The following is a 144,179-nucleotide window of genomic DNA, read 5'->3' on the forward strand; positions in this document are numbered from 1 at the left end:
ATCATATTATAGCGTTCCAGTTGCTTTTTTTTTTTAACATTACAGATTGTAGTAGAATAACCATGTTAGATTCTTCATCAACTACAGGTGCTATGAATGGTCACTGCTTACCTACTACGTTTATGAGTTTCCTGTAGAAATGTCGTACCTCATGGATTGTTAAAACTGCGACGTATTACAATTAGGAACAGCGATTGGCCATAAACTATACATGATTGCGGATAGGGTTTCCAGGTCCAAGTCAAGAAATACTTGGGGACTTTGGGGGTGGAGCCAGGAACAAGCACGATAGAACTCCAAAGGGAATTATGGTCATCACATTTAAAGGAACCTCACACCTTTTAAAAGAAGAGCCCCGTGGCACAGAATAGTAAAGCTGCAGTACTGCCGTCGGAGCCCTCTGCTCACGACCTAAGTTCGATCCCAGCAGAAGCTGGTTCAGGTAGCTGGCTCCAGGTTGACCTCAGCCTTCCATCCTTCCGAGGTCAGTAAAAAGAGTACCCAGCTTGCTTGGGGAGAAAGTGTAGATGACTGGGGAAGGCAATAGCAAACCACCCTGCAAAAAGTATGCCGTGAAAACGTCGTGAAAGCAATGTCACCCCAGAGTCGAAAACTACTGGTGCTTTACATTTACCACACCTTTTAAATGCCTTCCCTCCATTGGAAATGATGGATAGGGGCACCTTCTTTGGGGTTCATAGAACTGGACCCCCTGAGCCAATCTTTTTGAAACTTGGGAGTGTTTTGAGGAGAGGCACTGGATGCAGGCCCAGCGTGTGGGGTTCTAGTGCCCAAAGCAGAACCCCAACGCACCCCCTACCTAAAAGGTTTCACACACGTGCTTTACATGTGGGTGCGATGATGTCACAGTGACATCATCATGATGGTTGCCCAGTGCTTTCCTTCCCTGGCTTGCTCCACATAGAAAAGTATATTGCAACAATAGGTGAGTTTTAAGAGTATATGTTTCCTGCAATAGCCAAGTTGCATAATTTGGAGATTAAAGTTTTAATTTCATTCCTGGCTCCCAAAAATGCACCATATTAGTTCAATAACAACCTTTATCAGAGTTTTGTGATTTGTATTTTTAAGGTGACTACTTCATAGGGTTGCCAATCCCCAGGTGGGGGCAGGGGATCCCCCAGTTTGGAGGCCCTCCCCCCCCCGCTTCAGGGTCGTCAGAAAGCGGGGGGGGGGGAGGGAAATGGCTGCTGGGAACTGTTATTCCCTATGGAGATTTATTCCCATAGAAAATCATGGAGAATTCATCTGCGGGTATCTGGGGGGGCTGTTTTTTGGGGTAGAGGCACCAAATTTTCAGTATAGCATCTAGTGCTTCTCCCCAAAATACCCACCAAGTTTCAAAAAGATTGGACCAGGGGGTCCAATTCTATGAGCCCCCAAAGAAGGTGCCCCTATCCATTATTTCCTATGGAAGGAAGGAATTTAAAAGGTATGCTGTCCCTTTAAATGTGATGGCCAGAACTCCCTTTGGAGTTCAATTATGCTTGTCACAGCTTTGATCTTAGCTCCACCCCTAATGTCTCCTGGCTGCACCCCCAAAGTCCCCAGATATTTCTTGAATTGGACTTGGCAACCCTACTACTTCATGAAGCCTCAATGCTTGTATCCAGTATGAATGGAGAGTGTTTTGGCCAGCAATGGAAGGGAAGGCTTTGCACATGCTTTTAGTAAAAGAAACTGGCTTACTCCATTATGTACAGCTCAACAAGAGGAAGACATTAACAATAATGATGAAGTGGCAACATGAAACGTGGCTATTATTGCAACTAGTTACTTGTATGCTGTACTACTAAATTACTATGGGCTCTGTTGAAATTGGTTTAATTGCTTCTTATGGTTATATATCCAAGTAGGCAGCTGTGTTGGTCTGAAGTAGTAGAACAAAATAGGAGTCGATTGCACCTTTAAGACCAACTTAGTTTTATTCAGAACGTAAGCTTTCGAGTGCATGCACACTTCTTCAGACAAGGAATGAGGTACAGTAAGTTGTTGGGTTCGGGGGGGATTGTTTTGAGATGAAAGCACCAGATTTTCAGCATAGCACCTGGTGCCTGTCCTCAATCCCTCCCCCCACCAAGTTTCAAAAAGATTGGACCAGGGGGTCCTGTTCTGTGAGCCCCAAAAAATCTACAGGGGCATTACAATATCAGATGTTTTATTCTTAATCCTTTTCCTAATAATCCTTGACAGTTTGCCTTTTTCACCACTGCAGCACACTGACTCGACACTTTCATTGAGCTATCCACTGTGACCCCAAGATCTTTTCCCTTCTCAAGTCTCAACAAGTTCAAAACCTATTAGCCCATACTTGATGGTGGGATTTTTTTGTCCCATTCTGCATCACCATACATGTACCAACCAGTGTTCCCTCTAAACTGAGTTAGCGTGAGCTAGCTCACAGATTTTTAGCTTCCAGCTCACATGTTTGTCTTCGCTCAGGAAGGATGGCCCCAGAGCACACTGATTTATGCAGTAGCTCACAACTTTAATGCCAGTGGCTCATGAAGTAGAATTTTTGCTCACAAGACTGCAGGTTAGAGGGAACGTTGGTACCAACACAGAACTTCATTTGCTACACTCACCCAATTTATGGAGGTCCTCTTGGAGCTCTTCAGTCAGTCTTGGTTTTCATCATTATGATTTATTTTGTGTCAACTGCAAACTTGAGCACTACACTACTCACCCCTAGTTTCAGATCATTTATGAATAAATAGTACCAGCCCCAGTACCAATCCTTGTGGAACCCCACTGCTAACGTCCCCCCACTGATTTCTTCTCTTTGCTTCCTATCATTTATCCAGTTTTTAATCCATAAAAGAATCATTCCTCTTATACCATGACTGATAAGTTTACTCAGGAGTAAAGGAATAATGACTGTGAGTTGGATCCAATGATCCACACCCACAAGAACAAGAAAAAGAGATTGAATTTATACCCCACCCTTCACTCGGAATCTCAGAGTGGTTTACAATCTCCTTTCCCCTCCCCTCCCCACTCACACTGTGAGTGCTAAAGGGCTCTTGGCCTGTGGCTCTTAGCCTGGAGACCCTGAAAGAAGCCCAGGAAGGACCAGGTAGCAAGGGCCCTAGTCTCCTTGTGTTCCCAATAAAGTAAGTAGACTTTCCACAAGCAGAGCCACATAAACACAAAAGGTATTAAAGGGGAGAGCGTATATTTAAAAAGCAATTATGAAGGCAATAAAAACAACTCTGGTTTAAATTGGATGTGGTTTTTTAGTATTTTTTGTAATAGCTTGTGCACCATCTCCCGATATCTTTTAATAACATCACAAGACCACCACATATGATAAAAGGTTTCCATAAGAGATTTACATCTCCAGCATTTGTTGGATACGTTAATATGCATTTTAGACAATTTATCAGGTGTTACATACCATCTGTAAACATTTTATAAACATTCTCCTTGAACCTAACCACCTTAGTTAATATTCAGCTTCCATAAGGCCTCCCATTCATCTACCAATATTACGACCTATGTTCTTTGCCCACTTGATCATACAATCTTTTATAGTTTCATCATAGATTTTCATTCATAATAAGAATGAATATAGTTTCGCAATCAGTTTCTCCTGGGATCTTAAGATTATCTTGTCAAAATCATATTGTTGGGTGAAGAAACCAATCGCTCTATCTTTAAAGTATCTCGACTCTGTTTGTGATCTCAACCACCAATTCATAGTAATGTTCAAAGATTCCAACTCTTCTTTGGATTTCAGCTCATTATTTTGTTAGGGTTACAGATTGAGTCATAGTTAGGTTATGGTTCGAGGTATGGTTAGGTTTAGGGTGAGGTTAAAGGTAGCTTTCATATCATACTGAAAGGTATAGTGTTCATGGGGAAAAGTTTTGGATGTTTTTCCATTCCCTATTGTAGCCTTTGGAAATTATTACAGTGAATGGGCCCATAAGGTTTGGGATAGGGTTAGAGTTATAGAGTCAAAGACTGATTTCCCACTCACCCTACACCGCTCTGACGGTCCTCTTTTCAGCACGGTATCCTTCCAATTTCTCACTATCTGCCCCGTGCCGTCAATTTGCATCGGTGTTTTTACACAGCAACAAGAAACTGGTTTTAGTGGTTTCTGTTTACCATGCAAAAACGCTGACACAAGCTGCAGCCCCAGGGCAGATTGTGGGAAATGGGAAGGATGCCGCACTAAAAAGAGGAACGTCAGAGCGGCGTAGGGTGAGTGGGAAATCAGCCATAGTTAGGTTATGATTTGAGGTATGGTTAGGTTTAGGGTGAGGTTAAAGGTAGCTTGCATATTATACTGAAAAGTGTAGTATTGATGGGGGAAAGTTTTGGATGTTTTTGCATTCCCCATTATAGCCTATGGATATTATTACAGTGATTGGGCCCATAGGGTTTGGGATAAGGTTAGGGATAAGGTTACAGATAGAGTCACAGGTTACGGTTTGATGTACAGTGAGGTTAAAGTTAGCTTGCATACCATACTGAAAGGTTTTGTGTTGATGGGGGAAAGTTTTTGATGTTTTTCCATTCCCCATTATAGCCTATGGGTATTATTACAGTGAATGGGGCTATAGGGTTAAGGTTAGGGTTATGGATTGAGTCATAGCCAAGTAGGGCAGTAGGCTAGTGTGGAAAGTGGGTAAATAACTCCCTCCTCTCTCTTCTATGTGGTATTTGGGTTCAGAGGCAGCCGGCATGCCATAGAATGTTCTTTTCTTCATAAAAAAATGTTCACCATTTATTGTCTTGGTTGGCAACTGAAGAATTTTTTTTTAAAAGTGACCATTCATGATGGAAGGATAGTTCTAAGCAAAGCACTCTTGCTGAACAATGTGAAGAATATACTTTCTTCTCCATCAATGAAGGAACTCAGAATGACACATTTCCAGCAAACTTTTTTTTAAAATTCTGTGCATACTTTTTTAAAAAAATTGTGGTCCAGTCAGATTTTCCACTTAATTTCACCCAGTTGGCTTCCTTATTACAGCCACTGATCCTTGTGGATTTTGTCCTTGGAGGACTCATGAGCCCCAGCATAGTCTTTCTAGTAGAGAAGGGTTATCTTGCAATAGAATGTTTTCTGCCCTTGCTTTCTCCCCTTACGTCTGAATAACAAAGGAATATTAATGAAGACAAAAATAAAATCTTCAGTTCTGAAAATTAAGAGGAAACAGCTTTTATTTTTAATTTTTGTGTGTTCTCTGCATGGTAAAAGATAACACATTTTATTCTGGAGTTTCCTATCATTCTAGCACAAAGTATGTTTAAAGCTTCCTTTGTCAGATAAAGCATCAAAATTACCATAGCACACATGAAGCTAACACTACACACCAATACTCTTCAATGAAAGCTTTCACCCTCAGCCTTAACTAGATAGAATGTATATTTCTTGTAACTGGAGATGGTGTATGAGTGTGACAGGGGGGAAAATAAATGACTAAGATACTTCAGTATCATTTTTAGAGAGTGCAAGACTTTATAGCATTCTTTACACAAACATATGAAACCGGCATACAAAGATGGAATGTACAAAACAAAACAAAAATCATTCGCTCCAAGAACTGGAAAGGTACAACATACTAATTTGACTAATAGCTCAGGGACATTACAATACATGATGCACATTATGGAACATTCCCACGTCATAAAGCAAAGAAGCAAACCATCAGAGTTAAGGCCGTGTTGCTCACAAACATCCACTTAAGTGTTGTACATTCATAAGAAACTACCACCATTTGGGATTCATTCTATACTACAGTACAAACATTTCTCATGCATACTTCCAGGCTTTTTTTGTAGCAGGAACTCCTTTGCATATTGAGCCACACACCCCTGATGTAGCTAATCCTCGAGTTTACAGTAAGCTGTGTAAGCTCTTGGAGGATTTGTTACATCAGGGGTGTGTGGCCTAATATGCAAAGGAGTTCCTGTTACAAAAAAAGTCCTGAATACTTCAAGCACTGACCTTTAAAATCACTGCTCACAGTTCATCTTCATCAGCATTTTTGGTGAACATTATGACTTTCTACCTTGCTGCCATTCTTAAAACAAACATTTCCTCACACAACAAGCATAACTTAATGGGCACTTGTTTTCATTATGGCAACACTAGGTCCTTAATTATCAAAGAAAAAAAAACTGTAAAGTTGAAAGCTCTGCACTGTTTGCAAAGGTCAACAACATTAGACTACTTTTCTTGTTACTTTGCAGAAACTTCAGTCAGTGTAAAAACTTCACCAGTATTTAACAATTTTTTTTACAGTTATAAAAACCTTCAATATACAGTTTACAATTTATCCAAAAATGAACCAGTGAATGCCTGACAGTATTTTTGAGATTCTTTTCAGCAAGTGTTTCCTTTGAACAAACACAGGCTCATCTGCACTCATCTTGATATGCTACTGTTCATTATTCATCGCCACAAAGAATATTATTTCTACTGAAAACAAATTAAAATTACTTTTAGAATATTGAGCAACCTAAGACTGTAAATCCAATTTAAAATTGCAGTGCAGTTTTGTCCTAGGTTGCTTCTGTGGTTTTGGCCATGCAGCAAGTTTGGATGTAACCTGCATGTACATATCCCTATTCAGTAAGACAAACACTATAATTCTGGTAATTGCTGATCAGGACCAAAAGTAAAAACTGCCCCCCTCCTCTTAAAATAACTACTTTTATGCAATGGCTATAGTTTTTGGGAATCCAAACCCTATAGTTCCTCCTTGTTAGATTTCAAATGCTCCTTGTTAAAAAGCAAATCAAACTGATGAAAATCACACATCATTGTCAGTATATGAAATGAAAACTGTTGGTTTGATCAGCCTCAGTTTGCCTCAGAACCTTGCAGAGAAACAGGTTTAATTCTTCCACTCAAGTTTTGGTAACTCAAACCATCTCTTGTTAGCAGGGAATCTAGTTTGATTATAGAAAATGAGTGCAAATTCAGGCTTAAAACCCTGTTGCTTCTCTGCATAGTCCTGAGGCAAACTGCAGCTGTATGAGCCTGTTGCTTGCATTTTATTGATGGTCAGAGATGTGTGATTTGCATCTCTCAAAGGTGTCCTCCAAAGATTCATCAGGGTTCCAAACTAGCACCAGTTACAGTAGTGTACATCACTGTATCACTTTTACAAATTCTTAACAATTCAACATGGAAGAACCAGGATATAAAGGTATTGGAGGGAAGGCCACATCACTTACCATGTTATCATTGTTGTAAAGGAAAGAAGCAATAATTCAAATGTGAGTCAAGGTAGTAATAGTTAATACAGCATTACTGGTACTTATTCAAGTTAAGAAACTGTTACTTAAAAACATTTTAAGGAATGTATAGAACACGACTACTGCATGCATGAAATGGTCTCCAGATGTCTATTCATAACATTTTAATGTTTCCTTTACATAAATCAAAGGAAAATGCTCTTACACATGTTCCATTGAAATATGTTGGAGTTCATAAAAGCATTGATCTTCACTGGTGGGCAGTGCTCCTAATCCCTCCTTACATTGCCAGTGTAATCCTAAACAAACTTCTATCCTTTGATTGAACCCAGGAAGCTTACAAGGATGTAGCTTGGTTTAGGATTGCACTGTACATGAGTTAGTTCAGTACCTATTTTTAATTCCTGCAGATATTTCTTTGTCATAAGATTGTTTTTTTTATTTTTTACAAAAGCTTAATAGCATCACAAGCGTAAACTGGATTGGTTGGCAATGTGCACTGAATCTAGTCTGTAGTAATAATACAGTTAACAGTGTGTGAGTTCCTTTGCATTATACAATTACAGACAGCTTAATGTTTGTTGCTGTTGTTTACATCATTAATAAATACATCTAAAGTTACAAACAGGATATCCCTTTTCTCAGAACACTTAAATATCTTTAAAGGTGGTTCAGTGGCCAAGATTAATGGTGCCTAGTGCCTATTTTCTTGGCAGATACTTCTTTATTCAGCTAAGAACCATAACATTAGATTCATTTTAAGAAAACTTTACAGAATAGCTGTTCTGTTAGTCTATCAAAGAAACAATTAAAACATGAAAAAATTAACTCTGCTGCTTTAATTAAATACAATGCATCAATTTTCCACCTAATGTGTTATCAGCCAGCTAGGCAATTAACTTTAGTTTTTTCCAAAATCATCTTATTGGACTCATTAAAGAAGGTATGAAGCAAAATATTGGGCTCTACCCAAACTTGAAGAGGGGATGAATTGAAATGTTACAAAAACAGATAACCTTCCATTCTGCAAGTGGTAGATATTAAGATGCCAACCTGACTGAACAAAGCAAAAGCAAAGAAGAAACCGCAAGGCTATTTCAGAGACAGGAACTATGCTAATCAGTTGTCCTCTTGTATGAGTTTGGAGGCAGTACATGATCCCATATGGTTAGAATATGTATTTTTATCACTTTAGGTAATGTGTATAAAAATGTATATATGCTCCTTCCCAGAGTTTCGAGTTGCATGACTTGCATTTCAGCTATGTGTTTGGGGAACAGGGGAGAGAGAAAATATTTTTTTTATTTTATTTATTTGGGATTTGTATCCCGCCCTTCCCACAAGTGGCTCAGGGCGGCTATAGAATATTATCTTCTGGAAAAGGCTGATGCTCAAATAATCTACATGCACTTCTTATTCTTGATGGGGGGAAAACTATGTCCTAGCTCACACTCACTAAATGTTAAATATTTGTCCCACATTTTTTTTACTACTTAGCCAAGTTTAGAATTTAATTTTTTTAGAAACAACCACCACGCCACGCCGCTTTGGTAACTCTTGGTTAAGCCCCCCCCCCCAACCTTTGTTAATCTCCAAACACCCTTTGGTTGTTCAAGGTAGGTTCTCCAATAAGGAACCTGTATGGCTATGTGAAAATGGGACTGCTATTAAAAACCATGGGAAGAACATTATACATTCAGCAATAACATATCTTTATCAGAGTTTCTTTCCATATAAACTTCAGGATTCTGGAAAATCCTTACAATGCATTGAGCAGTAGGGAACTGATAAACATGTACATTAATCCCACATCGTGCAGGAAGTTTGCATTAATTCTTGTAGTGCTAAAAGTTCAATTGTGTTAGGCTGGACAACTAGAACAGGAAGGTTTCCAAATGACTTGACCATATATCTTTATTACTAAAAGAAACTACTTACTACAGTTGCTAAGACAGAAGAATGTTACAAATGTAATACCTAGTACAACAACACGGTCTAAAAGACTCCCAGACTTCCTGCTGGAATAAATAATGCTTAACAGTAACAATTTTCAAATTTGGAAGCTTTTAAACAAGAGCTCCCCATTTACATGTTAAATACACCCCTTTAAATCATTTCACTTTCCCTTCTCCCTTGCAGAAAAATTAGTTACATAAATGCCTGATCTACAAGCCATAGTTCACATGTCTATTATTCCACTGAATCCGGGAAAGAAGAGAGGGTCTTATTTATTAATCCTTAGGATGACTTCAGTGCAGAACATATGAGGTGCAAGTTCGATGTAAAGAAGGTAGATTTGGAAATAAAACATAAAAGTGAAAACTCCTCCCGTATTAAAATTTAAATATTTAAAGAAGTAGACATCATATGCAAAAAGATCTACATTGGCCCTCAGAGACTAGTAACTTCTTAAGCATGATCCAACTGCTACTGTAAGTATCGATACACTTTGAAGCAGTGATTGCCAGAGTCAGCAACGACAACATGGCCATCGGAAGTTAGGGCCAAGCCTTGGGGACCATAAAGCGGATCAGCAGATGTGTTTATATAGGATAAAAAGGATCCACTTCCATCAAAAACCTGTGAAAATGAAAAGAGAATTAATTCAGTTCAATGAAGGAAAGAAAAAAACCATAACATCTACAGTAGAGCCACAGCAAAGTGACTGGTAGGTGTGCATACCACCACTGATAAGGTATGTGCATATGATGACTCAGCGAATGTGCAGACTTAAGTAGCAGAAGGCAAGTTATCTTACATCTTGCCCAGTGATGGATGAACTTACCAGAGCTTGAGCTGGAAAGGGGCTAATGAGTGAGTGATATCAAAGAAAACTCAGGAAAAATTCTTATTTTGAAGAGCGCTAAACTTGCTCATAATTTGCCACGCTGACCCCATGAGTACTCAGTTTGTGGAGGCCAAAGCAGCAGGTATAGGCAGGTAACTAGACAAGAGGAAGGAAGACCTCCAATACATCTTGTCTGTTTCCTCCTCTTTTCTAGTCTGCAGAAGCTTGAAAATGGATGATTACATTTCCCTAACAGCATCTGAGGCACTGGTAGGGAGAAGAGATGATGAGAAATGGACAAGGACTCTTTCTTCTCCTGTCCACCTCCAGCTGCCATGGATAAGTAAGCCTGAGAGTGAGATGAGGAGCAAAGGAAGAAAAGAAGCAGAAAGAATGCTTCTGAATATAATCTAAGTTGGAGGAAAACTCCAGGTTGTAACATTTATAAACATTACATGCACTGGGGTTATATTCTGAGTGCAGGGTGTAGGAACATGTTGGCTTATCACTAATGAATACCAGAGAATATGAATCGGCAGAACCCATTTCATACACTGACCATTTAAATAGTTTCCACGTCAAATTTCTGCATTGCCTAGAGAGAATTAGTTCCCAATCAGAAAATGCATACATTGTTTCAGCAATGTACATCAGGGGTGTCAAACATCCAGCCTGCAGGCCAAACTGACCTGCCCAGGGCTTCAATCAGGCCCGCAGGGCTCTCTTCTCCCTTCTCCTGTCCTCTGAGGCTGCCTACATTCCCAGCTCCTTCTTCAGGTATGGCAATGTGCAGCGACTCACAAAGGCTCATACCCTACCACAAATTTTTTGGTACATGTTTTTGTTTATATGTCTCCTCCTACTTTGATGTCTCTAACTTGATCTGTTCTATACACTCCTGAACCTGTGCCTGTCAATGACAGGTAGTCATTTTGACAACAGTAGGTTCAGGAATGTACAGAATGGATCCTGTGCAAGCTAGAGACACCAAACTCACAGCAGACCTCCCCTGGATGGTCCTTTCACAGGACCCATTAAATACACTTCTGAACCTGTGCCTTTCAAAATGACCAGGCACAGGTTCAGGAGTTTATAGAACAGATCCTGCGCAAGCTAGACACACCAAACTCGCAGGAGATCTCCAGGTGACTTTCCTCTATTAGCCCTCCATGTTTGGTGAGGATTGGGTTTATGGGGTCTGAGTTATGTCCCCCAAAGAAGGTGCCCCCAGAAAGTGCTTTCTGGAGAAATGGCAGCCATTTTCCCAGAAAGCACTTTCCTGGGGGCACCTTCCTTCCAAACTTGGAGGACAGGTAGAGGAGAGTCAGTCTCTGTGTATTTAATGACACAGAGATCCTCTGTGTATTTAATGACTCTAGCACATCGGGGGCGGGGCTGTCATTCTAAGTCACAAATATCATGAACCAAACCAGTTCATTTGGTTACAAAGGTTTGTGACAATTTGTGGTTTGCAAATCAGGCATGCCACAAACCACAAACTGAATCACATTTTCCCAGTTCATGCCCATCCCTAGATGCCCATTCCTAGACATGTTGATCTGGTGATTTGTGAATACCTCTATCATTTTGTGCACATTCTCCATGAAGTACATTTGACTCTTTTTGGCAGACTTATCTATACTATGCAAACTTTCGTAAGTTTTATGTCAAGTCATTAGCCACATTCATATGAATTCTCTTTGTTTGCCTCTTATTAGCATAGTTCATGGATCACACAGTTTTGCTATCACTCCAGAGCACAAGGAGACCTTCTAGAGATAGTGTGAGAGTCAGCCATGAAAATGGGGTAAAAAATACGAGCCATACAACATTAAGTCAACTGACTGGAAAAAAATAAAGGTTTTGTCTACCTGTATTCGACTGTTTCCCCAATCAGCTACAATAATATTTCCATTCGAATCTACAGCTACTCCTGTTGGTGCATTAAATTGCCCATTTCCTTCCCCATTAGACCCAAACTTTAACATGAATTCACCTTCCTGGTTAAATACCTGTAGGAATTAAAAAAAAAAGTTACATGTTATACTAAATAGTGCTTGCTTGATGTTACAAACTTGCAAAAAAGAAGCACAAATATTATCCTCAGATATAGCAATGAACACGTACATACACATAAAACTGCTTAAACTAAGTCAGATCATTGGTCTATCAGTCTTGTCTACATTGACTGGCATTTTCAGGGTCTTTCATATCATCTACTACTTGATCCCTTTGACTGGAGACACCAGGGATTGAATTTAGGAACTGTATCATGCAATGGAGATTCTTTACCATTCAGCCATGACCTCTACTAAAACTTGGGGAAAAGACATTTGCTTTTTGGAGGGAAAGAAGGGAAAAGATGACAGAAAGAACAAATATTGAGGGTAAGAAATGTAAAATACAACAATGTTATCCTAAGAAGCAGGGGGGGGGGGGGTTGTAGCAGAAACTCCTATGCATATTAGGCCACACACCCCTGATATAGCCAATCCTCCAAGAATTTACAGAGCTCTTAGTACAGGGCTACGGTAAGCTCCAGGAGGATTGGCTGCATCAGGGGTGTGTGGCCTAACATGCAAAGGGAAAGTCCTGCTAAGAAAGCATCTATAGAAAGCCACAAAAAGAACCAGAATTTTAAAGAAAGCTATGGCCATGATCGAAGGCTATATTCTTACCTCTCCTACACTCACAGATTCCACTGCTAGCTACAACACATAGGATTGCTTTCCCTTTATAGCTATCAGCAGGAAGTCTCACTTTCATACATCTCTGCTTTGTTTATAGTGATGGCTTTCAAATTGTGTTGAATTTTAGGAGTTTTCCAGAAGCTTATTATGGGTTCCACAACGAAAATATCAACAACAGTGCTCAGACTTCTCTGAAAGACAACTCACCCTTCATAGAATCTTCTGCAATAGTCATGTGGTCTTGGGCAAACATTAACTTACCTTTCTGCTCATCTGTTTTTAAGCTCTGCTTGGTGGGGGGTGGTGTTGTGTTTTATTTTGTCCCCTTATAGTCTTAATTAATATTTAACTGCTATTATTATTGGGAGAGGGGAGGAGGAGGATGAAGGTAACTGGGGCCAGGTAACAGAAGCCAGAGGAAAAGCAGAGACTAAAAGGGGAATTTTATATGAGTTTCTCATGAGTCCCTGCTTGTGTAGATACAACTATAAGGCTGAAGAACTAACGTTTGGGATGTAGTAGAAGATTCAGAATGTAACATCACAGCTACATCACTTAACATCCATACACAACTAGCTTCCATGTTGCTCAAAAAGTCTATAACATGCCCCCCCCCCCATATAATTTCTGCAAATTTCAGAAAACCCTATGAGGTTTGCAGAAAAGTGGGAACTGTTTAAAGAGATGATGATGATGATTTTGAAGAAGTAACCTTCCCCCCAAACTCCCAATAGTAATAGAATTCTGAGCCCTGTTGTTTTATCTTCATTTTCATTCATTTCATTTTATTTAGTTTATATCCCGCCCTTCCCACCAAAGCGGCTCAGGGCGGCTCACAACACAAAAGTTCTAACATAGGATTAAGTTTTAAAATACATCAATTTACAACATTTAAACAATAAACCAGTAAAAACAGTAAAACAAAGCCATTTACCAAAGTACCATACTACAGCCTTCTATTCGAAATCTTGCCATGCCACTGAAATCTATATGCCTCCTCCACTAGCCTGAACTGAGGCCTTTGGTATGTGTATATGTCTGAACTGCCTGATTCTGAAATACGGACATCAGCTTACATGGACATGTTTCATGCCTAAAGAATACTACTGGTATAAATGTCCTGCTACAGAAGGCCACAATTCATTACAAAACTTCTAGAAACAAGAGGATTTCCCTCATGTAACATAAAGTGCAAGCCCATGGCTGTTAGACATGCCAGTTATATGTGCCATATAAGACATATAAGACATTTACAGTGTTGATCAAGTCAGTAAGAATTGACCTGGTCTTGCTGACTTGATTACGGTTACCACTACAACCATCAGAGGCAAGTTTCTCCAAGCATTAAATGCATTCCTTGATTACTAGAATCTTAAAATGAAAGTGTAAAATGGCCAAGAAATGTGTAATATAGAACAACACAGGACTTTTTGAACCAACACAATTCAAGGAGTATAGCTCTAATTAAACGGTAAAATCAAATTACTCATTCAATTAGTTCGCTACGTCTAAACTGAGCAATGGCCAATGTTGAAAATATAGTTAATTCTTTTATGAGAACATACGAACAACATATATCGCTTCAACAGGAATTTACTATGTCATACCTTGACAGAGTGATTGTGGAAATCTGTAATAATAATTTCATTATTGTGGTTGACAGCTGCAAAATGAGGACCTGCAACAAGCAAGAATTAATCAGTTACAAGCCATCCTAGGGAGAAAATGTATTAAATCATCACAATGATCTGTTCAGTTGTAATACAAGAATCACTGCTTCTGAATTTGGAATCATTTAAATTGACTCAGCTGAGTTAGAAAAAGGTGCTTGGAGCTGGGACAGAACTGCTGGCAAAGCGAGTGTTAATTTTGCTTTTCCAAAACTGCTGGGGAGCATTACCTAGGGGTTCTGTATGAGAGAACAGTGTGAGGGTTGCTGTGTGAGTGAACTTGGAGTGAGTTTAGAGCCTGCTGGAGAGGGGTTTCTGATTGCTTCGGTGTGTCTTTTGTGTGCTTGTTGCTGAGAGAGGGTGGCCTGTTTGCCTGGGGGTGGTTGCTGGCCCTGCCCTCTACTGTTGCTCTAGTTGTTGAGTCAGAGGTGGGTTGGGGAGTTGCAAGGCTCCTCCTTGCCATAGCCTGTGGGCCTGGGGGTTCTGTAGGAGGGTAAGTAGTTCCTCACAAGTAGTTTCAAGAGGCAGTTTGGCAGTGGAATTTACAGGGAAGTCAAGATAAAGAGAACTAATTTTGGAATGGACTGCAGCAGCATGACTGGTGAGGGAGCTGAGGCAGTGACATTTAAAGTCTGTGGGATGTTTGTATTTTTACCTGAGGGTAGCAGCAATTACACTTGCAGAAAGTATAAGTTGGTAGCCCTGCTAGAGGAGAACATATATGGATTTGAGGCATACTTGTCCACACTACAGTATATAAAGGAAGGTGAGGATTTTCTTGATAGAACCCATGAAGTACTCTTGAAAGGACAACAGGAGGAAGAGGAAAAGGTATCTCAGCAAATGGAAAATAACCCAACATAGGAGGAGAGTTTGTGGGAAAATGTAACCCACAGGAGCAGGAAAATGAGACATTCTGAACCTCTGTTGCTCAGCAATCGGTTCCAGGATCTCCTCACAGATAGTGATTCTGAACCATTAGAACAAAGACTACTTCCCCAGCCTCCAAAAAGCTTGAGGGAAGTTTCTCAGAACCCTGTGGGTAAGAAGCCTGGAGCTTCTGCTCCCCAATATAGGAAGAGGAGGGTACTGGTAGTTGGAGATTCCTTGCTTAGGAGGGGTAGAGCCCAAAGTGTACCAACCGAACTTGTCGTCTCAAGAGGTATGCTGTCTACCGGGTGCACACATCCAGGATGTGTCACAAAGGATAGGAAGACTTGTCAGACCCACAGATTATTATCCCTTCTTGCTGATCCATGTGGGAACAAATGATACTGCCCGGCACAGCCCTGAATGTATTAAAAGAGACTATGTGGCTCTGGATCAGAAGGTGAAGGAGTTGGGAGTGCATGTTGGGTTTTAGTCATTTCTTCCTGTTGAAGGCCATAATTTAGGATGACAAAGAACAATACTTCAAACAAACAACTGGCTACATTGAAGTTGTCATCAGGAAAGATTTGGATTTCTGGACCATGGCTTATGGTGTATGTGTGTGTGGGGTCTTTTGTTTAATTTACAAATTCATGTTTTTCTGGATACCTGAGAAATTATGTAGAGACAGCAGCCTTTTCTTTGGATGGCTGCTTTTTATCAGAGATGAGCCATTTTACTATTAGATTATAATGATACTGTGTAAGCTTAGAACTAGATATTGGGCAGCCAACACCAATCTGACTTCCTGCTTCTGTACTAGTTAACACCAGCTACTTCCTCTCTAGCCCACCTGCAGTCACTGTTAAGGTTCACGATACATTTATATTCTTGTCAAATAAAAGAGGAATGGAATATATATACGGCCTCCTCCCCAGACATTTCTGCTGCCCAGACATACCACCAAACCCACCAGAGGAGAAGCTGAAGAAGAATTTTTTGAGATGCACAAAGCCCATTGAATATCCAACTCCAGCCAAAGCCTCTGAAAATATAACTAAGTAAATGTGAATTCCATATCAAGGGTTTATATTCCATTTGGATAATTCTATTAACAATGAATCAGGAAGGGCATCAAGTTCACAAGCTGTCATGTATAAGCTTGCCAGCATACAAAGAGATATTAAACTTAGAATATAATCAGCAACAAACACAAAAGCAGCAAAATGAACTTAGATGACAGTACATATAATCTAGAGAGCAATACATTAAAAACTTGCTACTTGGTTAGATTTGAATTTATTAGACTGGCTCTCCTTGCTTAGATCTTCCTTTTTAGTGCTACTTCAGTGTAAAGCAATGAACTATTTAAAATTCATCTGATATGTAAATGAATACTGTGTTCTCTCCCCACCTCAAAAGATTTTGCAACTCTAACAACATAAGGATTTGTCCTCCTTATCCTATTGACTCATCAAGGGCTTAAGAAATTAAGACTGCAATCCTAAGAAAACTTTCCTTTGAGTAAGCCTGATTGAATAAAATGCTGCATATTTCTCAGTGCAGCTGCTTTGCATTGCTCCATAAGTGGCAAGGTACAGAGAAGGAGCATATCTCTTTAGCCACATTCATACATCACATTGAACCACAATGAAACTTCAGTTTGTCTTGTTCACTGTGCCCATTTGCTCCTCTTTCCCTCCCCAGCCCTGTAGCCAGAAAATTTTGGGTGGAGGGGTCCGGGAGCTAAAAATTTGATGGGAGGAGCATGGGGCTTGGCTGCTTCTTCCCTCCACCAGCCAGTCTGCCCGGCCCCAGCTCTCTCTTGCACTCTCTCTCTGGCTGTTGCTCTCTCCCTCTCCCGTTGCTGTCACTCTTCCGCTCAATCTCGCTGCTGCTCTCACTCTCCCCCCTCTCTCTCACTGCTGCTCTCTTGCTCTCTCTCTGCCGCTTTCTCATTCTCACACTGTCTTTTGCTTTTGCTGTTGCTCTCGTCTTGTGCTCTCTCTCTTTGCTCTCTCATATGTGCTGTCTCTCTCTCCCTCTCTTTTCTGTGGGTCTTGGAGGTCCTCCAACAGAGGGGCCCTACATAGGGAAAGAGTTTAATAGAGCAGCCTGGCCCCCCTGTAGCTACAGGCCTGGCCCTCTCCCTTCTTACACAAGACCCCAAAACAAACTTCAATTACCTATACCATAATGCTTGGTTGAAGGTCCCTTTGCCCCCTCATAGTTTAGAATTCTGAGTTAGAGCCAAACTAGATGTTATGTCTTAGTATCTGTGGGATACTCTTGGCCGAGGACAAGAGGGCGAGGATTGAGCTAATACAATCTTTGTCAAGAATCAGGACAGGATTTTCTGGTCTGTCAGGGAACTAATGCTTCCAAGTGCTTTGGGGCCTGAGGACAGCAGGCTTCTTCTCCTGAACTGCCATTTTCCTGAACTGAAACATCCATGAGGCATCCTGTTTACTGAAGCATATGGGGCCCCAGAGCAAGATAAATCAGATTCCCTTAGCTTGGCAAAATGGCTGGGATAGGGGAGGGCTGAAGCTTCTCCTAGGGATGCCAGCCTCCAGGTGGGACTTGGAGATTCTGTTGCTTTAGACCAAAATGGCTACCCACCTGAATCCAGTTTCATAATTAATGTGTGGAAACAGGAAGTTGAAGCTTTTCAAGGCATGGAGGCAAACAACATCAAGTCTTTGCTAGGTTCAATGTTGTTGGGAAGTATTTTTTATTCCTCTAACTTCCCTGCAGCATCACAGTGCAGTTGTGCACCCCTCAGGTATTCCCTCTGATCTTTCCCAGACCTGCTTGGATGAGAAGTTTTGGGAAAGATTGCAGCAAAGTCTGGATGGCTGCTCTGTAGGCAGGAAACTTTGGATTTTCAAAGTCCTGTCTACACAGCAATAATTTCCCCAACCCCACTTTCTGCAGTGGCTGTGCATGTATGTGCACACACATCCATAGGGGAGATTTATTGAGGGGGAAGGGTTTTTTTTAGTTAACTGACATACCAATATACTGATTAAATGACATGCCAATCACCAAGGAGGGATTCACTGAAAAATCCAGAGCTGGCATATGGGAGGAATAACTGTAGGGCCTGTAGCATAAAAAATGCAGGGAAACCCAGCAACTGGAAGCCCTCAGGGCATCAGCACTACCACCAGTAACAATGAAGCTTCTGAAGGAAAGTACTGCCATGTGGATCAGCTTATTAAAGAGATAGCTAGAGGGAAAAGTACAGCTCTACTGTGGTCATGCTTGTTGTGGCAAATTAACCTGTCCCTTAATGCAACATTTAAATGTGGTCAGTGGCTCTGCTGAAAAGTTTGAATAGAATACGGTCTATAGCTCTGAAAAGTAGCAGATAGGTTACTACAAAACTCAACAGTGACACATTTCAGCACTTAAGCAAACAGCATGCCAAAATAATACTGAAATGTTTATTCATGCAGTTATGTGGAGTGTTGTGATTTTTTTCTCCTTTGAATGTTTTTAATGTCCAAATCAGGCTGTGACTCAGGCTAGAGAAAGGAGGCTACAGAGGAGTTGTTTAGCTTTTGTTGTTTCATTCTCCCCAAAACTGTTTTTTTTTTTCAGCTACACTGGGAAAGATACAAGGACTTAAAACCTCTTGAGTAAAACCAGCTCAACCCCTGTTATTCTGAACTGAAAAATTACCAGAAGTAAAACAATTAAGTAACCCCTCTCAGCCAATGCAAGCTGAGTTTAGATTTTTTAAACACACATACACACAGAAAAGACATAAAAATACATGTAGCAAGAAGTGTGAGCATGCATAACACACAGTAATGTGAATTAAACTGAATTCTACTAACTTGCTATTTTCAGCTGAACTCACTTGTGCAACTGTATGCCTGACTCTGTACAGAAGTTCTATTGAACTGCAGACTTCATCTCATGGTGGAAATCTGCTTACTTGTCTAAAAACACCACTAAGCAAGCACTGATAAGTACCTCTATGAAATAAGCAGGTGACTTCATGGGAAATTATGAAAACTAGTTTCTTTTTGGCCACTGGTCTGAACCCTTTCCCAGGCACAGGCTTATGTCTCATCAAGACTGATACACTTTCTGGCACAGAACAAATGTTCTTATTAAGTGGACTGGTTCAAGAGTAATTGCAATCTTAGCAATGGCCCCAACATTTTAAAAAGGAGCAGAAAGTATTATTTTGGAAAGCTATCTTAGATAAATTATGAACTGTGACATTCATTATCTGTAGAACAATATACAAACATTAAAGGCAATGTTTATGTCTCAACCATTTGGGACTGAGAACCTGTGATTCTTTTTACTACCATATGGCCACTATGGAGGAGGCTCACAGCACAAAAATTGGAGCAGTCACAAGCCATACAAAAGCAAGACAAACAATGTTCTTCAATTAATTTTTAAAAATTATATCTCTACATATTTCATTCTACCTAGTAATTGGGAAGAAATGCAAGGGTGTCAAACATGTGGCCCGGGGGACAAATCAGGCCCCTGGAGGGCTCCTATCAGGCCCCTGAACCTCCGGCTCTTGACTGCTTCCTTCTTCCTCTCTCTTGCGTCCTTCTGCATCTCAGCTTCCTTTACATGGCTTGTTCAATCACACAGGAGCTACAGAGCAAAACCTCTATTTTCTCCATTGGTTGAGGCTCCTCTCCCTACTAGTCCCCTCAGGAGGGAAAGAGCCAGAGCTTCCTTTGCCCAGTTCTCTGAATCCCATGGGGAGAAATACAAAGAAAGCACCTTTAAAACCAACAAGTGATAATGTTTTAAGCAAGTTAAGTTTTTTTTAATACATTTTTTTTAGTTGTGTTTGTGTCCTTTAAAAAGTTTATATCTCTGCTTCCTAATCTTAAAACAGGTACACACATGGCCCGGCACAACATAGCCTGGCCTGGCCCAACAAGGTCTCATTTATGTCATATTCATCCCTCATAACAAATGAGTTTGACACCCCTGGAGTAAATTATACATAAGACATTAGCTCATATTTTCATAGCAGAGAACATAAATGCAGCTACTTGTACAGTGAAATTTGGGCATTACCAACATGCTGAAATATTACACCCCTTCCTACCCCACAAAAAACACGATGATCTGAATGTGTTTTATTTCTTTGTAAAGATTTATAAACTGGGACCTATCAAGGGTACCTGCAAATTGTTTGTCTCCATTGCCTCGGCTTCCAAACCTGGTTACTATTTTCCCATTTGGCTGGAAGATGAACACACAACAGGCTTTATTGTCCACTACAATGATGTGTCCATTGCGATCAACAGAAACACCTTTTGGTCCCATAAGTTTTCCAGATCCAATTTTTGTCTACAGAAAAAAAAGCATTTAATTTTTTTTGAACCCACAAACAGTGCAAATTCAGAAATCACATGTAATAAATTCATATTTGAAACACCCTCTCAGGATATAGAACTTGGCATGTGCATCAAAAAGATGTCAACATATTATGGACAGATGAAAATTAAACATGTGATTGGAGATATTTTACATTTGTACAAATGATGTACATTTATAACAAATGTTTGATTTTACTTATATATTATGAAATGTTAATTTTAAAGTGTAATTTTATATTTTTATGTTAGTTTTATATATGTTGTAAGCCGCCCTGAGCCACTCGGTGGGAAGGGCGGGATATAAATCCCAGATAAATAAAAAAATAAAAAATATATATACATTGTGAAGTCAGATCTGTATCAGTTATCAACAGCAAAAAATTTAAGTGGAACTGATTGTTATATAGAAATGAATAACCTTAGAATAACCTGGCTAGCTGGAGCCTGAAAGCCCTATTAATAATTAACAGAGGATTCTGTTATTTTAATAAATACTTATTTTAAAAATTTATTCTAACTTCTGAAAGAGGTGGTCTAGTCATGAAATATTGACTATGCATGCAAATACTGTGAAAGAAGCAGAAAAAAACTAGGCCAAGGGGAAAACCAGCTGAGTGAACAAGCAGAACCTCAGAATTAAACCTCGTGGCTGCAATGTACAGTATGATTTCTTCCCATTTATTTCACAAACACAATGGCTCCTTTGTCATCTCAAGTAAGTTAAACACACAAAATTAGGACTTCAAAGCTTACCTTAAATTTTCCATCAGAAGAGAAGATGCTAACCCATTTATTATCATAATCAGCAATAATAATGTCACCACAAGGATGCACAGCCACTCCTGTGGGCCGCTGCAACTGGCCAGGAGATCTCCCCCGGATACCGAAACGACTCTTGAACTGACCATCAGTAGAAAAGAGCTAGAATTTAACATAAAATGCAGTAATAAAAATTAACATAAAATGTGGTAATTCGTTCTAATGATTTAGACTGGATCCATGACAAATGTTCATGAGGATTCAATGCACACATGCCCCTCTATATGCACAAGGACTCTTCCTTTTCTATGATTAAGGAAATATTCCACACCTAACATGGGAGCACCAAGAATGCAGACCTTCACAAATGCAAAAGCTTCTATATTTGCACCACAATGACTTATGATGGTGAGTAAGGACTAGTTTACATGTTATGCAGCTTGGTAAGCACATTTGCCATGACACATCTCTGTGGTGAACAATCATGGTCAATCGCTGCCATACCATAAGTAGCAGTGGTATTCAATTCAGAGACAATGACCCTCAGATGGATCATAGAGCCCCAGGGTTGCCAGATCTGGGTTGAGAAATACGTGGAGTATGATGGATGAAGCCTAGAGTGGGTGTGGTTTGGGGAGGGGAGGGACCTCAGAAAGGTATAATGTCATAGAATTCACCCTCGAAAGCAGCCATTTTCTCCAGGAGAATTTATTTTGGTGATCTGGGAATCAATTGAAATAGCAGGAGATCTCCAAAAGCCACTTAGAGGTTGGCAACTCCTATTCAGTTAGCCTTTTTGCTGCTTTTGAAAGAACCAGCTACTACTGCGCATGCACAGAGGGCAATTGTTGTCATACCTCCTGCCTCTCTTTGCATGGATAGCAAGGCATGGTGCCTGATTGATATAGTCGGTTTCTTTTAGGACAGGAAGTTTCAGGGGTCCCTTTCCTTAGAAAAAAAAATTGTCTCTTGTTTCACTCAGTCTGGTAATCTCCATCTTCACCAGTCTGTCCAGTGTTCCACACTTGAATACCTGAGTATCCCTTCACAAATGAGATAATAACTTTGTTCCTCTTTCTGTAGTATGAGTTTGATACCATAAGACTTCCTGTCACATCACATGCATGTAGTTCACTGAGTCCCATGCTGCCTCCTAAAGGCTTAAAAGTGTATCCCAGGTCTAGAAATGTTGAAGACCACATATCCAGCTTTGCCACCTGAATACATTATGTTTTTTTGATAGGGACATAAATAATGCTTTGTGTTTGTGTATCTCTAATGAATATAATGAATTACCACGATCCAGAGTGGCTCAAACACACACACATACAAACTGGTAACAACCAGTTATTCCTTCCAGTAGTAGCTCCATTAAGCCTATGTTATGTCCTCTGGAGTATCCCAAAACTTCATGGAGTTTCTGATACAGATCATGGCTGCTGCAGGAAAGGGAGATGTATTAACCAATTTAAAAGGGAGAAAAAACACCTTACCTGTACACACTGGTTATTGCTGTCTGCAATTAATATTTTTCCATTTGTTGATGCAGCTACTCCCTGAAGATTTGTAAATTCTCCTTTGTTTCTGCCTTTGGTACCTTGAAAGGGATTTGAATGCACACCAAATAAATCAGTAAAGTACATGACTGCAAAATATCCCATCACAACGCTTTAAGGCACCTGGCTTTAAAGGTATTTTGTATTATCATAACAGGCTAACAATGCAATCTTAAACAAAGTTACAACTAGGGATGGGCACAGACAAAAAAAATGGCGGTCCATATGGGTTTGTGGCCAGTGAGTTTTCATGGACCATGTACCACCATTTAACAGAGGTTTGTACGTCTTTGGAGGACTGGCCTCCTAGTTTATACAGAGTGTATGCTATCTATCTGTCTGTCACACTTTGCAAGCATTTGTTTTATTCTTCTAAATACACTAGCTTCCAAATTGACATTATACAGGTATTTTATACTATAGTATCTATCCTTTCTGTCTACTGAATTTCTGGACGTAGTTCAGTATTATGAGTTTTTTATTCAGAACGTAAGCTTTCATGTGCTCCAAGCACACTTCATCAGATGAGGACTGTTAATGTGAGGTTTGTTAATGCTTGTCTGTTGCCCGATACACCATCTACATGCTCAGTTAAACTGGCAAAAAATAAAAAGTTAGTGTGAAATACAGTATTATTCCACAAAATTATTCTACCACATGGAAATGTAATAATGAATTTTTAATTTGCACTTCTATTAAGTTCCAAAATATTTTGATTTTGAAATTCAAAATCAGACCCAACAATCCACACTTGTGTTGTACTCTACAATATCTTCTGTAACAATACTGTAGCATCTATTCTTTTAGACCCCTGCCAAGATAAGAGCTTGCACATTTGACATGTTTACAACATCTCAATCAACTACCTAACCCAATAAAGATACCCACTGCCAGGGCTTTTTTTGAGTAGGAACACAGGTCTGGCTGGCTTGGCATCAGGGGGTGTTGCTTAATATGCAAATGAGTTCCTGCTGGACTTTTTCTTCAAAAAAAAAAGCCTTGCCCAATGCTCAAACTTTATGCTATCTAAATTGGCCTTTGTATCTTCTTGAATATGGCTGGGATCCAAAGAAGTGTGGCTAGTGGGTTGGGCATGGCTTATTATATTTTCGAAGGTTTTTCCCATTAAAGAGTAAATGCTTGCACTCATTTATTTGACTATCATTTGACTATCCAAACTGGATTCATTCCTGTGCATTCTGTTCCAAGGGGCATTTTGGGCATACATGAAACCTAACTACATATGCTTATGATTAAATGTTATTATGTCTTTCAGCTAAATGGTAAGGATGTAGCTGAAAGTTTGGAAACACCCTGCCTCCTCCTATCCAGGGAAAAGAGCTGGACATTTTTCAGGAACAGAATTAGACAATGCAACATTGTAAACAGAAGTCCTCAGGACTGTAAGACTTATGAGGCGGAAGAAGAATGACACACAAAGGAAAGTATTATGTTTATTGGAAAGTATGTGAAATTTGCCTTTGACAGGTTTGTACCCAAAGGTAAGTCAAAATCACATACATACAAGGCTACCAGCCTAGCACTAGCAACCAGTGGGAGCCTTTTGGGGACAGGGCAATATTGTGTGATAATGATATCACTTCTAGTCTGCATACAGAAGCGATGTCATTATGCTCTAACAATTTGCTCATCTCTATGGTGATGTCACTTTCCGTGTCTGCCTTTGCTCTCACTGGAACAAAGAGGACTGGTAGGGCCTGGAGATGGAAGCTTGCCCACCACCCATAGAAAAACGACAGCTTTATACACATACTTTTTACACAGTGACATAAATGGGAATAAATGAAGGAAGTCGTTCTTGAGGGAAGTTACACAAAGACAAATTGGAATGAATGAAAATGGTGTCCCTCTCTGGAATCTGTTAGTTGAAGCTTTCAGTTTCAATAAGTAACTCTCTACAGCTCCTTTCATTGGTGATATATGTTTTTCCCCTAATATCTCTGCAACAAAAAGGGCTGGAAACCTACTTTATAAAAAGAAAGGAAGTGGAGAATTCAGAGAACCTGATACACAGATTGTTATATCATTACATGTAACTAGGAATAAGGCCCATTGTGGGGGGCAGTGCACTTCCCTTACCCTTGCTATCTTCCCACCCACTCCCAACTTCTCACCACCCCTCCAAGTACCACCCCCAAAAAACTTCTTCCTCAACAACCCCCACACCCTTGGCACTCCACTACTCCCCCCACCCATGACATTCACTCACCCTCCCCTTTTTCTGCCCCAACCAACCCTTGACATTTGTTCACCTCCCCATACTTACTGTCTTCCCACCCACCCCCAACCCTTGGCATTCATTCACTCCTCCCACCCAAGCTGACCCCACCCACCCCACAGCTGAAACAGATGCCAGCTTTCCACTCTCCCCATGTGTGTGTGTGCGCACGCACCCTGTGGCTGCAGTGGCTCAAAACCCTGAAACAGGCCCATGATGGAGAGAAGGAAGAATAATTATGGGGGGTGGGGGCATGACTATGGTCACACAGACGTTGAAGCCGAGAATTCCTTTTTGGTGCAGTGCATTGTTGCCACCTTTTCCTGTCATATTCAGCCTTGTGGCGTTTAGCATCAACATGAGTTTGTGGTGTGATCTGTTTTTTTGCCTGGCATGGTTGTGTTATAGTATACCATAGAGTAAAACCTGGGTCTGGAACATGGGGGAAGAGATCAAAAGGGAACTATCTGGCTGTTGTCATGGGAAAGTTATCGTCACTTTGTGCTTTGAAGAATGGTGACAAGAAAGTGTACCATTTGGTCACCCAGAAAGGTTGTGATTTACACAACAGAGAGAAGCCTCCTGTCCTACACTGCTTCTCTGCTAAACCATCTGGTGTCACAGTTGCATGTCAGCTGATTCAACTTTTAGACTTTAAGAAACTGGCATTTTCTGTTTTTCTTTGTTAATTGGAGTAAGCCAGCTTCAGCTACCCTGGGAGGCCATGTGCTAACCCTGCCATGGGTTGGACATGGACCTGGCACATAAGGAGACTTGGAAGGCTGTCTGACTTCCCTCAAGAAGAGTAACCTATAAGCCCTGATCATCACATCTCGGAAGCTAAGCAGGGTTGACCCTGGCAAGTACAGAGCCGGATGCATGGGCAGGTTTTATTCATCTGCCTCTCTGAATAGCCTCCATGCCTCCTGTATGGGTTAGTCAACAGCGGCCACCATGACTTCCAGGAGCACACATACATGCACATAAAAATACAAAAATACAAAGCAAAAAAAAAAAAAAAGAGCAACCTATGGTAACTATAATTTAGGGAATAATATGTAGCTAGAACTTAAGATGTAGCTTTTATTAACTTCCTGCTCATTGCTTTGTTCTCTAGAAATATTCCTGTACTCTTTAATAAAAAAACACTTTTACTATATCTGGGATTTCTGTTGCAATCTAAATTCAGTACAGTGTCCACCTACCGGTAAACTGTTAACAGAAATTTATTCTGCAAGTATCCAACCTTGCAGGATTGACTTTCTGGTTTAATCCCAGAAAGATCAGGAGTCTGCCTGCTGGCTTCTGATCATAGGGATAGTCACACAGGCTGATGGCAGGCTATCCCCCTGCTTTGTGAGGACTCACACTCCAGGTTGGTTACGTAATTGTGAGCCCTTCCACTATACCAAGGATGCTTGAGTTGGGAGTTCTGGGCAATAAGTTTATGCTTACATATATTAGCCTGCTATATGAATTTGTCTGACCACTATGGTCATCTTTGGAGGCCCTGCCTTCTGAGTCCAGGAGAGGACCAATACTGGTTGAATATATTGCTCTTATATTCAGTAGTTTTGCCTTTAGTTTGTTCTTTACTGAATATTCTGTAGTTTCTAGTTCATTACCCAACTGGGGATTGACAACTCTACCCCAGCGCCATTGTTTGGATTTTTTTATCCACACTCCAGGGCCCAGTTCAGAATAAGAAATAATGATTATGCAAACTGACCTGTGAGTCTCACTTTGATCTCAAAAAAGTTACACTAGAAAGGCACACCAATGGGAAGGAAGGGCACGCTTCAGAAGTTGTATCATGGTCTACTTTGCATTTCAGTCACCTTTCAAAAGATATAACAGGCCTGATCTAATCTTCAGATATGAATACAGAATGATATTTATGATAGAGCATATCAAATTTCATTCTGTGATCTCAAGCAAGCAAAAGAGGCAAGTTAGAGTTTGAAAATGAAATACAGAATGTTGTTCAGAACATGCACACCAACTTTCATTCCAGTATCTCATTCTTTATTTAAAGTATTTATTTTGAAAATTTATATACTGCCTCTTCACAGGACTTATCAACATAGTTTATAATTAAGGTAACAATTCAAAACCATTAAAACACAACCATTTAAAGCAAACCCATTAAAAAGCCACTGAATACAAGCTGAGACCATAAAAATGAGCCACTAAAAAAGCCGACGCCATTAAAACAAGCCACTAAAAAAGCTGATGCCAATAGAAAAAAAGTCATATAAGTATGTATGTCATATGCACATGGAAGGAGTAGGACATTTCTGCCAGCCTTTTCCCTTACATATTCAGCCAAAGGGCAGCAAGGAGGAAAATATAGGGTTCCAATCTCTTCTCCACATCTGTCTATCCACACTGTATGCACTTTTTGATACTTGAACAATCCATGTCAATTTTATATCCCTCCCCAGTGCAGGGTCAAGCTGAAATTCGAACTTGAAACACACAATTGTGCTCTGAACACACATATAAATGGTATACACCAAACAAGCAAGTTAAATTAGAGGCCTCAGTTTACTCAGTGACATGGATCCCTTATCATTTTTGCAGAATTTGCAGTTTCTAGACAGCCACTGATTCTCCAAGTAGCTTCATCCCACACACATCCCATAGTTATTAAATGCTTTTTCCACAGAGAAAATTTCAATTTTATATAAGCCTCTAGAACATTTTAATTAATACATTCAAATAACGATTATGTTGAGAAACCAATTAATTACATCTCTTACGAGGTCAATAATGCATTATTGCATCAGTGCTATCTTTACCATTTGCTAAGTTATTCCCCTTCAGCTTTCATGACATCGATGAAGTTTTGAGAGTTGTGGGTTTTCACATTGGAGCTAAAATCTCAGGACCTTGAACTGCAACCACTCAAGACATCCTCAACCACTTCCATGTAAAACAATGATTTCAGAGCAACATTAAATTCAGATCACTCTTTTGAAACCTATTACATGTATTGTTTTCACAGAGGAACTGTAATAAATCTACAGAGAAAACTGATGCCAGAAATATTTTCTGGTTGTCTTTGATTCTCAGTGTAGTTATTGAATATGGAAGCAGCATCCCCCAGAAAAGGTTTCTGGCCTTCTCCTTGGTTCTGCTGCTGTATGTTTATGTGTTTTTAACTGAATTATTTTATAATTTTGAATGTTTTTAATTGTTCAAATACTTTAATGTTTTCATATTCACTGCCCTGGGGACCCTGATCAGGTGGAAAGGCAGCATCCAAATGTTTTAATTAATTAATAAGGGACCCTTATTGATGATCCCTATGCTTTAAGTGTGTAGTAAGTGGGAGATATGCAACCAGTTCTCTGAACATATTCTTACATGGTAGAAAGTAGCCAGCAGGAATACCCGAGTTGGAATAAAGCCAAGATGCTAAGAAAATTTAACCCTATCCTAACTGTTTAATCCTATCCTTACTAACTGTTTTATGGCAGAATTGAGTTGCCTCCCTCAAGTTCTGGTGGAAACAGATATGGATTTCCTATTGTGTGTTTTTTCTACCAAAGCTACCAGCAACTTGGGATGAAGGGGGCTAATTTCCACTGCAAAAATGACAACAGAGAAAGTATTAAACTTCCCATCAGCCAGCACTGTGGCCTTGATCTATGTAAATGGAACTGTCCCTAATGTAACATGATCCCTGCGATCCGTAAGGAACTTAAATATTCCACTTTGTATTAATTCTGCTTTAATGGTATCATTCTAAAATGTTACTTCTAGAATAACTGTAATAACTTTGTCTGTAATCAAATACCACAACATTCTGAATTCGCAAGACAGTCACATTTCTTACCAACTCGGAAGATTAGGTCATCTTCAATGGGGTTCTCTTTCCTTTTGCCTGTGCTGTACATACTGGCTGGTCTTTTTACCGCCTTTTGTTTAACATGGCCACTTCCAGGAGACTTCACACGCCTCTTAACACCTTCAGTTGTCGGGGATACGTCTGCAGACCTGATCACCTTGAGTTTGAAAGGGCTGCCTCTAATATGCTGATCATACAGTCTCAACGAGAGGGTGAAGTCCCCCTCTTTTTGGACAGTATACAAAAATTCATAAGTGCCATTTTTATTGTCAAGTATTTCTCCATCTGCTACACTTCCATCAGGGGTGCACAGCTCTGCGGTGAGGTAAGCATTCCCAGTTTTACAGAGTTCACCATCCTTGTCCTTGGTTGTGATGGTGACCGACATAGGCTGTCCAATGACAGTCTGCCTCAGTCCTTCACCTGTGGCCACCGTTTCAGAGGCAACAGCATTTGTGGTTAAAATAGTTCCAAGGTTATGAATGGACTTCTTCAACCCTTCTGTTTCCACTATAAAGTCTAACTGGTCATTTTCACGGGGCTGCAGTGGGAAGTCTCGTACAGACAGGTCATTCAGCTTGTCGCTCATTTGCTTCTTAACCAGTAAAACTTCAGTTTCTGTTCCGTGGTTGAGTGCCTGGGCAGTAAAGTTGCTGCAGCTCTTAATATTCTCCTGTCCTTCCAGTAGTGTATCAAGCTGAGTTTGCAGGACCTGGATAGAGAATAAAATACAATGATTGTGCCGCATATGAACATACAAAGCTGCATTCCACTGAGTCAGAAGACTGGTCCATCTAGGCCAGTATATTCTATTGGACTGGCAGCAGCTCTCCAAGATTTCAGACAGTAGTATATCCTAGTTCCACTTGAGATCCCTTAACTGGAAATGTCAGGAACTGAACTTGGAACCCCTGAAATGTATTTTGTTCTTCTAATACAAAGCTAAAAGAAGCAAAACTGAGAGAACTGACAGCTTGCCAATGAGGTTCAATATGAATATGAGTAAAGGTAAAGTGATGCACACAGGTGTAAATAAACAGTGGACAAAGAGGCAAAAAACATTTTTTTAAAAAAACCCCAAAAACTCACAAATAAAACTTTGATCATATTTTGTAAGAAAAGTCTTGCAGGCTGGATCTTCTGACAAAGTAAATTATTTTTCCTGTTCTGTCATTCTTCAAGGACATGGCTGTATTAAATTAAAAAAATCAACAAAAAACTCCTAAAGTGAGCACAGCCTCATGTATGGGTTAAATCAGAGGTGATGAACTCATTTGTTATGAGGGCCAGATTTGACACAAATGGGACTTTGTGAGGCCGAGCCATGCATGTCATAAAATGCTATGCCAAGTGAAGATATAAACTTTATAAAGGATACAGATAAACACAATTAAATATATTATTTTTAACTTAAAATACAAACATGCTTAAAAGTCTTGTGATATTCTGTTTAAAATGGAAAGGCTGGGAATAATGAGGTTTGGCAATGCAGTTTTAAAAATAAAACATCAAGAAAAAGCACAAGGATCACAACAGAAACTAAAAAAATAAAGTGCTCTGAGTCTAGGAAAACATGAAATAGCTGGGCATTGCAAGTTTCTCCCCCCACCCTAGGTCTACTCAGATTGGCAGTGGCTCTCCAGTGTAATATCCCCCTTTGGCCATGGGTTCTCAGGTTAGAGTACTCACTAGGCACCAATTTTAGGTCCATTCAGCAGAGACAATCTGGCTCAAAGCATCAACCCTTTATTCGCAAGGAGCTTCAACTGGCCATAAATGCTGCTAAAGTGAAACTGCTTTAGCTCCATTCCATTGAAAAAAATTGCAGCACAGACAAAGTTGCAAGGAAAACAGATTGGATTTTCCATTACGGTCTCTTGGTCCAGATAGGCCAGTGTATCTGGGTGCAGAGACCTTAATGGAAAATCCATGCTGCATTGTAGCTTTGCAAGCTGGAACAGGGTGAGGAGCAGGGAGGAAATTGCCCAGGTTTGATTGAAGCCCTGGCTATCCAGGTGTGGCCTATGGGCCAAGAGTTTGACAGCCCTAGATTAAATGAACCAAATTCAAGTGTCAGGAAGAATTCAATAAAAAGAAAGAATAGTTTGAAACCAGGGAATACACACATTTATCTGATTTTCTCTTTCACTACACAGAAAGGAAAGCTGTCTTTCTAAACTAATAACATTTACAGGCATTTGGAATTCAGCACACATTAAGAATACAAAGGACATGCTTAAAGATGTAATAGCTGCCAGATTTTTATATGTCCACAATTGGCTGTATTATCGCCAGCTTTGTCTAATATAGCACCAACATCTTTAAAAGTCATATTTGCTTTTTTATTGCGAGTGTTATGGCTAATAAAACCAAATGACAAAATTCACCATAGTTTAATTTCCAGTATTCAAAACTGTCAGTTATGTGGATATATTAATACGTTCCCTGGGAATCCAACAGGGACTGGCTGTTCATTTAAAAACTGCGTCCAATTACTCTTCCTTTCAAGCAAATTTTATGGCAATGTTGCTGAAGCTGTTGGTTTGCAGAAGTCACTCATCTCTACATAATCAAAACCAAAATGGAAAAATGCCTAATTAAATTATAACATATATTGTACTTTTCACATTTTTCAGCTACAGAAGATGAGATTTCATACATAATTTCCTTCCTGGGGGGTAACCTATTGTTAAACCTATTTTGCTGAGAAAAGTCAGCGTCTTACTTTATGTTTAAGGCCATAATTTACTTCCAGTTCCATGAGCAGCACACTCTTGCGGACATTTAATGTCTTCTGGAGTTCATCAAAAGTGGAATGAATTTCATCTACAATGCTTGTCTTTTGATTGGTCAACTGATGTATAATTTCTGATATGAAATGGAGTGCAGAATCTATCTCTGGAAGCCTGCAGGAGATAAACAATAATGGATGTTGATTTCAAAAGCATTGCAACAGAGTTCTTTTTGAATTCATATGACTAATATATTTTTTTTAATTTTCAGAAGCAGAATTTTGATGTTAGGGGATTTTTATTTATTGGCTAAATCATGGTAAAATCCAAATGATGTTCAGGTTCCTAATCTCATTTGGGGAAATTCTAACCAACTGGCTTCACCCACATTAAGGCATCAGACAACAGTCCCATTTGTCCCCAGCACTAATACAGCTTGTTGTATTTCTTGCACATGCTTCTCACTCCCCTATTTTCCACTCCTTTTTATAGCAAGCATGACTGAAGGCTTCCCAGAACTCTGATTTGCTTGGATCTACATTCAGGCTTTACAGTGAATTGGAGTTTGACTCAAAGCATCCCAGACCATGAACGATGAACTGCTCTCGACATAGATGGGTTAAAAATAAGGGAGTGCACAAGCCAGACAACAAGTTTGTCATAAAGATGGTCATAGGCTGCATTCAGATGTCATGATAATATGTAGAAGCAAAGAGAACAAGAAGCATGAAGCACTTCCTGTCCCACCACCAATGTTCAATAACTCCTCATGCACTTCTTTCAAGAGATCTTAGAAACAAACTTGCTTAAATTAGAAACAAGCTTTGCTTTTGTTCTCAGACTGCCATAAACCTTGCAAGTATTACAGAGAGAATTTTATACCTTTTGTTCACAGCATCTAGCTGAGACTGAAGTGAAGCCTTATGTTGTTCTACTACATCTTTGAGTGGTACTGTGGGGTGCTCTGCATGCTCTCCTTCTGTACATTCCCTGCACATGGCTGTCTCACAAGATTGGCAATAAAATTCCATCAGCTGGTTACAAACAGGGAGAGAAGTACAAAAATAAGAACAGAAACCACACAATAGCTTTTATTAGGACTAACCAATATGACACAGAACAGTGTGCAAGATTTGGAGTTCATCCAAAATTCTTAATCTGGCTGGATTTTACAGATAAACAGACATAAAGGGAGAAGAAATCATATGTTTCAGGTCATGATTTTGTTGGCAGCTTGTGTAAAATTCTTAGCAAGTGTGCAGATTTAAAAGGGAGCTGGGGTCAAATAAGTACCCCCTGCTTCTGGGAGCAGGAAGAGAAAGAGTTAATCTTTACAATACCAGGTTCCACTTTTACACCGGCTGCACCACTTTGATCAGACATGTTATTTTGAACATAGTATCCAAATCCTGAATTCAAAGCATCATTGCCACAATTTAAGAGGAAGAAACAATATACACTGGTTTTGGCCAAGAATAATAATAAAAAAATAATTTTCTGCATGACTCCTAACAAGTAAATGCAAATGTTTTGGTCACATTAAATCCTACTTTTAAGGCAAGAATTTTTTTTTTGAACTTAAAATTTTTTATTTTATAAAAAAATAATAGAAACATCAAGTCACAATAGGGATATAGCATTGTCTTAAATAACAGTACTAACGCATATATCACAAGATACAACACACACATATTTAAGGAAAGGGGAAAAGAAAGAAAACAAAACAAAACACCAGCGGTTGCACATTTTGCTTATGATAGAGTTACCTTAGTAAATACAAATGCTATTCAATATATAATAAAATTTAGGTATTTCTTTGGCATTACACTTTTCTGTGACGGATTATTATTTACAACGTCTAAAAAAGGAAACCACTTTTCTACAAAGTATTCTCCTATCCTAGGATTATCCCCTAAAATGAGTTGGGAGGCAATTTTGTCTTGGATTATAATTTCCCAAACCTTCTGAAACCATAAAGTCAGAGATGGCAATTTGGTAGCTTTCCAATGCTTTGCAAGAAGTAGTTTACCTGCTAAAAGTAGCAATGAGATAAGTTCTGATTTTAATTTGGGAAAATCCCCTTTCGACCATAGATTCAGAAGGACAAATTCAGGGGTGCGTGGGATGGTAACCTTTACAATTGCTTCAATTTTTTCTATTAAAGTGTTCCAAAATTTCTGCACTTTTTGGCATGCCCACCAACAATGGATGAAAGAACCAGAGGCACCACACCCTTTCCAGCATAAAGAGCTAGAGTTTTTGTGCGCATGACTTATAATTTGCGGGGTTAAGTACCACCTTGAAAGTAATTTATATTGTTGCAACTTAAGGTTAGTGCATTTTGATTTGCATACAGATGATGTCCAAATTGTGTGCCACTGTTCTTCTGACCATTGTGAATTGCAATCTTTACCCCACGCATTCTGCTGAGATGTGGGCTGTGTCCAATTTCTCTGATTCAATAAATAATACAACTTTGCAATTACACCTTTCATTTTAGTTTCTTCCTCATAGATTAGTTTCTCAAAGGCATTTAGCTGCCCATTAGGTTGCATTACAGGGATCACTTTGTTAAGAGCATTATGTATTTGATGGTACTCATACCAGGGAATTTCCACCTTAAACTTAGCTTCCAGTTGACCACGTGTCAATAGTCTCCCCTTTGAGCTAATGTCTGAAATTCTAATAATATTTTCTTTCCTCCAACTCTTGAAGTTTTCAATAGGCAAGCCTGGCGGGAACCAGGTCTGCCCCAAAAAGGATATTACTGACGTCGATGGTTGGACCACTAAGGATCTATACTTGTCCCAAATTTTCAAAGTATATTTTAGACAAGGGTTGGCTAATACAGTTCTTTTCCTTTCCGTATCACTGTTCCAAACAAACTCATTAAGTTTTACAGGAAGAATACTTGCAGCCTCTATCTGTAGCCATGGGAGATCACAACTTTTCCTGGTGTATAATAAAATATTTCTCAGCTGGGCTGCCATATGGTATTTTTCCAAAACTGGTGCTCCTAGGCCCCCCCTATCAGTTGGTTTGGCAAGCAGATGGTATGCTATTCTTGGCTTTTTGTTTTGCCACAAAAAAAGGGATATACTCTTTTGCCACATTTTTATTTCACTTCCCGGGACTTCTATAGGGATATTCTGAAACAAAAAAAGAAACTTGGGCAAAACAAAGGTTTTTAACAAGTCAATTTTCTCTAATAAGTTAAGTTGGAGCTTTGACCAGGTAGTAAGATTTGTCTTAACTGTTTTATATAGTTGCTTATAATTTGCCTCAAACAGGTTAGATAATTCTATAGGGACTTGTATTCCTAGGTGGCGCCAGGATTTGTCAACCCACTTGAAGGGGAAAGTAGTTTTGATTTTTTGACGCACATCAGGAGGCACATTAATCGGGTAAATTTCTGATTTAGATACATTTATTGTGAAACCTGAGTACTTCCCAAAAGTTGTTATTACCTGCATTAGTTTAGTGAGTGAATTAATCAGATTCTTTAAGTAAAGAACTGCGTCATCAGCAAAAAGACTAATCTTATGAACCTTTCCATTTATCTCCATTCCTTCAATATCAGGATCTGTACGTATCAGATGCGCTAGGGGTTCAAGTGACAAAGCAAAAATGATCGGGGATAAGGGGCAACCCTGACGCGTGCCTCTTGACAAGGCAATAGCATCGGAACTGAAATTATTAATAACTATTTGCGTTCTTGGGGAGTTATAAATGGCCATTATTGAATTCAGGAAGTTTTGTCCAAAGCCCATCTGTTTCAAAACCGCTTTTAAATATGCAATTTCCAATTTATCGAAAGCTTTCTCTGCATCTAGGGAAAAAATAAGAGAGGACATTTGATTTGTTTTTCCGAAATGAATCAGGTTGAGTGTTCGCCTGATATTATCTGAGATGGATTGACCAGGGATCAAGCCTGTCTGATCTGGGTGGACATAAAAATTAACAATTTTATTCAGCCTACGGGCTAAAACAGTGGAGAAAATTTTAAAATCATGATTAAGCAGTGAGATTGGACGATAAGACTTGGGATCCTGTTTGTCCTTTCCTTCTTTATGGATCACTATTGTTTTGGAATCTCTCCAAGTCTCAGGAATTACACCTTCTTTCATTACTAGATTACAGGTTGCAGTAAGTGGGGACAACAAGCTGGAGCTGAATTTTTTGTAGAATTCTATGGGAAAGCCATCGTTACCTACAGCTTTGTTATTTTTAATTGAGGACAGCGCTTCTTTAATTTCCAGTTCTGAAAATGATCTATCCATGTATTCAGCGTCATTGTCAGATAATTTCTGTCCAAATTTCATGTCACTCAAATATTTTTTGAAGTCTCGATCCGTATCAATAGAAGACTTATACAAAGAAGTATAATAGTCTTGGAAGACCTTGATGATGTCTCGAGGTGCGACATGCACATCTCCTTGAGGTGACCTAATAGAGTGAATCAGTGATTTAGCCTTATTTTGTTGAAGTCTAAATTTTAGTAATTTTAAAGATTTCGTAGTTTTGGTAATGTACCGCTGCTTCACATAAAGCAGCCTTTTTTGAATATCTGATGTTTCAATCAGCTCCAATTTATTTCTTTCCAGTGTAAGTTTTTTCAAAATTTTCTTTCCTCCAAATTTTATATGCCTTAATTCCAGCTCAGCTATTTTGGATTTGAGTTCCAGAATAGTTTTGTTTCTATTTTTATTGCAAGCTGATGCCAATGAAATAAGGTTGCCTCTAAGTACTGCCTTAAAGGCGTCCCAGACTACATGTTGTGAGACACCACAGTCTGCATTATGCTGAAAGTACTCCTGTATTAGCTTATTTATTGTATCACATATATCATCTTTGGACAGGAGAAGTTTATTCAGCGACCAGGTCTGACCTTTATTGTCTAGTTCCTGTAAAGTGAATTCCGCTGATACCCATGAGTGGTCTGAGATAGTTCTAGACCCGATTTGAACATTGTGGGCACAGGCAAAGAGATCTGGAGAGGTTAGAACATAGTCAATCCTGGAGTATGAATTATGTGTGTGCGAAAAGTAGGTGTAATCACGCACTTTCTGGTTTAGTGACCTCCAGATATCTGTCAAATTATAAGAGCATAAAAGATTGTGTAGACCTGATTTCTTCGCGTTTCGGGATTTATCTCTCTTACCACCTGACCTATCAAGATTCAGGTCCACGATGCAGTTAAGATCACCACCAATGATGACCTCGCCATGTTTGAAGTCCAGCAATTCAGAGAAGACCTCCCTCAGAAAAGATGTTTGGCCACTGTTGGGTGCATAGACAGAAGCGATCGTTATGGGCTTGCCATTTAAAAGTCCTTTAACAAATATATATCTCCCTTTAGGGTCTATTATAGAATTTTGCAAATTGAAGGCAGTAGTTTTCGATATTAGTATTGCCACCCCCCTTGCCTTTGATGATCCTGGTGCATGAAAGACCTGGGTGAAACATTTAGAGCGTAGGCCAAAAGGTGCTCGTTTTTTTACGTGGGTTTCCTGCAGACAGACCACATTTGGATGTTTTTTGGCTAAGAAATTAGAAATACGTGTGCGTTTAATAGGATTTTTAAAACCCCTGCAATTCCACGTTAAAAATTTTAAACTTTTAGACATTGCAAGCACTAGATTTAATTTTTAGTAGGTTACCAAGAATTTAGTCAGATTTTGTAATTGTAGATTTATCTGAAACAGATAGTGTATGCTATACCGTATTGCAACCCTTACTAACTAAAAAGAATCTAAATAACAACAAAATGGGGATAAGGACTGGAACTTGGCACCACTACGTGTGCTGACAAAAGTAAAAATGTAAGTCCTACTACCTATTACCCAAATTCTGGGTGGAGTTTCACAGCCTCCTGGTGCACAGGAAGCTAGGGAAAAAACCTTAGGTTTCCCTAATTAGAAACTATTAAATCTCTCCTAGGAGGGCTAAAGCTTCAGTCAAAACACAAAAACTCTGTTACCTCCCCCTTCCCCAATTTTACCTTAACAGTTTAAAACTCCAATAATTATTTGCTCATGAGGAACAAAATTTGAGCTCTGCAATAAGTATCTTTGAGCTTAGCCTTAATGCAACCTAGATGGTAGTTCTGCAAAAATTTTGAAAAAACAGGTTATAACCTATGGAAGTTAGAAGCAATAACACCAATGTTTAAAATAATGCGCTTAGTAGTTCAGAAATATTCCAATGTAACAATTAATCCTGCTGTAGGATAGGCTCTGGCATATAGACAAACAAGGCAGTATTTTAAACCTTAACAATAGGCTAATAAATCAGAGGTAATAAAATCTACAGTTTAAAATCATCCATACTGTAGGCTGGATCCAACACGCTAGTATTTTCCCTTTCATTTAGTCAACTAGCATTAACCAATTATATTAAGAAGTGTATTTTAAAGAATTCATCAAAACAGTTTTTTAAGGTCACCCCAAAAAGAAATTAGATTACCACAGAATTAATTCATTAAGATATTGTTAACACTTCAATTTTCCCTTAATACAAGATCATAAACATAACAAATAATAATAAATTCATTAAATAGTAGGATTTATAATTAATACCCCTGAAGTTCAGAAAAGTAGCCCTGTAGATGCTTTAAGTATTAAATTTCATCCATTTAGACAAGCTGGATAGTGCAGGTAAGTTAAAAAAAAAACCATAAGTATATACATGAGTTTATTTGCTTTGCTAACCACCCTCCTGCTAAAAGCAAAGCAAAAAAAAACAGCTGCATATTAGTTAACCATTTTCCTACCACCATTGTATTAATTAGAGCCCAACGGGGCCTTCGCTAATGAGAGAGCTTTAACTGAGCTAATAATATTTGTATAAAGTTATAGCTGCCTAAACCACTTCTTCAGGTGCTGATTTGTCTTCAGCGGTTTTAAAGTTGCTTCGCAGTTCAACCTCTTCATCCTCCGTGTATTTTATAGATAGTGCGTTCAGGAGAGCAAGACCGGACTGCGCGTCCTGGGCTTTGTAAAAGGCGCCATTTTTGAACAACAGAAGATCTGATGTCGGGCTCCATCTGAATCTCAGATTACTAGCGTGGAGCTTGCTTGAAACAATCTTTAATTTCTTTCTTTTCTCAAGAGCGTCTGGCGAAAGGTCCAGCAATATTAGGATCTTCTTCCCGTTATATGTAGCACCGTCTCTTTGTCTTGCTTTTTGCAAGATAAGATCTTTAATTCTAGTGTTTGAGAACTGGACAAGAATGTCCCTGGTGAAACTGCGCCGTTGTGGTAAAATGGCGCCTAGTCTCTGCACTCTAATTATGCTAGACGCCATATTCTCAGGTAGTGAAAAAGTCGTCTGCAGCCAGTTCGCTACAAAGATCAGCAAATCTTTCTTCTCCTCAGCTCCCTCATCAAACCCGCGAAGTTAAATATTTAAAGCCCGCCATTTATTTTCAAGGCGCGTCAGTCTAGTCTGCAGTTTAGATTCGTTTTCTCTCAGCATAGTCAGTTCCCCTTTAAGGGACAAGCCTAGCTCAGCAGAGCGTTCAGCTATGCTCGCTGTTGTATTCAGATCTTCTGACAGTTCGTTAATTTTCTCCTTTAGGGGTTTAATGTGCTCAGTAATAGCTTCATTGAAGTACTTGTGGATATCCAATCTTAAGAGATCTAAGTCTTTTTTATTAATCGGCCTCTCCTCCTCATGATCTGAAACGGCCGCGTCGTTAGATTGCGAGGAGGTCGGGCTGGGCGCCATATTTAGCGTGCTTGGGGAGCGCGAAGTCGAGGCACCAACCTTTACCGCAGTTTCTGAAGCAAAGAACGCTGATACCGGCTTTTTGCTTTTCGGATCTTGTTTCTTTTTGGATCGCACCGCTTTCCCTTTAACTTTTGTTGACATCGGAGTTCAAATCGTTGAGTTGCACAGGATTTGGGGAAGGAGGAGGCTGGAGCTAGCCTAATTCGCGTCCGCCATTAAATCGCGACGCTCCGCCCCCCCTCGCGACGCTCCACCCCCCCAGAATTTTTTTTAAAAAAAGATTTTTATTTAATTAAAAGAACACATGCCATCAGGGGAAAAGCAGGTGAGGGAAAGAAATGATAACACCTATATAGTAAAAGGAAGACAAGTACCATACTCCTGCTATTAGGGCTATTAATTCAGTAAATAAATTACTCCCAACAGAGAAACTGTTAGCGACCATACATTCAGCTATAAATCCAATCCTAGAAGTGTACATTTGATGGAATAATCTCATTCTCAGCTAAATATTGCCGTTATCAGGAGCCAGGTACCTACAAAGGTGCAAATCCCCCATGGCCTCTGGCGGGGGAGTGTTTTCCACACTTGCCATGTGTATGCAACACGATGATGTCATCTGGAAGTGACGTCATTGCACCGGTGTGGCCATGCACCAGCCACTCTAGGCATTTCCAGGAAAACACTATGGTTTTTCCCGGTCACTCTAGCCATTTGGGAGGTAAAAACTCTATGGTGCTGGGGAGGGACTGTGGCTCAGTGGTACAGCATCTGCTTGGGAAGTGGTAGAGCATCTGCTTGGGAAGCAGAAGGTCCCAGTTTCAATCCCTGGCATCTCCAAAAAAGGGTCCAGGCAAATAGGTGTGAAAAACCTCAGCTTGAGACCCTGGAGAGCCACTGCCAGTCTGAGAAGACAATACTGACTTTGATGGACCAAGGGTCTGATTCCGTATAAGGAAGCTTCCTATGTTCAAATTGCTAGAGCATATGGAAAAACCATAGAGTTTTCCTGGAAATGCCTAGGGCGGCTGACGCGTGGCGGCACCACCACAATGCTGTCACTTCCGAGTGATGTCATTGCGCCAGCGACGTCGGGGGAGGTTCCCCTCACTGGCCCAATGTGGGCTGGCAGTTTGGGAACCTCCAGGGTGGGGAAACCCCCACCCAGCCCAGGAGCTTAGCAGCCCCGCTTACCCTTACTCAAGGGAAAGTCGAACCACAGTTTAAGTAGGGCTAAATCCAAGGTAGCCTTTTAAGGCAAAAGTAAACTGAATATTGGCTTGTTCATTCACCTTTCAATTCTATTAGTCCTAGGTCTTTGAAAGTAAATCCAATTTCAGTAGTTTTACATACTGCATCCCCCTTTGGTGTGTTAGTTGGACTGTGATCCCTATTTGAATTTCAGAGCTGATGTGATGCAGTAATTATAAAAGGAGGCTGGCAACCCTAACAGAGAATCATGTATGCTACCGTTTAATTGAGAGATTTTATTAAAATATCAAATAGCACCGAAGTTTAATGTTTTAGGATAGATTTCTACTAGGCTTGCCAGCTCCAGGTTGAGAAATACCTGAAGATGTTGAGGTAGAGTCTTTGGAGGGTGGGGTTTGAAGAGGGGAGAGACTTCAATGAGGTATAATACCATAGATCCCTCCCTCCACAGCAGCCATTCTCTCCAGGTTAACTGATTTCTGTCACCTGGAGATCAGCTGCAATAGTAGAAGGTTGACGACCCTAATTTCTACAGAAGTTATTTTAAGGAACAAAGACACTGAAAAACATACTATTTTGATAATCATAAACAAATGTAATTTATAGTACTTGAAATTGCACAGAAACACTTGTGGCTGTCATTTTACATTATTCAGTTTGACATAACTCGTATTACTGCTGAAAATGCCTAAAGCATTACAGACTCCCCACTGAATATAGAACAAGGCAGCATCAAGTTTGCTGTAACAAAAGCCATATTTTGGCAAAGTTTTAATGGAGAGTACTCTGTACTTCTTAATGTTTACCAGAGGGAGGAGGAGAGAACAGGATTTTTGTTTTGTTTTTGTTTTTTTCAAAATCAGGCAGAAGCATATTAAAGGAAATTATACAACAGGATCCAACACGGCCAAAAGGTTCTTTCAAATTAGGATGAAGAAAGAGAAGCAAACTTTTCATTTAACAAAGGACAATATGTTTTCCAGTAATAAACATCTTACTCCTATGTGGAGTTCTTTCATTTTATAAACAAGCCCCAAGTAATTGAAGATGATTTAGTCTTCAATTACAGAGAGAGAGGGGGGGAGGGGGTCTGGATCCAAAGGTGAACTTACCTGCCTGGAAGGCATCAAGAAAGAACAATTTTACTCACCAGAGTGTTGCATGAGAAATGTGAAACTAAATCCAAAAAGCTCTCCTGGTTGTACATAAGCTTACTTTTCTGCACAGGCAGAACAATTTATTTAGATACCTATATACTTTTCTCTCCAACAGGGACTCAAAGCAGTTTACAACATGCTCAACTCCTTCATTCTACCCTCACAACTACCCAGAGAGGTAGGGTAGGCTGATTTATATGACAGCCCCGAGAATACTTTCCTGGGAGTAAGCCCCATGGAATAAGAGGAAACTTACATTTGAGTAAACATGTTTAGGATTGCTCCCATACTGTACAATCCTAAGAACACTTTTCCAGGAGTAAGCCCCACTGAATAAGCCTAAGTAGGTTTCTATGTAGACCTGCTTAGAATTGCTCTAAGTAGGTTTCTATGTAGACCTGCTTAGAGCTTCCACAATAGAGTAGGGATTTGAAAAACTCTCTCCAAGACCCTAGTCCAATAGGGCTGTCAGGTCTCCCACTCCCTAACAACTCTTGAAGGGGCTGTGCCCATATCCAGGTATGAGGAAATTAGAGTCAGTATGTGATAATCTCAAGCCTGGTTTATTCTTGTGGTTGTGAACATCCTTGAATCTAACCTTAGCTTGTTGTGACGTGCAAATTAAAAAAAATGGGAGTTTGGCTCTAGCTTACAAAATGGAATCAACTGCCTTGTGTTTAAGATCAGGTCAATTAAAAAAATAATTCTCTTTCAAATGGAAGGAGCTTATAGAGCCACCACATCCCATGACTACCTAGCTTCCAGATCACTGAAGAGCTCTAGCCCCGGCTCCCACTGAGTGGTTGCTAGGGTCCAATAGTTCAGAATCAAGAACTCTTAATTCCTTAAGTGTTGCCAATCAGATACAGTCCTAACATAGTTACTGCAATTGCTTCACATATAAACCTGAATTATTCCACTCTGTTTTCCAAAGCAAAGGATTTCAGTACACAGATTGAGAAATTCCACTCGGCATCCATAGACACTGTTCTCAGTTGAATACCAGCAGTTCATGGTTTGAGTGAGGGTGGCATTTTTCTATTGTTGTGAGCAGCTCTGCAAGTGGAACGGTGAAAGGAATAGCAGGAAATGTTTTGCGGAGATAGCCATCTACTAGATTTTGCTAGCATTCTCGCAATTCTGAAATTCTGCTCTCTGCCAAATTGCTCATAAGCTACATTACCTCTGGTCACGCTTAAGGATTTTAGGTTGCCATTTGCCAAGCATTGGATTGTGTTTCTATTTGTATAAAAAGCTTCCTAATCATTAGAGGCAGTGATTGCCAATGTGGCTCACATTACACTGCCTCATTCTAAAGGCAGCATGGCACTCAGTGATGTACCCGCAGCGATGCCAACCTGCCAATTCAAGTGGAATGATAAAATAATTTAGGCCATAAGCTCCATTTATTCCTGAGGTCCCCTGTTAGAACATGTGGTTTATGCAGGCTCTTCCTCTGCCAGTTCCAATGACTGTTACAACTAGTGAGCTAAAACAGGGTAGTATAAAGTTTAATCCAAACTTCCTTATACCTAGCTAAACAACATTCCTGGTGTCAGAAAGAAACATTTTCCTAGCAGTATCCTCAATTTATCTGGATATTGCGCTATCATTGGACTATAGCAGTAATTTACAACTGGGTTATCCTATGCAGGCAAGCCAATCCAGTTGAAAATGACTGCTGCAGTGTAACAAGACTGCAATATCCAACTATGTGTGAATGAAAGTTCTAGCCAAATGAAGTACTGATGGGTATCAGGAATTGGTGGTAAACCTGATTTTTTTGAAAAAATCTCTACAGCATATATTTTAGCCTTACTGATCTGCAGGTATTTGCTCTGCAGCACCACCCACAATCCACCTGCTTGGCATTTGTAACACATTACGGTTTGAATTGCAAAAAATGAAAGCAGAAGATGTGGCAATGGTGGAAGAAGAAATGGATGTCAGGTGAGGAATCTCAACAATTGTGTAAATGTACACATGAAAGAAGCAGGGAGCCGTTCAACTGTCAAGTCATGCCAAGGTGCTTTCCCTTCCAGTAAAACAGATGGGGGAAAATGTAGCTTACTGTATTGTGAACTATTAATTTCTGAGCTGACTAATAAGAAAGCTGTATGAATAAGCCTTCTGCTTAATAGCATAACACTTCATTACCAGGCACTATCATACTTGGGATATTTATTTTTTCTAACTGGAAGGAGGAAAACTCCAACAAGGACTCTCTTCTACCCAACCATTAGCAAACCACAGAAGATGGTGTAACCAGTCACCAAATTATAGGCGAGTGTTATGGGCCATCATTGCACTTACATTTCCTTCATGATTGGGGCAGGTAAGAGGTTTCCCAGCAGCAACAGCTGTGACTGTCTCCAAGATGGAAGACTCCTCAATGCTGTTGTCTGGCGTTCGTTGCAGGACATCCATTAGGTTGGTGATAAAGAAGTTATTCTGGAGTGCGGAAACCCCTTTCTCTGGCAGGATGGAGGTTTGGCGGCACACTGGGCAAGAAAGAGTCAAGCTGTGGGCAGGAATGTAATTCTGTAGGCACCTAAGAAAGAAGGTTTAAAAGAGACAGAGAGAGAGAGAGGCTGAGATCAGGATAAGAATTCTTTTTAAAGTCTGCCATCTGATTTATTATTAGGAGAAAGGTCAAGTAAATTGCTAGTGTTATTCAAATGTTTCAGGGATTGCCACTCCTGTCAGATGGGAGCAGGGCTTTTTTTGAGCAGGAACGCACAGGAACACTGTTCCGGCTGGCTTGGTGTCAGGGTGTGTGGCCTAATATGCAACTGAGTTCCTGCTGGGCTTTTGTACAAAAAAAGCCCTGGATGGGAGAATTCTGTATACTTAATCCATGTAAAAAGTACATCCTTCAGCAAGCTACCTAGAGTAGCAACCATGCAGGAAGATAGGTGCAGAGAGTCTAAACAATAGTTCTTCATAGCTCCGATGTTAATATGATTTTAAAAGTTATTTTCCTGTGGCATATTCATTAAATTCCATTTTCCTACTGTCAGTTCCAGTCAACTGTGTTTTTACATATTAAATCTATGACACTTGAGGATAGAGATAACAATGTTCACATAAGGGATAATGATATCCACCGTGTCATCTCCAACTTCTCTTTCTATAAAAAAATGCCTCTCTGTGGCTGAAGTTTTATGGCACATGAAGTACTACTACCTCAGTAATAGTTTACATCTTGGACCAATGGCAAAAGAAGGAAAGGGGATCTTGTAGAAAAGAGAGGATTCTGGCAAGTACATCTTTTCTTTCTCATGTATGAGAAGCTGTACTTGTTTAAATTCCCTCCTCTTCAGCAACAAAAATTATGGCAACCTTGTCTTTCTTTGTACCTGGTTACCCTGATTATTTTTCTGCTCCAAAACTTGGTAGAAAATTACATGTAGCACTACAAGCACCATTAGGAATGTGCCAGGGTTAAGACATTACATTGGATCCAGCAGTACAACTCCCCTAAAGGAAGACATGGTGATTTTCACTGATTCTACCTTCCACTTCAGATCTCTATTTCACTCCTCTTGATGTTCCTTAGGGTTCCCTATCCCCAGGAGCAGCATTTGGGGGAGCATTTTGATATGTAACAGGAAGAAGGAAGTGAAGTAATCCTTATCCAGAGCCCTATGACGGAAACCCCTTCCATAATTTGGAATTGTTTGATTCTCATAGCTGTATTTCATGAGTTGTTTGTTGAGAGTCTAAATCTAAAGTACTCTATAGCACATTAAGTATCCACTGATAGGACTGCATGACCTGGCTAGAATTTAAACAGCTCCTCCAGTACATCAACGTATGCATCTCACAGAAGAGTTAGAAGTATGGTAGGACTGCCAGTAACTGTTTCCAGCTCCCAGTCCTTACGCTGCACTTAATGTTCCTCTGGAGAGTCTCTGATCTTCATGAGCAGCTTTCTGCAGACATGGACTCTAGCCAGAGTGGAAGGTCAAAAGGTTAATGCATATGGTCCTTCAGATTCCACCTACACACATGTGATCCTCTGGATTCTACCAATAAATAGTTAATAAAAAATCTCACTGTTTATTAGCATGTTATCAAGCACTTCAGAGATATGTTTCCTTGAGTCTCTTCAGGGGCACTGCCCTACTAGCAACCTTTTTGAGATTTTCTTTATGCTATACCAAACTAATGTCAGCATTTTGAAGACAGACACCAGTTAACCCCATGCATAAATATACCAGTGTTTTAAAAATGAAGATAATCTCTCCTTCAGCACCCTAGAGCCTGAAACTATTCTTTATCATGCATATTTTTGCCCAGCTTCCCAGCCAATCATTTCTTCCAAAGCAGCACATCTGCCTGTAATGGTTATCAGAAATAGCCCAGCCTGTGTCGATTTCCAGCAGCTTCAGCCTGCGGTGAGGCAACTGTGTGCGTCTGTCACTACAGGCTGTGTTCAGCCCAGTTTTGGCTTTTGGCCCATAATTGCAAATGCTGGCGGTTTCTAATGGCATGCCAAAAAACTGAATATAGACTAAATTCAGTCTATATGCACTTTGGGCAGAATTTCCAACTAATATGCCCACAAATGGGTATTTCGAAATGTCTAGGAAGACAGAGTCATTAGTGCTACTGCATTCAAAACTTCCCACAAAGCACTGTAGACAAAATAGTTCTATAAAATGAAATTAAACACGCAGGAAAAAAGTTATCGCAGAAATGTTTGCAGGAGATTTCACTTTCAGATGGGACTGCACTTCTGGCACAGAAATGTAGTCCAGGGAAAAATACCTCGGTATTTCAGTCAAGAGGCAGTTAAAGATACAAGAGCCTACCCTTCCCCCTGCAGATATTGATGCACATCCATGGAAACAAAAAAAAAAAAATTGCCACTAAATTTTATGTGCAGACATCTAAAACCTGATTGCTGAATATAGTCAGTTTAAATTATATTATTTGTTGATGAAATCTGCTTCCTGGTTAAATTGATCAGATTTTAGTTTAATGAACAGCACATCATTACATTTTCATTCTGCCCTTCCTCCAGCTCCAGATTAGGAAATCCCTGGAGATTTTAGGGTGGTTCCTGGGGTAGGGTGGCCAAGTCTGACTCAAGAAATTTATGGGGTCTTTAGGCTTGGAGTCGGGAGACTTTGGAGGTGGAGCCAGGAGCAAGGGCATGACAAGCACGATTGAACTCCAAAAGGAGTTCTGGCAATCACATTTAAAGGGATCATGCTCTTTTTAAATTACTTCCTTCCATAGGAAACAATGGAGGTTAGGGGCACCTTCCTTGGGGGCTCATAGAATTGGATCACCTAATCCAATCTTTTTTAAACTTGGGGGGGGCTGTTTCAAGGAGAGGCACCAGATGCTATGCTGAAATTTTGGTGCCTCTATCTAAAAAACCCAGCCCCTCTAAAGCTCCAGATACCCTTGGATCAATTCTTCATTATACCCTAAAGGAATCAATCTCCATAGGGGATAATGGAATGCCAGCAGACATTTCCCTCCCCCTGCTTTCTGATGACCTTGAAGTGGGGGGCCCCTCCAAACTGGGGGGATCCCCTGCCCCAACTGGGGATTGGCAACTTTAGTCTGAGGAGAGCAGAGTGCAGGAAGGGAGCTCAGCAGATATATGATGCCAAAGTCTTTGTCCTTAAATGCGACAATTTTCTTTAGGGGAATTTCTCTATGTAGTCTGGAGATTAGTTCTAATTCTGGGGAAATGCCAGGCCACACCCAGAGGTTGGCAGTCCTATAAAGAACTCACTACTGTATTCATGGTCTTCCCCTATGCTATTTGCTTCAGTACTTTAGGCTGAAAGTATGATGGCTCTAAGGTCACCCAGCAAGCTTCATGGCTGTTTTTGCCCTGGATCTTTAACCATTATACCATCCAGGCTCTCAGTGACTGAAATCACTGCTTCTACAATAATGTATTGCATGCAAACAAAGCATTTTGTTAAAAATAATAATAATACAATAACTGGTTACCAAAACACTGAGATGCCAGATTAATTTTGTTGCCCCCTTCTTAAGATCAGCTCTTTCTCCCAGGTCAAGGGCATTTTAGCCTCTCATTCATTACACTTAGTTTTATATTTCAGAAAAACTTTCCAACTGGATGCATGGTTCATTGTAAATCAATGTAACTCTAGATTTCTGGGAAGTGATCCCTGCAGTCATCCAGAGAGCCAACTGTAAACACTTTGATTGGGGAACAGAACTAAGGCTTACCTCTCACAGAAAGTATGTAGACAGGGGAGTACTTTGGGGTTCTTGTAACGGTCCAGGCATATGCTGCAGATCAAAAACTGTTTGTCAATCTGACGCACGACAGGACTTGGGATGTTGGAGCCTTCACTGGCCATCCTAGACCACTGACATATGGGTCCCGTTCTTTTTTACCCGACACACTGCTGCAAATTGTTTAACAAAAAGAAACCTTTAGAATTTTTTTAAAAAACCTTCTTGCTAATGTGCTTTGTTCCAATTTAAGGATTATTAGAAGAAGAATGCAGAAAAAACTGCTTTCTAAAATGGTACTCAACATGTGGTATGTGGAAATGCTATACTACAAGTTCAAAAACATCTAGGCAGATATTGACACTTGTAATCATTCATTTTAAAAGCCATTGCTTATATTTATACTTTGCTCACAAAGCATTTTACAGTTTTCCATCTAGGCACTGATCTGACATATACTGACTGTAACTAGCTCAAATCATCACATGCCTTCAAACCAGGGTGTTTTTTTCCTGCCGGAGCCCATAGCAACAGCACTCTGCCTGGGCTAACCAGGGCTCCAGCTGGCCCAATCGGCCATGCAGCAGCAACATGCTCCCAAGCCAGGCAGTGTGGCTTAATCTGCAAATGAGCTCCTGTTGGGCGACACAAAAAGTGCTGCTTCAGACCACTGTGAGCCGCCCTGAGCCCGCCTCGGTGGGGTAGGGCGGGATATAAATCGAATAAAATAAAATAAATTAAAATAAATTAAAAAAATGAACAACTGCCGTCCACCTCCACACATTTGTGCAATACACTTGCAGAGTACACTTTCCAATGAACTTCTCTGAGAAGGATTCTGGTGAGAATGTAACATACAGTAAGAAAGCAATTAAAACTACTTGAGACAATAAAAGCAACAAGACAATAAAAGCAGTGTGAAAACCATTTCTAAAAAAACATTACATACACGAAGCAACATGGAGGCATTAAAACAATTTAAAAGACAATATAAAGCATAAAAAGTGGCATACATCCAACAAAATGGCAGCAGAGTTCATCTCCAAGGAAGCAGTGTTCCATTAATGCTAGAATTGTTGTACAAACAGCAGGAGCACACTGAGAATTTAAAACTGCCCTGGAGAGATTGCCTGGTGGGTCATCTGCAGACAGACACAAGCAAAGCTGTGTGCCAGAACTATGTGCCCATTCATCTTAGACCTGGCCAATGGCACCAACAATGAGCCTCCAGTCACCTATTGCTGATAGTGCAGGGGGAAACAACAGTAGGATTGTCATTTGCTCAGTAAGAAAATATAAACCCCAGTCTGTATTCCTTGTTCCCAAACCTCACTCAGTGAAGCAGTGAGTAGAAAGTGTGTGGGGATGGTGTTGCATGACACAGCAATATCAATTCTAGGTGAAGACCCAGAACTGATGCCACTGTGTTGAGTGACTTGTTAGGAATTTCCCCAATCTCTATGGTTTTTTACCAATAGTCACCCAGAAGTGAAATGCTCGCTTTCCCCACGCCCTGCACTAGTGGCGTAGCTGACACCCATTACCGGTATCACTGGTCTGGTTTGAACTGAAAGCCAAACTAGAAATGATGGCATCTCAGGGTCTAACCCAGGGGTGTCAAACTCATTTCTTATGAGGCCCAAATCTGACACAAATGAGACGTTGTTGGGCCAGGCCATGTTTGTCATAAAATGTAATGCCAGGTAGCAGAGATATAAACTGTATCAAGGATACAGACAAACACAATTTTTTTAAAAAACTTAAAATAAAACATGCTTAAAACATTAGCACTCATTGGTCTTAAAGGTGCTTTCTTTCTACCTCTCCCATGGGATCCAGTGAACTGGGCAAAGCAAGCTCTGGCTCTTTCCTTCCCCAGGGGACCAAGAGAGAGATGAACCACAGCTAATAGAAGGAAGAGAGGCTTGGCTCAGTAGCTCTGCTGTGCGATTGAGAGAGGCTGGCAAAGCAAGCTTCCCTCCCCCCTTCCTCCCCAAGGGAGGAGCCTCAGCCAATGGAGAAAATAGATGTTTTGCTCTGTAGCTCCTTTGTGATTGAGCAAGTTCGGCAAAGCAAGCTGTGACACAGAAGGAAGCGAGAGAGGGATAAGGAAGCACATGACAGCCAGTTGCTCGGGGGCCTAACAGGAGCCTTCCAGGAGCCTGATTTAGCCCCCAGGCCACATGTTTGACACCCCTGGTCTAACCCATGGATGCTGCTGCCATTTTAAAGGTCAATTAGATGATTTCAAAATACTGCAAGATGATTTAAAAAATACTGCAAGGGTCCAATCTTGATTGGGTCCACAGAATGGCAGGATGAGGTCCTTTTGTTCATTCCCCACACCTTTCAAATGCCAATATGACTGCACCCCATCACAGCTGTTTGGGCACTTGAAAAGCCACATGGGGGAAATGAGAATGCATCATCCTATTGTGCAGTGGACCTGATCAGGATAGTGCCTTTTGTGGCATTTTTAAATAGCCTCTTCAGGCTTTAAAATAGTGACAGTGTCCATGGGTTGGATGCAGGAAGGAATACCATCACATCTATTTTGGCCCAGAGAGTCTGGGTCTTCATCCTGCTGCACTAGTAGCATTTCTAGGGTTTGGATCTGCTGGCTCCCAACTGCTATCCACCCTCCAGTGTAGTGGTCTACCAGGATAGTGTTGCTAACCTCATGGTGGGCTTGTAGTTCTCCCAGAGTTATAACTGATCTCCAGAACAGCCCAACCACTACCATCATCTTCAGAGGTCCTGTTTTATGTGTCCCTGCTTTCTGATATTAGGCAAGAGACAACCCAGGAGGCAGCCTTCTCAGTCATGGCACCAGAGCTCTGGACACCTTACCCAAGGAGATTCATCTGTCCCTTCAATTGCCAACTTCTGCCAGGGAGTGAAGTTTTTTCTTTTGGCATTTCCCTCAATGATTGCTCCTTTCTAACTAAAGTTTTAATTGTTGTTTCCAGGGGCAGAATTCTAACAAGAGCTCCTTTGCATATTAGGCCACACCCCCTGATGTAGCCAATCCTCCAAGAGTTTACAAGGCTAGAATTCTACACCTGGCTGTTTTCATGTTTTGTATGTATTTTAACTGTGTTTTTAATTGTTTTAACATTGTGGTATGGGTATGTGTGCACTGATTTTATTGGTTTCAAAGTGCAATTTTTTATCATGTATATTTTAAATTGTTAGCCACCGTGGTGGTGGCTCTTGTAAAGCGGGATACAATTTTTGTAAATAAAATAAATTCATTAAAAATATTTAAACTACTAAATCTTACCTTTATCCATAATTTTAGTCATAGTATTTGCTACTATATCCTGCAGTTTTAAAGATACAGGATTGACTCTTATTACTTCCCCTCCCCCAAGTCATCCTCCAACAGAGAAAGCCTTTCTTCAACAAAGAAAGACTTTTCTCCATTGGAAGCAGCAGCTTGCATCATTAGAAAAAGCCACTGGAGGAAGCCTTAGCATAAGAGAATCCTGGGATCCAACTCAGTTGAGGGGAGCTGGAGCATCCACAGTTTTTCTTTAATGAGTAATGCTTTGTTCTCTTTAGCCACATGGCAGATGACAGAATGATGGAGGGGTAGCTGTAACCATGTCTCTTGACTTCATCCTCAACTTCCTTGCATTTATAAGGTAATCTGCAGCTGTAAGAATTTTGATATTCAGGGATCCATAACGTTTCAAAACTAATTTTTTTTTATTTTTTTTGGATATAACATAGAATTATAGAGTTGGAAGGCAACTCTAGGGTCATCTAGTCCAATCCCTTGCAAAATACAGGAAAATCACAACCCCACACCCCTCCAGTGACACCTGCTCCATGCCCAGAAGACAGCAAAAAAACCTCCAGGATCCCTGGCCAAACTGACCTGGAGAAAAATTGCTGCCTGATCCCAAAGTGGTGATTGGCATTTTCCTGGGCATGTAAGAAAGGGCCATGAGAACTAAGCACTGATACAACCCTTCCTGCCCTCCTTCTCATGATCTGCCAGAGTTCACAGAATCAGCATTGCTGCCAGATGGCCATTTAGCCTCGGTTTAAAAACCTCCAAAGAAGGAGAGCCTACCACCTCCTGAAGAAGCTTGTTCTACTGAGTAACCCTTCTAAGCATCAGGACGTTCTTCCTAATGTTTAGCCAAAAACTCTTTTGATTTAATTTCAACCCACTGGTTCTGGTCTGCCCTTCTGGGGCAACAGAAAACAACTCTACATCATACTCTATATGATAACCCTTCAAGTACTTGAAGATGGTTATCATATCACCTCTCAGTCATCTCCTCTTCCGAGTAACCTTAATACATATACAATGAATTAATATACCATGAAAGTACAATTGACTTAGGACAACAAGGCTGTGAGAAAATGAAGGGTTAAAGCAACTGTCTTATCATTCATTCCAAAGCCAAAGGAACCAGCTTTCAAATTTTCAAGAAAAATGGCAGGGCGATACCAGCATTATCAGAACAGCAAACCTAAGTATATCCTGGCCATTTTAACTAAAGTCCCCACTCTAAAAAGGGTCAGGTTGGCTAAACGTAAGGAACCACAATATTGACAGTCTTTTAATAAACAGTAAGAGCTTGCATTAAGAAGCCTTCCAAAAATGACATCATTCTTTTTTCTTGCAAATTTCCAGATTGTAATATAGATATACATATATAGCAATTCTCTATTTCTATCAAAAGGGTCTTTTTAGCTCATAGGAAAAGGACATGTGTGTGTTGCATAGAGAACGAATGAACCCTAAGAGCGAAAGCATACTAATGCAGAAAAATCAGCGTGTGCAGCCACACCCATCTGGAACAGAGCTCTAAAAAAGACAAACCATATGGGCTTTAGAAAGCCTTTTATGTGATCTTGATTAATGTCTTTATTTCCATCTATAATACGATTCTACTGTATAGACCAGCATGTAAAACTCATTAATAGTAGCCTATTCAAAATGTATACAATTTTTAAATAAAGGCAGTACTCCACCCGCCCACCCAAAGCTCTGATTAGACTCTGAAAGCACAGATTAAATTGTCAACCTACTATCAGTGATACGCAAAATCTAGAGGTCTAATCCATCCATTATGAATGAATCCAGAGGGTCTCATACATAAATTTCCAGCTGAAACATTTGCAATGCAACTCTACCACTGCATAGATGTTGCTTTAAAGGCAAGATTCAATATACATAAAGCATGGCACTTTACATATGAGTGAGAAGCAGCCTTTAAAAAAAATCCAGTTTACTCAAAACAAATTGGTATCTTAACCCACACATTTTAAAAAAATTGGTACAAAATCTGATACAAAAGATTTTGTTCACATTTGCTCCTATCTTTCCTCTGATTTTTAAACCAGTTTGGTCTTCTATTGTTTAAAACACTGAGATAACCTTAAAAGCATGCAACACCCCTCTAAAAACCCCCCCCATAACCTACTTATTTGTTATATTTTAAAAAATCAGGGAATTACAAGAGGGAGGGAGAAAAGCTATAACCTGCTAGCTACCGGGCACAATAAAGAACAAAATAAGCACTTGAGACATACCCATCTTTGCAGAAAAAGAGATTAATCAATGCAATGCCAAACACAAAATCCTCTCCAGGATGGAGCTTTGTCCTGCAGTAGTCCAAACGAACCAACCATAATGATAGTAATAGGTTTTTTTAAGTTTGAAAGCCTCACGTGTGACACTGCTACTTAAGAATCCCTGTGACTGCACAGTCTGCCGTTACTGGGAATTCACTGCGTTTCTTGCTTAAGGTTAACAATGCTCCATCCCATGCAGAGAATAATGGAGGAAATGGACAGAGGCCCAGTCAAGCAGCCATTCATTTTCCCCCACCCCAGGTCACTGACAAGTGGGAGACCCCAAAGGATTGCAGCCAATCAATCTTTATTTAGTACATCTTTCTCACTCAACCCGTGCTGAAAGACTGCAGCAAAGCATGCAAGGGATTGTGGGATAGGGATGCAGCACAGAGCTGCAATGAGATTCGCTGGGTGGATTCCCCCTCCCCTTTCCTAGTCAGCAATCAGCTGTTTCAAGGCCCACTGAATCTGGTCACTGGAATGTTGTTATTGGATTAGCAGGCAGGAACAGTGACAGAGCTAGAGATGGCACAGTGGCGCAGCAGCAAAAGGCACACATAAGTGCATGCTCACCATGCATCTCCTTGATATTTAATATGTGCTCTCAATTCATAAGAATTAGAGTGAAGAAAAGTCATCCCCTCAGTTTATCCACATATTCTTCTCCCTTCATATTTAGTGCAGCAGTCAATAGACGGCCACTTAAAGCACAATTGCTGAAGGAGATGAATTTTCCAATACCTCCAGAACTGCACAAAGTCTCTCCTCCCCTGCCCCACCTCAAAAGCCCAGACCCATATCAGAAGTCACCTCACAGCTGTTCTCACACACGAAGTCCACCTGGAAAATGATTGTTTCAGATTTACAATATAGGTATACTTGTGTTGCCATTAACTGGGACTCCAAATCTGGGTAGTTCAACTTTGCATATTTTTGCAAACTGTTTGCTAACTACACAAATCAAGCATTTTGGGGGTATGTTTTTCTTCTGATCACTGTGTATTTCTGGCATATACTACAAAAAAGTTGAGTTAGAAAAGTCGTGGAATTACCTTTTGCTCATGTCAGAAAAGAGCTGGTCTCTCTCATCTCCCTGGTCTTTCTTGTCTGACAATACATCAAAGCACATTGTGGACGGAAGTACCACACTGATGAGTAACAGCTTTTTTCTGCTGCTTTATATATCACTAATTAATGTGGAAATTAAAGTTCTAAAGGGAGTGGCCAGCTGTTCTCTGAAGTCAGGCATGTATTAAAAAAAAATGAAGTGTGCTCCTTCTTAAGAATGAGAAGAAGATATTGGATTTATACCTCACCCTTCATTCAGAGTCTCAGAGCAATTTACAATCTCCGTCCCTTCCTCTTCCCACAACAGGCACTCTGTGAGGTAGGTGGGACTGAGAGCACTCTGAGACTGACCCAGTCACCCAGCTGGCTGCATGAGGAGGAGGAGGGAATCAAACCCAGTTCTCCAGATTAGAGTCCACTACTCTTAACCACCACACCAAACTGACACTTAAGTGTGTAGAGTTTTTCCTTGATTAAAATAAAAACAGCATGCCTTCATAGTCAACCTGCAGAAAACTTAGTTGCACTTGAGCCCGAAAGATTCTACAAACCCTAATGATTAGTTGCAGTCTGTTTATTTTTTATTATTATTTTTTCATTTATGCTATTTGTAGTCTGCCTTTCTCACAGGGACTCAAGGCTGACTGTACACAGTAGTCTATCCTACATGCAGTTTCTTGAAAGACAGTCTCACTGCTTTAAATGGGAGTCAGGTCTGTCGATTACACTAAATTAGGAAGGACCTGCCAACCCTATGTTACCAGGGCATGCACCTCAGTGGCACAATCTTTTTTTGTTCAAGAAAGGCCACATCTGGTTCAAGGCACTCCAGGTCACTGCCGCCAGCTGCTTATGAAATAGGAGGGAAAAGAACACTGTTCTTAAGCTACAAACCTGCTCCTCAAGGGGACTGTAACCCCAGCCAGAACAGGAGACACATCAGTACCTGGGTCAGTCCTTCCACTCACCAGTAGCCCTCTGTTTTGTCAGGATTAAGTTTCAGTCTATTAGCCCTCATCTACCCCACAACTTTTTCCAGGCACTGGCTCACAGTTTCTACAGCCTTTCTAGGACCTACTGAAAGTGTGGTTGAGTTGAGTATCATCTGCATATTGGCAGGACCATAGCCAGAAATGTTTTGGTGGAGGGGCCCAGGAGAGAAATTTTAAGGTGCTGGGGCCCAGCAAGAGCCCGCATCTGGTGGGAGGGAGCTTCGCAGTCTCCACCGCCACCACGCTGCCCTCAACCTGTCCACGGAACTCTTGCCTGCTTGGAGCATGGAAGGGGGCCTCAGCTATTTTTTTGCTACAGCCTGGCCTCAGAGGCTTCCAGGAAGACACTTAACTGTTGCCTGGGGGACTGGCAGCAGCTGATCATGGCTCCCCCATCTTGGGCAAAAGCAGTTTCTCATTGCCGGGCAGGGCTGTGAGCAGAATGGAGGCAGCAGGAGGAGGAACATATGAAGCTGCCTTCTACTGAATCAGACCTCGGTCCATCAAAGTCAGTATTGTCTACTCAGACTGGCAGCGGCTTTCCAGGGTCTCAATCGGAGGTTTTTCACACCTATTTGCCTGGACCCTTTTAGTTGGAGATGCCAGGGATTGAACCTGGGACCTTCTGCTTACCAAGCAGATGCTCTACCACTGAGCCACCATACCTCCCTTAAGTGAAGAGGCAACGAGTGGGTGATCAGGCGGGCAGGGAGGGGAGAGAGATTGCCTTTTGGAGCCCTGCAGAAAGAGGAGGAGGAGAAAGAAGGTGCTCCAGATCAAGGCCCCCAGACTGGTGCACCCAGTGACAAAGCTATCAGGAGCCTCCTGCTCCTCCCTCTCCCCACCCGAGCCAGCTCGGGCGGCGCCTGCAAGCCTGGCAGCCATGGCACCTGCAAGGGGGGCAGGATTCCAAGTTTGTTTGACCAAACATATCTGTGACCCCCACCATCCCATAGTCTATTTAAAGGGCACGGTAGTCATCCGAGTCACCACCTGTGCCTCAAGCTATCCTGTGAGACCCTCCAAACAAGCCGCCCCCGCTGCTTCCTTTAAGTTTTACAGCTTTGCTCCTTGCGGCTCCTTTCACAACAGCGCCTGCTTCTGTTTTGTCTGCTGCCCTTTGCCATTGTAGCACCTCTCGCTGTCTTTCTCTCCCCAGACACGGATCCAGCAGAAGGCAAACATTCACTTGCCTGGGCACCCTGCAAAGAAAGAGGGCAGCAAGGCAATGCAGCTGAAAGGGCTGGCCTTAGCATTGCCTCTTTCCTGCAAGCTGTTCAGGCAGGACTAAGTCCTCCCTCTTAGGAGGGTTTGTCCTTTCCTGGTTTGTCCTCTCCCCCTCCCTTCAGCCTGGGCCTGCCTCTTTTCAGCTTTTGCTTCGACCAGCTTCTGCTGCTGCCGCTCTCTCACTGACAGTCCCCCCTGCTCTCTCTCTCCCTCTCTTTTGTGTGGGTCCTGGAGGCCCTCCAACGGAGAGGCCCTCCATAGGGAAGGGATTTTTTAACAGAGCGGCCTGGCCCCCCCAGCCCTCCCATAGCTACGGACCTGCATATTGGTAACAACTCACCCCAGATCTCCAGATGCCTTATACCAGTAGCTTCATGCAGATGATAAAAAGGATGGAAGACAAGATGGAACCTTGCAGGATGCCACAGGCGGGCCTGTAGCCAGAAAATGTTAGGTGGGGGGGGGCACGGAATTAAATTTCAGGTGGAGGGGCCCACCACTCTTGCGGCCCCCACTCTCTCCAGCCGACTGAAGCACCGGAAAAGCAGGACTCTTTCAAAGTCGCCTCCCCTCTCCGCTAAGCTGGCTTTCGGGCAAGCAACGGAGCTGCCTGAACTAGCCCGGTCTGGGACCCCCTCTTACCTCCTTCCTTCCTTGCCTACCAGGTAAGGTCCGAAGAACCCTTTTTTGGCGAGGGAGTGAATGAAGGAAGGACACCAGCAGGCTGCAGAGTCACATGCGGAGAATGTGGGTCGGAGTCCACTGCCTGCAGGGCACTTCCTCCTCCCCCAGCCCTTCCCTTGTCAATTTCCCCAGCCGGGTGGCTCCTACTCCGATGGGGCGATTCAGGGAGGAAGTGGGAAGAGGCAGCGGCATAGGAACCACCAGCCTCCACACTGCTTTTCCAGCGCTTTGATCAGTCAGTCAGTGGGAGGGAGGGGGAAGGCACAGCAGAAAGGGGCAGGGAGATCATGGCGCTAGAGCAGCAGCTGTGGAGAGACCAGGGGCTGTAAAAGCAGTGAGGATTGCCGGGCCGCCAGGAGAGGCCATATAGGTGGAAGGGGGGTTTGGGTGGAGGGGCTGTGCTCCCCAGGCCTCCCTGTGGCTACAGGTGTGGCCACAGGCCAGAAACCAAAAGCCAAAGCAGCAGTTCCTCAGTGCTGCCTAGCACCCTCTGAGAACATTGCAAAATGGCTTAGAGGTGACAGCTGGATCATCTTTTCCATCTGTGCTATGGTCATGCTTCTAACTGGACACTGCAACATGATTTAGTTCCCCACTTTCGTGCCTTCTAGTTTTGTTGTGTTATAAAAGGAACTTCAGAAGATCCTTCAGGTCTTCCATAGAACTTCCCAGATGCTTGTGAAGGAACTCTCCAGGTTTATTTACATATTATACAACTTGGGCCTAGAGGCACCAACTGCATATTTACATTACTTCAACAACATAGTATCATCTTCCCAAACACCACTGGGAGTCAGGCAACCTTTCCTCAAGCACTAATTCTTTCATAACTGTATCATTCTTTACAACTCTGAGAATATTAAAAGATCTGATTCAACATATGCCCTAACCCTGAACCCAATTAAAAAAAAATCTTGAACACTTGCTGTATAAAATGATCCATATTGGGACAAGAAATCCTAATATCAGGAAAGAAGGTGACATGGTATAGCCTGATCTCATAAGATCTCAAAAGCTAAGCAGGGTTGGTACTTGGAAGGGAGCCCACCAAGGAAGATTCTGCAGTTGAAGGCAATGGCAAACCACCTGTTCAATCATTTGCCCTGAAAGCTCCTTGCTGGGGTCGCCATAAGTTGGCTGCAACTTGACAGCACTTTACATGCACAATCCTAACATCAAATGTATGCATTTGGGAACTGAAGTGGTTATGAATAACCAGGTAAAAAATCCTGGTATCATGGTGAACAGCTCATTTAAGAGTTATAGTAGAATAAATTGAGTTGAGTAGGCTGATATTGCAGCTTTTTAAGTGATCATGCCATCTATTTCTCCTAAAAATACACATATTTGAATCAAAAACTGCCATTTATATTGTGCTTTGGTACCTTTTACTCTTCTCCCTCACCTCCCTTCTGTGTTTTTTATCCCCTTAAAAAGTTCTAAATTAAAAATAAAAATAAGAAATCTACTCATTCTGTGGCAGCAATGAAAAACCGCTGGACTTAAGGATAAGGACTGAAAGGATGACCTCAAGTATTGTAATGCCTTTACATAAATCTATGGTGTGACCATGCTTGGACCATGGTATACAGTTCTAGAGCAAGTACAGAAAAAGGGAAGCAATGCTAAGAAGGAACATGATGGGGATCTACAAACTTGTGTGTGATATGGAAAGAGACTAAGAAATAATTTGTTCTACCTATAACACTAAAACTTGGTGACACCAAATGAAATTGAAAGCTGGTAGTTCTTGTTGGAATGGGATATGGATGGTATGGTATGGATCAATGGGATGGTAGCCTTTCTCCAACTTTAGTGGCTCTTCATCCATGGTGACCAATCTGCCCCTGTTTTAATCTTTCTAAAAACAAATATATAAAATCTGAGAGGATACAGTAAAGGTAATTGCTCCACTAAGTATGTACAAGGTTCAGTTCTTCTCCACTATGTTAATACTTTTGAGGACTTTCTTTTTAAAGACATTACTAATCTAAAGAGAGACAACACCTGAGACTCAGTGCAGTATCCAGTAAAATTCTTGCCAACTCATTATTTAAAAACACATAACCTTGTACAGAGGTATTTGCCTTTCCTGAATAATCATTCAGTTACTGAATAACTAAACAACTGTAATGGAAAAACAAACATATCCATGGGATACCACATTTCAACCTAGGGGGTCTCCTTCGCTCTTGTCACAGCTTAAAAGAAATAAACTAGAACAAATACAGTTCTATGAGTTGAGTGCAGCCAGTTCTCTAACCAGGAATCCATGCTTCTCAGTTTCATATGAGAAATGGGGGGGAGGGAACCCTTATCCTTTGGGATCTGTTGATACCAGTCAAAGCAGTGACAGCAGAGTGCATCTACATTAAAGATAATGTTGACTTTGGAGGGGTGCTGGCTATGACAATTTAACTATACCTACCTTTGATGAAATCTGATGGCTGTTCTGTGGGGAGCCAACTTTTGCCAAAAGAAAGTGTTGTGGTTTTTTTAACCAAAAAGGACTGAATATGTAATAGGTCTTTTAGCCCACAATGTTAATGTGGCAACCATAAACTAGGTAGTTTATCACTGTTCCAAAATGTCTTCAGCATAATGGAAATGACAGAATTGAAGTGGATTGAGGGGGGGGGGGAATAGGCTTCCCAACCCCCCCCCCCGCCCTGGCGGGGGACCCCCGAATTCGCAGCCTCCTCCCCCTCTCCAAAAATCCGGAAGCGGGGGGGGGGGGAGAAACGGCGCAAATTTTGGTGCCACTCGCTCTGGGCCAGTGAGAGAAAAGAACATGCGTGTAGGCTTCCCAATCCCCAGGTCCCAGCCAGGGATCCCCCGTTTTTGCAGGCTTCTCCCCACCCCCAGCCAGCTGGCCAGTGGGGGAAGCCCCACCCCCAAAGTCATCATGTAGTTGTAGAGCTCCTGCAGGTTTAGAAACCTGCAAACTGATCCGTTTGTAAAATGTGTGCCTTTAAGGCTGCGCAGGAAACAGGAAGGGCTTCATTGGAAAGGGTCAGTAATAGTTTCCATGGAGAACGGCCCCTCCCTTTCTTTTGCTTTTGTTTTCACAGCAAGTAAAGTTCTGCAGGAAGAAGATCTAGTAAGTATTTGTGTGTGTGAGAGAGGGAGGGGCAGGGGATTCCCTGGTTTGGAGGCCCTCCCCCCCTTTAGAAAGCGTGTGGGGGGGAATGTCTACTGGACACTCTATTATTCCCTATGGAGAATGAGTCCCATAGGGAATAATAGGGAATTGATCTGTGGGTATTGGGGGCTCTGAGGGGGCTAGGTTTTGAGGTAGAGGCACCAAATTTTTTGTACAGCATCTACTGTCTCTCCCCAAAACACCCCCCAAGTTTCAAAATGATTGGAACAGAGGGTCCAATTCTATGAGCCCCAAAAGATGGTGCCCCTATCCTTAACTATTTCCTATGGAAGAAAGGCATTTAAAAAGGTGTGCTGTCCGTTTAAATGTGATGGCCAGAACTCCCATGGAGTTCAATTATGCTTGTCACACCCTTGTTCCTGGCTCCACCCCCAATGTCTCCTGGCTCCACCCCCAAAGTCCCCAGATTTTTCTTTAATTGGACTTGGCAACCCTAGGGGGGAATGATAAATTACCAAGGTATCACCTCAACCTAAGTTTATCATTCCATGCCAAAACAGCTCTTACACATAAAGTGCTTATTTATTACATACAGAATCAGTTCTGATAATTTCTCATACTTTTAAAGCACTGGATCAGATTTAGGAATGCCAAAAGAACTATAGATATGGTCCAGTCACTTTTATAATTTAAATCCTAAACAAATTTACTACGGGGTGTTTATTGAACTCAGTGGGCCTTGCTTTTTATTAAACATGATTAGATTATGGTGGGCATTTCACTGATTTCAGTGGGAGCATTAAGAATGTCCTAATATTTCTTTTCCTTTCTCCTCCTTTTTACTAAAATCAGTATAAGTGACCTAAATACAATTCTCTTCAGGTGGATCATACCCATTATTTAATAGTCATAATTCTTTATACTACTATGTTAGTGAATATGGTGATGGAAAGTGCTACTAAATCACAGGTGACTTATGCAGTGTTCCCTCTAAGCTGAGTTAGCAGGAGCTAGCTCACAGATTTTTAGCCTCCAACTCCAACACTTTTGTCTTAGCTCAGGAAGGATGACTCCAGAGCACAATAATTTATGCAGTAGCTCACAGCTTTAATGCCAGTACCTTACAACTTTAATGCCAGTAGTTCACAAAGTAGAATTTTTGCTCACAGGACTCTGCAGCTTAGAGGCAACATTGGACATGGTAATTCCTCATGGGGTTTTCAAAGCAAGAGATGAACAAAAGCGGTTTGCCATTGCCTGCTTCTGTATAGCGAACCTAGAGTTCCTTGGTGGTCTCCCATCCAAGTAACAACAAAGCTGACCCTTCTAAGATTAGACAAGATTAGGCCAGCCTAGGCCATCCAGGTCAGGGTGAAAATATCAGTCTTAAAAACTAAAAATGGAACAATTCTGCATGCACCCATTACACACAATGACTGAGCATGCTTTTTAAGTCTACAGTGCAAAAACACAACACATCTGCCATCCTACAGGAGAACTCCCTTAGACTCCAAACTGCGTTTCACATCCAAAATCATTGAGAGAATGATTTTAGAAAAATGTGGCAATGGTGGCCTAATTCTATTAAGGGCTATATGATCACTTCCACAGATGAGCAAGGTATAAGGAGAGAATGTTGCTGCATCCAGATGCCAGTGTTCTTATGAAAAGAAGCCACTCTGTACACAAAAATCACATTTTCCCTTTAGGTTGCATGTGGAATTTCTCTAACCACCTCTCCCTGGGCAAGATGAGCTCTTATTTCTAGTTCTGTGATGGATCACTGGAGCTGCGGGGAGGGAGGTGTTTGTGAATTTCCTGCATTGTGCAGGGGGTTGGACTAGATGATCCTGGAGGCCTCTTCCAACTCTATGATTCTATGATGTTTCTAGAAATCCTCTGGATCTATGATGTGTCTAGAAAGCAGTGGAAAATTCTGCCTGGTACAAAACAGTATACGTACACATGAAGGTGCCTCTATACTGAGTCATACCATTACAATATTATGGTCAGGATCTTTGCCAGCAGGTACTCTACCACTGAAATGCAGCCCTCCATGTTGAGAGAATCTGAAGTATGAACAGTTCTCTCCAGTACAAAATCATGAAGCTGTAGTGGAGCCATACTGGTTTTGAAAGTTTGTTAGAAAGAAATTTGAGGTCTCCAATTAATGTGGCCAAAACATCCAAAATGCTGTATCATGATGTCAGCTGAAAGGGCGGAAAATCAATTTTATTAGCATGCCATCAAGCAGAATTTTAGGATTAGAGAACACCACAGTCTTAACTGGACATGTATACAAGCATAAGAACTCCTGTCACGTGGTATATTAATACTCTGGGATCTCTGAAGAACAGCCATGACAATCCAACCCAATCAATGGAAGTTCTACACTGATAGTCCGCGTTTTAATAAAGCATTCCCCAACACGGGCATGACAGCTGACACCGTTTACTAACAAGCTTCCTGCTCTGTCTTACTGCATGTTTCATGTCATGCTCTGTCATGGTGACACATGATAATATGGCAAGCACTAAACTTGTAAACAATGCTCAGAGTAGAAGATTCTTTGTTGCAATCCATGATAGGTTATAACACAACATCACCACTTTTTTGTTTTATGTTTTTAAAATAAAAAGGAAACAAAAGTGGTTTCTACATTGCAGGATGGAATTAAAGGCAGAATCAGTGGGTTGGATCCAACCAGTTTTCTACTGGAGAAAAAGGGATGTATGAATTCCTTTTGACCTCCCAAAAGGCTATGTTGGGATCATGGAACCTCTATGGACAAAAGCCATGTGGAATGGGGTTATAGTAAGGAAAGGAATTAATTAAGACTGAGTAAAAAGCTAGCTGGATTCAACTCACTGTTTAAAAATGTTGAATACTGCTGGGCATTCAGGTGATTTCTAACTCAACCACTCTCCACCAATACATAAACCTTTGCTAACATCTTCTGTCTCCATTTACCAAAGTATCAGGCATCTTTCTTTGTAAACTTAGACAGTGACATAGGTAGTTAGAACAGAAAGTTCTAGTGCTCATCCACATGTCTTAGATTAGCTCATGTCTTAATTTAGCTATGCTTGATTTAACCTTCTTTCATATGACCAGTGTTAATGGGAGATACAGAAGTCTAGTACTCACTTACTAGGTGTAAACTTGTGGTTCAAGGCTGTGGTGGCTGACGATCTCCTGAACTGGAGACAGAGATCAGTTCCCCTGGAGAAAACGAGCACTTTTGAAGATGGATTCTATAGCATTATACACCAATAAGGTCCCTCCCCTGCCTAAACCTCACCCTTCTTAGGCTCCCACTCCCAAATCTTCAGGGATTACCCAGTCCCTGGCAAATTTACCTCAGTATACCACTTTCTGATTTAACCTAACTTCTTGCCTCTGGGCACCAACACCACTATAACCCTAAAACTACCATACTATCGCAGCTTATATCTATTGGGTGAATAACCAGGCCTCGGATTCAGCAAGAGCTCACAGGAGCACAGCTCCTGAACCTTTCTGAGGGTTCCCCCCTCTTCTCTCTACCTTGTCCATTGAATAGTAGGTGCAGCTGCATAACAATCCCTGGATGAGCTACACCACCTATTTTTCTACAAAACGACCTCTGTGAATAACTATACTTAGAACTGTGGATTTATTCCCACAGTTTACCCCTAACTAAGGCTTTTTTTAATAGGAAAAAACCAGCAGGAACTCATTTGCATATTAGGTTACACTCCCCTGATACCAGGCCAGCCAGAACTGTCTTCCTGTGCATTCCTGCTAAAAAAAAAAAAAAGCCCTGCTCCTAACACATCACTCAGAAACATAAATATGATACTTAGTGTGCCAACACTCAGTCTAAGCAGAGCAGGCAGCCTGTGACAAGTTTATCGCTTCCAACTTTGGCTCCCAGAGACAAGGATTAATTATGTGATAAGAGGAACTGATCCTGGGACCAGCAACAAAATAGTCTTTATAGCAGTTTCACATGGTCTTGTTATCAATAATTAACTATGGAACCAACTTCAAGAAACACAAGGTGCATACATATGCATACTCTCTGCACATGTTTCAATGTTAAAATGTACCCACAGAAATCACTCTCAAAATTATTTTCCTGAAATGTTTGCCCCCCTGAATAGAATTATATAAGTAGTTAATTCATGGTCCTGTGAATGCCAACAATTAGGGACTACCAACATAGTTTCTCACAAGAAATGATGACAATGAACCATTTGAAGGATTATCAGCATTCAGCAATGTGTGCCAGAAATTCTCAAGTTGTTTACATTACTACTACTAGAATAAGACAATGTCCTAGGTTTATAAACTACGGTAGTTCTACTCAATGTGTTTACAAGATTTTAAAATATTTTGATTCAAACTGACATTACCAAACCATTTCTTTTTCTTTAGATGTTTACAAATATTCTAAAATCTATTCATTTGAGCAGAATAAATGGAAAAGATGAAGCTGCCCAAGTAGTATTAATAAATCCAACCACTTTGCTATGAGTTTTCATGGGAGAATATAAACTAGGTAGTTTTATCACCATCGAATAATTTCTGGCCACAGAAAGAAAAAGTTAATTTAACATCAAGGTGCTAGCTTACCTTCTCTTTGGGTATCTTCTATCAAAAAATAAAATTAAAAACACTTTAGTAGTTTAAAAAAAAAGAAAATAGGCAACTATGAACAATTCTTTTTTAAAAAACTGTGACAAGCTTTGCTGAGAAAAAAAGAATTGCCTTTATTTATAAAGATATTTTTCAAACTGAGTGTGCGCAGTATTTGGCACTGGCTGAGGATGATTTTTTTTTAAGCCAGAAATATCAGCTGTTCTTTGCCCTTGTGTTTCCTGCTCATGCAGCATCTCACAGTCTCTTTGGGCACTGGCAGCTAACTTTTTCAACCAACTCCTGACACACAGACAGCTGAGCAAAATCCATTTTCATTCTTCAGTCTTCCAGTTGGTATCCTGATCGCTAAAGAAAAGTAACTGCTTTAAATGTTCTCAGCTGAAGTGGCTGAATTCTAAAATAGATAAATTAAATCATCTGGTATGGAATGCTTTCCAAGTGCCAGCTTTTGGCCTCCCACAGGGCCACCTCAGCCTCCTTCCAAAACAGACTTGGGGAAAAGCTGTTTCTCTCTCTCCCTTCTCCCTCGCCCCTTTCACACACTAATACTAACACAGCAGAATGCCTGTTAAAAATCTCAGCAAAAGTGTTTTCTTCCCACTTTCATGAAACACTTCTTAGTGAGAATTAATGCAAGGTTATAGTAAAATTTCAGTATTTAGAAAGAAATTGTGAAAGAACATTACCTGCTAGTTTTGAACTCAAAAGTAACAGAACAATTTTATTGCAAATAACTCTGCTCTACAGTTCTACATTGTGGCTGAAGTATGAAACATTATTATCCCCAGGATATTATTAAATTACTCTCACCATTTTGACACACACCAATGATGTAATAAAAACAGCCAGAGGGGAAGGGGGAATACCAACATAGTTTGAGGCTGATTCTTCCTAATCCCCCGTCTTCTGTCAGACCTTCAGCAGATTCCAGATTTAGTTTCCTTCCAGACTGCACACACATCTGTTCTTCATAAACTGAAGCTAGGAGCCTATAGATGCACTCTGCCCATTTGTCATAGAATCCCACAAGCTAACAAACAGGAATCACAAAGAGACACCGAAAATACCCAATGGGGAGCTTAACTGCTTAATGTTTTTACAAACCTGCCTGATTCTTACATGTGTCACCAGTACAAAATAAGTATTCCTGCAGACAGTCTTAAAACAGATCCCTGACTTGTTTTATGAGCCTTTGGTCCACTTCCAATGTTGCATCAGTGTTTAAGTCCATACACTTGTAAGTCACACTGGGAATAGAACAGCACTTTTAAAAAATATATTTGAATAACACCTTTCTACCATATTTGTGATTCAGGGAATTAGAAGTTATCAAATCAGATCAATGCCCAGCAGGGTTGCCTGCACAATACCCTTTTTTTAAAAAAAAAAAAGATTGGTCAGGATGCCAGGATGACTGTAGTTCAGTGGTAAAGTCGAACCGTGCACACCCTCCAATCCAGCCTCAGCTGCCCTGTTTTACAGTCTGATGTAGTCACAAGAAAGAGAATAAAATATGCAAACTCCACATTCCTGGAGCAGATCACACAATTATTATAGCAGATCTGGGTTGGGCATCAGGACTGCTGGAGGGAATACTGTCACAATATTATTTCTTCCAGCTAGTTTGGGTCACAGATGGCATGCAAATTTTGACACAGTTCAGAAGGTTTGTTGAAATATTCGCTTAAAACTCAGAGGTGATACCCAGACAGGATGGAGACAAGACACATGCTTTTAAAGAGAAATTAAAGTTTACTGGAAAACACTAGGGAAAGGTCCTTGAGAGTAAAGAAAATAAAACAATGCATTCTACCTTGCTAATTACATCCTAACAGCTACATGGCTATTTCTGTAATGGTGGTCCTTGTTACTTTCTTGATTCCAGCAGCACAAAGATCAGAATATCAACTGTTAAGCTTACATACAAGATCAAAGCATTATCATAAACAAGGTGCTAACTGTCCAATAGAAAGGTTACAGGTCAACACATTTCCTTTTTGGTTTTCCAGGCATACTACTGACAGTTACTAATTGGATACAAACAACATAACATCAGGAATGCACAGGAACGTGTCCGGCAGGCTCAAACAAAGGTTTCCAGCAGAGGAAAGGCACTAGGCAACCACACACTTCCAGACCATGTGTTCTGTCCTCTCTGCTGCCTCCACCCTCTAGTGGGCTTGCAAAGAGAGTGAAAGCCACAGAGCTGCCCACGTGCCCCCTCCCAGGAGAAGCTGGGCCTGCCACTACCTGCTCTGCTGCATGTGGGTCTCTCTCTCCAGCCATGTTTGGGGAAGGGGGGCAAAACAAGGTCTGTCATTGGGCTGTGTGAAAACACACATTCATGAAATGGAGCTGATGGCACTGTACTGTTCTGTGTCAATATTAGGGGTCCCAAATCCCCCGCCTGGGCGGGAGACCCCCGATTTGGAGCCTCCTCCCCCCGCTCGCCAAAAATCTGGAAAGCGGGGGGGGAATGGCAGCCCTTCCCACCTTCCCACCAAGACGAGCCGAGCGCAAGCGGGCCTCTGGCTGGGTTGGCTGTCCACCGAGGTCTCGCACCGCTGGAGCTGGGCGCTCCTTCTCAGAGCCCTTTTCTTTCTGGTGGAGCAGCTTCCCTTCCCGCCTCAGCCCAGCTGGCTGGGGGCTCTTCCGCACCCTGGTGGTGGAGGGCCGGCTGTCCCCGGAAGGAGGGAGGGAAGCGCGCTTGTGGGCCTCTTCTGCGGCGGCAAAGCAAATGAAGGAAAAGTGAGCTCCTTTGCTGCTAGCCACGCTCACCGCCTTGGCGCCCGCAGCCACTTTGCAGTGACGACGGCTCCAGCCGCATCACCCCCCCCGCGCCCTCGCTTCCTACCAGGGGCTGCAGCACAGCCACTTGGGGAAACCCCCAGCAGAGCGGCCGCTTTCTACAGGAGCCAGCAGGTGACAGGACTGCACACGGGTGGCGGGACTCGGCAGGACTGGCTCTTCTGACTGCCTTGACTCGAGGGAGGGCAGGTCAACTCCCGGCGGTGAACTGGTGTGGGTGGGCAGGCGGGCAGGCAGCCGGGTGGGCGGCTTCTGTTGCTGGGGAGGGGAATGCCCTTAATCAATGGGCAGGCGGGAGAGGCGGTGTTGGACTCGGAAAAGAAGGTGCCGGGGTTGCCTTGGGCACTTGAAGCTGGGGGACAGACAGTCGCCTGGCCAAAGTGGGGGAAGGCAGGGACTGCTGGGAAGGGCGAGCGAGCAAGTGCCAGAAGGGCAGCAGCAATGGAGCATGGGACCAGCTGCCCATCGTGCCTTCCTTCACAGCAACACATACACACCAGAGTTGAAGAGCCCATGATCCTCTGGGGACGGGGCTTCCCCCTCTGGTCAGCTGACTCGGTGGCAGCGCGGGAAGCAGTCCCCCCCCCCAGATGTAGGACCATGGCGGAGTGCAGATTTGCATTGGGGGGTGGATCCACATGTCACTTGAGGACTTATCACCAGCTTTAAGAGGGGATTGGATAAAAATATGGAGCAGAGGTCCATCAGTGGCATAATTGCCCATCTTGGAGTTCAATTATGCTTGTCTTACCCTTGTTCCTGGCTCCGCCCCCAATGTCTCCTGGCTCCACCCCCAAAGTCCCCAGATATTTCTTGTATTGGACTTGGCAACCCTAGTCAATATGCAGAAAGTAGCCTACTGAATGGGTGAAATCACTTCCGGTGACATCAAGGTATGTGTGGCCTAATACGCAAATGAATTCCTGCTGGGTTTTTTCTACAACAAAAAGCCCTGCATAACATCATATCCTGTTTACTAGCAGCTAACATTTGTTAACCCCATAATGGCTGAAATGGAAGTAATTCCAACAAAGTTCCAGTTGCTAGGGTATTTGCACACAGGGTTGATGCAGTAACCTAACAAGGCCCACCTTCAAGAGGACTGCACTGGTCCCCCTTGTTGCTGGATGACAGTCCCAACCTCAGAGGGGAAAGGGAATATCCACATAGCTTGAGACTGATTCTTCTCAATCCCCAGTGTAAGCTTATCTTTATAACTCCATTGAATTTCCCCTTCAAAACTCTCTCAAACACTTGGGATAACCTTAGGAATACATGGAAATTCCAAGAATCTTATCTAATAACATTCAGAACTCACAGGGAGTGAAGAAAGAAGAGCTGTATTTCCATTGTGCTATCGTATTTGACATCTTTTTTTTTTTTAAAGCTGTCTTGCATGTTATTATACCATCATTTGGGTTGTATTCAGACCTCATCTCAAAATGAAATTAATCTTAAACCGGACAAATCCAGCTTGTTATTGGTATCACACATATACCTCTCTCTTCTTCCTTGTGCAGAGTGTTGGGGGAAGGGTTGCTGGCAGGAGTTTGAGGGGATGGAAACACGAAAGGGTGCCATCAGCACAATGGTGCTATATTGCCTCTGGGGAAAATCTGGAAGTGATGTCATGCCGCTCTTGGATCAGTCACACTCTCTCAGCCTAATCTACCTCACAGGGTTGTTGTAAGGGTAAAATATAGATGGGGATACTGGTGTTTACTGCCTGAGCTCCTTAGGGAAAAAATGAGATTGAAATATACTACATAAATATATAAATAATGCCTTCAGTGAAGATGGATGATAATCATGCATGCACGAACTTAATTTACAGGATTGCCAGGTCTCCATAGAATCTTTGCCCTTGATGTTGCCAGCATGGTGACATCACTTCTGACACACACTGGAAGTGACATCACCAATAACACAGCCAGGTCCTTCCTCCTGCTCCAGCTGATGGGCAATGGGGGGTGGTGCCTGTGGGAAATCCCCCACCTCCAATGTGGGGACTGGCAACCCTATAAGTTACTTTACAAAGCTGAATAGTGAGTATATCTATAACAAGTACACTTTTGTTAAGTCTTGATTATTCTTAACACACCAGCACCTGGAAGTTAATTTACAGCTGCTGGAAGTTCATCTTCATACAGATTCCTCTACATATCCTGAATAGCAACAAGGAGCAGTGAACAGGTCAAGATAAAAGGAAAGGCAGAGGAATTCCTTCCTGGCTGCTGACTCATCCCTGACAAGGAAAAATAATCTGGAAACTGGGGCAGATGTTTTCTTATATCCTGTCAGCTTTTATATCTTTCTGAATTTTGTCTTGGATAGCTGCAAGTTGTTAAGCAGCAGATGCCAGAGAAAAATCCAAAAGGTCACTCACAGTCTGATTTTAAATGCAAATAGCTCAAATGAAAAAAAATGCCTCTTATTGTTTAGCGAGAAGAGCATTAACAGCTGTACTTTATGCACAGCAGAGCCTGATGGCAGAGATGTTGCCCTTTTGACCCCCATATTGGCAACAGCTTCAATGAATGGATGGGAATAATTTTCCTCCCACCATGTCGTCTTGTAGGCCTTAACTGAAGCCTCTGATGCAGCTGTGGAAATGCAAGGGCCAGGCCAGGTGCTCAGCTTCCCTCCCTCCTACCGCTATCTTGGCATGAAAACTTGCTTGGGATAAGGCTCATCAGTGGAGCTTCAGCCCTTAGCCACACCGGGTGTCTTTTGGTCATGATGCTGCCCATCTAAGACAGATAATTGAGAGATTCACAGAAAAGGAGAATAAACCAAAAACAATATAATGAACAAATAACTACAAATGTCTTCTATTATATTTGTATGTATGAATATACTTATATTCATATTATTCTAAGTCAAAAATTCAAAATTCAACCAAGAGACCAATTGCTATCCAAATTTCCTCAATTAAAGGGCTTGTGTTGAAAAGATTAGTTCCAATTTATCAACTTTCAATGCACAGAGCTTGGGGCATCCTTTCAGCAATCTAAGCTCTGTGCATTAAAAATTGATAAACTGGATTATTGGTTGAATTTTGAATTTTTACTTACTAAGAATAATATGAACATAAGTATTGATTGAACATTGTTCAATATTGAATAAAAATAATAGAATATATTTGTATTAATTTGTTCACGGCATTGTTTTTTGTTTATGCAACAGACAGTCTGGCCTTTTCAGTAATCTAGTTTCAAAATGTATTTCTCCCAGTTAAAAGGAAAGGACACCTTGCACTATTTACACCATACATCAGGGATGGCCAAATGTGCTTAATGTAAGAGCCACATAGACTAAATGTCAGATGTTTGAGAGCCCTAAGACATGAATGTCAGATGTTGGAGGGGGGGACAGAGGGAGGGAAGAGAAAGAAAGCAACTTTAACTTGAAATGCATTCTCCAAGCTGCCAGCTGGCTTGGCAAAGTGATACAAAGAGAGAAATGCTGTCTCCAAGTTAGCTGAATGGGCAGTGGGGGCTTTGAGTCACACAATGTGTGTGAAAGAGCCAAATGTGGCTCCCAAGCCGCAGTTTGCTCTATAAAATGCACAGCTTCATGAGCTACTACTGTATACTGGAGATCAGCCTCTGTAAAACACAGAAGAGAGTGCTTCTGCCAGAAGAGCCATAATCGATTTTAAACAAGAGTGAAAGCTAAAGGCAAAGCATTAAGGCTAGATCCTCACAGCTGCTGCCTTTATTCTAGACAAACACAGCCAGGAGGCGTGCAGGAAGCATCCTTAAAAGAGACAAGACTTTTTACTCTAGGATACCTCAAACAGAAAGCTAGCAATGGGGAGAGTGCCTAACTTTTGAACTGTACCTTTAATTCTGCTTTTTTGATTTCTAGTTGGCTCTACAACACAAATCCAATTTCAGTGTTTATTGAATGATTCATCCTGTTGACTCACACTGTGTAATAGACCTGGAGTCTCAGTTAAAAAGGCAGACTGCAAATAGTGTAACTAAAATAATATGTTTTAATTGCAAGCAATTACTAGGTGATTTCCCCCCCCCCCCACTTCCAGTCATGAAATGCTTCTCAACTCGTCATTTCAATTCATTAAACCTTGATTAAAGGGTCACTTTCCTCTGTCCAGCTGGCATTCTGTTTGCCAGCTGGGAGCACTGGTAGGTTTGAAATATTTGGGGAAACAGAAACTACCCTCCTCCCCTGGCCATGTCTTGCTGCTGCCCTTAGCCATGAGGCCTGTACTTCAATTGTGCCAAGGAGATGATTTGCTGAATGCCCCAAGACCAAACTACCCAGGAGGATGGAGTGTCATAACTGGAACTCCGAAAATGCGATTTGGCCCTAAGCATCGAGGGAGGGGGCAGGATCTCTATTAGAGCTACAGAACTAGGAAAGAGGAGTGTAATTTTCCCTGTTCCATTTACCTAATTAGCCCCCTCCCCATGGGGAAAAAGGGAAACACCCTGTTGTATCTGTCTTCTCCCTACCATCTTCTCCCTGCCACCAGGAGCTTGAAGATGCCATTTCTAATCAGGAAAATTGCCCTGGGGGTGGAGGGAGAAGTCTACCGCCTTCCTGATCCAAATCAGGCTATCAGGATAAATTTTAGAGCCAAATTATGTGTTCTAATCAAAGAACTCCAGTGTTATTTAGCTCAGGGTGGTTCTGTTTGCCAAAAACTTGTTAAAGCAAGGGGCTTTGGAGATTTTTCAGAGTAACATGCTAGGGAGAGGGATGTTCCTTTAGCAGCTTTTTCAGGTGATACCTGCATTACTTCTTTCATTTTCCATCTATGAAATTAGAATGAGGTGGATCCCACAGAACTTTTCCATCAGAGCTGCCATCAACATGGGCAAAAAATGTCCTGCTTTTTTAATGGGACATTATTTACCATGCAATTTCTACATTTGAAGTCTCTGCTAAAGGGATGCAATAGTTGGTAACCTTAATTTCCATCTGCAGAGCTTGACTCTCTTATTTCCTCTTCTTGCAGCTGTAGCCCAAAATGCCCCTTGAAAAGCTGCATTTAGTGAAGGGAGGCACCCTGGACTGCAGCAGAAGCGCAAGGTAAGGAAGTCATGCTTCACTGGCAGAAATCCTTCTGCCCATGGAAGGGCTCTGCCAGATCCAGCCCCCAGCTTATATTGCTGTAAATGCAGGTCACATTTCAAATGAAAATAACACATTAATAACATTCCCACTCCAGACATTTAAAAATAGAATTTTAAAATAAAACTAACCAGCTGCTGCCTCTAGTGAGTTCTGAAACAACCCTTATCAGATTCTTTTTTTCTAGTTCAGCCTCTATTCTCATCAGTATAAATATTTAAATACTACTCTGAGTAGCAGCAGTAACAGAAGCTTTCAGTGACCAAGAGAATGGTCCAGTTCCTTTGTTGTAGCTGAACAGGTCTTGCCTTGGAGGACAGATCACCTGGAAAGAACTAAACAAGGGTGTTGAACTCATTTGTTATGAGGGCTGGATCTGACATAAATGAGACCTTGTTGGGCTGGGCCATGTCAGGCCGGACCATGTGTGCACCTATTTAAGATTAGGCAGCAGAAATATAAATTTTATAAAGGACACAGACAAACATAATTAAAGATTATTTTTTTAAAAACTTAAAATAAAACATGCTTAAAACATTAGCACTCATTGGTCTTAAAGGTGCTTTCTTTCAATCTCTTCTATGGGATCCAGTGAACTGAGCAAAGGAAGCTCTGGCTCTTTCCTTCCTTCCCCAGGTGACTAGGAGGGGGAGGAGCCTCAGCTAATAGAAGGAAGAGAGGCTTGGCTTAGTAGCTCTGCTTTGCAATTGAGAGAGCCTGGCAAATCAAGCTCTTCCTCCTTCCTTCATCCCCAAGGGAGGAGCCTCAGCCAATGGAGAAATGGCTTTGCTCTGTAGCTCCTGTGCACTTGAGAAAGCCTGGCAAAGCAAGCTGTTATGCAGAAGGAAGCAAGGGAGAGGGAGAAGGAAGCAGACAAGAGCTCAGGGGCCTAATAGGAACCCTCCAGAGGTCTGATTTGGCCCCTGGGCTGGATGTTTGACACGCTTGATCTACAAACTCTACTGAAATGTTCAAAAAATAGACAGTAAATAAAGGAATAAAACATCTGTTCCTTTCACATACATTGAAATCAGCTGCCCTTTATAGATGACCAATGGCTACAGCTTTTCCCTTGATAAAAGTAGCAACAGTGCCAAAAAACCAGCATTTTCAACAAGATCATTTAGTTCTTTCTTTCATGATTCACTATTCTTCCAGCTTCTTACATGAATGTCATTCTTAAATGTGTATCATAAAGGAGGAACATTTAAAATTCTATCTCTCAGCTTACCACTTTAAAAAAGCAAAAAAATGTAATTCAGCATCTGGAAATTCAAAAGATGACATTGGGGTAGGCAGGTGCCTTCCTCCTGCCAGTGGAGAGATTTGAGGGGGTATTCTGGGGGTGGGCAGGGATATCAGCAATGCACTGAAATCACTTCCGGAAGTGGCATCATAATGCTGATGATGTCAGGACTGATGTTCTACTTTTGGGGCAAAACTCCAAGGTAAAAACAACTACAAACCATAGAGTTTTGCCTCCAAAGTAGAGCACTGTCACCAGTGTCATGCAGGGATGTCTGTTTGGGGGTGGGGTTTCCCTGTCAGCCAGCTGGCTGGCGGCAGGCCAAAGCCCACAAAAGTGGGGGATCCCCCTCACCCACCAGGGAACTGATGAGCCTAAATGACATCCTGCTATAGAAGGGCAGAGCTACTGAATGCCAAATTGCAGAGCTGCTGTGAAAAGCAGAGAACCTCTTCCTGGCCAAAAAGATGGCAACCTTTGCAAGAGCCTGCTTTCTTCATGGCTTGCCCTGATACCTTGCAGATTTTGGAGTATCCCATTCAGAAGGATTTTGCAATAAAACTGGCAAGAAGGCAATATAATGAAGTTGTCACAGTTGTTTGTCACATAACTTGCAACAAGGGGGAAGCAATCTAACACCTGAATATCATCTTTGGCTGATTCCACCTGGGGATTTCCCCTATACAGAAAGCAGAAAACCCTCCCATTGAAAAGGAATATCCCATAGAATCATGCCAATTCCAAGCACAACTCTTAGCAATTAGCAGGGCTTTCCCCCTTTAATGTGGAGAAAAATAAAAACTGCTAGAGTGGCTGCCACTATGCTACTAAAAACACACCTGTCACTACTAGGACAAGGGGGCAGAGAGCTAAGTTCCACTTTGAAAATAACACAGGGCTGCATGTTGCTGCCTGACATTCTCCCTTCCACCACTTAGTCCATTAATGGATTTTCTCCCCTTTCCCTTACGAGCCATGCTGTCACTCAGCAAGAAAAGGGAAAATGTGACAAGGGGTGTGTTTGTCAGCGTGGTGTAGTGATTAGTGTCAGACTAGAAACTAGTTGACCCAAGTTCAAATCCCCGCTTCGACATGGAAGCTCACTAGGTGATGCTGGGCCAGTCCTTCACTCTCAGCCTAGCATATCTTGCAGGGCTGTTGTTGAAAGGATAAAATGGAGGACAAAAAGCTGTAAGATGCTTTGAGTCTACTGGGGTGAAAAGAGAAGCATAAATATCCAAATGCATAAATACATATTTCCAGGCTGTGAGCAGTACCACCATGACCATCTTTGCACCTGTGCTTTTGTGCAGGCTCAGCAGGGGAGGTATGGCATTTTTTTGAAGGGGGGTGGCAGTGGCAGGATCAAATGGAGAAGGACGGAGGAGGGGAGGTAGATGCTGCTCGTAAGTGGACTCGAAACCCAATGCGTGTCTTCTGAGTTAACTCTGGATTGCTTCGACCCGCTCAGCTTGGAGGAAGTTGACAGAATTCTTGGCACTGCACGATCCACAACTTGTGATCTGGACCCATGCCCCTCCTGGCTAATTAAGGCCTGCCAGGAGGAATTAAGATATCCTATACGGGATATTATAAATCGATCCCTTTCAGAAGGCGTTTTTCCAACACCCCTGAAAGAGGCATTGGTCCGCCCTCTCCTGAAAAAACCGTCATCAGACCCGGCCGAATTGGCACACTACCGGCCAGTCTCAAACTTGCCCTTTTTGGGCAAAATTATCGAGAGGGCTGTGGCGGTGCAGTTACAGGAATTTCTGGAGGACGCTTCCGTCCTAGACCCATGCCAGTCCGGCTTCCGCCCGGGCCATGGGACGGAAACAGTCCTGGTCGCCCTCATGGATGACCTCCGACGACAACTGGATCGAGGCGGCTCGGCGGTATTGCTGTTGCTAGACCTATCGGCTGCGTTCGATATGGTCGACCATCAGCTGCTGACCCGCCGCCTCGCCGACGCAGGAATTCGGGGGCTAGCCTTACAGTGGCTCTCCTCCTTTCTTGATGGTCGGGGACAAAGGGTGGCAATTGGGGGGGAGCTGTCTCAGAGATACCCACTTCATTGTGGTGTGCCTCAGGGGGCAGTTCTCTCCCCGATGTTGTTTAACATCTTTATGCGCCCCCTTGCCCAGATTGCACGGAGGTATGGGCTGGGTTGTCATCAATACGCAGATGACACCCAGCTCTATCTATTGATGGACGGCCGGGCTGGCGATGTCCCTACAAATTTGGACCGGGCATTACAAGCCGTGGCTGACTGGCTCAGGCTGAGCGGGCTGAAGTTGAATCCGGCGAAGACTGAGGTCCTTTGCGTGGGCCGCGGCGGACCGGGAGGGGAGATCACTTTACCGGCCTTTGACGGTGCGCCACTGGTACCAGTGCGCAAAGTCAAGAGCCTGGGAGTGCTACTGGAATCCTCTTTATCAATGGAGGCCCAGGTAGCCGCCACTGCTAGATCCGCCTTCTTTCACCTTAAGAGGGCGAGGCAGTTGGCTCCCTTCTTGGAGCGCACCGACCTAGCAACTGTGATCCACGCAACGGTCACTTCGAGATTGGACTACTGCAATGCCCTCTACATGGGGCTGCCCCTATACCGAACACGGAGACTTCAGGTAGTCCAGAGCGCGGCGGCCAGGCTACTGGAGGGACTACCACGGTGGGAACCTGCGCGGCCTGGGCTGCGGGATCTGCATTGGCTGCCGGTTGTCTACCGTGTTCGCTATAAGGTGCTGGTCATCACCTTTAAAGCCCTATATGGCCGAGGACCTGCCTACCTAAAGGACCGCCTCTCCCCATATGTGCCCCAGAGAGCGCTGAGATCCGGTTCTCAGAACTTACTAACAATCCCTGGGCCAAGAGAAGCTAGGTTGAAGGCTACCAGGGAGCAGGCCTTCTCGGTGATAGCCCCTCGTTGGTGGAACGACCTTCCTGAGATGGTGCGAGCCCTGCGGGACCTGAACCAGTTCCGCAGGGCTTGCAAAACATTTCTTTTCCAGCTGGCTTTTGAGATAGAACTTGATTAATCCAACGAATGGACATCTAGCCATCTTGCGTACACTATGATACAGTATTTTAGCACCATTTTATATATTTTAACTATTTTAAATAATTTATTTGTGACTGATATATTTAAAACTGTTTATCTTGTTTTATGTGAATCATGGGATCCCCATGTCTGTTAGCCGCCCTGAGCCCGCCTGGCGGGGAGGGCGGGATATAAAAATAAAATATTATTATTATTATTATTATTATTATTATTTTACTCCTGCATGGCTTGCTGCCATGCCAGGGCTACATTTTCCACCCCAGTCCCAAAGCAACCTTTCTCTATTTGGAAGAGCCATGAAAAACAACCAGAAGTAGGGTTGCCAAGTCTGTGTTAGAAAATACCTGGAAACTTTGGGGGTGGATCCAGGAGAGGATGGGGTTTGGGGAGGGGTTTGAAGAGGGGAGGGGCCCCAGCATGGTACAAAGTCATAGAGTCTACCCTTCAAAGCAGTCATTTTCTCCAGGGGGGTTGATCTCCATCAGCTGGAGATCAGTTGTAAAAGTGGGAGACCTCCAGACCCCACCTGGAGGCTGGCAACCCTAACTAGAAGGTAGTGTCTAAGTGTTTCATATCAATTTCTGGTTAATGCTGATATGGCTTGACTAGAACCAGGGAGACCCAGGTTTAAATGCCTGCATGCCGCGAAATTTACCAGCTCATTATGGCACATCAGAAGAAATTGTCTCTGATGCATGAAAGCTCAGGCTGGAATAAATATAATTACTCTTTCAGGTGCCACTGGACTTCTGCCCCTTAAAGACAATCACTGTATTTTAACCTAACCTACCTTACAAGTTTTTTGTCAGGATAAAATGAGAGGAGGGCAAATTGAGAAATAAAAACCATACACTAAATAAGTCACTAAATCTTGTTAGTGTCTATAAAATTTTTGTTTATATCAATTAACTTTACATTGTGTCTAAAAGCCAGAATTTGCACAGCAAATGTATAGAAATTTTCAAAAATTTCTTAAGGCTCCAGAAAGCTGTGAAGTTTTAAACCTCAATCTACCACGTCATGAAAACTGCAAATGCTTAGCATTACAGGCAAAGGGGTATTCTTATTCTGCTGACAATGGTTGCTTTACTGTTACTCTAAATTTGGAACTTCAGCATTTTTCAAAGCATTGATTTTTTTATAGCATATCATCTCAGAGATGTCTACAGTTTTCTAAAGGATAGTTTATGTCCTACAACACACCCACCTCCATTCCCCCATGCGCACCCTTTGATGTACGACAGAGTGCTCATACATTTTAAATTTCCTAAAGCACTTGATGCCAATTAACTCAGGACTCTTCTTTTAAGATTTAGACCTTTCCAGTAGTTTTTAGTCCCTTTAGTCCTACCCTGCTGGCTTCTTTCTATCTCTGTGTTTATTATCCTCTGGGATGATCTCACCCATTTAAGGTATGAATAGAGAAATCTCCAGGAGCATGTCTCTGCATACAAAGTAGCTGTTCTTTCAGGGGGTATGCCTTCCTTCCTACAGGGAGGAGGATGTTTAGCCTTCCTTCAGTTCTCTTACTCATAAACTTCTCACCACCTCTGCTAGAGGAGGATTCTTGTATAACCCCAGAATAAATTTTAAAACAAACAAACCTTGCCCCGATGGCACAGTTAGAAGCTTACTTACAGGCCCTCCATCATGCCCTTCCAGGGACTGAAACCCAGCGTCTCTGAGGAGAAGCGGCTGCTCCCTGCAGCAATCAGACAATTGGTTCCATTATAACTGAGTTAAAGGGTGGCTTACAAAAACACAAACAGCTTGTCAGCACAACTGAAGAGGCGGGACTACCGTATCAGGGGACGACAGCAGCCAATGACCAGCCTCTTTAGCGTCTGTTTGGTTAAGATATTGTGTTTCATTCTTAAGAGGCGAGTGGGGGAGTGAGAAGAGGCTGTAGCTTCAGAGGAAGAGGACAAAGAATAGAGGGATGGATAAATCAATAAGTTACTGCAGGAAAAAGGCATTTTTGCTAGGTGTACAAAATGAAAACCCTCAGGAGAAATGTAATACTCAGCCTGGACTTGTTTTTGTGTTAAAATAAAAAGCAGGTGTTTGCAGCCAAACTATCTTTTGGAGAGGATCACTTACACTCTTAAATCCTTGAAAAGTCTTTCCATGCTCAAAGATAAGAGTAATTGTTCTCAATGTGGGGTCAAAATATTTTATGTGAATGAAGAAAGGATGCAACTTTATTGCAGATAAGACATGTATACCACATTTTTAAAAAGTTTGTGTGTGTATGTCAGTGTGTGTGGTTGCATGCCTGGAAGTCATGGTAACCTACCCTGACCCCTACCAGGGCCTGGACATTTTTCAGAGAGGTAGCTTGATACACCTGCCTCTGCATCCCAGCCCTGATATTCCTGTGGGGTGGGGGGGGGGTAGTTTATTCCTTTTAACGAGCCAGCATGGGGTAGTGGTAACTGTGTCAGACTAAGATCTGAGGACTCAAGGTTTGAATCCCCACTTACCACAGAATCTTTTGCCAGTCACACACTCTCAGCCTCACCTACCTCAAAGGGTTGTTTTGGGGATAAAATGAAGGGGAATAAAATGATATAAACTGCTTTAAGCTGACATTGGGGAGAAAACCATCATAATGAAGCAATAATAAAAGCTGTGTTGCAAACAAATTCAGGAGGTATAGATTGTTATGGGATACAGATGCTGTATTTTTGGCATGTTGCTTGCTTCTGAAAGCCACAAGGTTGCTCACATGGGGGTGGGGTGTATTTCCATTTTTATGCTAGATTTCCAGATAACAGAAGTTGTCCTATGAAGACGTGTAATCAATAGGTTTGTTGATTCCATTGAAAAGTTGAATATGATTTCAGTAAAATCTAGCCCATGTTTCTGACATGCTTTTCTCCATCCCCACCCTGTCACATGGAAGAATCATCTGTGCATCTTTAATCTTAGCCAGCTACAGTACAGAGACACAGCAGGGTATCAGGATACAGAAGTCTTGCCAGGATGGAGTGGATCCCTTTGCCCAACAGCCAGCACCATGCCTGCTTTGATGCTAACATGTATCCGTGACTTAACCTGACTCTTCCGGGAATGTAAACTGGTAATCTATTGCCTCTGACTTATATGGTATTAAGGGGATTATGGCATTAGTCTAAGTGAAAGTATAATTTTGTGGCAGAAGCACAGATGTGAGAGTCATTTGATTAAAAGTCTATACAGTCATGATACATTTTGTTGGTTTGCTGCATACTTCAGGAAGCACATTTACACAAGAGCAATAGTACCTACTTCTAAGTAAATAGGCAATTTGTCTACATCTAAAAATATTGGGGTATTTCTTACCATGTAGCTGCATCATGCTCTAAAGACATGCTGTCAAAATGCACAAGACTACAATTAGTAGGAACACAAATGAAAAGGTAGTCTTCCAGGACTAGCTATCAATTCATTGATCAAGTCCTATGCTTTCAAGTTCATTCTTTTTCTGACCAATGAAAGATCCGATGCGGAATCTGGAAGGATTCAGGGTTTAGAGAATTTAAAACATATGGTTCTTTATGTGTGGTTTAATCAAAACAAGGATTTAAAAGAAAGCCGTATTCTGTCTACGCTGCTACATAAGGATATATTTCTCCTCAGTCTAAGCATGCATACTGTAATGTTTAAATCACTAGGCAGAGTCAGGATTCAAAGCCATCCCAAAACCACTGATAATTTAGGATGTGATCTTATGTATGCTTAGTTCAGAAGCAGCATGCCCCTTTTAAATGTTTCACATTAAAACACTGGCAGCTAGTTTGTATTTGATGGATAAATAGAATCAAAGGAGAAGTTTAGTTTTCCTTGGGCCATTATATTGATATTTATTTGGCCTGATTAGTGTTCAAAGCTCAGAAGGCAAGCTTTAGATTAACAAAGGAGGAATAGTTAAGGAAAAACCCTTAAAAACAAAAACAAAAAACACCCCTCTCTCATTTGTACTAGGGTCAGACTGGATGTTAAAACGGCCAGGAGTAAACTTACTTCAGTGGCCTTTGTGCTTCTGGACGCTCAGCTTAGACTAGGCTTCACAAATCTCCCGCCTGGTCAGGGGACCCCCGATTTGGAGCCTCCTCCCCCCGCTCGGCAAAAATCCAGAAAGCGGGGGGGAATGGCGGCCCTTCCCACGCAGCCTAGATCCCAGCAGCTTCTCCTCTCCCCTTCCCACCGATCCCTGATGCTTCTCCTCCTCCCTTCCCTTCCCTTCCCACCTCGGATCGCAGCAGCTTCTCCTTGCCCCTCCCCTTCCTACCCAGCTCCATCGCAGCAGCCGGAGCTTTCCCAGGCTGCTTCCTGCCCCACCCCAAAGGACCATGTGCCTTTTTACCTCCGGAGGTGGTGAAAGGCTTCAGCTTTCTGTGTCTGTGTCTTTGTTGCTGTGAAGAAGCTGGATGGTGAGTAGAGAGCCAATCCCCTACATCAGATTTGCGAGAGGGGGTGTGTGTGGAGGAGAGGGAAACGTCTTCATTATTCCCTATGTGGAATATTTCTCATAGGGTATAATGGGGAATTGATCTGGAGGTTTTGAGGGCTCTGGGGGAGCTATTTTTTGAGGTAGAGGCACCAAATTTTCAGTATAGTATCTAGTGCCTCTCCCCAAAATACCCTCCAAGTTTCAAAACGATTGGACCAGGGGGTCCAGTTCTATGAGCCCCAAAAGAAGCTGCCCCTATCCTTCATTATTTCCTATGGAAGAAAGACATTTAAAAAGGTGTGCTGCTCCTTTAAATGTGATGACCAGAACTCCCTTGGAGTTCAATTATGCTTGTCACACCCTTGTTCCTGGCTCCGCCCCCAATGTCTCCTGGCTCCACCCCCAAAGTCCCCAGATATTTCTTGAATTGGACTTGGCAACCCTAGCTTAGACCTAAAGGGCTATGATGACAACAACAGGTAAAAGTTTATCTGTTCTTCCTTCTGCCACCACTTGGCTCTGAACTGATTGGCCCCAAGCTCAGACTGTCGTAGAGTTGAGGGGGGGGGGGCGGCGGCTAAGAAGGCAAGGTGTATAATCCATACAGTCCACTCTCCAAAGAGCTATTTTTATTACAATGTAATATATTGTTATGGTATGTTATCATTTGTCATTAAATTTTAATACACATATATATACACATACACCACATTTTCTCCACCCCACCCTTCCCCCTTAACAAACATCTCCATATTACTATTTAATTTAGTTTTTTATAAGGTAATAAACTCTATTAAAGAATCTTTCTCTAAAAAGCCCAAAGGTTATAATTATAATCAATCTTCATGGTATTTCTTCTTAGTTGTTAGCAAGTAAACGAAAAAGTTATAATCCAGTAATTCTATTTTTTTAAACTGTAATCTATATATAGTTTCTTTAAAGATTAACCATTGTCAAAGATCACCAAATGTCCTTTAACATTCCATTGTTTTTCAATATATTTTTGAAACTTTCCCCACTTGCTTTTAAACTTCTCTAGATCTCGTTCTTTTAAGATTCTTGTAAGTTTGTCCATTTCACTCCAATGCATGACCTTTAAAGTCCATTCCCACTTTTCTGGTATTTTGTCTTGCTTCCACATTTGCGCATATAATGTCCATGCAGCTGAAAGCATATCCCAAATTATTGTTCTATCTTGCTTTTGAAATTTTTCCATTTGTAATCCCAAAAAAAAGATATCTGGTGCCTTCTTAATATTATATCCCAAAACTTTCAAAACCTCTTGCTGAATCATTTGCCAAAATTGTTTCGCCTTTTTGCAAGTCCACCACATATGGTAGAAAGATCCTTCATGACATTTACATTTCCAACATCTATCCGACACCTGATTGTTCATTTTTGCCAATTTCTTAGGTGTCATGTACCACCTATATAACATTTTGAAGCAATTTTCTTTTATGTTATAACATGTAGATATTTTCATAGAGTTCTTCCATAAGTATTCCCATGACTCCATCTGTATTTACTTATTTATATTTATTGCCCATTTTATCATTTGTGATTTAACTACTTCATCTTCTGTAGACCATTTCAATAATAGTTTATATGTTTTTGAAATCAGCTTTTCGTTTTCTCCAAACAGCATTCTCTCCAGTTCTGTTTGTTCTTGTCTTATTGCATAGTTCTTAATATCCTGTTCAAGCAAACTCTTTATTTGTTGCAATTGAAACCAATTATATTTATATTGTATTTCTTCACCCGATTTTAATTCCACCTTTCTTCCTTGATTTTGTAAAAGTTCTTTATATGTTAACCACTTCTCTTCTTTAATATCTGAATACAATTTTATTCCTTCTGTTGGAACAATCCAAAGCGGTTTCCTTTCATCACCATATCTTTTATATTTTGACCAAATATTTAACAGATTACTTCTGATATAGTGATGTGAGAAGAAACCGTCCATCTTATTTTCCCATAGTACATGTAAGCATGCCATCCAAAGACATTTCCATGTCCTTCTAATGCTAATAACTTTCTGTTTGATAATGTCATCCATTCCTTAATCCACACCAGGCACACTGCATCATGATACAACTTTAAATTAGGCAGTTGAAATCCGCCTCTTTCTTTCGCATCCATCAAAATTTTCATTTTATTTCTTGTTTTTTTCCAGCCCATACAAATTCTGAAAGTTTCCTTTGCCATCTATTAAATTGTTTATTGTCTTTCACTATTGGAATTGTTTGAAACAGGAACATAATTCTCGGTAAAACGTTCATCTTAATTGCAGAAATTCTGCCCAGCATAGACAGATTTAATTTGTTCCATTTTGTCATATCTCCATCTATCTTGCACCAGAGTTTCCCATAATTGTTTTTATACAGATCAATATTTTTCATTGTTATTTTTACACCTAAGTATTTTACTTTTGAGGTAATTTCACACTCTTTTAATCTCTGTAGTTCTTCCTGTTTACTCTTTAACATATTTTTACACAAAATTTTTGATTTTTCTTTATTAATATAAATGCCTGCCATTTATCCATATTCTTGTATCTTACAAAGCGACAATGGTGTTACATGAGTGGGATTTTCATTTATAAACATCACGTCGTCAAAGAGCTATTTTTTTTCAAGGGAACTGATATCTGCCATTTGGAAATTAGTTGTAATTTCTGTAGGTTTCCAGGCCCCACTGGCTACTCTAAACTTATAGTGTGGGAAAAGGCAGTAGGAACACCTACATGCATTGTCATGGTACCAGCCAAGTAGAGTTGCCAGCCTCCAAGTGACATTAAGTGAATGTTTCTTGAAGCGAACTAGGAAATTGACCATACTGGATAGAAGCTATTACAAGCATACTGAATACAAGTGACTGTTAGCATCAGCGTTTAAACTGTATACAACTTTCTGTAAGGTATGGTTCCACCCCGCTCTTGATATTTTCCTAAGGTGTTATGCTGAATGTGTTATGTATGGTTTATTGTTCTTATCTTTATGTACAGCTCATAGAAGCAAATGTGAAATGTGGGATCAAGTACTACCGCGTCATATATCAATCTTTGTACCTTGCTGTACAGAAGAAATTTTTGGAGGAGCACGGATCTCCATGGACAACTCTACCATTGAAATTACTGCCTGCACCTACCTGTTAAGAAATTTCGGACATTAACTTGTTTCTAAGTGACTTTGGGTGTGGGTTTAGAAGTTCCTTATGCACTATTCTTGTAGTATTTATTGTTTGAAATAATCCTTTAGTGTTTATTGAAGTAAATTTTTTATTATATTCTTTTGGAGGCTGGTTTTCATGGAGGTTCTTGCAACCTTTTTTGCTGCCCCACCTGGGGATTGGCAGCCCTGTTTCCAATACCAACCTGGCAATCCTACAGCCAAGGCTTAGTCAAGCAGCCCCTTGCTTCTCCTAGTTGCCAGTGCCCTCAAGGGCAGAGGGCCACCAACCAAAAACTCTCTGTAAATTGAGGCAAGTTCACCCCCATCTGTTCTGTGGGAAACAACTACACAAAACTTCAATGGGTTCTTTTATTTACACCATTCTTATAGGATGCTTTTTCATTGCTTTCTCTCACATTGTTCCGGGAGAGAATCTGTATCACTGTACTCTAGAGAGGTAAGGTGTATAAATATCTCACCAACAAAGCTTGAAAAAGCCCTCAAGGTAGATTACAATACATAAAAACATTACAGGTTGTATACTTTAGATGCTACAGTAGTGGAAGCAGATCTTCCCTCCCCTTCCCCTTTTCCCAGCAGCTGCCTTCGTGACCTCTGAAGAAGCAATGCTGTGGGTTAGGGAACCTTGCAGCAGAAAAAGCAAATGGGTTGGGGGACTGAAGCAAGGAGAGGAATCAGGCAAGGTCACCTCTCCTCCCTCTCCTGTCCTGATTAACAGAATTCTACACATTAAAATAAAAAGGACAAATTAAAATATCAATCCACTATAACCATAAAATGTCCTCAGAAAACTATAATAAGATTTATATAATGTTATTTTCATGTTTGTCAAATTAATGACCTTTGCTCATTTCCAAAACTCAGCAAGCTTATCAGTCTTCACTGGGAAGGTTTTACATAACACTTGTGGGTGTAGATAGCTATGGAGATCCACATAAAATCCAAAAGCAAAAGTTTCATAATACCTTTTATTAGTGCCAGCTAAAACATCAGGGTGCACATTCTGCAGAACTCTCCATCAGACTAAATGCTAAAAAGTAAACATGGATGAAAAAGATTTGTTCCCCAAGATATAATGAAATGGCCTGGAGCTTCTTGAAGCATACCTAGACAACTATCAATTCTATATTCTATTTTATGAGGGTATCTACAAGCACTAAAGCTGTCTAAGAAAGTTTTTAATGTTGTAATAAAAAGTGGCTATTTTGCAATGAAAAGAAAGAAAACAGGGCAAGGAGTTTTACAAGAAGTTTTTATGTTGCAATTTTAAAAGTCCGATAGTTAATTGGGTAAGTAGCAACTGAAAATATATAAATGAGGCAAACAGTTAAGAATATTTGAAAATGACAGTGGTATTTGTTCAACATTTTAATAGAATCCCTGGATAGTTTTTTTTTTTAAATAAACACTAAAATGTCTTCCTAGAATTTCCTGTCATGTATTTTAGTATAATCAGCCATTACTATTGTTCTAATATTCTAGACCACAGAAAATAATTTGAACTAACTGTATTGTTTAAGGTAGGTATGTATAAGTTATGGGCTAAGAAGCAATTATGTAGTGGTAGCCCCTTCCCAAATGAAAGAAAGTTCCATCAAGTTCTCTTTTTAGAATTGTTTTCATTTATACTGAGAGATGGCTGCTGGTTTACTTTTATTTAGCAGTGATCAAAACACAGTGTTTTGGATTCTGGGGAGAAATTAGGGACAGGACTGTGGGTTTTGCTGCATCTTGCTTCCGGCAGATGCTAATTCTTGGAGTCATGGGTCCTCCATGGGCTATCATTCTATCATGGAATGGAGGCTCTAGCATCAGGAAATATATGTGGAATGTGTGTGTTTTTGTACACACTGGTGATGTATTATGTGCCATGTCATTATGTGACAGGCTATAACTATGGTTTGTATTCTGTCTGTGAGGGGGTGTTCCATATATTAATGGTTCCATCTTTGATGGAAAGTATGCAATATCTATGGGGGGGGAAGTGAACATGCTGAGTGGAGGAAAAGAGACTCCAGTGTCTACTTCTTTGTGAAAAAGCCAGTGCTTGACTTGGCTAATGGCCAGCAATTGTTAACCACTACAATGAAATCTTTCAGCATATATTTTGCAAAATGTCATCTGGAGTTTCTGGTACCATTCATGTGCCATTTGTGTTTGTTATCAAGTTCTGCTCAGTGCTTGTTTGATACACAGCAATCAAAATCACCAGATAGTCTTGCCTGTATATTTTCCATATACAGAAAGCAAAAACAATGCCAGTCTGCCCCATACACCCCCCCACAACCCCAATCCAGCACAACCTTTTCCTTCCTGAAATAATGGGTTTGGACCACAGAATTATAGAAGCTCTATGAGATACATTGTTTAGAGGGCAAAGTGGTACTACAGCCTCTCCTCTCATTCCTTCCATCACCCGTACGCATGTTTAGTGCTCTAGAAATTAAACTTGTGAGATTAAAGGAAAATCCAGATTAGAACAGAACCCATTTTTCCAATGGCACGGAGTGTGAGGAGCTTAATATAATCTGCATATCCTGAAGATGCTCCTGCCCTGCAATCATCCAATCTAACGCTAACGTTGTGTTCCACAGAGTAGGATGTGAATGTGGGGGCATGCATCCTCTTTGCCCTTGACAATCCTCTTGAATAGCAAAACTAGTGACTGTTTAATAGGGGGCCCAATGCATTCATTCACTCAAGGCCTGTAATTCCCTTAAAGAGATCTCAGTTGATTATTCACATAAGTTTAGAAAATTCTGCATACCCTTTTACCTAAACAGACTTTTTTGAGGATGCTCAGCAGGAATCACTAGAGGCATTATTTCCTCTGTAAAACAGAATACTGAATGGCACTTCTAAGATGGCAGTTGCCAACTGTAGTTTATCTGAGTGCTTACATTAAAATAGGGCCCCTTCAAAGATTTTCTTCTGGGTTTAAACTAATTTCTAGTTCCTGGAAATAATATGATTGATTAATCTGACTAATTATTGCAACACTGCTCAAATGTTTTCTTCCCTGTCAAACATCCAAAGATTATACCCAGGTGAGCCAACAGTTTTACCAGTCCAATAATATTTTTAAACACCAGATGACAGTTCCATACTCAGCCTTCAAGACTGCCACCTCAGTTATGGATGGTATTTTTCATCATTGTCTCATCTATTTAGTTCCAGAGAGGTAGCCATATACTATCACATAAATAGGTGGTATGAAGGCTAGGCAGCCATGCCTGATCTAATACAATGGGGCTTTCCAACTGCACTTTCCATGCTTCTAAATGACACTATCCAAGAAGCTTGGAAGGGGGTGAAGCTTGTGTGTTTTCTGGAAAAAATAGTATTTTAAAACAAAGGTATATTCAGGAGCAAAAAGAAGAAAACAAAATAATGTTCCATCTGCAAAAGCATGTCTTTAAGGAAATCACTCAGCTATGCCAAAACCACACCAATTAAACCATAACTGGAAGGAAAACTTTCTCCAGTAGAACACAGCACTTGAGCCCGAAAGATTCTACAAACCCTAATGAGGTTACCATATACCTCTAAAATTACATAGCTGCATAGATAATTCCCCCCCACACACACACACACAAACATTGCTTCATTCAATGAAACACACTATTTTTAGCCTTCGGACACCCATCTTTTTTCTTCGGACAAGAGCATCAGAGGTGGATTAATTGTGACTGGCAAAACCATTTAGGGATGTGAAAACTAAATTCATCTTTTCCCCATGATCCTGTGATAAATTAGGCCCTGACAAATCTGCTATTTCTGGTTTGTTTGGTTTTTAATTCTGAGATTTGATCATAGATCCCTTGACCTTTTTTCCTAGCTAAGCCTTAAATATCAAAACTCTTAGTGACAACAGATGTTTCCAGAGCTGTTAAAGGCAACGATTAGTTCCCAGATCTCATGGATCTCAATGAGTAACCAGTTCCAAAAACTTAGGTGCTGCTACCAAGACTCCATGCTCAGGACCAGCCCTCAGTCTGAAACGTGCATGAGAATGAAAGAACTATGTACAAAGTATGAGACTCTTTTGTATGCAAATACAGGAAAATCCAGAATTGCTCAGGGCAAATGGATATAATAGCGGCTGCTTGACACAACATTAGCATCAGGCCCATAGTCACGGGGGACCCGGGGGGGGCACAGCCCCTCCATTGAACCCCCCTTTGACTAGTGTGGCCCCTTCTGGCAGCCCCCAAACTCCCTGCCACTTTTGCGGCCCCCACTCTCCTCCAAGCGGCACCTCCCCCTCCCTTCTTCTCATTCTATGAAGTGCCGGCTCCTCTGCCGGCCTTCCAGCGCTCTCCAGAGCTTTAGCACTGGGGCCGCGGTGAAAGGAAGCACCAGCAAGCCCTGCAAAAGCACCCGTCGCCTCTGCTGCTTCCTCCCTACTTCCTTCCCACACAATTCAGAGAGGGAAGTAGGGAGGAAGTAGCAGAGGCGCCAGGCGCTTTTGCAGGGCTTGCTGGTGCTTCCTTTCACCATGGCCCCAGTGCTAAAGCTCCGGAGAGTGCTGGAAGGCTGGCAGAGGAGTGGGGGAAGAGGCCTGGAAAGAGCCCCAGGAGGAGCTGGTGCTTTGCAGGGTGAGAAGGGAGGGGAGGGGCCTTGCAGAGGGGGCAGGGGCCACCAGAGAAGCGGCAGCAGAGAGAGTGGGGGCCGCAAGAGCAGGGGGGCCCTCCATCTGAAATTTTATTCTGTGGCCCCCCCCCCCCCATTGAAAATTTTCTGGTAGGCCTGGTTAGCATTAACCTGAGATGGCTTTTAAAAGGGTTCAACAAATGCATGGAGGATAGCTCCTTGATGACTATCTGCTATGATGGCTAAGTGGAACCTCCATGTTCAGGGACATGAATACCAGTGATGGTGGGAGGCAACAAAAGGGCCTCTATACCTCACCAAGGCATCTAGTTAACCACTGTGGGAAACAAGAAGAACTGGGTTAACCATTTGTCTGCTACAGCTTTGCTGCTTTTATGATTTCAAGCAGCTCTTCTGGATGACTGAGATGAAATGCAGAACAGGCTGTTTTTCCTTCAAAAAAAAAATCAGACACAACCCCCTTTAAACATGGGTTACTGCTTCCTGAGAGAAATCAGATGGGTGCAAGTTTTTCTGCTACTCCATACAATATTGCTGAATAAACCCCAAGAATTTTAAGGTTCCCAGACAAGGAATCCAAACTGATAATCTGGCAAACACTGACACTAATTTACCAGGGAAGTGTATCCAAGTGGTTTTTCTATTTAATAGAAGGCTTGAATACCTGGCATGGCATAAACATAAACATGGCATGGCACTAAAGACATCCAAGTTTGATTCTACAAAGACAGCTGTGCAAAAATTAGCTATTTTAAAAACGGCATGCTAAAAGTTTCTTTAGCACAGTTTGTTGTGTGATCACAGGTCTGGAGATGAGCCACTGGACATAATAAACTAGAGACACTTATTTATTTTCTGTGCCCAAAGTACCAAGGTCAGCATAAACTGAACTGCCACCAGCATCTCAGTAATTACATTGTAAACAATTGCTTTTCCCCCCATCAATAATCATTGATTCCTAAGTACCAAATTTCATGGCTGATGAGGCGCAGGCAGGAGTGATCACAATTAGCCTTACATGCAGAAGCCATGTTACATGCCACATTCTGCTGCTTTATGATTGCCTTTTAATCATTTTAATTTTATTAATGGACTAAGAAAAATACATTTCTGCACCTCATCAAACTGCAGTGACAGTTTGTAGTTTATGTAAATGATGGTGGAGAGGTTTACTGGCCATGTCACTATGCAAAGAAACAGTAGTTGGAAATTTAAGACAACAAAACTGCTTCAGACCAAGTGATGATTTGTACACATCAGCAGAATGTTGATTGCAATACAAGCAAATTGCATCTATCTTGCATCATGAGCAGTTAAGGTTAATCCATATTGGGCACTTATTGATTTCACTCCTTAACCAGGTTTAAGCCTCATTGCTTGGGTTTTTGCAACCTGTCAGGAAGCCCTTGGTCCTGAACATCCATGTCTCCCCAAAATGGGAAGCTTACATGCTTGCTATCTGACAAATCTTAAATATTTTATTAGGTATATTTAATTTGTCAGCCACTTTGGTAGTCCTTGTGAGGAAAGAAGGGCACGGTATAAATTTTGTAAAACAAATACAAATTAATATATCCAGACTAAATTGGCAGTTTCCCCCTTTCCTGCTGCAGATCCCTCCCCCCCATCCCCAGGAAACAGCATTTTGTGGAGATCAGGATGCTGCGGTGCAAGAAGGGAGGCAGGAACTTTCTCTGCTGCTGAGGGAAAATTAAGTCTGGATCCATAGTAGATGATACCCAATGGCATTTTTCAGTTGAATACTGGACATCCAGTTTTGTGTGACACTGATCTTTTTCAAAGGTGTTCATAGAGACAGCCTCCATCCCACCCATATTCGACCATCCTCTGGTCTAGGGTACTAAAGCCAAAGGAGTACCAACTAACTCCGTGCCTCCCAACCCACAGAAACTGCCAATTTAGTCTGGATATATTAATTTGTATTTGTTTTACAAAATTTATACCATGCCCTTCTTTCCTCACAAGGACTACCAAAGTGGCTGACAAATTAAATATACATAATAAAATCTTTAAGATTTGTCAGACAGCAAGCATGTAAGCTTCCCATTTTGGGGAGACATAGCTGTTCAGGACCAAGGGCTTCCTGACTGGTTGCCCGTAAAAGGAAGAATTCTGATACAAATTAACTCTCCCACAGAAAATAAAAATGTATCCTTTCACTAAATTGTATTACAGAAGGACAGCAGGTTAGAAAACAAGCAATAGTAAAGCAAAGCGGCCGATTTGGCATCATTTTCAGCTTCTCCACCTGCCACATTCCAGACCATCCTTTTTGTGAGCAAAAGTCAGTGAGTGTTCACAAAACTTCCCATCAGTGTTCAGATCTGCTGTGCCAGCAGGCTTTTGTGTAAACAATTTCACCAGAACAAGGTTGTCTCTTGAGTGGGCATCCTGACCTCAAGCACATATGCTGATATCTGTTATCAAAAATGCAGGCAGAGTTCAAGTTGAATCAGTCTGTCCCAGTTCAAAATGGAATGTAAAAAGGCTTGGAAAACATGGCTATAGAGCTGCCAACTCTGGCTTGGGAAATTCTTGAAGAGTTGGTGTGGAATCTGGGGACAGACTTCAGGGGGGTATAATGCCATAGAATCCACCTTCCAAAGCAGCTATTTCCTCCAGGGGAACTTATCTGTCATGTGGAGATGACTTGTAATTCCAGGAGATCTCCAGGCCCCACCTAGGGGTTGGCAACGCTAAATGGCTGCCACAGGGGGACTGTTATACATTTATCTCTAAGAAAGGGCAGGGTACTCTGGCATCTAAAGAAGAAATCTACAATAAGGTATTATCTAAGAGGCCACCACTTAACTTCCTATAGGCTTCGACATTCCATTCTTGAATGTGTGTGCTGGCAGCACACTTCCAGAAATTGATGGGTGAAAAACCTGGAGGTGGTGGTTGTATTTTTGTTGTAAGGGTTGATATTTCTCTTGGGTCACTGTCTTGGAATCACTCCTGGATTCACTGCTGGTTCTGGATAGTGACAGGTATGGTCCAAAGGCCTTTGGGTTGTTCATCAGCTGCCACCTTTTCTAGGCAGGAGATATCTGGCCACAATGACTCATACATAAGTCCCATCTAGAATGCACTACTGCACTATGTACAGCAATCATTAGTCTCAATGAAACAATGAAGCGGGTCATGCGGTGCCATCTCATGCACATCTGCTCAGTTTTACTACATTCAGTGGGAATTTCAGATACATGTGTAGAGGACTGCAGCCATAGTCACAATTATTTGAAGCATCTGAAGATCCATCTTTCATGCACACTAGCCTGCCTGAGCTTTGATCCAGGCATAGGTCTTTTCTGTAGCAGCTGATCTTAGCCAAAATATTGGCCAGGACCTATGGAAAGGCTTTTTCAGTCACTGTCCCTGACTATGGGCCTCTCTCTCACATCCAAAACTAAAACACACAGGCTTCCTACTAAGGGTACATACTCACATTTAATACATAAAAGACTAGAAGTGATTCACACCAAGATATCAGGAATTCTGATATAGCTTTTTCTTTCCACAAAGGAAAAATATATGAAAGATAATACATTATATATGAAAGATAAAAAAAAATCCATGCAGCTAGTATGAATCTTTCTAGCAAAATGCAAAGCTGATTTTCTCAACTCTTAACACAGGATTTTCTCTGCCTACTTTTCCACTTAGTTCTCTATTGATGAAAAATAATATACCTAACCCAGACAAGCATAGAAAACAGGTGTATTCTGTCCTCTACATGGTGGAGAGGATGCAGCATGAGTTATGCAAGCAAAGGAGCATGCACACAATGTGACAGATACTAATTTAGAGCCCACTGGGATTAGATCACAAAAAATGTAAACATTGTGGTTTTCCCTGTAGTTTAGACTACAACATAAGCCCTTAGAACAGCAGTGAGTTTCTCCACTCACCCCCATTTTTCCTGTGATCCCTGTAGCTAGCCTTTATCAACACTCCTAGTAGTCATTCTTCCCTCTATTACATTATTTAGGCTCCTTTGTCTGCATGAATATTCCAACAAACTCAAAGAATGTGACAGAAAGTCAAGCACTCTTTTGGAGATGCAGTATTAAACCCATTTAATACATCATTTCATGCATAAGCACACATGCCTATTTAGACTTCAGGATTTCACTGCTTAGGTTTTGCTGCACATATGTGTCTCACACCAAACTTTATTTACGCTTTGCCAGTATCAGTTTGCAGCCAGAGCTCAGTGATGAAGCTTATTTGAATACCAAAGGACAAGCGTGGAAGAAATCAACTAGTAACAGAATATATCTGCATATGTATACTATTGAGTAACCACACCCAATCCATGTTCATTAGAAATATGGGCTAAATTTCCATGCTGAGAGGAGGTTGCTTGAAAAACAAATGCCCTATTTTTTAATTAACTACTGGCCAATGGATTGCAGATATGAAATAATATAAATATAAAATAATATGAAGCTGACTGAAAGGAATGTATCTATTAATGCAGCCACAGTTTTCGAATCTGCTATTCAGGATCCAAGAAAGAAAAATCCTGTATGGAATTCTGAAATGTCTCAGTTTTAAGCCCTCTTCCATAAACTTCATGAAGGAACAGTCAAAACTACATTTAATAAAATTACAAGACAGCCTTCTGAATTATTCCCACACACAATATTTCTAAATTTCTATTAATCTTGCTTAATATTGGATTAGATTTCCCAATTTCTTTCTCCTTCACTACATTTAGTGCCTGAGGGCATCATCGTCTCAGCAGTTAAGGCTGTTGCCAAGTCAGACTGGAGAAATCAAATTCTGATCCACTGTCATGAGAGAACCATTTTCACAGAAGGTCAAACAGGGTGTGGCTGCATGATAAAAGAAGGGCAGCAGAGGATCCTGCCCAAGCACGCATTGATGCAGAGGCTGCAGCATTTCTTTATAGCAAAACCAGGGATATATTTATTGTTCTGTTTTCTGTAGCAGAACACAGTCTCAAACCTAGCATGCTACAGATATGTGCTGTCTTCTTCCACATGGATTCCTAGCTCCATTCTCAAACAGTGATAGCCATTTTTACTATAATGTCTGAAAAACAATAATCAAGCCATTAGTTGGAAGCTAGTAACCACATATGCCCAGTTCAGAGATCACAGCAGAAGACGGTAATTGCAGTCTGAAAATGAAGAGAATCTGCACATGAATCCAGGCAGAAGGTAGTGCACACACCCTTGGCACATGCCTGATGATCCCAAGCATGGTTCAGAAGATCCTCTGAAATGAAAGCCTGTTCACTTCAAGCTCCCTTCCTTTTAATAATAAGCACATGAAAGTACTGCAGTGATAACATCACTACACAGCTGGGAAGTCAGATGCAGTGTCTGAACCCACAGTAAATAACACATCCTGTGAAACAAACAAACAGGACATGACAACTCAAACAAAACTGGAAATGGCAGGCGATTTTCATGCCATTATCAGAGAAGAGAACAGAAAGGACCAGTGATGCCAATTGTTCCCCCCTCAGCGTTTGATTTCATCTGTAATAAGATGGTGCATCTACCCATTGTAATCTCACCCCACTAGTGTAGACATACAGAAGACCACAAACCCCGAATAACTATCAGGTACAGCCTTTATAACTTGAGTGGGGGTGAGAGAATAATCTTTCTGGCTAAGAAGTGTTGAGAGAAATTTGCCAGCTCCAGTGTTTCTCAAGGACCATCATTCCTCATTTACTCTCCTCCCAGGCAGAAATCTAAACACTGGAAAAGGCTTGATGAGAAACAGCCACGGCTCACCATTCTGTGGTCATGGTTGCCCCCCCCCCCTTCCAATAAGGGTTTAAAGAATCTCATAATGACTGTTTGCTTCAGGTTTTCCCAACCAGATGGGGCAGAATTACTCAGTCACAATTCTGGCATTTTTTGTAGCTAGGGATTGCTCATCATCAACAACAAATTTCACTTTGTTTTAAGAAATAAATAGTTCCTCCTTAAATCTAGCCATTAAAAAAACAACCCTCTCTAAATGGCTTGAGGCTGATTTCTCTTCGTGAAACAGCATCATCTACTCACTTCAAAACACAACTACGTGTTCCATCAGAGGACCAAAACCTGTTTCGTTTAATTGCTTGCATTGAAAATCAGTTCAATATTGCAAATTCAGAGTCCTCTTCGATTGGCTTTCATCACATTCGTCTTTCAACATGAAATTCCAAAGTTAAAACAAAAAAACCCACCCAACCTTAATTGGTAATCTGAAAGTAGAAAACAAGTAGCAAACAATACTTACATCTGCAATCGTTTGTGATATTTGCGCACTGATCCAGCGATTAGTGATTACAACGGAGGGAAAGAACCTTTGAATTGGCTTTCAAGCCCCGAAGCAGCGAAAAGGAGGCTGTGCGCTAAAAGCGACTCAGGATTTTCTATATATGCTCTCAGCTCCACTTGTTTCCCATGTGCATGCCCAGCTGCCAGATTTAATAACCACGTCAGGTTTTTCTCCCCCCATACAGAGGAAATGGGGTGACAGGAGAAGATGAAATAGCCAGCACGTTAATCTGCAGTTCTGCCAGCACTAAGCTTTCAGTGGACGTCACAGAATATCCCCCCTTGAACTAGAAAATAAACCAGTGCTGTTTTGTTGCAATGAAAGGGTTTTGCTAATATAATCTTGCAAGCATTGCTTAACACAGAATCACACACAAACACAAACATGCCTATTTTAGGAACTGAGCTTTAACTCACGGAAACTTATGGCATGGAAATTTTAGTTGGTCTGGCCTCCAGTTTTGTTCTATTACGACATACAAACGGCTAACCAACTGAAATGGATGTGCTTATGTTGGTTTTTGTATTTAATAATACATTTATCTGAAGGATTTCGGCACCCCTCTTGTTTATTTTAAAATTTTGATTTAGATTTAGTCCGCCCTCCTCCCCCAATTTCAGTATCCCCCACCCCCCTTGCTGCATGTTTGGTTCCAGGAAGTAGTAGTCGTGTTCTCATTTACCAGTCCAATGCTCCCATGCAAAGCGATTCTGCTCCTTTGAAGTGGAAGGGGTTGGCTTCAGCTTTCTCTGGAGGAGCGGCATTTCCAAACCACAAGCTACAAAACCACCTCCATAGGTCCAAGAGCACTAGAGTTTTAGGCTGCAGGTTACAGACAACCCAACAGTCTTGGAATTTAAAAGTAGTGCAGATATAAATGGAGGCAATATACAGTCCCATTTGCTGCAGCATGCGAGTGCTTCAGAGAGCTTGTGATTCCTTTTATCGCTTTTCACTTCCCTTTCCTCCCAGGCACCTGGCTCAGCAGGGAGCAGTTTCTGTGGAAACTGCAGAGAGCTAGTTTCCCCCTCAGAGGGACTGTTACCATGGTCACCTTACATAATGTAGATGGCCCAGATTATGAGTCTTCTCTGAAACTGATGTGACATTTACATTCTAATGGTGTGTTTCCCCCCCACCCCAACTAGCCATGTTGTTCTGGCAGGCAGAATGAAGAAAAGCAATGTATTTAAACATTGGCTGACAGTCGTCATATCATATTAGTGGAACTAAAAACCAGTTCAATTTAATGATCGTTATCAGATAATTTCCAAACACTCTGTTCTGAATAAGGCTGCTGAACAATTTGGACATACCACTAGGCCACTTAATTTTTGTGAAATTATACAAGAGGGGACCTGCAACAAAAATTGTTGCATAATGTGTTGTGGCTGATTCAGCATTACCATCCTTCACACAGCAACCCTGGACTTCATTGGTGGTATCCCATCCAAGAACTAACATAGGTTGACTTTGATCCAGAGGGGCTTAGAACATAAGAGAAGCCATGTTGGATCAGGCCAACGGCCCATCCAGTCCAACACTCTGTGTCACACAGTGGCAAAAAATTTTATATATACACACACACTGTGGCTAATAGCCACTGATGGACCTGTGCTCCATATTTTTATCTAAACCCCTCTTGAAGGTGGCTATACTTGTGGCCGTCACCACCTCCTGTGGCAGTGAATTCCACATGTTAATCACCCTTTGGGTGAAGAAGTACTTCCTTTTATCCGTTTTAACCTGCCTGCTCAGCAATTTCATCGAATGTCCACGAGTTCTTGTATTGTGAGAAAGGAAGAAAAGTACCTCTTTCTCTACTTTCTCCATCCCATGCATTATCTTGTAAACCTTTACATGTCACCCTGCAGTCGACGTTTCTCCAAGCTAAAGAGTCCCAAGCGTTTGTATGCTTCTTCCCCTTCCTGTATCCATAAAAAGGCAGTCCAGGTAGGGTTGCCAAGTCCAATTCAAGAAATATCTGAGTACTTTGGAGATGGAGCCAGGAGACTTTGGGGGTGGAGCCAGGATATATTGGGGGCGGAGCCAGAAGCAAGGTTGTGGCAAGCATAATTGAACTACAAAGGGAGTTCTGGCCATCACATTTAATGGGACTGCACACTTTTTAAATGCTTTCCCTCCATTTGAAATAATGAAGGATAGGGACACCTTCTTTAGGGGCCCATAGAATTGGACCCCCTTGTCCAATCTTTTTGAAACTTGGAGGGTATTTTGGGGAGAGGCACTGGATGATATGCTACAAATTTGGTGCATCTACCTCAAACAACAGCCCCTTCAAAGCCCCAGATACCTGCTGATCAATTCGCCATTATACCCTATGGCAGAGGCCCCCAACCTTTTTTATCCCAGGGACCAGCCCCAGGGTTGGCCGGCCCACCATGGCCCCAAAGCCAGCAGCCGCCCCCTGCAGCACCTCCTCCCCCCATTTCCTCCTCCCTCCTCTGCCCTGCCCCCGCAGCCTTGCCGCCTTCCCCCATGCAGCCTCACCGTCTCCTGTTTTTACTGCCTTCCGGACCGACCTCCCCCCCCCCTGCTGATCACCTGATCCAATCTCTGGGAAAACTATGGCAGTGCGGCTGTTTTAGCGGTCGCTTGCAGCTGCTGCCACAGTTTTCCCTGCTGATTGGATCAGCTGATCAGCAGGGGGTGGGGGAGGTTGACCTGGAAAGCACCTCATGGCACCTTCCCCTGCCCTAAAGTGGTATAAACAGGGGACGGCGAGGCTGCGCAGGAGGACGACGAGGCTACATGAGGGGGGGGGCGGGCGGCTGTGCGGCCCTCCTGGAAACAGGCCACGGACTGGTACTGGTCCAGGACCCAGGGGTTGGGGACTCCTGCCCTATGGGAATTGGTCTCCATAGGGAATAATGGAGTGCCTGGCATACATTTCCCTCCCCCCCACCCCTGCTTTCTGATGACCCTGAAGCGGAGGGAAGGCCTCCATACCAGGGGATCCCCTGCCCCACCTGGGGATTGGCAATCCTAAACCTGGGTGATTTTTTTGGGGGGGGGGGAGAGCTTTTAGCATCACTACTTGGGGAGGGATGAGAGAGAAGGAGCTAGTTATTCAGTAAATGCAACAGGGTTCTCCTGCCACTTGGGTTTGCCCTGTGACTGATCCCAGCCTTTTAACCATTTATAAGTTTGCATGTGGTCAGATAATATAATGCCCTAACCAGGATGGTCCAGTGAAGCCTGATCTCATCAGTTCTGAAAAACTAAGCAGGGAAGTAGCAGGAGAGCCCTGGTGCATTTACTGCTTTGTTTGTTTATTTGCTATGTGAAGTACAGTAATGGCAAACCAGCCACAACACATTATGTAACATTTTGTTACAACAACAACAACAATAATAATAATACTTCAAGGGTCTTTGAACTACAGTCAGGCACAAATGCTGAACTAACCTGAAAGCAGCACAGCATAATGGTTAGTGATGACGCTCTGATCCAGTCACTCCCTCTTACTCTAGCCTACCCCCCAGGGTTGCTATGAAGAGAAGAACCATGCAGATCAACCTGAACCTCTTTGAGAACAGCAGGGAAAAATGTAATAAGTTGTTCTATATAACTAGAATGGGGATGAAACTTAAAATGGCTTCATGCACAGGGAAAGAAAAAAGAGACAGAAAATCACGTGCCCAGTTCTGGACACACAGAAGGTGGAACCAGCAATCCCATTTGGACCAAAGTAATGTGCGTTATTTAGGGCAGTGGTCCCCAACCTTTTTGGCCCCAGGGACCGGCCCCACGGCCCCAGGACCGGCAGGGTGGGGGCACTCAATTCGGCCTCCCCCTACGGCGTTTCCTCCTCCCTCTTTCAACCCCCCATGCAGCCTCGCCGCCTCCTCCTCTGCCCATTTTCCTCCCCATTTTCCTTCTTTGCAGCTGCTGTCTGTGCAGCCTCCCCGCCTCTGTTTTCCTCCTTCCTCTGTGGCTGCAGCCTCCCTGCCTCCCCCCCTCCATTTTCCTCTTTTGCCGTTGCTGCTGTCCATGCAGCCTCGCAGCCTCCCCCCCCTCTGTTTTCCCCTTGCCTCCTCCTCTTCCCCCCATTTTCACTATTTTTAGGCCAGGGAAGGGGCCTTCCCTTCTCCAGTCTTAAAATGGTGAAAATGGGGGGAAGAGGAGGCGTCATAGAGGGGGGGTGGCGAGGCTGCGTGGCCCATCTCAAATAGGCCACGACCCGGTACCGGTCCCTGGCCCAGGGGTTGGGGACCCCTGATCTAGGGAACGACCAGTTTAGGGTCTTGAAGCACAGAAGAATAAATGTCAGTATGAACTGAAACAGCACCAAACATAAAACACACTCCAGAGTAGAGGGAGTGGCCTGTTGCAATTCCACACATCGTTGTGGTGCAATGCCTGCTGGGAAATGTGGTTCTTATTCAATGCAGCCACCATGGTTGAATGCAGTTGACTCCTTGAGTCGACTGGGTCATGAGAGTCCCTTTTGCAGGCGTAAGTCTTTGAAAGACGATAATGATCTTCTTTTGTTCTTTCTCTGCATTCACGCTCTCATAGCAACATCAAGTGCAAGCCAGTTTATTTTAACTTTCTCTGAATAGGCTTGCACAATTAGACTGCTTAAACCATGGCCCTGCCAGTCTCTTGGTGGGTGGCAGCCCCAGCAGCAGCTTGGGAAGCTGCTGCGCTCTCATATTGCTTGTTAGCGGTGGTTCTGGAGGAAGCTGTGGGGCCAGTTCTTGCAGCAATGCTACTAATGGCAGTGCAGATGGTTGTTAGCAGGCAGCTTCCCTTGTGGCTCCCATGGCTTTTGCCATGCCTCAGTAAGTCAGATCTCTGCACATGCACAAAGCAATCAGTTTTACTTTTGGGGGGATTTAAGTATCCCCCGTATACTTTTTAAAACATATTAGATTTTTCTGCACACCTGAGGAGTGTCCCAAGTGTGCAGAAAAGTCTGTCTACCTGCCATGTGCCCCCTATCTGTGGAAATAAGTATCTATACGCAGAGGGTGTGTTGAGAATTAGAGATGTAGATATTCCCTGTATTTCTGTAAATGAAATAAAATGAAGAGACCTCATTTAATTAAATATGCCCTTGCAAAACTAGTCTTTAAACAATGATACCTTTAAAAATGAAGGACTATCTCTGAGGACAGACTAGCCAGTAAAGACTGTTAAGAAGATCTCAGACTGGTTCATACTAGATGAGGTGGCAGTTCTCTTTCCTCATGGGAGCTTGATGAGAAGTAAGGATTTATCTTCTTTCTACCTATATCCTAGAGAAGTAAGAATTTATCTTCTTTCTACCTATATCCTAGAGAAGTAAGAATGTATCTTCTATCTAGCTATATCCTAGGGCAGTGTTTCCTCTAAGCTGAGTTAGTGTGAGCTAGCTTACAGCGTTTTAGCCTCTGGCTCACACATTTTTGTCTTAGCTCAGAAAAAATGGCCCCAGAACAAACTAATTTATGCAGTAGTCAAATCACTCGCTCACAACTTTAATGCTGGTAGCTCATGAATTAGAATTTTTCTCACAAGACTCCACAGCTTAGAGGGAACATTGATCCTAGGATTCCAAGCCTGCAGGAGGGGCCTGGAGATCTTGATCTCCAGAAATTACAATTTATCTCCAGACTACAAAGATCAGTTCCCATGGAGTAAAGGGTGGACTGTACGGCATTATACTCCCATAAAGTCCCCCCTCTTTCTAAACCCTGCTCAGGCTCTACCCCCAGTCCTCCACACATTTCCAAATGCAGAGTTGACAATACTAATTGTTAAACAAATATTATATAAGACTCCAATCATGGGTGTCACTTTACTTGAGAAGTGAAATGGTTTTGGTACTTGCAGGGTCTTGTCTGTGATGAACATTTGACTGTTGAACTCCCCACTTTCATAAATCATGTCAGATATTCAGGGAAGGTTTGAGGGAATTGTCTTCAGCTTTTTGATCTAGTGACAGGAATGCCAATGCATTTAATTATTTTAAATGTTTTATAATACTATTTTGATTCATACTGTAAGTAAAAGACTGGATAAGCAAAAGATGGAAAGCAGTGGATAACATTTTCAATCATACAAATGATACCCAAAGAAACCGGAACTGTGCCAACAATAGATATAAATTCAGCAGAGATGTAGGAATATCCAGCAAAATATGATATCATTAAGAATAAGGCCAGTTGTGGGGGAAAATACAACGGGTTTTAGAAAGAGGCTCTGGGTGAATGCCTTCCACCCTTGCTGTCTTCCCACTCACCAACCCATTCATTCCCCCCATTCTTGGTGTCTTTCAGTCTCCTCCTCTCTCCTTGCAGCATCTACGTAAGAACAGTACAGTCTTTCTCCAAAGTGTGGACCAAAGCAAGAAGGAAGCAACCTCAGCAGAATCCACCCTACAAAGCAATCATTTTCTCCAGGGGAACTGATCTCTGCCATCTGGAGAGCAGTTGTGATTCTGAGTGATCTCCAGCCCTCACCTGGAAATTGGCAACAATGGTTTTTCTTAAGGAAGTGGTTGGTTTGGAGGGTGGAGTATATGGCATTGTACCTCTCTGAGGTCCCACCCCTCCTCAAACCCCACCCTCTCCAGGCTCCACCCCTCAAATCTCCAGGAATTCCCCAACTGGGAATTGGCAACCGTATCTCCTTCCCAGCAGTAGCAGAAGAAGAAAAAGAAGAAGAGATCAGATTCATACCCTGCCCTTCACTACCCAGAGGAGTCTCACAGCAGCTTACAATCTCCTTTCCCTTCCCCCCCCCCACAACAGACACCCTGTGAGGTAGGTGGAGCTGAGAGAGCTCTGACAGAAACTGTTCCTGAGAGGAACAGTTCTGCAAGAACTTATTTATTTATTTATTAGACTTATATCCCACCCTCCCCACCAAAGCAGGCTTAGAGTGTCTTACATACCAATAAACCTATTACATAAAACCAATTAAAACAGATACAGACAATACATTAAACATAAAGATAATACAGGTGCTATAACAATCTTTAAAATGATGGTATATTTAATTATGGCAGATAGCTGCATATCCATTCCTTATCTGTTTTGCATCTTTAACTGTTATATCCAGATGTTCCATAGAAATCATAGGATCAAACTTATGCTTCAAGGTGGTTCAGACCACTTCATTCAGTGTTGCAGTACTGTGATTCTCAAGGTCACATCAGCAGCTGCATGTGGAAGAGAAGGGAACCAAATCCAGTTCTCCCAGATAAGAGTCTGCACACTTAACTACTACACCAAACTGGGTCTCAGTAACAAGCAGTCAGACCTTGGGTAGCCAGCCTCCAAGTGGAGCCTGAAGATTTCCTGGGATCACAGTCGAACTCCAAACAACAGATCTCTCTCCCCATTTTGGTGAAAATAACTGCTTTGGAGGGTGGACTCTATGGCATTCTATTCATCTGAGGTCTCTCCCTTTACTGACAGAAGCAACATTGGTTGCCTAGTAATAGCCTCTGGCTAGCAGCTTCCCCAGTGAGCCAATCCTCATCTGTTCTGGGGCAAGGCTGAGGGGAGGAGGGAGGGAGTGACAGGAAAGTGCCAGCTGCCATGGTCTCTGAGGAAATGCTTCCAGCAGGGCCAGGCCTTGCTGCCTAGTTGCATTACCACCTTTATTCCCTGTATCTTCACTGTTTCCTTGCTTCTGGTGCCTACTTTCTGTTCTGAATGCCACAGAGAGTGGGTAGGCAACAGAGGGCAGGAGAGAGGAGTGGGCCAGTCAATGGCATGCAAGTTCTCTTGAATGATGGTTGATTGGTCAATCACTGATAGAGTGCGCACCACAGACAATTCCATTAGGGAATTATTATCTATGATGATATATGATGATAGGTGTATTATAATATGATCACAGTTTTGCTAATAACTGCACTAGCTGGTATATACCATCCGTCACTGTTTTGCAGATAAAACCTCATTGAAATTCTTGTGGAGGAAGGGCAATCTATCGCTTTGTAATCATTTATCATTCCATAATATATTTTAGGGAATATTGCAAATATGTTTGGGAATACTGAATATTTGTTAGACATATTCTGCTACTTTTCCTTGCAGCTGTTGTAATTTTTACCAATTTTTCCTTAACATAACCACCAACCTGCATCAGATTAACCTATAAAACCATCACTGATTTTTTTGTCCCAGAAACCTAGATATTTCAAAGAGAAAAAAGTAAGAGATTCCTTGAGGGGGTTAGAAATAGTTGAACTGCCACTTAGACACTGAAGCTCTGACAGATCTTGAACTTCAAAGGCAATTGACTCAAAGGCAAAAATGGGAACAAATTGAAAAAAATGAATATTATATAATACAAGACACATTCAGAAAAGGCAGGCATGTTATTGTCTAGCACAAGACATTTGAAAGGTTCACACAGCCACCACACTTTATTCAAAATTTTTAGCAAGTGTTTGAAAATAAGTATACTATGCATTGTGCAAAAATACTCCTGCCCTTCCTAGCTAAGATAAAAGTTAATTGATGGGTCATAGATTATTATTTGCCTAATATTCATATATTTCGTAATGGAGAATTGAGTGATTAAAGATAATGAGTGATTTGGACTAGAACAAGGAAACCTAGGTTCAAAACCCCTTCGTCCATCTTCCTTGTTTGATCCAGTCACACTTGATTTCTCTCACCCTAACCTATGTCATAAGGTTGGTATCAAGATAGAATGGAGGGAGGGAGGACCATAAGTGATGCCCTGTGCTCCATGGAGGAAGAACAGAACAAAGAGGTAGTCAATATATAAAAGGACTATCTTATATGGTCTACTAAATCAGTGCTCTTCACTTTTTATAAACCTGTGATTCTGCTTTAACCTCCAGGCTGCAGCAGGCACATGAACTGCATGTTGTTGTGATGTCAAATGACATCACAAAAACGTGACATGAACTCATGTTAACATCCAGAGCCAGGGTTATAACCTTACCATTTTCAAGGACAGTATAAAGAGCAGCAGACCAAGAGACAGAAGAAAGCCAAAAATCAGGATATATAGCATAGTGAGGAACAAGCTAGCAAAAGCTGGTCAGAGACCACCTGCCCCTCAAAAGTGTTATCTTGCTTTCTAACCTTTGCCATGCCAGCATGGTTATCCTTATTAGTCATGCAGTGTTCATGATCTCTGCTTGTGGTGCTGAGTTCCCCAACATGTACAAAACCAAGTTTAACAATAAGAGGGGGCAATGTGGTACAAGCATGTGGATTAGATCTGGCAGCCTTTGGGGTCCCAACTTCTACTACCACTTGGTGGAGCAGTGAGAGCAAAATGGTTGGGAGGACAGCATCAAATGACACTCTAATAATTCCCCTGATCTTTATGGTAAAAACAATGCTTTTGTTTGGAGGAGTTCTCTAAAGCTGCTTATTTTATTTTATTTATTCAATTTATATCCCACCCTCCCCACCGAGGCGGGCTCAGGGCGGCTTGTGCTTAAAAAAAATCCCTCTCTCCCCATTGCTGAGTAACTTCACTTTGCCATTCTATTTATTTACTTCATTTATATTCTACCTTTCTCACCAATGGATATCTAGAACAGCTTACATTTTCCACCTCTTTTACCTATGATGTCATTTGCCCAGGGTCACCCAGCAAGTTTCCATGGCAGAGAGGGTGAACCTGTGTCTCTCAGGTCCTTCTAGTTCAACACTTTTACCGCTGTGAATACTGGTTCTACTACTTCAGTGTACATGCAAAGAGAGGCAGAGGCCTTATTTTCTATACCATCAGGTCCTTCAAAAAATATTTGCCCAAATGAAAACTGGGGGGCGGGGAGGGCTGTGTAACACAGTTTGTAGAACATTGTACTAAAAATGTACAAATATTTGCTGAATATGGATGGGCACAAACCGGCTGGCAAAAAAAAAAAAATCATGATGAATTTTGGCCTCTTCAGGGTTTGCGAGCTGAAGTTTGTGAAATGAAGAACTGTAACAAACTACCAAGAATTATGGCATAATTTGTGATATCTTGTAATGGTTTGTGAGGAGCAGGAAGCAGGGGTGCTGCTGTGGCTGCCAATGCACAAGGCTTTCATGTGGCAGAGTTAATCACTGCTTCCAGCCCCAGTCCTCTGTCAGTGGCCTTCCTCCTTTCCCCCAAGCCTTCTTCATTAAAACAAACAAACAAACAAACAAAAAACCCTCAGTGGTTGAATGTCATTATACTGATAATTAAGGAGAGCCCCTGAATAATTAATTAATACCCCCAATAATAATATTTGTCATATTGAGTAAAAATATGCTTTGTCTTTCAAACAAAGGGGTCTGTTGTAAAACTGCCGTTAGAAATTGACACTACCGCCCAGTGGGTGTGAGCTCCAGCTGTAAGATTAGATAAGGGAACAGCCTCCTACAGGAGACTTGCTGTATATAGATAGAGTAAAGGGGGCCAGGTCATGGAAATTTACTAGAAGGAGTTCTGTGAAGGTGGGATCTTTGAAATCAGATAAGCCTGTGTGCCTGCCTGCTTGTTTTCTGTGTGAATAAAACTGTCTGTATGTAGAATGATTGTAACTCAGTCATTTTGGGGGCCCATGCCCGACTGGGTTCTGCTTATGGTACCATAAAGTAAACCTCTCTTTAAACCAGTAAGTCTGTGCGGACCTCGTTATTTCTCTGCTTCATTTTGGTGCATTGGCCAGGAAATGAACGGGGTTAGGATATTTCCTTCCCCTTGGCTGGTTGTATAGCTGTCCGCCTTCCACCCTCATGGAGGGAAGACCGGAGTAGGCGCCACAGTCACATTTTTTATAAAGTCCAGCTCTCTCTGCCCCGGTGGGAGAAGGTGTCCGATTTGCCAACCAAGATCCCGCGCCTGGTTGAACCGATGTGTCCAGGGAATTGGAAGATCTTCAGGATTGTGAGTAGGAACTGTCTGGGAATTCTGATTACCTCTCCTTAGTAGAAAAGAAGGGTCTGATCACCCCCTAAGCTCTGTCTATTAGACTCCGCTTTGGAGTTGAAGCACAGAAGCTAGGATCTGGAAGGATTTATGTGGTGTGTGTGAAGGAGAGGAGACGAAGCCTCTAAGCGAGAGGGATTTTCTCTTGTGCAGTTCCCAGTAGGGCGACCTCACTGGGTCATGAGAGAGAGGAAGTGAAAACTCCCAGGGCTCCCTGGCTTCAGGGCCAGAACCCTTACTGGCAGCTCCTGTTTTCTGTTTTCCCTAGAAGTGTCTTGTCTAAACGTCTGGTGCCATGGGTGGAAATCAGTCAAAACCCCCGCTAGAGTACATGTGTAAAAACTTCAAGGAATATTTCTGTGAAATCAAACAGCTTGCTAAGAAAAAACAGGAACTCCAGCAAAAGTTAGAAGCTAGTATTAAAGAAAAGGAAACTGCCAAACTTTTGCAAAATGTCCTAGAATCTTACAAATCCACAGAGAAGAGGCTAGAAATTCTAGAAGTACTGCATAAGAGGAAATATAATAGAACAAATGTAGGAGTTCAGCCTCAACCTCCCTCTCCTCCTCATGAAAATGAGAACACAGTCCCTGTTTCAGTTCTCATCTCAAAATCATGGAGAAAATGTGGTCTCTGAGCCTACACAGAGTTCCACACTCATGCCACAAGGTATTCCTTTTAGCAAAAACTTGCTCCAGGCACTTCTACACGACCAAATCTCACTCATTCTTGCAAGAAGCTTCCTGCCCTTAACTCATCCCACTTGGGGAACTTAAAAGCCAGAATTCTGGGGAATGTCAGAGAATGGTAGTTCCATGTGAGCAGGCAAGGCTCCTTTGTCCCTAAACCTCTTCCCCAAGAAAAATCTAACTTTTAAATTTGAATGTCCCTTAGAACAGAGAAACCTGGCTTTGTAAGGTAACAAAGACCTCTCTCCCCTTAACAAAATAAAGAAACAGAAAAGCAATGATTTGGACTAAAATTAAACAAGGCCAGTTCTCAAGGGTGAGGCCTGGAGATCTCCTGGAATCATAGCACAAAGTTCCAAGCTGCAGACTCAGTTTTCTATGCAGGGTAATGGAAGTTTGGTGTGAGTGAGAGCTCAGAGCCTGGTTCCCTTGGGATCTCATCTTTCTTTAGATTTCCATTCTAGATCTCTAGCAATCTGTGCTGCCTGGATATGGCAACCCCATTCAGGAAATAAAACTAACTGCAGAGAATGTGGCCTTGCCCAAAAGATCAGGTCTCTGTTAGTGTGACGAAGTCTGCCACCTGTCTGGCCGAGGTGGGTCAGCAGACTTGCCAACTGATAGTCCAACACAGGTCCAAAGTCTGGTATTTCCCCCAGAAACACCAGGAAGGTAGGTTGCCGCCAGACTGGATAAATCCTTTAGTACAGAGGCCCCAGTCAAGCCTCTGCCTATTAGGAATACTCTAGAGAAAACCAAGCCACACCACTGTAGCAAGGGGTTCCCCAAGTCAGTTTTCACAAATTGGTAGTAGGCACTTCCAAAGGCTAGTGGGTAAGTTTGGCTTGGATTGTGGTGGCCCTGAAAGCAAATAACCACAAAAATAAACTTAAAGAAAGTTTATTTTACAAAATAGGCATGAAAACATTGGTTTTAGTGAGCCATACAAAATAACAGCATTGTTCAATATAATCTTCCTATTTAGCTATTTGGTGAAACTCTTACCTGTGGAAAGAGGCATCTATATGCTTATCTATCTTATTTTATGCCTCCATCTATACTATCTTGTTAGAGCTTGACCTTTTCTGAGTGTTTTGTTTAGAAAATCCTTTCTATGTTTCATGTTCTTACCATGGTAGGACTCCAGTTCTACTTGATTTTGTGTTTCAGTCCAGTCTCCAATCCTGACCAGGCTTGCTACTGGATAACACATTTCCATTTGCTTGTTTTAAATTTCTGCCTCTCTGTTATTTCAATCTTCTTTGTCAAGGTGTATTAACCAGAATTTGCTTTCCAGGATTGTTTTGTTATATATAAAGGAAACCCGGACCTGCAATTCAAGTTTAGTGTATGCTCATCATTATATAGTAGTTTTAAGAATTGCTGGTATGTCTGCTAAGAATTGTTTAAGGATTAACTATTATTTGCTTTTTGGATTTTGTTGTTAAAGTTTGTTGAAACCCACTCTTCCATCTATGAGAAACCCACAGAACAAATTTTGGATGAGCTGGCACAGAGAAAAATGGGGTTCAGTGGGACTTGATCACCCCACTGATTTCCAATGGTTTAAATTATCTGATCCAGTTCTCTAATCATTTTGGGTCTGATCCCTCGCATACATGTATGTTAAAGCTGGCATTGTTCTATTGAGGCCTCAGGGTTTTTTTTGTTTGTTTGTTTTTGAAGTTTTTCTTATTTTTGACAATTTCATATATTCCAAAACTATAGCAAAAGTTTTTCTTCCCTTTTTGTGACCATTTTCATAATCCAGGGGTAACCCCAACTCTGGTAATCTCTTCTTGGAGCTCCAATTTTGTGCAAAATTTCATGTTTTCTTTTTAAAAAATTCATATATGTTGCAACAAAGTAAAAAGCCTCTCATGAACCTCTAGGTGCATGCTTTCTATATGGATATGCACTAGCCTGAATCATGAGAAGTGATGCATAGACTTATATTGTGGATTTGTGCTCTGCATAATGTATGGTGTATGAAATCTGCCCTTTAACATTGGAAGGGTAGAGACCTTGTCAAACTGAAACTCCATGTGAGGAGGAGGAAGTCTCCAGTCCAAAGCAAGGGTGGTAATTTAGATAATGTGTGTAACCCTATCTCAACAGGGCTGGACTCAAGTTATGGCAATCTATGGACAGCCAAGGAAAGCTTTAAAGGGGAAAAGCACCTACTATTGTTGTTTTGTTTGTTTGTTTCTCCAAGTATGTTTTCCAGGCTCTTCCATATTGACCCAGAGGTCCTAAAATTTGCCTGGCCATGCCTCATTGATGTTGGAACGAAGGCCTCCCCCAGAACCCCATCCAAACTGAGTTGTGGAGAAAACTCATTTCCAGGGAAATTCCTCTGCCTAGCAAAAGGCTAGCTGCCCCAGCTGATCACAACATCAGCCCCACTGCCACTTCCAAGTTGTGTTTCCAGAAAAAGAATTCCTTTTGGCTGCAATAAAAACAGATTTCCCTGTGAAAAGATTGTCATGCATAGAGCATGCAAACCCTCCATGAACTCAAGAAGGAAGACCTTTTGTTAGGCTAAGGGAGGAGGGGAACAAGGAATTAGTCAGGAAATGGCTTTTCTATTGTAAATAATGTGGCCAAATGTGGACTGCCTGCAACTGGCAATGTTTCCAAGTATGTCTGAATGTGTGTATCTTAATCACCCAGGCAACAACAAGATGTTTGCCATAAAGGCACATGAGTTGATCCAGTTTATAGGATGTCACTTGCATATGTCCCTTATTATTGCTTATGCGTTTAAAAATTGGGATGAGTTCGTATATTCTTGCATCATAGCTAGTAATGTTTTATTGATAAAGAAATAAGTTCCCTAGGATCCTTCCAAGATTTATGTTCACAAATTTAGATTGGACATATGTAATTATTCAATGCATATACCATGAATGGATTTCCCTGTTCAAGTGATTATCTCAAAAATCAAATGTATCTCTAGCCTCCTCTTTCCTCTACCTCCTCCTCAAGATCGTCCCAAATTTCCGTGATAGATAATAATAATAATAATAATAATAATAATAATAATAATAATAATAATAATAATAATAATAATTAAAAAAAATTATTTATATCCCGCCCTCCCTGCCTAGGCAGGCTCAGGGTGGCTAACAACATGTCCATACAATAATTATACAAAACTTTTAAATCAGCATTAGTCTTAAAACCATTCTAATTTACAATTAACAATAAATTAACAATAATAGTAGGCATTTCTGGTGCTATTCTGTCAGTTAACATGATGGCTGAAGTCACTTAGGCGAAAGTCACTTAGGCGGATCCATCAATCCAGCAATCCTTCAATCAGCAGTCCACAAAGGCCATCCTAAAAAGGATGGTCTTGCAGGCCCTGCGGAATTGGTCAAGGCTCCGCAGGGCCCGCAACTCTTCTGGGAGCTGGTTCCATAGGTGTGGAGCTACAATAGAGAAGGCCCGTGTGCGGGTGTTCTGCAGTTTCACCTCCTTTGGCCCGGGGATAGCCAGATTGTTCTTCCCTGCTGACCTCAGTGCTCTCTGGGGCTCGTATGGGAAAAGACAGTCCCTCAGGTAGGCAGGTCCTCGACCATATAGGGCTTTAAAGGTAATAACCAGCACTTTGTAGCGAACCCGGTATGTAACTGGCAGCCAGTGCAGTCCGCGCAGCCCTGGCTGTATGTGCTCCCACTTCGGGAGTCCTAGTAACAGCCTAGCCGCCGCATTTTGCACCAGCTGCAGCTTCCGGGTTCAGCACAGAGGCAGCCCCATGTAGAGAGCATTACAGTAGTCCAATCTTGAGGTGACCGTCGCATGAATCACTGTTGCTAGGTCCCGACGCTCTAGGAAAGGGGCCAACTGCCTTGCCAGCTTCAGATGAAAAAACGCCAACTTGGCAGTGGCTGCTATCTGGGCCTCCATTGATAATGAAGGCTCCAGTAGAACTCCCAGGCTCTTGACTTGGTACACCGTCAAAAACCAAGAGAGGTATTTCCCTCCCCAGAGCGCCGCGGCCCACGCAAAGGACCTCTGTCTTCGTCGGGTTCAGCTTCAACCCACTCAGCCTAAGCCAAGTTGCCACAGCCTGCAATGCCTGGTCCAGATTCCCTGGGATGCAGTCAGGTCGGCCATCCATTAGCAGATAGAGCTGGGTGTCATCTGCATATTGATGACAACCAAGCCCAAACCTCCGGGCAATCTGGGCAAGGGGGCGCATATAGATGTTAAATAGTTAGTCTTCAGTACCAAGACACATAGTCCCCTTTTTCCTGATCGGATTGTTTTTTAAATTTTAACACATGTATAGCCTATTTTTGGTAGTTGACATTCCTAAGCCCTTCCCCTTTGTCCCAACTGTGTCTCAACCCTGGTTGTTTGAAGTCTGATCAGCAGCACATCATGAAATGTAGCACACACCCTCCAAGTATTGGGTGGTGCCAAAGGGGGGGAATTGATACCAGACTGCTGGCGAATAAAGAGGGCATCCTTAAAAGACATGGGGGGGGCCCTCTCAAGCTAGCGTGTGTGCCCAGAAAGGCCCCATGATGGAGACCAGAAAAACTCCATATTGGAAGGCTGGGCTGCATAGCCAAGGCATGCCTCTCAGTGACCATCCCCCCCCCCCCACATCTTCTCTAGATGGAAAAATACAGGAATGTGCCAGTATGAATGGATAATCTCATCACTCTCTCTCCTCCTCCCATGACCCATCTTTACCCCATCTCTGTCTATATACTATTTCATTACCCCATTGTAGTGTCATTTCAGTCTTTCCTAGGGATGTCGAAACCAATTGTAACCTAGCTGCCCTTCCTGAGTGGTCATAGAGAATTAATTTGTTTAATGATGATGATGGTCAGTCTCCTTCAGACTAAGTAAGTTTTAAGAAGACTGAAAGGGGGGAATGAAGGAGAGCCCTTGAATAATTAATTACCGTATTTTTTGGACCATAAGACGCACTTTCCACCCCACAAAAAAGTGGGGGGGAAGTGTGTGCGTCTTATGGGGTGAAGGGACAATAGGATGTACCTTCCTCCGGGGGGGGGGGATCCGCTGCCTCTGCCTCCGATCCCGGCGCTTCCCCCGCGCCTGCCTGCCTGGCTCCAGCTCTGCTTCCAGCAAGCGCTGGGATCGCTCCACGCTGCCCCCACCGCAAACCCAGTGCTTCGCGAGCGCCGGCTGCGGAGGGGGCAGCGTGCTTCCTTCGTGCCTGTCTGCCTGGCTCCAGTTCTGATGCTTAAAGCAAGCGCCGGGATCGGAGGGCGGAGAGAGCGATCCTGGCGCTTGCTGTAAGTCACAGTCACAGAAGTAAGATCCAGTAAGGTTTCCTGTAGGCCAAATAACTAGATGTTACACAGAGAGCTGTATAAGACTCTCTTGGAACTTTTACAATAATGAAAAGCAACCTTCGTAGGCTGTAATCAAGTGCAGAATGGAACTAGCCTTTTCCTGCAGGCTGTTTTTTTTAAATCAGAATTGCCCTGCTTACTTTTCCTCCCACACAGAGAAGCCACTTGCAAGAGGGTCTTGAGCAGGAATCAGGCACATAGGGAAAGATTCTGTTAGGGCTGCTGCTAGGCCTTCCCCCTAGGTCCTACCCCTGGATTAGCTGGCCAGCAGGGGGACTTACCAGCAGTAAGAGTGGCCAAGCCTTGCATCTTGGCAATGCACTGTCACTTTCAGTGTGCTGTTATCATGCCACTGACAACTCAGGGACATTCTGTTATTTGGAAAGCTATTTTCACTATAGAGATCTTGCTCAAATGCCAATATGCCTCAATGTTGCCAGAAATACAATGGTGTACCGGAAGTGACAATACTGGTGCTGAGATGTCAGGCCAGGCCTCCCCCATTGCTGTTAAGTCTGCTACCCAGCAGTTACCAGGGGGCCCAGCAGCTTCAATCCCATTCTTTTACCCTTGCCTATCATCTGCTTTTAACTGAAATAAACCTTATGAAAACCTTGCACATATTGGGGTGTAATGTTTCCTTGGGTGTTTCCACATGGGTTATTTGCTTTTGGGAAGTGCTGGATTTTTGTGCTGCCCTGAAGCATTAACCTACCAGGGTTTTCCCAGTTTTTTCTTTGATCTTTCCCAAACTTGCTTTGCTCTGAAGTTTTGGAAAAGATTACAGCAAAGCCTGGGTGGAAAAATGTGAATTTTCCAGGTCACATAGTAACAATTTCTTCTCCTTACTGCAAAGGGTTCCCTCCCCCTTTCTTTTTAATTGGCAGTTTAACAGCATTATATTGATAGAACTTTGTGCTAAAACATGCATCAGGTTCTCTGAATTTCCAGCTTTTTTTTAAAGAAAAGACCCTTTCCTTATGGAGATATATGGAAAAATATATCCACAACAAAACAGAATAGAGTCTTGTTTTTAAAAAAAAAAAAAATCCTGGGAATTCAGAGATGCATGTTGTAGTTCAAAATTCTATTAAATTGCTGATTAAAACCTGATTTGTGGAAGTGCTGTCCCCAGTGTACTGTATTAGAAGCCACAGGGAAACTACAGAAGCCTGCCCTCCCTTGTCCCCAGCATCCCTGCACTTTCTTCTTTTCAGTCTTTCAAACTCCCCCTCCCACTTTGTCTCTGTGCATATCTTGGCTGCATTGTAGTTAACTGATCTCTCCAGAGCCCAGGGCCAGACCTCACCAGAACCAGGCAGCTCAATGCTAGGGGAAACTTGGAAGATCTCAGCATTGGAATACCAAAACCCATAAGAACTCTTACGAAATTAAACCACACTGTCAGTGCATCAGGGCTTTCATATGACACCCTGCAAGTGTTAATTAGTATCTCGGCTTTATGATGAATCAGATGATATTTGCAGCTTATTTATGCCCTAATAAAAATGCTCCAATCATTCTACAGTCTTATAGTCCAAAGGGCAGAGCTGCCAAGCTCAATACCACTCTTTGTGCTGCAACGTCTTTAGTGCAAACAAAATGAAAAAAGAGAACTAGAGTGCAAAATCATTAGCATCTTCATCTTTGGGCAGACAGTTAGGATTTCACATCTTTTTTTGGAATGAATAAACCACTAACTGTACTGAAAGGCAAGAAGGACGGAAAAGATGAAACATCTTTATTACCACTATTTTCCAAATGTTCAGCTCAAACTAGCTATTTCAGTTAGAATAATGACTGGCTCTTTCAAGGAAAGACATTTAAACATCACAAACATGTATGTGAAGCAAGAGAGTCTCCTTTACTTGCCTTTCCAATGAACTTCAGCAAAGGATTGGGGGACAATGGAAGAGGAATGAGAAGGAAGCTATAGCTGACTACAAAAAATGAAACCATCTTTAGTCAAATTACTAATATATATTGGGTGTACCTTTCATAATATGCCTTTGTTGGCATCATATTGTAGAACTGTTATACCAGCATAATTCTGGAGACCTGCAAGACTTACAGGAGGCATCCCATTTCCTCTCCCCCACCATTTCCTCTTTTCCTTTCATGAAACCCCCATAGCCTCTCCCACTATCCTACTTCTTTTTCTCCTTGCCACCCACCAGTCTATCAACTTTTATCTGTTCTTGCCTCCAACTTTCCCTTCTTCCCTCCCACTGACACCCTCTATGGCTCAGGGGAATGCCGCCAGCCCCTGGGCCAGGCCCAGTTGTGTATTTGGGAACCTACAAGGAACCTACATCCCCTTCCCATACTATTTCTTTTAGCAACTCCTATGTCCCCATTTTCCATTGCTTCCTTCTCTTCTTCGCACCCACCAGGAAACCTGCCTTTTATTTGCCCCCATCTTCAGCTATATTTATTATTCATTTATATTCCATCTTTCTGCACAATGAGGACCCACAACAGTTTACATAATTCTCCTTTTTTTCATTTTTTCTCACTACAACTCTGTAAGGTAGATTGACTGTGCGTCATGTTTGTTCATGACTCTGGTCTCCAGATGCAAGTATCCACAGATTTGGCCACACTAAGAATTAGGTATAGGGGAGATGGTGTCTTCTAATGTGTTTCCAATTGAATTTTTATACTTTACTAGAAGTCTTATTCCAGACAGTCAGAACTTGTGAAAGAAGAGGTGGATAAACACTTGCATATGAACTGCTTCTCACTGAGTCAATCAGGGTCAGTATTGTTTCTCACTGGTAGCAGTGGTGTAGCATCTTAGGAAGAGTTTTTCACACACGATTTATGGAAAATTAGGAATAAGGCCCATTGAAGAGAAAAATACAACAGGCTCTAGAAAGAGGCTCTAAGCAACTGCCTTCCAGGCAAAGCAGGCAACTTAACCAGTGGGAGAATAGGGTGAGCCATAAACTTCCAGAACCAAGGTTGTTTGCCGTTGACTGACAGAAGCAGCTTGTCTGGCTAGCCACTCAGGCAGGAGAGAGGAGTGGAGTCAACTGATGAGTTTTTCCTCAAAGGCTACATAGGACTTGAAAGGGACTCTCCACCACCCTTTACTGAGAAAACCAAGCTTGGTTGCTTTTTACTGAGACAAGCAAGGTTAGTTACCTAGCATCAGCGATTGCCTAGTAGTTTCCCCTGGGGCCAGCAGTGGGTGGTGGAAAGCAGAGTCAGCCAATACAACACAAGAGCAGTTGGCTGGTGGTTTGACGGGCCAAAGGTTGGTGCATCCCAGTCCCAACCAATCAGGTTGCTCCATTTTGCCAAGATGAAATGGTATTTATTTATTATATTATAGACTAGGAATAAGGCCCGTTGGGCTCTAGAAAGAGGCTCTAAGCAAGTGCCCCCCCCCACCCTTGCAGTCTTTCCATCCACCCAAGTGAAGGCATTCACTCCTCCCACACACCTCCAGAGGAGCTGATCTCTGCCATCTGGAGAGCGGTTGGAATTATACCTGTATGAGGCCTTACCCCTCTTCAAACCCATCCTCTCCTGGCTCCACTGCTCAAATCTCCAGGAATTTGCCAATCTGGAGTTGGCAACTGCTAAGTCACACTGGCTGTCCTGGGGGCGGGGCTGCTGCTGAACACTCTGAACTGGATGCTCATTGGGGATGGACTTTTTTGTAATATTGTATTTCCTTCTAATGTGACAAATAGCTTTGTAAGATTTGTGATAAAAGTACTTTTGATACAAGTTTTGCTAATATGTTAGCCAGCATATCACAGTACTTGGCTGTTCATATAACCTCCAGGTGGAGCCTGAAGATCTCCTGGGATCACAACTGTACTTCAGACAACAGTTCTCTCTCCCCATCCTGGAGAAAATAACTGCTTTAGAGGGTGGACTGTATTCCAGTCTATTCACCTGCGGCCTCTCCCTTTACTGACAGAAGTTGGTTGCCTAGCAACAGCCTCTGCCTAGGGACAAGACTGAGGGGAGGAGAGATAGAGGAAGTGACAGGAAAGAACCATGGGCTGTGTGTGCTGGAAGGCCTTCTGTTGATGGGGCAGAAGAGGTCTGTTCCTGACAATGCTTTTCATGAGGCTGGTTGACAGAGAGGACACAGTGAAAAGTTGGAGATGTGGCTGTCTCTGAGTTAAGACTGTTTTGGTGGTTTGTTCAACATTCCTGGGCCTGCAGTAGTCAACCAATGAGAGGTTAGAGATGCTGAGCGAGCCATGATGGACCAATTATTCGTCAAGTGCACGAAATGTACCCATAAGCCAATGAGAGTGCTTCATTTGGCCACCAACAAAGGGGAATTATTGTTATAGATTGTAAACGTATTTCACATCACCTACTACTTTGTCCTGATAAATGAAGAGGTCATGGGTTGAACCTGGGGCTTTCTGCATGCAAAGCAGATGCTCTACCACTGAGCTACTGCTCTTTCCATAAAAATACCTGCAGACTTTGGGGGTGGATCTGGGAGAGGGCAGGGTTTCAGGAGGGGAGGGGCCTCAGCATAGTACAATGCCATAGAGTCCACTGTTCAAAACAGCCATTGTCTCCAGGGGAATACCGGGTGGAGACAGGGGTGTCATTCTGCACAACTTCTCACACAGAGATCAAAAGATTGTATTTCCTGGATTTCCTACAGTTTCATTGATTTTACCCTTTGTCAGTCTTCTTTCAATGCTGTTTTAACTGGAGCCACAGTCTCTCTCTCTCTCTCGGCTTGACTTCGCGAACGAAGATTTAAGAAGGGTGCAGTAGTCCACGTCTGCTGCAGGCTCGCTGGTGGCTGACAAGACCAATGCGGGACAGGCAGATCCGGCCACAGTGGCTGCAGGGAAAAGTCTAATTTGGGGTTGGTGCTGTAGCAGTGCGATTCTTCCTCAATCTCCTTTTGTCCTCAAGACCAGCTACGCGTGCGTTCTCAAAGGAAGAGACAGCCTGGTGGATGGTGTGCCTCCATGCTTTGAGATCTGAGGCGTCCTTGTACCTCTTCTTTGGTCCCCCTCTATTTCGATGGCCGGTGGAAAGTTCGCCATACAGAGCAATCTTGGGAAGGCGGTGGTTTTCCATCCTAGAAATATGCCCTGCCCAGCGCAGCTGCGTCTTCAACAGCAGTGCTTCGATGCTTGTAACCTCCGCCCTCTTGAGGACCTCAGTGTTGGTCACAAAGTCACTCCAGTGGATGTTGAGGATGGTGCGAAGGCAGCGCTGATGAAAGCGCTCAAGGAGTCGCAGGTGATGACGGTATAAAACCCACAATTTGGAGCCGTAGATGAGGGTTGTCATCACAACCGCTTTGTAAACATTGATCTTTGTGCCTTTTTTCAGATGCTTGTTGCTCCACACTCTTTTGTGCAGTCGGCCAAATGCACGATTTGCCTTTGCCAGCCTGTTGTCAATCTCCTTGTCGATCTTGGCTGAGGAGATGATGCACCCTAGGTAGCTGAACTGCTGGGCTGTCTTCAGAACTGATTCACCCACAGTGATGCAGGGAGGGTGATAATCTTCCTGGGGTGCAGGCTGGTGGAGAACTTCTGTCTTCTTCAGACTAACTTCTAGGCCGAATAGCTTGGCAGCCTCTGCAAAGCAGGACGTCATATGCTGCAGAGCTGATACCGAGTGGGAGACGAGTGCAGCATCATCAGCAAATAGTAGCTCTCGGATGAGTTTTTCCATTGTCTTGGAGTGAGCCTTTAGTCACCTCAGGTTGAACAGGCTGCCATCAGTGCGATAGCGGATGTAGACACCATCGTCATCATCTAGATCTACTGCGGCTCTTTGAAGCATCATGCTAAAGAAGATCGTAAAGAGAGTTGGTGCGAGAACGCAGCCTTGCTTTACACCTGTGCCTATTGGGAAGGGCTCCGAGAGGTCGTTGCAGTGTCTGACTTGGCCTCGCTGGTCTTCATGTAGCTGGATGATCATGCTGAGGAACCTTGGGGACATCCTAAACGTTCCAAGATTTGCCACAGGCCTTTCCTGCTAACGGTATCGAAAGCTTTGGTAAGGTCAACAAAAGTCACATATAGACCCTTGTTCTGTTCCCTGCATTTCTCTTGGAGCTGCCTGAGAACAAATACCATGTCGGTGGTGCTCCTGTTAGCTCTGAAGCCGCACTGGCTCTCTGGGAGGAGTTCTTCTGCAATGGTGGGCACCAGTCTGTTCAGGAGTATTCTGGCAAGGATTTTGCCTGCGATGGAGAGCAGGGTTATCCCCCGGTAGTTGGAGCAGTCTGACTTTTCCCCTTTGTTCTTGTGTAGAGTGATGATGATTGCATCGCGAAAGTCCTGTGGTAGTTTGCCTTGTTCCCAGCAGATGACAAGTACTTTGTGAAGTGTGCTATGTAGTACTGTGCCCACATGCTTCCAGATCTCTGGTGGGATTCCATCAACTCCTGCTGCCTTGCCACTTTTCAGTTGCTTGATGGCTTTAACAGTCTCTTCTAGGGTGGGGATCTCATCCAACTCTGTTTTCACCGGTTGAAGTGGGGTGAGGTGGATTGCTGAATCTTGAACTACGCGGTTGGCACTGAAGAGAGCCTGAAAATACTCCGACCACCGATTCAGTATGGATGCCTTGTCTGTGAGGAGCACTTGGCCGTCTGCACTACGCAAGGGACTCTGAGCCTGATATGATGGGCCATATACTGCCTTCAGGGCTTCGTAGAACCCTCTTAAATCACCAGTGTCTGCACACAGCTGGGTTCTCTCTGCAAGCTTCCACTCGTTTGGAATGTCTCGAAGCTTGCGCTGGAGGATGCTACATGCAGCGTGAAAGATTGCTTTTTTCCCGGGACAGGAGGGCTGAGCAAGATGTGCTTGGTAGGCAGATCTCTTTTTCGCTAGTAATTCTTGGATCTCTTGATTGTTCTCGTCAAACCAGTCCTTGTTTTTCCTTGTGGAGAACCCGAGGACTTCTTCAGAGATCAACAGGATGGTAGTTTTTAGGTGTTCCCAGAGTGCTTCTGGAGAAGGGTCTGTGGGGCAACTGGGGTCCTCAATTCTTGACTGGAGTTTTGCCTGGAAGGCAGCTTTAACTTCGGCTGACTGAAGGCTGCCAACCTGAAGCTTCCTCCGAGGGATACCTCCTCTCCTGGGTGTGGGAGATTGCAGCGTACAAGACGATGATCCGTATGACATTCCGCACTGGGCATTACTCAGGTGTGTAAGACATCTCGAAGGTCTCTCTGGCACACCAGAATGTAGTTGATAAGGTGCCAGTGCTTGGACCGTGGGTGCATCCAGGTTGTCTTCAGGCTGTTCTTCTGCTGAAAGATAGTGTTGGTGATGGTGAGCTGGTGCTCCGTGCAGAATTCTAGCAGGAGGCGCCCGTTATCATTGCAGTTGCCAATGCCAAGGATTGTTTGCCAAGTACTCCTTTCCAGGCTTCCGAGTCTTTACCTACTCTGGCATTGAAGTCGCCAAGGATGATCACCTTGTCCTCTGTAGGGGTCTTCCGTACGAGGTTGCGTAGATCAGCATAGAACTTGTTCTTTTCTGCAGGATCTGCTTGAAGGGTTGGGGCATACACACTGAAGAGTGTTGCATGCTGCTTGTTTTGAAGTGGGAGGCGCATGGACATGATGCAATCTGAGTGACCTGTTGGCAGGTTTTCGAGTTTGGAGGCAATGGAGTTCCTGACCATGAAGCCAACGCCAGAAAGGCGGCTCTCAGCCTTTGACTTACCCGACCAGGGTATAACCAGCACCATGTTCTTGAAGACTACCTTCCTCATCCTGGAGCCACAGTACAAAGAATTCAATTATGGATCAACGCGTACTTGCTCAAGTCTCTGCTACTGGCTCTCCAATATGCATTGATCTGTGATTGAATTCTTTGTACTGTTTTTTTTTGCTTCCTGTATCTTTTTGCTTCCATTATCAAACTGCCTCATGCTGTTTTTTGGCTTTTTTGCAAGGCAAACAGGAACTGTTTAGAGATTTCTGTTTGCTGTGTGAAAAAGCCAACGCTAGCTGCAGCCCCAGGGCAGATAGTGTGAAATCGGAAGGAAGCCCCACTGAGAAGAACATGAGAATGGCGTAAGATGAGTGGGAAATTGGCCAGAACTTCCAAGTTACCTGTAGCTGTCTACACAAAAAGGATAAGACCTGCTTTAGCCTGTTGCTCCTTGAAGGGCTGCCATGACTCATTCATTCAGACCAGGGAATAGTCATGGATCTAGCTCCTGCTGGTCCTTAGTATTAGGCAGAAGGAATTTGCTCTCAGAGATTCTCTTAAATGCAAATTTGATCGCCTGTTTGATGCTATGCATTTTCAACATGCCCCCTGACTGGCTGAGATTGTACTGAGAAGCAAAACCAGCCCTATAGGAATTTAAAAACAAAACATGCTACTGATAACTGCTGGAAAGAGCAGCAAGCAAACAGCTGTGAAAACGAATAAAGCTTGGGGATCTTTCAGATAGCTGTTCAGGCTGACCAGATGTCCCTTTGTCACAGCAAAAATGTTCATGTAATGTACTCAGAGACATTAAAGCAACATGCTTTAATGGATGGTACACCACAACAAAAGATGGCAACGCGGGCTGGGACCCGCTTTATATACACACAGCCCGGAACGGCCCCCCAGCTGGCCCAGGCCAATCCTGGCCAGTCAAACTTCCCGCCACAGATCTTGATTGGCGGAGTCCTTTCGCGCGCTTTGCCGAGTGACCAGGGGATTCCCCCTGGTCGCCTCTGCTGCATGGCCGTGCAGTGCTTTACTAAAGCACAATACACTACACTCCTCCCCCCCTAGTTCAAGTCACATAATCCTGCAAGTAGGCGGGGGCCCGGCGTTCCCGGGTTGATCGCCTTGGGGTTGCTTGGCGGATCAGGCCGGGATTCTTGGCAGGGTTGGCACCTTCTCACCCACCCCTCAATCTCCTCATCCATGCCTGGCCACCATATGTAGCTGCGGGCCAGGGCTTTCATTCTCACAATCCCGGGGTGGGTTTCGTGTAGGGCGTCTAAAACCTGCTTGTGCATGGAGGGGGGAACCACCACCCTGCTGCCCCAGAGTAAGCAACCCTTGTGAGAGGATAGTTCGTCCCTGCGTGATGCGAATGGCCTGAACTCACTGTCCACCTTGCCCGTAGGCCACCCCCTCCCCACCCAGTCCAGAACCCATGTGAGGATGCGGTCCCTGCCTGTAGCCCGAGCCACCTCAGCGGCGTGGAGTGGCTGCTCGGGCAGAGACTCTATGAGCATCACCTGGTGGGCCGGGGCGGGATCTGGGTTTGTTGAGGGGAGCGGCAGGCGGCTGAGGGCGTCCGCGTGTCCCATGGCTTTTCCTGGGCAGTGCACCAAGGTGTAGGAGTAAGAGTTGAGGAATTGGTTCCACCTCAGGACTCGCTGGGACAAGATTTGTGGGGTCTGCCTGTCGGGGGCGAGGAGGCCCAGGAGCGGCTTATGGTCTGTGGCAATGGTGAAGTGCCTACCATATAGGTAGTCGTTGAACTTGTGCACCCCCGCCACGATTGCCAGAGCCTCCTTGTTGATCTGAGCGTAGTTGCGCTCCGCGAGGGTTAGGGTTCTTGAATAGTACGCTACCAGGACCTCCCTCCTCTCCGGGAGTTGGTGCCCCAGAACTGCGCCCACCCCGTACGGGGAAGCGTCGCAAGCCAGGATCAGCGGCAGGGCTTCGTCGTAGTGGTGGAGCACAGCGTTGGAGACAAGGAGGTCCTTGACTGCCTGAAACGCTGCAGCTTGGTGCTTCCCCCAAACCCATGGCTGCGCGGTGCTTTACTAAAGCACAATACACTACAGTTCACCTATGAAACGGGGCTTGTTTGTCCAGCAGCCAGTGGAGTGGTTCCGCTATGGCCGCCTTGTGGGGCAGGAACGAATGGTAAAAGTTCAACAACCCCAAGAAACTTTGGAGCTCCGCCTTGCATGTGGGGGTTGGAGCTTGGACTATAGCCCTGGTTTTGTCCTCCGTCGGGTGGATCCCCGATGCGTCCACGGCGAACCCCAGGAACTCCACCCGTGGTACCCTTAGCAAGCATTTTTCCTTTTTGACCTTTAGCCCCGCCGCTTGGAAGCGGCGGAGGACCTCCCTCAGGCGGCTGCTGAATTCCACTGCGTCTGGAGCGGCGATTAGAACGTCATTGAAAAATGGCTGCACTCCGGGGATCCCTTTAAGAAGAGAGTCCATTATACTCTGAAAGATCCCCAGAGCTACACTAACCCCAAATTGTAGCCTCCGAACCCTAAAAGCCCCTCGGTGGGTGACAATGGTCTGTGCCTCGGTGGTCTTGGCGTCGACCGGTAGCTGCTGGTACGCTTGGGCCAAATCCAGCTTCCCAAAAATTTTAGACCCTGCTAGGGCCGCCAGTACATGGCTGACCACCGGGACGGGGTACGGGTTGTCCTGGAGCGCTTTGTTGATAGTGCACTTGTAGTCAGCACAAATTCTCACCTCCCCATTAGGCTTCACAGGTGTGACTGTGGGGGTTTCCCAGGCCGCATAGGACACTGGTTCTAAGACTCCCTGGGCTGTGAGGCAGTCCAGCTCTGCCTCAATCTTTGGTTTTAAGGCGAACGGGACCCGCCTCGCTTTGAGCCGGATCGGTTGGACCAGGGGATCGAGCGGCAGGGTGATGGGCGGCCCTTTGTAACTCCCCAAGAACCCATCGAAAATGGCTGGGAACTCCCGGCAGACGTCCTCAAAGCTACCCACCTGTACTTGCTCTACCCCCATTAACTGGATCCCCAGTGGTTGGAACCAGGCCAACCCCAGTAAGGTGGTAAGCTGGCGCTTGACCACCAGAATGTCCAGAGGTCCCCTGAACTTCCCTCGCTCTACCCGTACCCGGGCCCAGCCCACGATGTGTACCGGGTTTTTTGGGAAGTCCCTCAAAACAAAGTCAGCCGGCCTCAGTTGGAGGCAGCGGCGGGGGCACAGTTTCTGTGCCAGTTTGGTGTAGTGGTTAAGTGTGCGGACTCTTATCTGGGAGAACCGGGTTTGATTCCCCACTCCTCCACTTGCACCTGCTGGAATGGCCTTGGGTCAGCCATAGCTCTGGCAGAAGTTGTCCTTGAAAGGGCAGCTGCTGTGAGAGCCCTCTTCAGCCCCACCCACCTCACAGGGTGTTTGTTGTAAGGGAGGAAGGTAAAGGAGATTGTGAGCCGCTCTGAGACTCTTCGGAGTGGAGGGCGGGATATAAATCCAATATCTTCTTCTTCTTTAGGGTTTCCTCCGAAATTATGGAGATGGAGGAACCTGAGTCCACTTCCATGAGGCATGGGGCGCCCTCGATGAGGACCGTCATTTTAACCTTGTCGGGGGTGGAGAGTGGCAAGTTCAATACCTGCAGGCTGGTTGACACTGTCATGTGGGCCTCGGTGGAGTCATGATGCGCCGACGGCTGTTCTTGGCCCGGCAAGCCCGAGCGATGTGGCCCATCTTCCCACAGCTATGGCAGTCCATGTTGCGGTATGGACAGTCCCTCCTCTCGTGGGGGTCACCGCAGCTGGCGCACTTGATGGTGGATGGCCTCTCCGTCGCTCGTTGCCTCGAGGGGGCTCTTGGGTCTGCTCCTTGTGGCCGCCGGAGCTGGAAAGCCTCTTCGTCCTCCCGGTCGCCCGGCGCCATCTCTTCCCCATATGAACCCCAGAGAGCACTGAGGTCAGCCGGGAAAAACCTGTTGACCATTCCCGGACCGAAAGAGGTGAAGCTGCAAAGCACCCATAACCGGGCTTTCTCCTCTATGGCTCCAAGCCTATGGAACCAACTTCCAGAGGAAATGCGGGCCCTGCGGGCCCTTGAACAGTTCCGCAGGGCCTGCAAGACCATTCTCTTCCGATTGGCCTTCACTGACGAAGAAGGAAATTGTTAAGAAAACCGCCATCATAAAAGTAAACATAGCACTAGTACACTTTATTAATTTTAGGAATTTAATCAGAATTTTAATTAAATTGTTAATGTAATTTTATTCAATTTTGTAAACCAATGTATGAATCATGTTGTTAGCCGCCCCAAGCCTGCTCCGGCGGGGAAGGCGGGATATAAATAAAAATTGTTGTTGTTGTTGTTGTTGTTCCTGGTGGACTGCCTCTCCACGTGGGTGGCTGTATGCTTTTGTGGCCCTCTCGAAGGCCGTCGCCTCGTTGAAGGCTTGTTGGAGGGTGAGCTCTTCCTTGGCGAAGAGCTTCTGTTGCAGCCTTTCATCTCGGAGGCCCCAGACGAATCGGTCTCTTAAGGCCTCCTCCCGCTTATCGAAGCTGCAGTTCCCTGCAATCTCCCGGAGAGCGGCCAGGTAGACTGCCGCCGTTTCCCCGGGCTTCTGATCCCTCTTATGGAAGAGGAATCGGTGGGCTACGATGGACGGTTGGGGCGAGAAATGCCCTGTGAGGAGTCGGACGACCTCCCCGTATGTCCTCTTGGTGAGCTTCGCGGGGGCAGAGAGACCACGCGCAATCTCGAAGGTTGCCTCCCCGCAGACACTCAACAGGACGTCTCTCATGCGGTTGTCGTCCATGATCATGTTGGCCCGCAGGTAGCACTCGACCCGTTCGGTGTAGGTCTCCCATCATTCGGGGTGGTCAGGATTGAACTCAGCAAGATGGCCCGTCGTTACGCTAGAGTTCGCCATGGCAGCGGCGGGCGTCTCAGTTTCTTGCGGTCCTGCACCTTCCTCGTCTCTAGCCAGGTCAGGTTCCACTCGGGGAAACCTTCCTAGCCAGATCCCATCCTCGTCGCCAGTGTAATGTACTCAGAGACGAGACGTGTTGAAGGCAACATGCTTTAATGGATGGTACACCACAACAAAAGATGGCAACGTGGGCCAGGACCCGCTTTATATACACACAGCCCGGAACGGCCCCCCAACTGGCCCAGGCCAATCCTGGCCAGTCAAACTTCCTGCCACATATCTTGATTGGCGGAGTCCTTTCGCGCGCTTTGCCGAGTCCTTTCGCGGAGTCCTTTCGCACGCTTTGCCTCTGCTGCATGGCCGCGCGGTGCTTTACTAAAGCACAATACACTACAGTTCACCTATGAATAGCTCTAAGTACATTCAAGTCTGGTTTAAAACAGCCAGTTAGTCTATGATCAAGGAAGGTGTAAAGACAAATGGTCGCTTATTCAGCATCAGAAACCAGGATAATTCGAAGCTGTTGTGTATGTGGACCTTAGTGAAGACTTATTGGGTGTTCCTGCAAGGTTCATTGGAGCCATAAGGACTGAGCCTGGGGACTCGGGAACAATGGGTAGTGGGATCCAATTCCTGCTGCCCTGCTCCAATTGTGGACCCCCTGCTGGTTTGAATGATCCAATAACGTGCTTGCGTGGGAACCCTGAGCTGTATATAGTTGGCCCTGTGGGCCCAGTTAGTCAGTCTTTGAGTGCAGCCCTATACTATGCTGTACCTAATAAAGAGCTGATCTGATGATCACTACCACCTCGCCTTTTCATTGCATTAAACCCACTTATCTTATAAAAACCGCTGGAAGATAAGTGATAGACATTATTTCAGCTTATAGCTGTAAAATGATTTGGAAGGTTTGTGAGCGGTTCACCAGGACCCACAGCCTGTGGTTATTTCCATAACATTTGCATGCACTTGAGCTATGAGCATTTAAAACACAGCATCCTCCATTTCATGGCTTGAAATTAGTTATCATCACCAGCTGCAAAAACAGTGGGACAAATTTCAAATCACCAAAGATCTCTGAAGTACAGGTTACTGTAGCAGTTGGAAGAAAGAAACTAAAAATGCATTTGTCACCTGTGTATTTATTGTATGCTATTCATAGATCACCTTCCTCACAGACACTATAGGCAGATTACAGAGAGTAAGTAAATGCAGGGTTTGCATTGCCTGCATCTAAAAAGATACAGGGTATCTAAAAAGAATCTATGATCTTTTAAAAGAATGCCCAACTCAGTCATGAGATGCTCCAAGCATAGGTGCTGTTTCCCAGAAGGGGAAGCAAGCAGGCTCACTAGTTTATACTTCACCCAGGGTCCATCATGGCCTTTTGGGGGAGGGGGGGTAGCTTTTTATTACATTTAACAACAAAAAAAGAAAAAAAAATACAAAACATCAACTTAGGGATGTAGCCCGTGGGATGCATTATATACTTATATCATTAGAATACAAAATCCTTTGTTCTAACCTAACCCAAATCATATTTTCTACAGTTAACCCCTTTTTACACTATATTCTTATTATCTTTCCCCCATAACCATTCATACAATAAGTTCCATTTCCCTTCTATCTATTTGTCTATTTGTTAATTTCTTCTCTTAATACTTACATCAGAGTATCTACCTCAGCTCAGTCTAGAACCAACGAAAAAACTTTCTTTCTTCTACACTGTGATCCAAAAGAACATTTGGCATTTCAAGTAATCTAACTTTGTTTATGAATTACATAGTATCAATTTGATTCTCTGCAACAACAAAAAAACCAAACCAGCAAGTTCGGAATACACTTTCATACAGTAAGTTCCATTTTCCTTCTATCTATTTATCTATTTGTTAATTTCTTCTCTTCTACCCCAGCTAAGTCTAGAACCAACGGAAAAAAAAAAATTCTTTCTTCTACACCGTGGTCCAAAAAAGAAAAAAAAATAAATTGGCATTTCAAATCATCTTACTTTGTTTCTGAATTGCATAGTATCAATTTGTTTCCCTGCAACAATGCAACCAGCAAGTTCAAAATACACTTTCTTCAATATAACTTTAATGATTTATCTCTCATCATCTGGCAGACCAATTCCTTCATTTTCCTCCTAATACACCTTATATAAACCTCTCTCAACAAGAGGTATTCCTTGAAATAAATAAGGCTAGCTCTACAGCCATTTTCTATATCTTTCTCCAATTCCTTTTTCTTCATATCAAGAACTGGTGTCAAGATCCCTACTATCACCTCCTTTATATCGTCATACCTATCCTCTGGAATATTCTGCATTCCTGAAATATGCACTACCTGCACCGTTTCTGTTCTCACTAAATCTGTCCCCTTCGTCTTTCTGAACTTTTTCAATCTCCTCAGACTTTTCATTCACTACTTCCATCTTTTCTTCCACATATTTTGCAGATTGTGTCAAGCCATGAATCTCTTCCTTTACTTCCGTCAATTGCTTTTGCAGGCCATCTAATTTCTTATTTACTCCATCTAATTGTTCTGTCAGATTTGCCTGCACCTGACTCAATGCATTCACAAAATACAATTGCATAGAATTCTGCAATTCCTCTATAACTTTTTGTGAGGACATTACCTCCATCAGTTTTAAAGTACCCAATAATGGGACTAATCTATCTGTTTTGTCTTACTTGTAAGTGCTACTCATTTTTCTATTGTCCAAAGTCTTACTGACACCCCAATTCCAATTCATATACTACTACTTCGCCTTACTTCACTCAAAATTCATACATCACCTTCCTTTAATACTCACATGCCAGTTGGTTTTTATATCCTTAAATTACTATTCTTTACCACCAAACACCCTTCACCCGAACATGCACATTCACGCATTACATATAGAAAATCATGTAGAATCAGCAGTAATCAAATTAACAATAGTTCATTATTCAATACATTAATTGTTTAACTGTCTCTTTTGAATCCTTAATATTTCCCAACCGCTTATCCTTCTGTCTTCCTCTTCTTCTTCTCCCTTTTCTTCCTCTTCTTAATCTCAGTCTCTGCTCCTCTCTTCTTCTCTCTTCTTCCTCTCCATAACTTTTCTTACGCACTTACTCCAATCTCTACTTCCTATTTCTTGTCTATCCTTAAATGGTTCACTGTCTCTTAACCTTCGCCCTTACATTCCTGGAAACTCTATAGTACATCAAAAGTCTCCCATCTTCAGATTCAACTCAATTCAAAAGTTTGATGACTTTCTTTCCACCCTGTAAATTATAACCACCATTGAGCCTTTATTTAGATCCCTGTCTCTTTAAGAAAGTCGCTATGCACAAGCATATGGGAAAAGGGAGAGGAAAATAAGTTCATGAAGACTCCCCTTAATTGTCAAAAATCTCCTGCTTCTTTCCTCTTTCCCCCCCTTCTTCTTCTTCACCTCCTCTGTCTCAGTGCACTTCACAAACTTTTACAATCACGGCCAGTCTACGACTCCCAATCTCTGCCGTTGCTGCCAAGGTAGCCCTCCACCACTCCTCCGCTTTCCGTCCTTTGTGCATTCGCCAAACCAAGTCTCTTTCCCCCCAGCTTCAGACTGAACTCGAAAGTAGGGGCAAAACAACTCACTTAGTAAGTTCTTTCCTTCGTTTATGTCTCCAGTTTAGGGTCAGGTATACTTCCCCCCCCCCTTCTTTACCATTTATTCGGTCCTCCAAATGCCGCTTCGCCTACTCCCCTTCTCCGGTGGTCACAGCTAATTCGCCATTAAGGCATCTGGTCTATCAGGGCTTGAAGTAGTATGTTGAACGGGCTCTATGCTCCGAAAAACCGGCACAGAGCACCCAGCACTCCTCCGCACGAGTGCCCCTCTGACAGGGGCACCACCGAGTTCTTGCCAGCTGAAGACCCCCCCCCCCAAAAAAAAGACCAGAACAGACGCTGCAGAGCTAGAGCTCCAACAAACATGTCTGTTAGCGCCATGCCGCTACCGGAAACCTCCCTCCCATCATGGCCTTAATGTGCCCCGAATTTATTTATTATTTATTTTTGGTTTTTATACCCCACCACTCCCACGAATGGCTCCCATCTTTTCCAAGTTTCTTCAATTGTATCCTGTTTTCCAGGTCTTTTAAATTGCATCCTGTTCTCTGTCAGAGTGCTAAGAAGGTTTAGTCCCTCAACCATAACCTACAGATCTAACAATAGATGGCCAAGGCCATTCATAATAAATAAAAAAAGATTAATGCACATAATATTTAATAATATATAATAGCAATTTCAAGTGCATACTGGGATTATTCATTAGTTTCCTCGAGCCCTTTATTGGATTTATATTACTAGCAATGTCTGTTTTTTTCTATTAATTTAATATGCTGGTTCTGGAACATAAGCACCAACAAGACACCACTCACTTTTGTTTTGGGACGTTACAGCAAGTAAATCAGCCTACCCATAACAAATACACACTAGGTAAAATTGTGAGATGAATATCCCCTTCATATACACAACAGTCAGAAGGGGGGCGGGGAATGCATTTGCACCTGAATACTGCCATAAACAAGAATCCATAATATGAAAAATTACCATGCGATTAAGTGAACAGAAGCTACATCCCCCAATGACAATTTTTAAAGAAATTACACACAATGAGTAGTTACTTACAAGTCAACCCATTGGGGGGCACCAGACTCACCACTTCATGGTCTCAGACAATTAGGCAAGTATAATTCTGAGCTGTGCACAGACCTACAACCGCTTAGTTTTGGATTCTTTCTCCAAAACTCTAGTGTTAGATTAATCTATCCTTAACATTGTATCAGCTACATGTTTAGAAAGAACACAAAAAGAAAATATTTCTCAGCTGATCAGTAGGCTATGCACCACTTTTATACTTTTGCTGCTGCAGTTGTTGACATAGCTTTTGGCAGACAATCAGCAACTTGAAATAAAAGGTGACAATATTGTATATGGAATATCCTACCTTATTTTCATTTCCTTTGTAGTTTTCAGCCATGCAGCAGTGCCATGCTGTTATTAGCCATGCAGCAGAAAATCAACTGATAATAAATTGTGACAGCATCTTGGCCTGCCGGTCTGCTTAGTACTGATTTATACCTGTAGACTTTCTGTTTTCTATATATAGGAAAGCGCAGAAAGAAAAGGCACTGGAGAAAGCCAGACAGCGCATGAAAGCACCCTCTGTTCTCCAAGTATGTAGACTGGACATTTGTTTCTTTCCTGACGGATGTAGGACATGAAGGAGTTAAAGCTAAATGAGGCCAAGAGATCTTGTCTTTTGATAGGATTTAGAAGTAATCCTAGGCACAATCAATAAAAACCAAGGACAGGTTTGGAGAGTGGGGAGAAAGTGACTGGTTTGTCAGTCATAAAACATTTCAAATATGTATGGCTAATTATAAAAACACTATATGTAAATAGTAAACCACACTGAAAAAATAGGACAAGTGCTTTTTCTCAGAGGTTTCCTTTATATAGGGAATCAGAACAATGGGGATCTAAGGCTGCATCCTGTCAGCAAATAATGATAACACCAACATTCAAATTATGGAAAGAACATTTGGGGTCCTTTTATGAAATTCACCAAGGCCTCAACAGTGAATAGAATAAAGGAAGCCAAACTTAGTCCATCCATGGGATTGGGGTGTGTGGCTCTTTGACAGAGAAGGTATTTGGCATATGCAGAAAGTCTCTTATATTTATACCTAACATCCTAGTGAACCACTTCCAGTAGTGACCTTGATAGACCAATGATCTGATTCAGTATAAGGCAGCTTCATAACTATTTTTCTAAAAGCAATGACCAAGATTTAGGGTTGCCAAGTCCAATTCAAGAAATATCTGGGGACTTTGGGGGTGGAGCCAGGAGACTTTAGGGGTGGAGCCAGGATACATTGGGGGCAGAGCCAGGAACAAGGGTGTGATAAGCATAATTGAACTCCAAGGGAGTTATGGCCATCACATTTAAAGGGACAGCACACCTTTTTAAATGTCTTCCTTCCATAGGAAATAATGAAGAATAGGGGCACCTTCTTTTGGAGATCATAGAATTGGACCCCCGGTCCAATCATTTTGAAACTTGGGGGGTACTTTAAGGAGAGGCACTAGATACTATACTGAAAATTTGGTGCCTCTACCTCAAAAAACAGCTTCCTCAGAGCCCCTGAAACCTCCAGATCAATTCCCCATTATACCCTATGAGAATCGATCTCCACATAGGGAATAATGAAGTGCTCAGCAGACGTTCCTCCCCCCCCCCGCACTGTTTCTGGTGACTCTGAAGTGAGGGATTGGCCTCTCTACTCATGAGTTGAAGTCAACTTATTTCAAGTAACACAGACACTCCATCCCAAGAGGGAGCCTTTCCAATTGGAGACTGGAGCCTTCAGAGGGGGAAAGTCACATGGTGGCTTTGGGGGCGGGGCTTCCCCCCGCTGGCCAGCTGACTGGGGGTGAGAAGGAGCATGCGAAAGTGGAAGAACCCCGCTGGGACCTGGGGATTGGCAAGGCTACCAAGATTTGTCTTTAGAAGACTTCGTGGAGTGCATTCACAAGGACCCATAACACAGAACAAGGCCAGGCAAACATTACCTGGCAGTGACAAAATTCCCCATAAAAACTGATTTTACGTGATGAGCATTGCCAATGATGATCATTCAAGGATGTTTTGAGTTGTAAAATTACTTCAGTAGTTGTTGGTTTGTAATTCTAGTCTACTACTGATATACACATGGTCTTTCTATTTAATGGGCAATCACATCGATGAGGAGACTGGTTTGTGACCAGCACTGATTCATTGGAGCCTGCATACTACTTGAATTAAAAGGTTTTTGCTAATGAATCTGGTATGCACTATTGACAGAAAAGCTGAATACTGTGCTGCTGCTGTCACTGATGTTCTAAATAAGGACTGAACTCTTACTGTAGGTTTGATCCTAGGAAATCTCTACTGAATTGCAAGCCTGGCCTTTGATTTACATTGGGAATGCATTCAATTAGAGGAAGAAGATGCCCTGGCTACTAATGAAAAACAGAGTCATACCACTACACCAAAAGGAAACATCAACAATGACCATAAGGTTCTTGAGAAATGCAGTTTATAATTTCTAGCAACCGACAACTCATCTCTTTCCCCTTGGAAGTGGCTAGGAAACGATGGTGAATTTTTAAAAAGAAATAAAAAGGGTGCAAACCAGTGTTCTCTCTAAGCTGAGTTAGCATGAGCTGGCTGAGCTCACAGACTTTTAGCCTCCAGCTCACACATTTTTGTCTTAGCTCAGGAAAGATTACCCCAGAGCACAATAATTTATGCAGTAGTTCACAACTTTAATGCCAGTAGCTCACAAAGTAAAGTTTTTGCTCACAATACTGCAGCTTATAGGGAACATTGGTGCAAACCAAAAGGGGTGTAAACTGGCCTGAGAAACACTTGTTGGTAAGTGATTTCACAGCTATGGTCAGATGTCTCAGAAGTGTTACCTAGGCTAGGCATCACAGATTCTTGCAAATATTATCCCCTTTTAGTTTCTGTATTTAGTTGCTTTTACAGTCTTTTTTTTAAAAAAGCTTCTGCTTGAAAATGAACCACCTGACACCAAGCAGTAATACTGTTCCCCGGTCTGTTTTAGTGTGAACAAAGCTGTTGTGCCTGAAGGCTTCCAACACCATGTCAAGGATGGGGGGAAGTTCTGCACATTTCACATGGCATACATGGGGCTTCCAAGCAATACTCCCTCTAAGCTGTGGAGTCTTGTGAGCAAAAATTCTACTTTGTGAGCTACCAGCATTAAAGTTGTGAGCTACTGCATAAATTAGATTGCTCTGGGGCCATTTTTCCTGAGCTAAGACAAGAATATGTGAACCGGAGGCTAAAAAACTGAGCTAGCTCAAATTAACTCAGTTTAGAGGGAACACTGCTTCCAAACAAATGAATTATGGAGCAGGAGAAAGAAAACCAAATGGCACAATGGAGAAGGAGCACTGGAATTACAATGGGTTACTGGATTGGCCCAGCTTCTGTTACATAGATACAGACATGCTCATGAAGTCTTCTGCATTCATTTGTTGCTAGTTCCATTGACTATTTGCCTTGAAGAGCCTGTAGTTTAGAACCCTTGGTAACTACAGAATGCTGTCAATTACCTTGATTTCACTCACTGGGGTTTGTTTATGAGTCACCACTCTGGTACCCACCCTGAAGCTTGCTGGAATTCCCAACCTGCTTTTCCAAAGTTCAAGGGGGCTTCTTCTTTAGAATAAGCCAAGGGCCATCCTGAAGGAATATCAACCATATGTGCTTTTGTCTCACAAAGCTAATGAATGGACCAGCTGCATTTGCAAAGAACAGCCATACCTTCTGTGTGCTTAATGTTTCCCATTCTTCTTAATTTTTCTGCAAATATCCCCAGGCTGTTTAAAAAGCATATAAAACCTGTTTTTTCACAGTTAGGCTCTGAGACCAGAAGCAACCTGGCTGCAAACAAAAACAGTCTCAGGGTGGCATTTGCAAGAAAGAATTAGTAGGTACAGGATGGACTAAAATCCAAAGTAGGCAACTTCTGCATGCCAAATGAAAGCAGACCAGATGATTGTCTTTGGCACAGGAGAATTCTTGGCATGGGAGAATGGCTGGCATGGGGAAGGGCAGACTGAAAACCAGCAGAATCCTGAACAGAGGTCATCTCCTGTACAGAAAAAAAAGTTTTTAAGATTAGAATTTGGAGCATAGTAGTTCTGTTTGGGAATGCTTGAGTGTAAGGTCTCTGTATGTTGCCATTGTGCTCCTCAACGTCCTGCTCACCAAGTATCTTTCAGGATCAGAAACCACATAGGTATTATCTTCATCCACTGCTATCATATTCCTAAGTGTGCACATCACAAGCAAACCCAGTGATGTTTCTACTAACATTTCTAAAGCAGCAGAATAAAGTTTGTGTCCACTGCCACCTTTAAGACCAACAAAATTTTATTTGGGGTATGAGCTTTCATGTGCTTGCGCACTTCTTCAGATACAATGCAATGGAAGTTACCAGTCCATACATATAGGCAGAAGGTGAACACTACATTAGCATGCAGCATAATGAAGATGTTTAACAGATTCGAATATCAAACAGGAATAACTGAATCTGTCAAGCTTATACTTTGTTGTTCTTAAAGGTTTCACTGGACTCAAACTTTGTTCTGTTGTGTTATATCAACACACCTACTGGCCTGAATAAATTTCTAAAGCAGCCTTATTTTAGTCCCTTACTCCTGTGGCAAATAAAATATTACATCCACACTTCATATTCACTGTGTGTGTGCCCAAATACAGCCCTCCCCATCCCTTCCTTCTGGTGTGCCAACACACCAATATCTTCAAGGTTACTGAAGGCAGGGCTTTTTTTTTTGTAGCAGGAACGCCATTGCATATTAGACCACACACCCCTGATGTAGCTAATCCTCCAAGAGCTTACAGGGCTCTTAGTACACGGCCTACTGTAAGCTCCTGGAGAGTTGGCTACATCAGGAGGGTATAGCCTAATATGCAAAGGAGTTCTTGCTACAAAAAAAGCCCTGCCGGGTAAGTACACTATGCCCCATCTGCCAATTCTCTTCTCTTTCCAAATGCACCTTCTCTATGTCTGCATTCCCATCACTGCATATAGGTGGGAATTTCCCATATAACCAAAGTAAAAGTAACACTTTTTTTATTGGTACTGAAGCACAAGATGGGAGGTACCACAGTGGCTACTTTTAACCACTGTTCTGTACCGGCTTGCAGGGACTTACTGTCATCCCTGCCTGTAAAGTGTAATTCTGTTCTTTTCACTGGGACATTTGTCTCCTCTGTCTAGAGAGCCCTAGAGTAGCAGCAGCTCATGTGGTATCTCCAGTGCTAAACTGTTAAAAATGAGAGGGAAAACACAATGTATATTAATGCCAGGGGAGTAGCCAAGTTTCCCTTTGGTACCCAAAACAACAAAGGAGACTTGTGGCACCTTTAAAAGAATTGTGGCATAGGTTTTTGCAGACTCTGGTTCCTGAAAGCTTTTGCTGTAATAAATGTGATAGCAATGAAGGTGCCACAAGACTCTCTGGTGCTCAGTTTAGAGTGTCAATAAATATTATTTCTACTTTCAAACTGCTTGTGAAGGTAAACAGAGAAGAATATACCTAGTTGATCCATGAACCAGCCAGCTTTTTTGCATAGAAGCATTTCCTAATTCAGAAGTCTCTTGTGCCACCTAGTGGAAGTTGCAATATGTCCACTTTGCATTTTTGGATTGAGATCCCGCCCCCCTTTGCCTATTTGTGATCTTGGTTTGCCTCACCTGTGAAAACATGTACTTCAGCTTTTCTTCTGACAGTCTGCAAAAATGACATTACAGAAACCATTACATGAGGCAGAGTGGATGGCTAGATTTCTATTGTTTCACAAAAAGAGTATCCATTATCTAACACAGCAAACCATATTGACCACCAAACTGGAGAGCCAGTTTGGTGTAGTGGTTAAGTGTGTGGACTCTTATCTGGGAGAACCAAGTTTGATTCCCCACTCCTCCACTTGCACCTGCTAGCATGGCCTTGGGTCAGCCATAGCTCTGGCAGAGGTTGTCCTTGAAAGGGCAGCTGCTGTGAGAGCCCTCTCCAGCCCCACCCACCTCACAGGGTGTCTGTTGTGGGGGAGGAAGGTAAAGGAGATTGTGAGCCGCTCTGAGACTCTTCGGAGTGGAGGGCGGGATAGAAATCCAATATCTTCTTCTTCATCTTCTTCTATTCTCAGTTTCACAATGCTGAATAATGCACTTTCAACCCACAATAGTTTGCAAGTGGATTTTTGCTGTTTCACACAGTTGCATTGAAAATGGGATGGAAGTGCAGTGTTCAATGTGTGTGAAAGCTGTTATTTATGGCAGAGGTTGAGGGGGAGAAAGCAAGCAAGAAGTTTGCCACACACTGCACAATAGCAAATGCAGGAGAGCAGGACCAGCCTCAGCTCCCCAGAGGGTCTAATATCAGGGTGGGGTCCCCGATGTCATGCTCATGGGCACCATGGTGCCCACTGACACCTTTTCTGGTCCCCACCAAGAGTTTTTAGAAAATAGGTAGGGCCAGGTAGGGACCTTGTCCAGCAGGGCTTCTCATTTGCCAGTGAAGATTACTTTGGCAATGCTGATTAAATAACTTTGTTTCAGTGCCACTACTGTGTTTATTTTGTACTCTCTCACCTCTCTTTCTGAGTGTATTTTTAAGTTATGCCTCTTCTTCCACTTGGGCTTCCTCTGTGTATGTGGCTCCACCTCCTACGGCAGCCATGTTCTGGTTATGTCCCCTCCACTGTGTCAGAATTTCAAATTTGCTCATAGGCTCCTAAAGGTTGTGGACTATATAATATACACATCAGCATACATAGGGCAATGCTGGTAATATTAGACTCAAAGGTCACCTTGGAAAGCAGACCCAAGGTTTCTACAATTACACTGATCCTGATAGGAAAATGTAGTTTAAATTTTAAAAGTTCCCACATTAGTCAAGTTTGGATCCTGAGCAGGGGAAGATAACTGTTCAAGAAGCGGTGCATATCTTGAGTTTTGGTTGGCTTCCCACTCATTTTGTACATCTCCTTTAGTCCAGCTGCAACTAGACCGCGGAACAGTTTTCACTTTGCATTAGGGTTTGCATTTGGTCTACCTGAATCAAAAATATAACCAAAATATAACCGTATCAGTATTTTTTCAGATATTTTCACATCCCAAAAGTATCTGGGACAAAAAAAAATCCTGAATATATTTGGGAATTATTGGCAAACCTGGAACAACTGAGAGGGTGGAACAAATTGCTCCCACCACTCAGCTGTTTGGGGGCTTTCTTCTGCAGTCCCTTTAAAGGGACATCAGAAGACAACTCACAAAATGCCTTGGGGGGCCACTTTCCCCGATGGTTCAGCTGGGTCTCTTTTGGGCTGTTTGACCAAACTGCTGAGGAGACTCCCAGCTTAGCCTACAGGAAGAGTTCTCCCCACAGGATTAGCTGTTTTGTGAGCTCTTTTGGGCAGTCCAGTTTAAAGGAACCACCCAAAAGAGCCCCAGCTGAATCACCTCTCAGCTGTTTCTTTTATGGTTTTGCCCCTGCTTTTTCCTCTCTATATATTTTTCAGTTCCAATCTATTGGATCCCCCAAAATTTGAGGTTTCTGAAAAAAGATCGTATCTGGGTTTTTTTGAAATCCTAATTTTTTTTCAGGTCCAATAGATACGAACCAAAAAATACCAAGAAAAAAATTGCACACTGCAAATTTGCATCCAATAGATGTAAGTGTGCAAAGGCTAGCCGCTCTCCTTCCCCTCCTCCATAAGTGAGACAGGAACAATGTGACAGAGGCAATCATTTACTAAAATTACAAACACCCTGAAGTTCAAAACTATCCTGATTCCTGAGACAGGCATTGGTTTGACAGAAAGTACTCAGAAAGTTCATTTCATAAGCATCCATTGCAACTACTATTTAAATTGAATGGCATTTTAAAAAATGAATCTATTGCATTTTAACATTATAAAATGTCTGCATCATCATTGTGCAGCCTTCTTGCATGAATAAAGGAGACAGAAGGCACAGCCTTTTCATCATGTCTGTCTGTCTCCCTTTATTCCACGGCCAAGCACCATTATTTTAATAGTCCCCTCTGGCATCAGAAGATAGACAAGATGGTGGATGTAGCATGTTATTCCTGAGGTTTTACTTCAGCCAACACCTGATGGTGAGAATATGTGGCTTCCTGTGCCTATCTCTAAATATAAACTGTGTTGACTCAGAGCATTTCAGGGTTTTGTTTTTTTTGTTTTTAAGATAATAATGTTATACCCCAAGGTTCAAAACTTTCTACTTATGTTGGCAGAAATAGAAAAAAGCACTCTGTTTGTCCAGGGTGACACTATACACACAGCAAAATGTCAATTTTATCACAAAGCTCAGATAACAAGCTAACTTGAATCTGACTTAGTTTAAAACAACTATAAGGAGAATGAAATTGCATGATACCTCTCATATGAGTCCAGCTACTAGTGTGAGGAATGTGGAGGCCTCCTTTGACATATCTAAAAGCTACTGCTTGAAAATCCATCATCCGTATGGTAGGAACCAGGGTCTGCATGTATGCTTCCTTCCCATAAGGGACACTACTTTCTAATATTTATTTAAATCATTTATTAGCCATTTTTCTTCCTTTTGGAGCTCAAGGTGCTCCCAACATAGATAAAATACACTGATATACTAATAGCCAAGTTGGCTAAATCTGAAGATATTTAAATCTGGTGACTGGAACTGTGAACAGGCAAGACAAATCTTTCAAACCTGAAAATGTTCCAGGTTTGCGGACAAATCTGAAATCTTAAAAAATCAATTAGTGTTGGTTAAAAAAAACCCAAAAATGAAAAAGGAGCACCAGTAAGCTTTTGGAAACAGAAGCCCTTAGTGGCTGTTGCTAGGCAACCACAGCATTCTTGGGTCAGTTTTTGTCAGTAAAAGGTAGGAGAGGGCTTTCCAGGGCTGTTTTGGCCTTGGAGGGAGGACTCAGTGGGTCAGACCTGACAGCAATTACCGAGTTTCTTGCTACTACCTGACTTACCTGGCTCACCTAGCCCTGGCTGCTTACTGCTCTTCAACAGCAGCCACCCTATGAAAGCCAGTGTTGTGTAGTGGTTCGAGATTTACATTAGGGTTTGGAAGACACAAATTCAAATCACTGCTCTATCAAGAAGGTCAACACAAGGACTAAATAATAATAAATAATAATGGGTTATATATGTTAAATTAACAAAACTTTAATGCATACTAGGGTTGCCAGGTCCCTTCGCAGTCATTGCGAGGGAATTTGGTGGGTGCTCTGGGGCAAGTGGGACTTTATGCCCAATATTTCTGACACAGTGACATCACCCAGAAGTGACATCATTGTGTCAGTGATGTGAATAATGCTCTGGTTTTGGGGCAAAACTCTTTGGGCTGTTTGCTTTCAAAACCATAGAGTTTGCCCAAAAACCAGAACAGTGTTGTGCATTGTCCCTGTCTGGGGGTGGGGTTTGGGGTGTGACTGAAGCCCCTCAAAGCAAGGGAAACCCCACTAGGACCTTGGGCCTGGCAACACAGTGCATAACAAATAGTTTTAAAATCCCATTAAAACCAAATGCATTTTGGCCACAAGGCCTTCCTAAATCATATGGTATATTAAAATGCACACCATAAAGTAAAATTATTCAAAATATAAAATACAACATTTCTGACCTAACCTTTAAAACACTTATAAGAATTAGAGCCAATTCATTACCTAGGAAAGTCCCGCTTCATTATTGGAATCAATTAAGACATCAACAATCATTTTCCAGATTGACGTTGTTCATGTTCCAAATATCTCCATAAGCAAAATCAGAATGAATCATAGCACTATGCTATGTACATTCAGGAAGCAAAATATGTATTTTCTGTTATTAGACCTTTTATCAACCTTCTTGACTATCTGGTTCTTTCTCTTTCTGTTTTGGATCAGATCACCAGTTTGTTATGGAAGGTCTCCAGGTGATGTTGGGATGATCACATACTCTTGGTCTAACCTACCTCACTGGGTTGTTGTGAAGATAAAAAGGAGAAGAGAAGATGGAGTTGCTAACCTCCAGGTGATGGCTGGAGATCTCCTGAGATTACAACTGAACTCCAGTTTAGGAAGGAGAGAAGGAAGCAGGAAAACAGGACAAGCTGTGAAGGCTTTCAGGGAGGAAAAGAGGAAACACTGGGGAACTGGAAAATTAGATGTTCACCATAAGTAATTGTGGGATCCCACTTATCTATATTCTATTTCCCATGTGATTCCTGTAAGAAAAAGCCTCCTACTTTTCATACACATGGACATCGTGATCACCAGGATGATTGTCAGGGTGCCTGGAGTTTTTACTCGCACACATCTGCTCTAAGAAGTGGACTTTGTCCATGGTTTCTAAGGCTCATGTGGATACTATAAGCCTCAGCTTTGCAGCAGCATTCTACATCTCTGGATGGGTGTTAATCAGAACTACAGACGAGCTTCCAGCCACTCCTTGCGTGCACAATCTCAGCCGTTGCAGTGGAAGAAGCCACACCGCCATGAACTGTACAGGCAAACAGTTTCCAGCCTGCTTCCATGAACCAAAGGCTAACACCACCAGAATCTATCTTGTTTTCCTGCAAAGCAAGAGACTCACGTATCCAACAGCTGCTTCAACTTCTGCATAAGGCAATCAAGCTTATCTTAGGTGTGCATCCTGCCAGACTGCCTAAGCTTTTGTCTAATGGAACCCAAGACAAAGGATGGTGCCAGCAGAGGAGTAAAGAAAAGGAAGAACAGCTTCACTCAGAGCCATAGCTATTGTATAGATGGGGTGTCACCTTAGTTATCAATTCGGCTACCTATTGTCACTTTTAGATAAGTTTGTATAGCTTGTTTTAATCCCCTCAACTGTCACACTGTCACAATCAGGCAACCAGGGCCAGGTCCGCTCATTGGCTGGATATGGGCATCCAATCAGGTACCCAGAATAGACTGGCCACTGCCCATCACACAAGTGGTCACTTTGGAGCCTCCCCTTTTCTGAGGCAATGTACCATGTGGGTCAGCATCATGTACCATCTGACCACTTGTCATCCGCCCCTGAACCTCCTACCCCCTTAGGGGTCAAGGTAGACTTTATAACCTCTGACCCAACATTCTGCATGTGTGCATCTGACAGTACCCGGATCCTGCTGTTTAGATACGCCCCCGATACCTGATCAGTTGAGGGTCCCTTCCCCCATCTCCCTCATTCGTTGCCATTGGAGCCTTCCTCAAAGACTACGATCAGTAATTATCACCCTGTTTGTCCATCCTTGTGTTACCTCTGTATATGTCTCTCTATTTTTATTAGGTATGTGTGTTGTATGTATCCATTACCTTGTATGTGTGTTCTATAGTTTTCTGTAATAAAAGCATAATTATTTTACTTAATTAGTGTCCTTGGTCGATTTAGTAAGAACTTCTGGAAGTAGAATCCTGTATACATAGATTCTAGATCCCTTTGAGCCATAGTTGCCCACCTATTAATTCCCCAACCTCTTTTGAGGGCAATTTGGCTTACATCCCCATCTGCAGATATCTAAATTTGTGATCAGGGCCACATTGGCTCTAAATAGATGTTTCTGCAAACTTGGGGAACACCCCAGGTTCACAAAAAAAAAAAGTCTGACATTTTTAAAAATTACACTGGGGAGGTTAAATGCCCACAGTCCAAATAAGTGCAAACACTTCCTTCCATCCTACCTGGTGGCAGCCAATGCTGGTCAGCACCTGGGAGCCTCTCTGGGCCTGGCCACATCAGTGGTGGTACATGGGGGCCTCTACAGGACTAGCTGCATTGTTGTCAGCACCCAGGAGCCTCCCCAATTGCAAGCAGGCAGACTCTCTCCTCTCACTGAGAGGTAGTTTCCACACAAGCACCCTTCATTTAATAGCCACCAAGATCTTGCATGCCAGGCAGTTTGATCAAAATGTACACAAAATGGATGTTGGCAGGCTGGCAGGCCTCACAGATAGGTCTGGGCAGCAGTTCAGGAAGGCATACTGTAGAGATGTCTGACCCTGATATGACCTCCTCCCCACCCTAAGGTATGCAGAAACACACAACAATGGGCTTCCAAAGTGTTGTGTCTTGCATTTTGGTCCTTGAATTTCCAAAACAGCGTGACTATGTGCACTGAGCTGACCAGTGGGTCACCTGATGAAAGGGACAAATGCAATCCACCTATGAAGACCTGTGGCGGGAAGTTTAACTAGTCAGGATTGGACCTGACCAGAAAGGCGGTTGTTCCGAGTAATGCATATAATCAGGGACTCGGTCCCGCCATATTGTCTTTGTGATGTACTAGCTAATAAAGTATGTTGCCTGTTATTCGTGTCCAAACCCAGTATATTACAAAGCTAGGCTACTTCACCTCAGAACTAACCCCATCCACCTGGACATGTGAAATCCCTGGTCTGCCTTTCTACTAATCCAGAGAGCTTCTGTTTTGTCAGGATAAAGTTTCAATTTGTTCATCCTCATCTGGCCCATTACAGACTTCAAGCACTGGCTCAGAACATCAGCAGCATGCTCCATGCATAGGTGCTATTGCTCATGAGCTGCTGATAACACAATGATGGTGTGTGGGCTCAGTGCATTCATTTCCCCTCTCCAAGTATTCAGTCAACATGCTCAGGGGTCATGCACAGAGGCTATAGCCTTGCTAAACACTTGCTGTCCTGGACACAACACCTATCTGATTATGATCAATTTTTTCTGTCCCCTCTTGTTATCTTGGTTTTGACCTCTGCATAGGTTCAACTACCCTTCTGGCTTCTCTTGATCATGGTGACTACCTTGGACTTGATCTTAATCTAGTTTTAATTACACCCCAGATTATAGTTTTACTACCTGTGAACTAAACCCCTGCCTGCTTTCATCTACCTGCACCCAGACCTAATAGATCTAAAGCATCCTGGTTGTAGAACTGGACTGCCTGAAACCTGACCAAGTTAGATGGCCTTATTCAGATGTTTTTTATAAAAAAGACCCCAAGGGAAAATGCAAGTCAGGCCCTGTACTCATCTACCATCTCCCAAAGGCCATAAACAGCCATCTGCTTTAAGTAGGGCTTTTCCTTCTGGCCTGGGATCAGTAGGTAGGAGGGCAACCTACTTGGGCATGTTGCAATTTTTACTTCAGAGAATAAAACACTAACGTTGCTGTGCTCTGACCTGGATAGCCCAGGCTAGACTGGCTTTATCAGATCCTGAGAAGCTAAGGACAATCAGCCCTGGTTAGTATTTGGATGAGAGACCACCAAGGGAGTCCAGGGTTGCCACACAGAGGCAGGCAATAGCAAAACACCTCTGAGTCTCTTGCGTTGAAACCCCTGTGGAGTCGCTACAAGATGGATGACAATTTTTTTTTCCTGCACAAGGCCTTGTAATTGAAGAAATGAAACACAAGGTGTAAATGTCTTTTGCAGAAAGAGAGGCTGCTTTACAGTTTGCACTTCCTGTTCACTGATCTGAAACTTTGAAACTGTGCCCTGCATGTCACTGAACAAGAAGGGGGGAGGGGAGAAAACCAGGCATTTCTGAAGAGGTTTTGTGCTCTCCAGTGGGGATGAAATTAATTAGGGGCAGAACAAGTCTCAGAGAGATTGTTGAGTCATAATAATTTCTTAGGCCATGTTTTCACATTGTATTAGGTAATACAGTAGACTCTACTCTACATTTTACAGAAGCAACAGTTGCTTCTGGGAATAGGCTCTGAGAGGGCTTATTTTCATGTTCCTATAAAGTGTTTCCAACACTAATTTTTCTTTGCTGAATACTCCCACTCAAGAACCGCAACACACTGTGGGATCCCCTAGGACACAAGC

General features: G+C 42.6%; 1 protein-coding gene across 5 annotated transcripts; it reads right to left on the reverse strand.

Moving 5' to 3' along the window:
* Positions 1–9,135: 9,135 nt before the first annotated feature.
* TRIM2 (tripartite motif containing 2) lies at positions 9,136–96,272 on the reverse strand. Of its 5 annotated transcripts, none has more exons than XM_060246633.1 (12): positions 96,159–96,272; positions 48,091–48,272; positions 44,182–44,419; positions 32,651–32,802; positions 31,762–31,942; positions 29,025–29,748; positions 22,882–22,985; positions 21,383–21,550; positions 20,432–20,600; positions 14,325–14,395; positions 11,899–12,039; positions 9,136–9,819 (listed from the first exon to the last, which is right to left on the reverse strand). In XM_060246633.1, the coding sequence occupies exons 2-12, from the start codon at positions 48,222–48,224 to the stop codon at positions 9,667–9,669; spliced, it is 2,235 nt and encodes a 744-aa protein (XP_060102616.1). In that variant the 5' UTR covers positions 48,225–48,272; positions 96,159–96,272; the 3' UTR covers positions 9,136–9,666. The 5 variants fall into 5 exon arrangements, with proteins under 5 accessions (XP_060102616.1, XP_060102615.1, XP_060102617.1 ...); XM_060246632.1 differs by lacking the exon at positions 96,159–96,272 and adding an exon at positions 79,269–79,476; XM_060246634.1 differs by lacking the exon at positions 96,159–96,272 and adding an exon at positions 54,750–54,770.
* Positions 96,273–144,179: the final 47,907 nt, after the last annotated feature.

Source organism: Heteronotia binoei, chromosome 9, assembly GCF_032191835.1.
Source record: "Heteronotia binoei isolate CCM8104 ecotype False Entrance Well chromosome 9, APGP_CSIRO_Hbin_v1, whole genome shotgun sequence".
Taxonomy (NCBI): Eukaryota; Metazoa; Chordata; class Lepidosauria; order Squamata; family Gekkonidae; genus Heteronotia; species Heteronotia binoei.

Bases quoted from the DNA above. Each gene is read 5' to 3' on its own strand.
- TRIM2 (XM_060246633.1), bottom strand. From the start codon at position 48,224: ATGGCCAGTGAAGGCTCCAACATCCCAAGTCCTGTCGTGCGTCAGATT. The intron at 32,803-44,181 runs GTAAGTGCAATG...GTTTGTAACCAG, and splicing joins GCCCCAATCATGAAGGAAAT to CTGATGGAATTTTATTGCCA. The intron at 20,601-21,382 runs GTAAGCTTTGAA...TTTTTTCTGTAG, and splicing joins CTTCTGATGGAAAATTTAAG to ACAAAAATTGGATCTGGAAA.